Below are 144,179 nucleotides of genomic sequence, written 5' to 3' on the forward strand. Positions count from 1 at the left end.
GATTTTCAGACAGAAAGAAATGACATTATGTGGAAATATGTATGTATACAAATGAATAAAGACACATAAAATGGTAAACACATTAGTAACTATATGAGATTTTTTTCTTATTTAAATATTTTAATACTAAATAAGAATAGTTAAACAAAAAATTAACAAAAATGTATTGTTCAGTTTATAACAGATGTATAAATGTAAAAAGTATAACAAAAAATGGCATAAAATTCAGTAAAGAAGAAATTATAAGGTACTTATTCTATAATAGGTGGTATAACATCATTTAAAAGCAGGTAGTGATATAATAAAGATGTACAATATAAATTCTAAAAACAAAAAACCCACTATTTTTTAAAAACTGGCATAGCTAGTAAGCCAAAGAAGGGAATGAAATCAAACTATAAAATGTACTCAAGTTATCCAAAATAAGGCATAGAACGATGGAAAAGGGGAAGCACAAAATACATGAGACAAATAAAAAAAATTTTGTAACATGATAGACTTAAAGCTAACTACGCCTATAATCACATTAAATGTAAATTAAATATTTCAATTACAACAAAGAGCTTGATCATCATACTGTTTACAAAATCAAGACTCAACTTCATACTGCTAACAAGAAATTTACATTAAATAAAATGCATTAAAATGTTAAAAGTAAAAAAAAATTGAAAAAAATATATAGTGCTATCCTCAGTAAAAATTGTGCTAAAATGATTAGATCAATAACAAAGTAGATTTCAAGCAATAAATATCACCAGGAATAAAGAAGGTCATTTGATAATGATAAAAGAGCCTGCTGATCAAGAGGACATAAAAACACTAAACGTTTCTGCACCTAATAGCAATTGTTCTAAAACACGAAACAAAAACTGATAGAGATACAAGGAGAAATAGACAAACCCACAACCACACTTGGAGATTTCAATACGCTTCCCTTAGTAAATGATAGGAAAAATAGACACAAAATCCATGAAGATATGGAAGATTTGAACAACATTATCGACTAATGAGACTTAATGGACATTTATGGAACATTCTACTCAACTTTAGAAGACTGAACATTATTTTTAAATTCACACAGAGCATCTAACAAGATGGATCATATTCAGGACCATAAAACAAGTATAAGTGAATTGAAAAGTAATCCAATAGAATTAAATTAAAAATCAACAATAAAAGATACTGGGGAAATCATCAGCTATTTAAATACAAATCAAACTTCTAAACAACACATGAGTCAAAAAAAGAAACTAAAAGGGAAATGAAGTATTTTGAACTAAAGGAATTAGAACACAACAAGCTAGCATTTGCAGGATGCCACTAAACAGTATTTGGAATTTCCCTCCACAGTATATTTTCTGTTTATTTTTATATTAGGAAAAAAACACAGGTCTCAAGTCAATAGCCTCCAATTTCACTTTCAAAAAGTAGAAAAAGAAGACCAAACAAAACACAAAGTAAGTAGAAGAAGGAAAATAATAGAGATCAGAGGGGAAATCAATAAAATAGAAAAGAGAAAAACAATAGAGGAAGCCAATGAAACCAAAAACCAGTCAGTTCAGGAAAAAAATCTCAAGCTGACAATATTCATAATGAAAGAGGAACTATCATTACAGGTGCCACAGGTGTTAAACTGATAATTAGGGAATATTATGAATAGCTATATGCCATGACTGGACAATTTAGATGAAACTGAAAATTCCTTGGAAGACACATGCTCACTCAAGTATAATAGATAGACTGATAACTATATATCTATTGGAGAAATTTTATTTGTAAGTAAATCCCTTTCACAAAGAAATCTATAGGTCCAGACACATTCACTGAAGACACATTAATGAAGAAATAAAACCAATTCTTCCAGAAACACTTCCATAAAATTAAAGATGTGGGAAATGATTTCCAACTCATTTCATGAGGCCAGCATTACACTGATATCCAACTAAGGCCAAAATATTATTATAAAAGAATGCTACAGACTAATATTCCTCATAAATATTGAACCAAAAACTCTAAATATAAATTTTACAAGTAAAGTCCAATATATAAAAAAGGATAATACATAATCATCAAGTGTATATTGATTATTTCTTACAACTGCATATGAATCGACAATTCTTTCAAGGTAAAAGTTGAATATAAAAAAAAAAAATCCCCAGGGATGGAAAAATATATTCCCTGCAAATGGAAATTATAGGAAAGCTGGAGTAGCAATACTCATATCACATAAAGTAGACTTTAAAATAAATAATGTTACAAGAGACAAAGAAGCACACTACATAATGATCAAGGGATCAATCCAAGAAGAAGATATAACAATTATAAATATATATGCACCCAACATAGGAGCACCTCAATACATAAGGTAACTGCTAACAGCTATAAAAGAGGAAATTGACAGTAACACAAGAATAGTGAGGGAACTTAACACCTCACTTATACCAAGGGACATATCATCCAGACAGAAAGTTAATACAAAAACACAAGCTTTAAATGATGCAATAGATCAGATAGATTTTATTGATATTTATAGGCCATTCCATCTGAAAACAGCAGATTACACTTTCTTCTCAAGTGCACATGGAATATTCTCCAGTACAGATCACATCTTGAGTCACAAATCAAGCCTCAGTAAATTTAAGAAAATTGAAGTCATGTCAAGAATATTTTCCGACCACAACATTATGAGATTAGAAATAAATTACAGGGAAAAAATGGAAAAAACACAAACACATGGAGACTAAACAATACATGACTAAATAACCAAGAGGTCACTGAAGAAATCAAAGAGGAAATCAAAAAATACCTAGAGACAAATGACAATGAAAACACAATGATACAAAATTTATGGGATGCAGCAAAAGCAGTTCTAAGAGGGAAGTTTATAGCAATACAATCCTACCTCAAGAAACAAGACAAATCTCAAATAAACAATCTAACCTTACACCTAAAGAAACTAGAGAAAGAAGGACAACTGAAATCCAAAGTTAGTAGAAGGAAAGAAATCAAAAAGAGCAGAGCAGAAATGAATGAAATGGAAACAAAGAGAACAATAGCAAAGATCAATAAAACTAAAAGCCAGTTCTTTGAGAAGATAAATAAAATTGATAAACCTTTAGCCAGACTCAGCAAAAAAAGAGGGAGAGGACACAAATCAATAAAATCAGAAATGAAAAAGGAGAAGTGACAATGGACACTGCAGAAATACAAAACATCATAATAGACTACTACAAGCAACTCTTTGCCAATAAAATGGACAACCTGGAAGAAACAGAAAAATTCCTAGAAAGGTATAACTTTCCAAGACTGAACCAGGAAGAAATAGAAAATATGAACAGATCAATCACAAGTAATGAAATTGAAACTGTGATTAACAATCTTCCAACAAACAAAAGTCCAGGACCAGATGGCTTCACAGGTGAATTCTATCAAATATTTAGAGAAGAGCTAACACCCGTCCTTCTCAAACTCTTCCAAAAATTTGCAGAGAAAGGAACACTTCCAAACTCATTCTATGAGGCCACCATCACCCTGAACCAAAACCAGACAAAGATACCACAAAATAAGAAAATTACAGACTAATATCACTGATGAATATAGACACAAAAGTCCTCAACAAAATAGTAGCAAACAGAATCCAACAACACATTAAAAGGATCATACACCATGATCAACTGGGGTTTGTTTCAGGCATGCAAGGATTCTTCAATATATGCAAATCAATCAATGTGACACACCATATTAACAAATTGTAGATTGAAAACCATATGATCATCTCAATAGATGCAGAAAAAGCTTTTGACAAAATTCAATACAAATTTATGATAAAAAGTCTCCAGAAAATGGGCATAGAGGGAACCTACCTCAACATAATAAAGACCATATACAACAAAACCACACCAAACATCATTCTCAATGGTGAAAAACTGAGAGCATTTCCTCTAAGATCAGGTACAAGACCACTATTATTCAGCATAGCTTTGGAAGTCTTAGCCACGGCAATCAGAGAAGACAAAGAAAGAAAACGAATACAAATGAGAAAATAAGAAAAACTGTCACTGCAGATGACATGATACTGCACATAGATAATCCTAAAGATGCCACCAGAAAACTACTAGAGCTAATCAATGAATTTGGTAAAGTTGCAGGATACAAAATTAATGCACAGAAATCTCTTACATTGCTATACACTAAAACAAAAGATCAGAAAGATAAATTAATGAAACAATCCCATTCATCATTGCAAAAAACGAATAAAATACCTAGGAATAAACCTACATAATGAGGTAAAAGACCTGTACTCAGAAAACTATAAGACACTGAGGAAAGAAATCAAAGATGACACAAACAGATGGAAAGATATACCATGTTCTTGGACTGGAAGAATGAATATTGTGAAAATGACTATGTACTGCCCAAAGCAATATACAGAGTCAATGCAATCTCTCTCAAATTACCAATGGCATTTTTTTACAGAACTAAAACAAAAAATCTTAAAATTTTGTATGGAGACACAAAAGACCCTGAATAGGCAAAGCAATATTGAGGGGAAAAAATGGAGCTGGAGGAATCAGACTCCCTGAATTCAGACTATACTACAAAGCTACAGTAATCAAGACACTATGGTACCGGCACAAAAACAGAAATATAGATCACTGGTACAGGATAGAAAACCCAGAGTTAAACCAATGCACCTATGGTTAACTAATCTATGACAAAGGAGGCAAAGATATACAATGGAGAAAAGACAGTCTCTTCAATAAGTAGTGCTGGGAAAACTGCACAACTACATAGACAAGAATGAAATTAGAACACTGCCTAACACCATACACAAAAATAAACTCAAAATGGATTAAAGACCTAAATGTAAGGCCAGACACTAGAAAACTCTTAGAGGAAGACATAGGCAGAACATTCTTTGACATAAATCACAGCAAGATCCTTTTTGACCCACTTCCCAGAGAAATGGAAATAAAATAATAAAATAAACAAATGGGACCTAATGAATTTTAAAAGCTTTTTCACAGCAAAGGAAGCCATAAGCAAGATGAAAAGACAACCCCCTCAGAATGGGAGAAGATATTTGTAAACGAATCAATGGCCAAAGGATTAATCTCAAAAATATAGAAACAGCTCTTGCAGCTCTCTATAAAAAAAAAAAAGTCGAAAAATGGGCAGAAAACCTAAATAGACATTTCCTCAAAGAAGACATACAGATGACCAAGAGGTACATGAAAAGCTGCTCAACATCACTAATCATTAGAGAAATGCAAATCAAAACTATGAGGTACCACCTCACACTGGTTAGAATGGACATCATCAGAAAATCTACAAACAATAAATGCTGGAGAGGGTGTGGAGAAAAGAGAACTCTCTTGCACTGTTGGTAAGAATGTAAATTGATACAGCCACTATGGAGAACAGTATGGAGGTTCCTTAAAAAACTAGAATTGGAAGTACCATATAATCCAGCAGTCTCACTACTGGGGATATACCCAGATAAAACCATAATTCAAAAACACACATGTACCCCAATGTTCATTGCAGCACTGCTTACAATAGCCAGGTCATGGAAGCAACCTAAATACCCATCAACAGAAGAATGGATAAAGAAGATGTGGTACATGTATACAATGGAATATTATTCAGCCATAAAAAGGAACAAAATTGGGTCATTTGTAGAGATGTGGATGGACCTAGAGACTGTCATACAGAGTGAAGTAAGTCAAAAAGAGAAAAAACAATATTTTATATTAATGCATATATGAAGTAAGATACAGAGAAAAACAAATATTGTATATTAATTCATATATGTGGAATCTAGAAAAATGGTAGAGATGAACTGGTTTGCAAGGCAGAAATAGAGACACAGATGTAGAGAATAAATGTATGGACACCAAGGAGAGAAAGCAGGGATGGGGAGGGTGGTGTGATGAATTGGGAGATTGGGATTGACATGTATACACTGATGTGTATAAAATGGATAACTAATAAGAACCTGCTGTATATATAAATATAAAAAAAAACCCAGCAGGCCATTCTTTTAGTATAATTTGGCAAACTAATTCAAAAATCCATATGGAAATGCAGAGAACATCAAAAAGCTAAACAACTCTGGAAAAGAAAAGGAAGTGGATTTTAAGACTTATAATAAAGCTTAAGTAATCAGGACACCATGGCTAGGGCTCAAGACATATAAATAGATCAACTTATCCAGAAAGGATGTCCAGAAATAGTTTTGTATATCATATAAGTACAACTCCTCTTTGATAAATATGCTAGAGAAATTCAATGGAGAATAGATTGTATTTTCTACAGATGCTGCTGTAACAACTGGATATCAACTTGCAAAAAATAAACTTGGAACTATACCTCATACCACACTCAAAAAATAATACTCAAAAAATAATTTCAAAGATGTGAACGTGCATTTACACATCCAATCACATAAGTTAGTTCATGTGTCTGGCGCACATTGTCATGTGTGTGCATCCTCTACAAGTGGCTGTGCTTTTGTGTACTTTACTGTACAGTACTGTATAGAGTACAGTAGTACAGTACCTTTATTTCGAGCCCAGGATGGCCAGAAGCAAGCGTAAAAGCAGCAGTGATGTACCTGGTACTACTGTACTCTTCAAGGTACTGTACTGTAAGATTAAAAATGTTCTTTATTTTTTGTGTTTGTTTTTTATTTATTATTTGTGTGAAAAGTATTATAAACCTATTACAGTACAGTACTACATAGCCGATTGTGTTAGTTGGGTACCTAGGCTGAGTTTGTTGGACTTAACCAACGAGCTCTCAGAACAGAACTCGTTCCTATGTAGGGGACTTACTGTACTTAGAATAAATAGACAAAACTCTTATACCTTCACTACATTATATTGAATGTGATGGCTTAGATTTATAGAGATATGTCTCTCCACCTGCTTCAAACCTGAATGCAATGCTCCTTATGGAAAACACTCCCCAGAGTCTCCACTGCCCCCAGTGCCATTGATCCTTTAGTTGAGCCAATATTCCATACAGAGAAAAAAGTAAGAATCCTGTAACTTAACAGTTGTTTCCTATCTGCAGGTGCTGCTGAACCATAGGGCACAAGGTAGTGCTCGGAGGAGGTAAGTGAATAATTTGAGGAAACTATTCCATCTGCATTTATCTTCTTCTTAATTGGTTTTTTATTTGCCTTTAAATTTTAATTGTCCGGATTTATGTGTATTTCACTTTATAACGTTCCTTAAATCCTTTGTGGAATAGGCTATAAAATAGAAATTCTTTAAAAATATATCATTCAGTAACCCATATTTATGTAGAAACATGAAGGATATGGAAGTGTGGTTATAGAGCAGGCTTTTTCTATAAATACCTGACTAACTTGTAAGATGATAAGCATGTGCTCAGCTTCAGCCTACTCCTGGTTACCTGGTTACTAGTGGTAAAATAGGGAAGATAATCCATTCTTGCTACTATCATGGAAGACATTCTTTAAAAATACTTAACAAAGCTCGAATTGGTTTTTCAACTTCTTTTTCCTTTACTTTGATCATCTGGGCATAAAGTGGAATTTGATTTGATTTTGTGCAAGATCAATAAAAGATGGCTCCCAAATGTTTGTGAAATTCTTATTGATTGTTCTGAAAATCAAATACCACCCTGTTTAAAGTCATCATATGAGAATTGAAATATCTGTTCCTAGAGTAATTTAAAATTTCATTTAGTGTGACAGAACTTAGACATATACTTGTTTAATTTTCTTTCAATTAAGCCATTATATAATTGAATCTCACCAGAAATATTGGATTATGTTACAGTTGAATAAATTGAAAGGGGTTATTTACCTTTTTTGTTTAAAATCAAGAGAAAACCAATCTAAGTGAATTTCCCCATTGCTTTACTTTATTATTGAATATATGAGAAAATTATCCTGGCATGAAGAAGCATAAAAGCTTCTTCACAGAAAGAAATATGAAATTAATCTTTATTTGACTGAATCCATTCATATTACCTATTACTGGCTTGGTGCCCCTGTTTGAAGTTCGGTCAACCATCATTTGCCATCTAATAATAAGGTTCTAGGAACATTTTTTATGCAAATGATTAAGGAAATTTTATAGGTGTCAAGTGAGTGGCTGTTGACTTTGGTGATGGCATGTGGAGGATGGGGGAGCCAACACAACAAGGATTCTTCTCTGCACAACCCGAGATGAATCACGGGACCATTCACGCTTCTCACAATCCTGCAGCCAACAGACCTATTGCCACTTTTCTGTGCAAGACATTGTGCAAGACATCAGGAACTCAAGGATGAAGATGCTTTGTTTCCCTTCTCAAATAGTTTATATCATTGGACAGATAAAGGCATATGATAGAGTAATCACATGCAGTATGACATAGGATGCCATGGAGGTATGAGTCAATTATAACTGAAGCACAGAGACAATGTGTGGAAATAAGAATAAAAATGTTAGGGGAGGGCTTCCCTGGTGGCGCAGTGGTTGAGAGTCCGCCTGCCGATGCAGGGGACATGGGTTCGTGTCCCGGTCTGGGAAGATCCTACATGCCGTGGAGTGGCTAAGCCCATGAGCCATAGCCGCTGAGCCTGTGCATCCGGAGCCTGGGCTCCACAACGGGAGAGGCCACAACAGTGAGAGGCCCGCGTACCGCAAAAAAAAAAAAAAAAAAAAAAAATGTTAGGGGAGTCCTCTCAGAGAACTACTTCTGCTGTGAGTTAAAGAATGGGGAAAATTTACTCTGGCTGATACAAGCAGATGATGAATTCAGACGTAAAGAAGAGTGAAAATGGTATGTCCAGGAAAGGATGCACAGTCAATACTGTTGGGGCACATGGTTCTTACGAATTGCATGTGTGAACCCTTGAAAGAGAGGTGGGGTGCAGATCAGAAGGCCTGGCCAGCCAGGCTAGTGACCTTCACTTTCACCTGTGGTCAGTAGGCAGCTACTGAAGTCTTAGAAACTAAAGAAGCAGAATCACTGGACAGTTCTTGCTGGGAAGAGGGAAATGGACTGCAGGCCCAAGCACCTGATAGTCAATTAATCATAGCAATAGTTTCAACAAGAGATAATGAGAGATTTAAAATAATAGAAACAGGGAGAATGTAGGTCATTTTAATTATGGTACTATTCTTCTAACACTGACAAAAGGCTTAAAAAAGGAGATTTTGTTTATCTAAAACTCATGTCCTTTATTGCACCATGAATATTTATAAATCAGTGACTAATGCTAGTTAGTATATGTCCACACTTAGTATACCTTCAGAAAATCACTGTAAGTTTATAAGGATTTTGACCCTAGAGATGAATGAGACATTGATTAGTGGAGCTACTTTGAAAAACATCATAATTCATAGGAAATTTGTATGGCCATCACAAGGTTTCAGAGAATTGTTCAAGCACAAAATTAGTTTCCTAAGAACAAAATCTTTAGTGTTAAGCTTAGAAAACGTTATGACTCAGCATCCTTGATGGAAACAGATGGTATATCCAAAGGACTAACTGAAGAAAGTCTAATGAAGTGAGTATTTACAGAGTTGGGGGCAGGTCCAGAGAACCAAGAATGGATAGAAGACCCCAAGGACTAGTGACCACTGTGCTCTGCCCTGAGCAGCCAGGTGAGGGTGTGGTGTTCCCAGGGCCATAGTTCATAAAGGAGGCATCTAAAGAGGCTGCCAGGGTGAAGGGCCGTAGACAGAGGCATGAGCCACAGTCAAAACCTATTGGAGATGGGCACTGACGAATACACAGTCCCATGTGTAAAACAGACAACTAATGAGAACCTGCTGTACAGCACAGGGAACTCTACTCAGTGCTCTGTGGTGACCTAAATGGGAAGGAAATCCTAAAAAGAGGGGATATATGTATATGTATAGCTGACTCAGTTTGCTGCACAGCAGGAACTAACACGACATTGTAAAGCAACTATACTCCAATAAAAAAAATTAAAAAAAAACTATTAGAGGAAAGGAGAGAGCAGGGAAGACAACAGAACCTCTCCTTTCTCACAACTCTCCTGCTGGTGTATCCATGGTACAAAACAAACTGCAGGAATGAAGAGGGTAACAGAGTGTATGATGCTTCAGAAAAAGAGCCACCACCCAGGACACAGAATGTGGAGATTGGCAAAGATGGATGGGGCTGGGGGGGGATGGGCAAGAGATGAAGCAGCCCTGAGAGGGTGGTCATTGGTACTTTTCAAATGGCCAGCCTGGCCAGCTGAGCAGCCTGCTTTTCAGTTTTGCATTTTCCAGAAACATGTGATTCTTCAGGTGGTAGTCCCTTTGCCTTGCTCACACTCACAGACCTACTTTGCCCTCCAGATTCCTGCCTAGGCCTTACTTCTCTGCCAAGTACCCCCTGAGACTCATTTCCCACCAGTTATGGCTAACCCGCTCTCCTCTGTGCTTTGTTTATGCTGTTTAATACATGGAATATGCTTTTGACATCTCTTTATCAAAGCCTTAATGAATAAATAAAATAACTAAGAAAACTGAGCACAGGCCTTGATAAATTATCCTAAGAAAGAGAAACCTCAAATGTGACTTTCTCAGGTTCAAAAAATCTGGGTATTAGAGATGATCAAAGGGTTATTTAATCCTACTCAATTTTGCCTTCCTTCCAAATCTCATCAGTCAATCAATTATCAACACATGGTGAACATGAGAGCTTTTCTTTGAGGCTGAACTAAAAGGATGTCTGTACCAAGGGGGCAGGAGAGGGGGTGGAGACATCTAAAAACAGTCATTATTACATGAATTGTCAGTTGAAATAACATTTTGGTGCAATAAGAATTCCTGCTTAATAGGCTGCTAGGGCATTAACTTAGCCAGTTTTATAGAATTATAGATTTTTTCCCCAAACAAGTCATCTACTTATTATTCATAATCTTCAGAGAAGCACTTAATGTTTAATAGCCCTTAAAACACACTCAATGAAACTGTAGTACCTGCTTCCCCACTTTACTGGGAGACTCGAGCCTCCTGGCCCAAGGCTCTCCTCAGACACTCAGCATCTCACATTATTATTGGAGGCATAGCTATTTAATCAAGTGAAAAGACACGTAGCTCAGCCCCTGGAATTGAGGGTTATAAACAACAAATAATGCAGAACCGAAAAAGCCAAACAAATCACCCTTAGATTTATAACCCTGGTGTTTTGTGAGGACACAGAAAAGGAGGAACTTTTGCTTGAGGGCTGAGTCCTGCTTCCTCAAATACCAACACTGTGGATCCTGAAGAAAGTAGTTTCAGAGACACGTGTTCTGGGGAACTGGGATCCCAGACAGGCTGTACTGCAAAACCAGGGTGACTGTATGCTTAATCCAGGGCATAATTTTTTGAGGATGAAAATGGCTAATGTATGCAAAACTGATATGTCAACTGTGATGATTTATAAAGATTATTTATTACACTAGGTATGTGAATCTATTACTAAAACATCCCGGCATTAATTTATTGATTAGACATATTTTGATATAGGAAAACAATTATCATTCATTTTGAACATTTAGTGATGAAAAGAAATAAAGAGAGGTCCAATTAATGTGCACAGATTCTGCATCATAAGCAGCCCCGTTGCCAATTTCCTGCAGTTCCTCATACAGTTCTGATGTAGGAGCCAACTTCACAAGATTACCAAGTGTGCCAGGTGAGTCATAAGACTTGGAAGTTGAGAGCTGGGTGCATCTCACCATCTTTTCCTTGCTGATTCAGTCCTTCACTTAATTACACAAAGTTCTAGGACACTTCCTCAGGGTCTTGTGCTTTCTTTTCTTCTCTTTCTGCACAAGAAATCGAGGAGGCTTTTTTTTTTTTTTTTCGGTATGCGGGCCTCTCACTGTTGTGGCCTCTCCCGTTGCGGAGCACGGGTTCCAGACGCGCAGGCTCAGCGGTCATGGCTCACGGGCCTAGCTGCTCCGTGGCATGTGGGATCTTCCCAGACCGGGGCACAAATCCGTGTCCCCTGCATCGGCAGGTGGGCTCTCAACCACTGCGCCACAAGGGAAGCCCCGAGGAGGCTTTCTTAAATCCATCCCCTGTCCTTTCTAACCATAATTTAGGTCGCCATGATACCTTGTCTAGACTATATATTAACTTTCTGTTTTCCCTTCTATTTTTCTCCTTAAAATCACTCCTCCACTGAGGGATCACAGATACAAGACAACCAGTCTAAATGGTCTAAGTTTCATGACCCCAAACTACCCTTTCCAGCTGCTCCAAACTCTGCCCTCCCCCTCCTTTCGAAATCTCTTGCCATCTTTGGCTTGTGCTCTGTTGCCCACTAATATCACATGGTGAGAGTGTCCAGAGAAAGTAAAAGCTTTTGTTAACACTCTTCCTGTAGTAACTGCTACTCACCCTCCATGACGCTCCGCTCCACGAACTGGGTTACATGGTCTGAGGGCCACATTCTGCTTCCTCTATAGTTACTCTCATGACAGTGAAATGAAATGGTCTCTTTGTGAATTTCTTCCCATCAGTATACTGTGACCTGTTTTAAGTCATGGACGATGTCTTTCTCATCATCCTTTTACCCTCAATACCAAATAAAATGTTGTAGACACACATGAAGCATCGTGCTTTGAAATGAAACTTATGCTCCTTGATCTTGACTTTCCAAATATTCAAGAAGTATCCACAAATGTATAAGTGACTCACACTGCAATCCCTGTGATATCTACACCCAGGGAGAGTCTACATTGCCATTTGGACTTTCCCATTTCACCTCTATTACACTCACTTTGACACTGGACATGTTAATAAACTATACTCCTGCCACTTCCATAGATGTGGGACTGGGGGATTTCCAATCCACTGTGGACCTACTGAGCAATTTTCTGTGTTAATGTAATTCTTGGCCATCCTTGCTTCAACAGCGGAGCTGATCACGATGCAGAATACATACTGCACGAATTGGCTCTACCTTTATTTCTTTTAGTCATTAAATGTTCAAAAGTGGATGATAAATTTTCTCTACTTCAATATATTTCCCTGACATAAAAAGCACTAAAAGGGAATTAAAGTTTCATAAAAACTCTAATATGCACTGTACATATTTCCTTGTCAGACAAGCTGTTTTTAGTAAAGGCTTGTAGGATATTTGGTTTCAATCAGTGTAAATTTAAATAAATTCATTTCAATCCTCACTTTCCCTTCCAACTATAAATTTGGGGAGACCTACAGAATTAATCTGATCTCATTCTCAATGTAAGATCAATGGGGAAGACATTTTATTGATATTAAACAGAAAATTATGATAGGTGGTTAAATTAAATCTCTGGGTTGGAAGATATAATAATAGAATTAAATCAAATTCTGTCACCTTAAATCAAGATATTTAAGTGTAAACTCCTGTTGTCAAGGAAAGATAAATCTACTCCAAGGATGATTTTTAATGCACTGTAAAAAAAAAAAAAAAAAAGAGAGAGAGAGAGAGAATTTGCTGGTAAAGAGAAAGGGGAATTTTTGCACATGTGTAGCCAGTGTCACCTCTAAATGTACATCATCACATTTACTTGATTCACAAGACATAGAGTGTTGACCCAAGTAGGTAATTTATTCTTCTGTTCATTTCACAGCAAAGACTGGCTGGTGTAGTACAAGAGAGAATGATCATCAGCTTTCAGGTTTAAACAAAGCCATCTCCAGGATCCTTCCAGCTCTGACATTCTGAGATTGTAACTATCCACACCAGTACAAACATTGCAAACAATAGCTCTACTGTGGAATCACAGAACAAACTGAAAGTTGAAAGCAAAATCACAACCTGCAAATAAATCTGTACTATGATTTTCCAAGCAAATTAACCAAGCCAACCATGAACACATTATGTTGAAACCCTTGGAGCAAAAGCTCATTTTCAGTCATATGTTTTAGATCAGACCATGTCAAAGAGATCTGACAATAACTTGACATGTGTTAGTTCTAAAAATAAGTCCACTCACTGTTCTAGTGTTTTTCCTGATTTATAAATCCTGATTTATAACTAGTGAGACTTTCTTGAGACTAACTCTGAGCCTCAAAACCTAGGAGCACCTTTCCGCAGCACCCCTCCCTTTGGGGATGTCCTCATTTCTTATAGTGTGTGTGTTGTCTTCTGCCCAAACTAAGAAACCTAAATCTGTTGGACTCTAGGTGCATTCCTCATGGTCTTTGTTTAGGGAAGCATTGTAGTTTTTAGATCACAGGACTGTTATAAAGATTAAATAAGCTTGTGCACCTGATACAATGTGAGTTTTAATAGTGTCAGTTATTGCTACTGGGCAGTTATCAATGTATTAACTCTGAACTCCAAAGCCACCCTTCACTGCCCTGCTTTGCGGTATGGAGCTGGTCCCTGTCATTCCTCTTTGGTAGCTGGCACGATGCTGGCTCAATGGCTCGTGGGCAGGACTCCCTCTGTGTCACCACCAACAGAAGTTTTTGTGCTCACCAGGCCTGAGGAAGCTCTCCTGCTCCTTGGTCTTGCCCCACAGCCTATGGACAGGTCCAGCCAAGGCAGCCAGCCACCTTCTCCACCAGCTCTGGGTCACAGCCACACCCTTGCCAGCAAGGTCTAAATCCAGCCTTGGGGAGGGAACCTACCTCCACACCTGCTCCTTCCTCTGGGACTCTCTTTCAGCCTTTGGGTTTCTTCAGAATTCTCTTTTATTCCTTCCCTCCCTGGCAGGCAGGAAGCCTCCAGCAAGAATGCTGGAAAAGCAGCTGGAGGGCGTTGTCATGGGGCTGTAGCAACCACCAAAGAGACACGTTCTCAGTCAATAATTCTTTACATTAAAATGTCCCTGTTTAAATGACTGATGTGTTTTCTGTCTCCTGACTAAACCCTGAAAAATGCAGCTACTTGAATATTGCTTGTTCAAATGGAACCATATTTACATGGATTTACTTCCAGACTTCTCGATATCTCTTACTTTTTTTGGTCCCTTGACTTCTGACCAGTGAAACCTCAACACTTAACCTGACACCTAATTTGGGGCTGTCTTAAGTTTTAATACCTTGCTACTCCCTACCTATGATTCCTTTGCAAGATAACAGTTTAGATCATCAATTTTCCTTCAAGACTGGTTGGGGGTGTTTCTGGTAAAATGCCAAGCTCTGCTTTGACCTCATTTTCAAGAAATGATGCTTATATTGTAATAACATCTAGTTATTGATCACTATGTGTCTTACCCTCTGCTTGTCTGCACAAATCTCATCTTTCTTCCTAATAAAGGAATAGATAGGTGATGTGAATAATAATATTAATAATAATAATAATAACAGCAGTACTTTTTTGTCAGGCACTGTGCTAAATATACTTTATTTAATTTCCACAATAGTCCTATTAGTTAGATATTATTCTATATCCATATTATAAACAAAGATAGTGAAGTTTGGAGAAATTTGGTGTCTTGGCCAAGATCAAGCACCTAATAAGTGGCAGATTTAAGACAATGTAAACCATGGGTAATTATTCAAAATTAAATTATTATTATTTAGCTCATGCTGTTCCAATAGTGGTCACAATTTCACTTCCAGGTGATTTTTAAAACCTGTTATATTTCAAATAAATATTCTATAACTACTGAATTTATTCATTGCTCATTGTATTTCAATGAGTATCACTGTTCAAATATCACTGTTACAGTAATATTTGATTTAGTAATTATTACAAAAAATGATAAAACTTACTCAAATGTGTGTGAAACTGTTTTGATTGACTTATGTAATGTCAATGAGTGCAAATATTTTGCCCTGAGGGCCCCAGCTACTAAATTTGGGTGACAGAAAGATCCCTGACTATATTTTTAGTTCAATTTAATTAATTAAACTAGACTCTGTTCATTGAAATGATGAATTGCTTTTTGAAATGTAGTTCATAAGCTCATGCCTAGAGTATATTTAATCAATTTTCAAATGAACTGTTGCTGTTTGGGTAGACCAAATGAGTAAATCATTTTAAAATATAATTATACAGAGTTACCATATAAGTGGAAGGAATTGTGAGCTTACCAACCAGCAAATAGATGATAAATGCAATTAATTAGCTTTTATTCAACAAAGGATGCAGTTTAATTTCTATTAGATCAGGTAACACAATAGGCCAGTTTACTCTCCTTCACAGGTTTAATTGAGAATAAATTCATATTCGTGCATCATTTAGGAGAAGCTCTGAGATATGAATGAAAACAAGGGTCTGAAAAAGTAACATCTTCCCGAAGTATATATTCTGATTCTACCCGGTTTCGGGATAATCTCACATATCGTAACCTACTACTCAGGGAAAAAAGAACCTTTCGGGTACATAGGGATAGTTTGAGCTATCGACATTTTTGGTAACTTTTTCCAGGTATAATTTGAGGTGGGTATCACAGGGCTATGGTAGGTGTCCAATGATATTATGAGCATGTGAGTGTGTATGTGTGAAAATAGAAAGCATTATGCAAATATAAATGTGCAGTAGTAGCATGGTGCTACAAACCTTCAATCTTGTTCATTTTTCCCACTGCCTCAATGTTATATTCATAACTTGCTTATTGTTGGTTTCAATTTTTCCTTAACATCTCCAGTTTTAATATGCTCCAAAATCTTTAGACCTCCTTATTTCTTCTGTAAGTCTGAAGTCTACAATCTTTGTAGCTTATATAATAAACTAAAATAGAAACACTGTAAATCCTCCATATGACAGAAAGAGATATGTTACATTCAAGTTTACGGCATTCAAAATATTTCTATTTTGAACTTACATTTGGTAAATTTCACTTTTTAAGGTTTATAATTCTATGTTTTTAACAGCTTTATTAAGAGGTAATTGATAAAAAATTGCACATATGCAATGGGTATAATTTGATGAGTTTGGACATAGACAAATGCCTGGGGTACCAGCATCACAATCAAGATGACAGATGTCAAACTCTTCCCAAAGTTTCCTTGTGTCCCCTTATTTTTTGATTTTTTTGTTTGTTTTGTGGTAAGAACACATAACAGGAGACAAGTGCATGACACCGTATTGTTTACTACAGGTTCTGTGGCATGCGGCAGACCTCTAGGACGTACTCATCCAGCATAGCTGAGAATTTACCCTCGTTGAATCACAACACCTGGTTTTCCCCACTCCCCAAGCCCTGGCAACCGCTACTGTGTTCTCTGCTTCTATGAGTTTTACTAATTTAGATACCTTCTGTAAGTGGAATCACGCAGCAGTTGTGCTTTTGTGACTGGCTTGTCTCACGGAGCATAATGTCCTCTTGGTTCATCCATGTTGTCACAAACGGCAGAATTTTCTTCTTTTTTTAAGGCTGAATAATATCCCATTACATGTATATACTACATTTTCTTTATCCATTAATCTCTTCATGGACACCGGTTGCCTCTGTATCTTGGTTATCGTGAATAATGCTGCAATGAACATGGGAGACCAGACATCTCCCATATGCCTGGGATTGTATAAACACCATCAACATCAGGATGGAGCTTGTTTTCATTTCCACAAGAATTCCCTTTGTGCTGCCCCTTTCTAGTCAAACCCACCCCTCACCTTTACCTCCTGGCAATTACATCTGCTTTCTCTCTCTGTACTTGTGCATTTCCCCAAATGTCATGTAAATGAAATCACACCTATGTAGCCTTTTGGGTCTGACTACTTTCACTAAAAATAGTGCAACAGATATTGACCACAAATTTCCAGGCATCAATAGAATATTACTTTTTATGTTTGAGTAGTGTTTTATCATATAGATTTGTCAGACTTTATTCATCTGTTGATGAATATCTGAGTTATTTCTTGTTTGGAGCAGTTATGAGTAATGCTGCTATAGTCATTTTTGTGCTTTTGTGTGGACAAAATTTCTTATTTTTCTACTATAAATACTTGGGGAGGAAATTGCTAAGTCCAATGGTTAGTGTAAGTTTAACTTTATAAGCATCTGCACACCTCTTGTAAAATATGGGTTCACCATTTTGCATTCCCTCGAGCAATTAATGAGATTTCCAGTTGATACAAACCCTCATCAGCACTTGGAAATGTCAAATGTTTTAAAATTTTATTATTTCTAAAAGATTAGAAGTGGTACTTATTGTTTTAATTTGCATTTCCCAAATAATAATGACACTAAGCATCTTTTTACATGATTATTCTCCAACTATGTATCTTCTTTGGTGAAGTGTCTTTTCAATTTTTTTACCCTTTTTACCCTTTTTAACTGGGTTGTTTGTCTACTTATCATTGAATTTTGAGAGCTTTTTGTAAATTCTAGACACAAATGATCTGTTGAATATGGGAACTGTGTACCTCCTCCTGGTCTGTAGCTTGTCTTTTTATTTTCTTAGCAATGCTTTTTCACAGTGCAATGGTTTTATTTTTTGTATTTTTTGTTTTTTTGCGGTACGCGGGCCTTTCACTGTTGTGGCCTCTCGCGTTGCGGAGCACAGGCTCCAGATGCGCAGGCTCAGTGGCCATGGTTCACAGGCCAGACGCTCTGCGGCATGTGGGATCTTCCCGGACCGGAGCACAAACCTGCGTCCCCTGCATCGTCAGGCAGACCCTCAACCACTGCACCACCAGGGAAGCCCCAATGGTTTTATTTTTGATACATCCAAACAATCACAGGTTTTCTTCTATATTTCCTTTAAACTGATGCCCTTTAGCAAGATAAGGGAATTCCCTTTTATTCTTAGCTTTCTGAGAGTTTTTATTATGAACAATTGTTAATTTTTTTTCTGAAAATTTTTTTCATCTATTGAAATTATCATGTATTTTCTAATATGGAACATTGTATTGATTTTTCAAATGTTCCACCAATCTTCCACTCCGAGTATAGATTCAAATTGGTAGTGATGGGGTTTCTTCATTTTATATATTGACTATTTGATTTGTTAATATATTGTTGAGAATTTTTGTGTCTAAATTTATAAAGAATATTTGTCTATAGTTTTCTTTTCCTGCTCTGTTTTTCTACGGTTTTGTCATCAAGATACTGCTAGCCTCATAAAATGAGTTGTGAGTTACTCCTATTTTCTGGAAGAGATTATATAGAATTTCTATTATTTTTTTCCATTTATGTTTGGTAGACTTAACTGATGAAACCAGTTTGTCCTGGAGTTATCTCTTTCGGAAGATTTTTAACTACAAATTCAATTTCTCTGATAGATATAGTAGTATTTTTGTTATCTGTTTCTTCTTGAATAAACTTTATGGTATTTATCTAATGAGTATTTTGTCCTTTTAATCTAAGTTGTCAAATTTTTGCATAGAGTTATTGGTACTATTCACTTATTATCCTTTTGACATCTTTGAATTCTATGGTAATATCCTCTCTTTAATTTCTGGTATTGGTAATTCATGTCATATGTTTTATTCCATTATTGTTTAAAGTTTATCAATTTCACTGATTTTTCAAAGACAGACCATTTGGTTTTATTGATTTTCTCTGTTGGTTTTATTTTTTCAATTTTATTTATTTGTACTCTAATATTTATTTTTTTTAATTTCTTTGCTTTATTTTGCTCTCTGTTTATTTAAGTTTCTCAAGGTGAAAGGTAAGAGTATGAATTTGAGACCTATGCTAGTTTATAAGTTTAATGTTATAAATTTCCTTCTAAACATTGCTGTAGTTATCTCCCGAAAGTTCATGTTTTATTTTCATTTTGATTCAGTTCAAACTATTTTCTAATTTCCATTGAGACTTGTTTGACCCATGGATTATGTGGAAGTTTGCTGTTTAACTTCGAAATATTTAGAAGATTTTCTGGTTATCATTGTGTTACTGATATGTAGTTAATTTTCATTACGTCAAAGAATATATTTTTTCACATTTCAATTATTTTAAATTTAAGGTTTTGTTTAAGACTGAGGATATGTCTACATAAATATTCCATGTGAACCTGAAATAGTCTGTCTTCTGCTGCTGTTGGGTAGAGCATTCTAAAACCATCAATTTGGTTTAGTTGGTTCATGTTGTTTTTTAGGTCTTCTGCCAGCTTATTTTATCACTTAATGAGATAATTTCCATTTTTCCTTTCAATTTTACCAGTTTTTGTTGTATGTGTCATATGCTGTTATAAGCTCGTTATGAGGTGCATGTTTATGCAGGATTGTAGTCTTCTTGGTGAACTGACTCTTATCATGTTTAATGTACCTTGTTATCACTGATGCTTTTTCTTCTTCTGAGGTCTGATTTGTCTGATATTAATATACCCATCACAGCCTTCTATTGGTTGATCTTTTTTTTCCCCTCCTTTTACTTTTATTGTATCTTTGATCCCAGTTAGTATCCAGCTGCAAGTCTGACTCACCTTCTGTAGTTACATTGTGGGTTCAGTGTTTAAAGCCTGAGCAGATATATTCAAATCTGCTCTGTATGAGCTCTATCCAGAACACAGTCAGCTTCCTAGTTGTTGGTTTACCTCATAGTTCATTTCTCAATTTAACTTGGGTTGTTGTTTTAGGTCGATTCTATGCATCTGTAGCCCAGAATGTCATACATAGCTCGACAGAATCTCTTTCTGGAGATCCCTCCCCTCTATAATTTCCTCAATTCTCCAGCACTCAGTAGCCTCTTTTTCTTGTCTACTAATTATAAACTATGGATTTGTCCATCCCCACACCCTCATCTTATCACACACTTCCTGAAACTGGGTCTACCTCTGGACTAAAGCAGCAAGAGGACAGAAAGAAGTAAAAGGTAGAAAAAAATTCTCCTTCACTGATCAGACAACAGAGGATGATTTTCCCAGTCAATCTGGTCAGGTAGAAGGATTTTCCTTCCAGAGTTTTAGCTGTTTTGGCAACAGATGTTGCCATTGGCTCCACATAAAGGTATTTGGGGGATTAAGTCTTATTTAGTGGCTAGGCTAGGAACTAAAACAATGCACAATAAACAAAGAAACAAAGCAGAGGATTTCCCTCTCTCTCCATCCCTTAGGCAACCTGGTCCTTGAAACAGAAAGGGTTTATCTTGGAGATTTTCTGATCATGAGCATTGAACAGCCAGGATTTTAAGCTTCCCTGAGTCTAAGCCAAGGGATTCAGGAGGAAAAACACACAAACATCACATGTACACACACATACCCACCACATGCACCCACACACATACATCACACAACCACATGAAACATACTAACCTCCAATCATTGTCTTAGGTTTCCAACCAGGACTTTTGGTTGCAGTCAGCAGAAAAGATAATGTAAAATATCCTTATTCCATCCTTAGAAAAACCAAACCACTCTCTGTGTCCTTGACCTTGTTGCTTTTAAGACTATGTGTATGATGCCCTTTACAGTTTATTTGACACTTCCTCCTGAAAGGTTTGGTTTTGGGGAGATACCACCACCAGCACAACCATCCCCACCTTCAGCTTCATTGTACCCACAGGAATTGGTAGAGAGTCACACAGCAAAGAGCAGGGGCGTTTTAATAAGCCCCAGACCAAAGTTCTAACCCAGATTCAAAGGCCTTGTGCATTGGAATGTCAGCCCACAGATGCCGCCCTTTCAATGAAATGGGAGTGGCCTAGGAGAGGAGGGATCCCTCACTGTGGCAGGTAAGTTGGGTCAGGAGACTGGCGCTTTATCCCAGAGAGTTTGAGGTGAATAACTAACTCTCCTGAATCTAGGCCTCAAGAAGTGGTTTCTCTTTTGCTTTGTGTCTTGAATCTAAGCTTCAGGCAACTGAAGCTTCTGTAGGGTCCTTCCTCACTCACTAGGGTTTTATAAAGGGCTGCTTTTTCAGTTGTTCATGGCTTTCTATCAAATATTTCCTTCAGGCACCTAACAGGGAGGCAGAGGTCTCTAGAATAGTGCCCCAGTTTCCTAACTCTGTTGCCTATCTTCCACTTAATCATATGTCCTCTTTTGATGACTTCGGCGGTTGCTAAAATTAAGTGCTGTTTTCCGCACTCTTCCTCACCACACTAACAGACCCTTAGTCATGTCGGAGCTTCTGCATTGTTCCTCAGCTGAGCAGAGCCCTTCTCTGCCCTGACCAGTAGTTGCAGTCTCTCTGTCCCATCAGGGACATCATCAGCAGACTTTAACTCAAGTCAGAGTCCCACTGAACTTGACTTTGCCACATCACGTAAGGTTTTTGAGTTGTCATGCTCACATCTGTATAAGAAAAATAGTATTCTCTGTGTCACTGATTTGGGTAGGTGCAATGAGAAAATGTATATAAAAGCACCTAATACCCATAGTTGATACCAAATTAATCCTCAAAGAAAGCTAATTGACCTTCTCTTCCTTAAAGTCTACTTCTAGGTCAGGATTTTCCAGGGTGCTCTATAGGACACTCATCTTGTGAAATGGTGTTTTGGGGGGGGCTGGGGTAGGGGAGGAGCCAAGAATTCCGGGGACAAAAATGTCAGGGTTCTGATAAGTACCTGCACTTAAACTTGAAGACGCATGACTCATATTGACATATTGTGGGTTCTGAAGAGTCCTCAGGTAAAAAAGTGCAACCACTTTATTTACTCCTGGGAACCCCACGCCAATTCAGAGTTGAAACCTTTTTTCTCATTTGATTTCCCTTAATTTCTGGTGAAAGTATGTCGCAGGTTTTCCCTCTTGAGCCACCACTGGCAGTGCTGAGGTTCAGGCTTAGCACCCCTCCACTAACTCCCAGGGAACACAGCTCGCAAAAGCCATCCCGAGAGACTCGTGGGAATATGTGTTTGCTTCTCCTCCACCAGCCTGTGCACAGGAGTCCTCTGGGGGCTCTGCAACTTCTGCCTTTGAGCCAGTCTGCCTGCTCACCCTTCCTACCCACTGTTAATCTCCACTAATCTACAAGGTGTTGTGATTAGCACAGTAATTATCATAGCGACAGGATGACAGCCCAAAAGCATCTGAGCTTTCAAGCGTTTTTTATGAAAATTTTGCCCAGAAAGATGATGAGAGAGATGAACGAGGAAAGGATTACTGGGCCTTCCCAAATGCCATCTGGTTCTGTTGAGTCATTCTGCAATTCTGGTTGATTCCCTCTGGTTAACGAGGTTGTTCCTTCCTTTCCATTCTGGATCTGTGGGTGTTCTTACCCTACTTCTAAATTAAGCAAATATTCATTGAGTCCTATGTAAGGGACTACAGAAGACAGAGAAAGAATAGCATTCTTTTATCCTTCCAAAGTCAAATTTTAGCAGACATCACAGATTATAAGTAGGCATAGTCAAAAGATGGTTTTGATGAAGGTCTCATCAGGCCCACAGGAAACAGTAGGAGGGCGAGGGAAAGATAGACCTTACTACTTCCTGGAGGTTTGTGAACAAACTTCTTAGAAGCAGTGCGATGTGACCAAGATTGAAGGGAATTCTCTATTAGACTAATCACAGCAAAGGAATTTCCTGCTGGAGTTTCTTCAGTGTATAGCACAGTGCTTGGGTCCACTGCAGATTCCTATAAAGTTTTGGGTTCTGTTATAAAATGCCCAGAATCTTGAAGATTAAATTTGCTAACACGGAGGGCAGGGCAGAGAGAAAATCCTAAATAAAAGTACAGATACTGCAGTGTTCCGAGTGGCTTTAGGGGTCAGGTAAGACAGACCGCTGGAGAAAAGTTGTAGAAGCCCCACTTTGCACACTCAAACTCTACAAATATGGTTGAGATGTATACTCTCACTATACCTCTGTTTCCTCAATTAGAAGGTAAAAGCAATAATATCAACTTGTGTAGGTGTTTGTAACCACAGTTCCCTGGATCCTGACCTCTGTGAAGATTATCCCAGGTGTGGGCATTCCATTGATAGAATGTGGACATTCCAAAGATGTGGACATTTGGAGCTGGACATTCACACAGTTGTTTCTAACTTTAGTCATCTGAAATGTAGTTGGGTTTTTTTGGTTGGTGGTGTTATGGTTTGTTTGTTTTCCTCATCTGTACAAATGAAGATAATAGTATTTTCTTCATGGGGGATTTTTTGCTAATTAAATCTGATGGTAAATGTCAGAGACTAGCAGGGAATAGAGTATTAGACCCTTAAGAGAGCTCATTCCTTTCTGGCAAGATCTTCTTTCATGGCTGTCAGTTGGGGTGGCTGTTTCTTACTTTTCAGTGTTGCATCCAGGGGAAGGGTAATGGGTTGTTTGAATTTGGATGGAAGTGAGTGAAAAGTCTTCAAAATCAATTTTGCTCCAATCCTTGTTCCCCAAAATATTCATTTTTACCAGTTACAAAACCTGGGGCAATTTAATCTATTTTATGAGATTCTGTTTCCTCACCTTAGGAAGAAATACGTAATACCAAACTGTTAAAATTAGCAGATGACTGTTAAGCAAAGCTCCACGGCACCTTCTAGCACCCAGAGCAGGGGCCGAAGAATTGTGTTCCTGCTCGGTCCCACACATTCCTCGAGGAATACTTTCCATCAGGGCATTGCCTGCCTGTGAGCTTCAGTAAACTGAACTATATATATGGAGATACAGCTTCTCCCTGAATGTTTAACTGGGACAAAATGAATATCTCCTAATTAGTGTGAAAAAATAAATTGGAGCACTTGAAGAGGGCCGCTGATGCCAAGCATCAGGACGACCAAATCTACCCCTGTGGACTCCATCCCGAGCGCCTGAGAAGCATCATCTCACCCGTGAGGAGAAATCACATTCTTTCCTTTTCTTTGATTTTCTAGAAGAGTTTCAAAATTACATTCTCACTTCACAGACAAGAATAATCTGAGACTATTTTTTAACATGAAAAAGATGATCTTAATTTAAAAAAGAGGGAAAGTATTCGGTATATATACCTCTGGTTAATTCATTCATGCAAGGTAGATGTGAACAAAGCTTTTCAGAGATGTGAAAGAATTTTTCTCATGAGAACCAAATATAGGAGAATTTTAAATAGAAAAATAGGCTATGAGCTCCTAACTAGGGGATGTTAAGTAAGAGTTCCAGAACCTAGGACTAACCTATTCAAATTCTGCATTTGGGGAATGTGAAATTCAGCCCAGTTAGGACTATGGTCAGAAGTGACACAGCAAGGCTGCAGCCCGAGGAAGATGGGACCGGCTGCTTTACTCTGCAGCCTCTGTGCCAACTTGGACACTTGTTAATTAAACAGACCTTTGGACCCTCATGGCAGCCAGTGGCTCTGCAGAAAGAAGCCTGGTTATAAAATATGATTTTATTTTAATTTATAAGAAACATCAAAGGAATTCCATTTTTCAACAGTCCAAATTTTATCAAAAATTGGCTATGCTTTTGCTTGCTCCTGGCAAGTTCACAGCTGTAAGGCAAATCCCCAAATGATGCCCTTCCACTTCTCACCTTTGATGGAGTTAATCCAATTCCTGTTCATCCTTTCTCCCAGTGGCTCAATTCCTGCCATCCTGACTCCCCCTCGTATGGCAAGATCCCTCTCTAGGACCTTCCTGCCACCTCCTGTCTGTCCCAACTCTCACGGAAGACATATTTTATTACCGCTGCACATCTCATTCCATTCCTACTCAAAGGCCTCCTTTGTACATATCTTCAGGATGAGTACAAGATGCTCTGCTAACACGACGCAGCTTCAGCTCTTCAAGAGATACCCCTAACTCACATTTTAGCTGTTCTCAAGACATTTCTAATTTAACACATCACAACCAAAAAATAATCATTTCTAAATATCCTTTTTCAAGTCCTTATGCCTCTCGTTTGCCTGGGAAGCTGTATGCACCTTTACCCCCTGGCAAATTTCTACCTGTGATTGGAAACCCGTCTGAGATGCACGAATGCTCCTTTAGGTCCTGGTCTTGGCTCAGCAGTCACACTGGACTGGAAGACACCTGAGCCCTTTCTAGAGCCTTCCACAAAGCCAGGGGCTGACACTTCCTGGCAGGTGAGGGACATGCTGGTATTTAATGAGGGAAGGCAGGAGGGGTAGATGGATCTACACTCTGACAATAGCAGGGGAAAGACTGCAACACTGCAGATGATGCTGACATTAGAATAGCATTTTGGAAGAAACCTGGTTGTGTTGCATGAGTCTGATCTCTTCCACTACAAGATTTTTCTAGAGATGTATCATTTTAAAAGTGGGTTATTTAAAGATGCATCATTTTATTTCATGCCAAAAATAAAACATGAAATGGTCACTGGTCTGAAACCTTTACATTTAACTTCCAAAATATCTCAGGAGAAGGGAGTTCTGGAGTTCTCAAGGCTTCCGGGTGTGTGTGTGTGTGTGTGTGTGTGTGTGTGTGTGTGTGTGTCTGTGTGTTTCATAACAAAATGTGCTAAGGACTTTCGATTGACACAGGCAAACAGTTCCCCTGAGATTTATTAACAAGCCCTCGTGAAGTTGAAATCTGCTCAGAATAAGTAAACGAACTGCGAGGAAATATTAAGTCAGTAAAAATCTCATTTATAGAACATATGCTTTATTCTAAATTCTGGTAAAATCTCATTTTTGCCAGGAAGCTTATGCTACTGTAAGAGCAAATACAAACCTTAAAATAAGTTTTTAAAATTTCCCTAGTGAAAAGAAAGTAGAGGTCCCCCTGCTTTCTTCCTAGAGCACCTCCTTTAGAAAATGTAATTGCAAATCCTTTCTCTGTCCCTTTGAGATGCATATAGACCTTTTAAAAAGCTAAATGGGCTTCTCTCCAGTTTTACAATCAAAAATGTTTTTCTTGAGGGCCTGGAAGCCATCTCTTTGAAATGGGTGCTGTATCTCTCCTTCTCCTGGGAGGATGAGAGTTTAACCTATGTTTAACTTGGTGCCAGGTTCCAAGTTGTAAAACTACCTGATGGTCATAGAGACAGAAGAAGTTCTAATTTTGCTCTGGATAAAGGCAATTAGTGAACACAGATGGTCATTTTAATTACCCTGTTAATTTAGGATAAAGTATGTGTGACAATTTGTGCTACCATATTCTCCTGCTTGAGGAGTAGTCTTCACAAGTATGCTAACTATTTCCTCCCTTCAAGAAGGTTTTGAAACTGCAGTGAAATTTCAGAGTCCCACGATATCATTTAAGTGAAGGTAAATCTGTTGCTTGTACTGTGATGAGGTGCTTTATCCAATGAGAAGATGGAAGATTAAGTGATCTAACATGATGGGTCCGATTGTCGAATCAAAGATCTTACCAAGAATTAAGCGTTACTAACAATTTCAAGGATACAGTCAGAGATCCGGGACATCTTACATGGCTTCCTAAAGCCGACCTTCCCACCCTGGACACACACTGCCTGACTCAGGCCGAAATGAGGTCTCTAACAGAGATTTGTGGTCACCTCACACAGTGGCAAGAATTCACATTATGAAACAGCTCCATTTTGTAGACTCTGAGAGTTATGTATCTTGTATGACATTCTCTGAAGAGCCAGCCCTCAAAAATCATATTGTTGGTTTGTTTTCCATAAACAATCCTAAACCAGAGATATTATTTCCAAGGGGTCAAATTACCAAGTTATTTTTACAAGTTGATCAAACCAAGTCATCAACCTTCTTTTCTTTCCAGAAAAGAAGTATATAACAGATCAACAGCTTTAACTCCATCTTGCCCAGGTGGTAACCAGACTAGATGCATATCTGGGTTCCACCACTTGATGGCTGTCTGATCTGATCTGTCTTCTCGAATCATAGCTGTGGATATCAGCATTTAACTTTCTGGATTTTCATTAATGTTAGTTGTGATAACTACCACCAGAACAAGGATATCTACATCCTTGAATCAAGTCTCAGCATCTACCACCACCCACCCATAATAGAGACACCAAGTACAGGGGAGATTTTCAAAATTTCATCTCTCACCATCTGCGTCATATCACCTGGAGGATTTTGTGGGGTTTTTAAATATATGGGGCTCCATCCCAGGACGATTCAATCAGGATCTTTAGTGAACCACCAGGAAACTGCATTTTAAAATTTCCCAGTGTGATTTTTATACACACAAAATCTAGACCACTTGCCCTAAATGGGCATCAGAGTGGTGCACTCTGGTGAAAAAAAACAGACAGTATGTAATACATGTTCATTACAGTACTCAGCACAGAATATACTCTGAATATATATACTCTGAACCATCACCTCTTTAGGTAAAACTGGAGGTGACAGGGATAAAACAAAAATAAAATATTTTGGCCCAAAGAAACCTTGCAACACTTTCCTAATAATCTGTTCTCAGCAGAAATTTATTGGGACATAGAAGCTGCATACATTTTGAGATGCTTTATCACCCGAAGTCATGTGGACCAGAGCTAGAATGAACTAGCTGTCGCATTTTGATGGAGCGTTCTTTAATCTCACAGGGCCTGGATGTGCAGTTCCTGAAAGTTAGAGGACAGGGAAAAAATAAATCAACGAATCACCCACCACATTTCTCTATGTTTAGCTTTCAGGCTGCAGTAGACATGAGGAAAGAGGACCTGGTTATAAATCTGAATCCAGGTCCTCTGGGCCTTAAACACGCATTTTTCCTTTTATCTTTCTGAAAGTTATACTTCATATGGTGCCTAATCACAAAATAAAGAAATACTCATGAAAACACCTAGCATTACGCTCGACATGGTAGGCACTCCAGAAAAAAATAGTTTCCAGGAGCTATTTCAGGGTTAGTTTCAGCAAAATAGCATACAATAATATTCTTTCATAATTTTCTTGGCCAAAATTCATTCTCACTTGCTTAGATCTTAAAATGTAGGAAGACTCGAGTGAGAGTGACTGTTAACCCTGGTTTTAAAACTGAGTTTTGATCACAACTGACTCTTTCATCCCTCTCCTCTTCCATTTATCATTGAGCGGTGCTTCTTTCTCATCTGACATTTGGCTCTGTGACTGACCACGGCCTCGTTCACACATCAGATGTGTCCTGAGCAGCCTCCATCCACCTACTCCCTGTGGGTCCCTCACTGCCCCACCACCCTGTGACCTTGACCTTGTTGTTTCAGGGGGATACTGGGCTCCTCCAGCCTTTGCTGCCACCTGAGTTCCTAGGTTTTTGTCTGACTGAGGTTGTGTGTGTATATATATATGCACTTAATTTAATGGTATAACATTGTATATAGATGAATTAATCATTTGAAAGCTTTTCTGTGTACTTTAAAATCTCTGCTGATGCATATTTTATTTGTTTGTGAGGATGAATGCATCTTCAAACTTATTAATATTTTATTTAATTACTTTTAAAAAAACTCCATTTCTCCTTTGTTAAACTTTTAATTTTTAAATAGTTGATTCAGTCTTGATAAAGTGCCTCAATGATCAGTGTTAAATGCTGCAACTAGTTTTTAAAAATTGTGCAAAAAACTATACAGAAGTGCATTTTTGGTTGCTTGACTTTTGACAAAGATTCCAAGGTAATTCAATGGGTAAAGGACAGTTTTTCAACAAACAAAGCCAGAAAAAATGGATATCCACAAGTAAATTAGTAAGCTGGACTTCTACCATGCACAACACACACAAAAGAACCTCAAAGTGAATCCTAAAAGTAAATATAAGAGCAAAAATTATAAAATTTTTAAAATAAAATATAAGAGATAATCTTCATGACTTTGGTTTGGGCAAAAAGTTCTTAGATCTGACACTAAATTCATGATACAAAAAATAATAGATTGGTAAACTGAACTATATCAAAAATATATAATCTTGTGCTTCAAAAAACATCATTAAGAAGATTAAAGGCGACAATCATCTACAGGAAGACACTGGAACTGACCAAAAAAGATGCCCCACATCCAAAGACAAAGGAGAACCCACAGTGAGATGGTAGGAGGGGCGCAATCAAAATAAAATCAAATCCCATAACTGCTGAGTGGGTGACTCACAAACTGGAGAACACTTATACCACAGAAGTCCACCCGCTGGAGTGAAGGTTCTGAGCCCCATATCAGGCTTCCCAACCTGGAGGTCCTGCAAAGGGAGGAGGAATTCCTAGAGAATCAGACTTTGAAGCTTAGTGGGATTTGACTGCAGGACTTTGACAGGACTGGGGGAAAGAGAGACTACACTCTTGAGGGGCACACACAAAGTAGTGTGCATGTTGGGATTCAGGGGAAGGAGCAGTGACTCCATAGAAACTGAACCAGACCTACCTGCTAGTGTTGGAGGGTCTCCTGCAGAGATGGGGTGTGGCTGTGTTTCACCACGAGGACAAAGACACAGGCAGCAGAAGTTCTGGGAAGTACTCCTTGGTGTGAGCCCTCCCAGAGTCTGTCATTAGCCCCACCAAAGAGCCCAGGTAGGCTCCAGTGTTGGGTCGCCTCAGGCCTTAAAACCAACAGGGAGGGAACACAGCCCCACCAATCAGCAGACAAGTGGATTAACGTTTTACTGAGCTCTGCCCACCAGAGCAACAGCCAGCCCTATCCACCCAGTCCCTCCAATCAAGAAACTTGCACAAACCTCTTAGATAGCCTCGTCCACCAGAGGGCAGACAGCAGAAGCAAGAAGAACTACAATCCTGCAGCCTCTGGAACAAAAACCATATTCAAAGAAAGATAGGCAAGATGAAAAAGCAGAGGGCTATGTACCAGATGAAGGAACAAGATAAAACCCCAGAAAAACAACTAAATGAAGTAGAGATGGGCAACCTTCCAGAAAAAGAATTCAGAATAATTATAGTGAAGATGATCCAGGACCTTGGAAAAACAATGGAGGCAAAAATTGAGAAGATGCAAGAAATGTTTAACAAAGACCTAAAAGAATTAAAAAACAAACAAACAGAGATGAACAATACAATAACTGAAAGGAAAATACACTAGAAGGAATCAATAGCAGAATAACAGAGGCAGAAGAAAGGATAAGTGACCAGGAAGACAGAACGGTGGAATTCACTGCTGCAGAGGAAAATAAAGAAAAAAGAATGAAAAGAAATGAAGACAGCCTAAGAGACTTCTGGGACAAGATTAAATGCAACAACATTCACATTAGAGGGGTCCCAGAAGGAGAATAGAGAGAGAAAGGACCAGAGAAAATATATGAAGAGATTATAGTCAAAAACTTCCCTAACATAGAAAAGGAAATAATCACCCAAGTCCAGGAAGTGCAGAGACTCCCATACAGGATAAACCCAAGGAGAAACACACTGAGACACACAGTAAACAAATTGGCAAAAATTAAAGGCAAAGAAAAATTATTGAAAGCAGCAAGAGGAAAATGACAAATAACATACAAGGGAACTCCCATAACAGCTGATTAACTCAGCAAAAAATCTACAAGCCAGAAGGGAGTGGCATGACATATTTCAAGTGATGAAAGGGAAGCACCTACAACCAAGATTATTCTACCCAGCAAGGAACTCATTCAGATTCGATGGAGAAATCAAAAGCTTTACAGACAAGTAAAAGTTAAGAGAATTCAGCACACCAAACCATTTCTACAATAAATGCTAAAGGAACTTCATTAAGTGGGAAACACAAGAGAAACAAAAGACCTACAAAAACAAATCCAAAACAATTAAGAAAATGGTAATAGGAACATACATATCAACAATTACCTTAAATGTGAATGGATTAAATGTCCCAACCAAAGGACACAGTCTCGCTGAATGGATACAAAAACAAGACCCATATATATGCTGTCTACAAGAGACCCACTTTAGGCCTAGGGAAACATACAGACTGAAAGTGAGGGGATGGAAAAAGATATTCCATTATTCCATGCAAATGAAAATCAAAAGAAAGCTGGAGTAGCAATACTCATATCAGTTAAAATAGACTTTAAAATAAAGAATGTTACAAGAGACAAGGAAGGACACTACATAATGATCAGGGGATCAATACAGGAAGAAGATATAACATTTATAAATATATATGCACCCAACATAGGAGCACGTCACTACATAAGGTGACTGCTTCAGCTACAAAAGAGGAAATCGACAGTAACACAATAATAGGGGGAAATTTAACACCTCACTTATATCAATGGACAGATCATCAAAACAGAAAATTAATAAAGAAACACAAGCTTACATGACACAATAGACCAGATATATTTAATTGATATTTATAGGACATTCCATCCAAAAACAGCAGATTACACTTTCTTCTCAAGTGTGCACAAAATATTCTCCAGGATAGATCACATCTTGAGTCACAAATCAAGCCTCAGTAAATTTAAGAAAACTGAAATCATATAAAACATCTTTTCTGACCACAATGCTATGAGATTAGAGATCAATTACAGGGAAAAAACACAAACATATGGAAGCTAAATAATACATTACTAAATAACCAAGACATCACTGAAGAAATCAAAGAGGAAATCAAAAAATACCTAGAGACAAATGACAATGAAAACACGATGATCCAAAACTTATGGGATGCAGCAAAAGCAGTTCTAAGAGGGAAGTTTATAGCAATACAATCCTACCTCAAGAAACAAGAAAAATCTCAAATAAACACTCTAACCTTACACCTAAAGGAACTAGAGAAAGAAGAACAAACAAACCCCAAAGTTAGCAGAAGGAAAGAAATCCTAAAGAGCAGAGCAGAAATAAATGAAATAGAACCAAAGAAAACAAGAGCAAAGATCAATAAAACTAAAAGCTCTTTCATTGAGAAGATAAACAAAATTGATAAACCATTACCCAAACTCATCAAGAAAAAGAGGGAGAGGACTCAAATCAATAAAATTAGAAATGAAAAAGGAGAAGTTACAACAGACACTGCAGAAATACAAAGCATCCTGCAAGACTATTACAAGCAACTCTATGCCAATAAAATGGATAAACTGGAAGAAATGGACAAATTCTTAGAAAGGTATAACCTTCCAAGACAGAACCAGGAAGAAATAGAAAATATGAACAGACCAATCACAAGTAATGTAATTGAAACTGTGATTAAAAATCTTCTAACAAACAGAAGTCCAAGACCAGATGGCTTCACAGGTGAATTGTATCAAACATTTGGAGAAGAGCTAACACCCATCCTTCTCAAACTCTTCCAAAAAATTGTGGAGGAAGGACCACTCCCAAACTTATTCTACGAGGCCACCATCACCCTGATACCAAAACCAGACAAAGATACTACAAAACAAGAAAATTACAGACCAATATCACTCATGAATATAGATGCAAAATCCTCAACAAAATACTAGCCAGCAGAATCTAACAACACATTAAAAGGATCATACACCATTATCAAGTGAGATTTATCCCAGGGATACAAGGATTCTTCTATATACACAAATCAATCAATGTGATACACCATATTAACAAATTGAAGAATAAAAACCATATGATCATCTCAATAGATGGAGAGCAAGCTTTTGACAAAATTCAACATCCATTTATGATAAAAGCTCTCCAGAAAGTGAGCTTAGAGGGAACCTACCTCAACATAATAAGGGCCATATGTGACAAACCCAGAGCAAACATCATTCTCAATGGTGAAAAACTGAAAGCATTTCCTCTAAGATCAGGAACAAGACAAGGATGTCCACTCTCACCACTATTATTCAACATAGTTTTGGAAGTCCTAGCCATGGCAATCAGAGAAGAAAAAGAAATAAAATGAACACAAATTGGAAAAGAAGAAGTAAAACTGCCACTGTTTGCAGATGATATGATACTATACATAGAGAATCCTAAGGATGCCACCAGAAAACTACTAGAGCTAACCAATGAATTTGGTAAAGTTGCAGGATACAAAATTAATGCACAGAAATCTCTTGCATTCCCATACACTAATGATGAAAAATCTGAAAGAGAAATTAAGGAAACACTCTCATTTACCACTGCGACAAAAAGAATAAAATAACTAGGAATAAACCTACCTAGGGAGACAAAAGACCTGTATGCAGAAAACTATAAGACATTGATGAAAGAAATTAAAGATGATACAAACAGATGGAGAGATATACCATGATCTTGGATTGGATGAATCAATATTGTGAAAATGACTATACTACCCAAAGCAATCTACAGATTCAATGCAATCCCTATCAAATTACCAGTGGCACTTTTTATGGACCTAGAACAAAAGATCTTAAAATTTGTATGGAGACACAAAAGACCGTGAATAGCCAAAGCAGTCTTGAGGGAAAAAAACAGAGCTGGAGGAATCAGACTCCCTGACTTCAGACTATACTACAAAGCTACAGTAATCACAACAATATGGTACTGGCACAAAAACAGAAACATAGATCAATGGAACAAGATAGAAATCCTAGAGATAAACTGATGCACCTATGGTCAACTATTCTATGACAAAGGAGGCAAGGATATACAATGGAGAAAAGACAGTTTCTTCAATAAGTGGTGCTGGAAAAACTGGACAGCTATATGTAAAAGAATGAAATTTGAACACTCCCTTACACCATACACAAAAATAAACTCAAAATGGATTAGAGACCTAAATGTCGGACCAGACCCTATAAAACTCTTAGAGGAAAACATAGGAAGAACACTCTCTGACATAAATCACAGCAAGATCTTTTTTGATCTACCTTCCTAGAGTAATGGAAATAGAAACAAAATAAACAAATGGGACCTAATGAAACTTCAAAGCTTTTGCACAGCAAAGGAAACCATAAACAAGATGAAAACTCCACCCTCAGAATGGGAGAAAATATTTGCAAATGAATAAACGGGCAAAGGATTAGTCTCCAAAATATATAAACAGCTCATTCAGCTCAATATTAAAAAAACAAACAACCCAATCCAAAAATGGGCAGAAGACCTAAATAGACATTTCCCCAAAGAAGACATACAGATTGCCAACAAACACATGAAAGAATGCTCAACATCACTAATCATTAGATAAATGCAAATCAAAACTACAATGAGATATCATCTCACACCAGTCAGAATGGCCATCATCAAAAAATCTAGAAACAATAAATGCTGGAGAGGGTGTGGAGAAAAGGGAACCCTCTTGTACTGTTGGTGGGAATGTAAATTGATACAGCTGCTATGGAGAACAGTATGAAGGCTCCTTAAAAAACTAAAAATAGAATTACCATATGACCCAGCAATCCCACTACTGGGCATATACCCAGAGAAAACCATAATTCAAAAAGACACATGCACCCCAATATTCATTGCAGCACTGTTTACAATAGCCAGGTCATGGCAGCAACCTAAATGCCCATCGACAGAAGATTGGATAAAGAAGATGTGGTTCATATATACAGTGGAATATTACTCAGCCATAAAAAGGAACAAAATTGGGTCATTTGTTGAGACGTGGGTGGATCTAGAGACTGTCATACAGAGTGAAGTAAGTCAGAAAGAGAAAAATGAATATTGTATATTAATGCATATATGTGGAACCTAGAAAAATGGTACAGATGAACCAGTTTGCAGGGCAGAAATTGAGATACAGATGTAGAGAACAAATGTATGGACACCAAGGGGAGAAAGCGCTGGGGGGGTGGGAGTGGTGGTGTGATGAATTGGGAGATTGTTATTGACTTGTATACACTGATGTATATAAAATGGATGACTAATAAGAACCTGCTGTATAAAAAAGTTAATAAAATAAAATTCAACACAGTAAAAAAATAAAAGATTAAAGGGAAGTCATAAGCTAGAAGGAAACACTCGCAAATCATGTGTTTGATAGATAGTAAAGAACTCAACTTTTCTATTATAACTAAATAAAAATCTCAATTTTAACCTTAGCATAAGTTTTAAAGCCATTTCATCAAAAAAGATATCTGAATGATAAATAAGCAAATAAAAAGATAGTTTTGTTAGTCGTTAGGAAAGTGCAAATTAAATCAAATGCCCACTAGAGTATCTGTAATAAAAAGACAGACAGTACCAAATGTTGGTAAGGACACTGAGAAACAAGAACCCATGTGCATTGCTGATAGGGATATAAAATGGTACAGCCATCTTCAGGGGCTCCCGTCGAGCAGCATTTTAGGGAATAGATCAATGCACAAATTTTAAAAATAAAAGTTTTAATTATAAACCTAATGTTATTCAACAGAGTGATGTGATTCAAAAATCCTTACTGTGACCCTCAGATGCACAGAAAACATGCCTTAAGAATAGGCAACAGCCCTGTCCTACACTTGGCTTTTCTTGGTCTAATTTGAGGGTCCTGTCAGTAACATGAGCAAACCCCCTTAAGAGACACTGGTGAGTGGTCTCTGAAGTCCATTAAATGAAGAGACTCAATGGAGGAATGGAAACATTTATGGATAATTGTAAAGCTGTCACATGGATATTAACTTTTTTTCTTTTCCACAAGGTCTGTGACAAAGACCGTTGAAGGGAACTGAAGGGCATATTGGTTTTAGTTCAGGTCGCACTTTACCTCAGAATAGATGACCAAATATGGAACAGGATGATTTTGATTACCAGTCACTGGAAGTGTTGAAAATGATCAAGGTGACAGGTTACAACTTGGCAAAGCACCAGCAAATTTTAAGCATTAAATGGAAGTGTTGACTTGGGTCACTGATAACATTTCTTTGGGTCAAGAGCCTCCCTGGTAAAGCAGGACTTTGTGCTGAAATGCAAATCAATTGTTATTTAATGAAGCCATCAGAAATGTGACCTAGTAACAAACTGCAACTTGCTTAAAAAGTTAAACTTAACCTAAAGTAGATTTTATGGTGAGCCAACGATAAAAGCCACATTGTAAATGCCACTATGCAAAACTCGTAGGTGGTTTATAATTTAGCACAAGTCAGAGAAGAATTCTTCAGTACCTTGGGGAATTAACTCAGCTAAAATAAAAATGGATTTTAGTAAGGGAAAACACAATCAGTTAAGCATAAGAAAGCCTGTTCTAATACAAAATTAATAATAAGGAAACTAACAAAGTGTATTTTGAAATTTCTTACCATGGAGATAAATAATACAGAAAAAAAGAAATACTGACACTGTACTAGGAGCACAATGAGGAAAGGATGACTCCAGAAGAGATGTCATGTGCAGATCCCCCTAGAGGCGCTGAGTCTTGAGCAAGGGAGGGAATATGTAACTAAAATGACATTTATGTCAGATGTAAAGCAAGGTAAAGGTGCCCAGAGACAGGGAGGCGGGGAGGAAGGGGAAAGGCCTCCCTGTAAAGAGGACCGACTCCTAACACTGGGAGGGGCTCAAGTGTCAAATATCAAAATGTACCAAGTCTTCTATCCGAACCTTTACCATTTCTTAATATTGGAGGGAAGAAGAACGAAAGGAAAGAATGAGAGTGAGTCATCTTTGTGTTCAGTGGGGGATGATTGGGCTCCCTCCGGCTTTACTTAGGAGATAGTCCCAGAAAATGAACAGTTAAGGCTTTTGTCGTTTTCATGTTCACAAGGATTTAACCAATGACTGTTGACAAGCTCATGAGCATGACATCAGCTCAGGCCCCCATGCCCTTCCAGGCCCCAGGTGTGTGGTGGTCTTCTGTGTGCATTCATCTCCAAGGCTCCCTCATCCTAGGCCCTCAGCTATGCTTCCCACAGCCTAAGTTGAATTCTGCAAGTATCTGCCCTAAACCCCTGCAGCTCAGAGCTCCTTTCTGCGGGCCCTCAACACCTGATCGTTTTTATCTGTTGGGCATACTCACCTCTGGGTCTGCTTGCAGGTATTCACTTACATCCACAATTTATTAACTCTGTTATAGTCACAGGCATAAAGAATTTGGATGCGATTCCAGCATTTGCTGTTCTTTTTGAGATTTATTTCCAGGCACTTTGTGACCCTGTAACTTTGAAAGGCCCCATATGAAAGAAAGTTTATTATTAGAGCTACAACCAGCAGGGTGTCTTTCGTTACAGGCCTGGCAGCAAGCGGTATGATGAAAGATTTCTCTTTTTAGCTCAGTTAAAATTTAACAAGTGCAAATTCAAGCAAGCAGGGATTTTGTGTTAACAAAATGTCATTCTATGAGTTTGTTTCTTCTGAGATAAAGTCAAGTTTCATAAAAAAGTAAAGCGTGCCGGATGTCTAATAGTTCTATTGTCCTTTCTAAAGTTTAAAATTTAGTTGTAACTTCCTATGGATCAGTATAAAAATGGCGGGATAGAATAATGACAATGAATTATTCATAATAAAACTCTTGGGCCTTAATTTTGCAGGTTGTTTATAATTTCCTCTCTTCTTATGGAAACATCATCTTTAGAATTACAGAAGATATGGGACGATTAAATTGAAAACCATCTGTTGTTGATACAATGTCATGTACCTGTACTAAGCACTAAGTGACAGCAACAGTGGAATTCATTATCAGTATTCGGTTCCCATGAGGGTGGCCAGTTTTGCCAAAGACATTATATGGCCGTTGCATGTCAATCCTTTGAATGCTATTTTATCAATGCTAAGGAAATGCACCCTTTTCCTCTTACTGTGGAAATGCGGCTTTCTTTTGTTCACACAATAGCAATTATATCTAATAGGGACTCATCCAGATTTTTGCAAAATCAAATCCATCTGCTTTTATCAGAAAGTAAGTGAGTGGCATAGATATTTATGATTGAGTCAGGAACTCTAGACTTCCGTCCTGGCAATTAGCAAAATTCCTAACTGTACTAAACTCTTCTATCAAACAGGAGAATGACTTTGCACTCAGACCATTTCATTAAGATGCAGAAGGAGAAAATAACATGCTCCTTGGTTCAGGACTCTCAAGGAATCAAGGGGTCCCAAGATCACCCTCAATCTCAGAGTCCTGCACCCAGAAACACATCTGAACCCATGCAACTTCTTCAACACTTGTGCAGTAGGTTAAAAAAACCCTGAAATCCATAGATACCTTCCTAAGTTCTGTGAGTTCCCCATAAGTACTCTTTCATTTTGTGTTTCCATTTTGATGAGGATAATAAAAAAAAGATCTTAAAGCGTTTAAAACCACCACACGATGCTGTACTGTTATATAATTACGTGCCTCAAATTTGTGTGTGTTTGTGATCAAATTCATTACAAAACTTACTTTAATTTTAATGTACTAATAAGTAAAGAATGCAGGTAGTTTTAACGTGCAAATTGTGCATTCTTATCAAATTACTTTTTTGTATGCTGTTTAAATAACTGTCTCACATTTCTCAATTCAACACATTTTTTTTGGAGTGGTTTCTCAGCATCAGCCACTCCTCTGTACCCAGAACTGAAAAAATAATGTTGAATGAGAAAACATACTCTTGGGGAATATACATCCTCTCAAGTCAGACAGAGAGGAAGTAAGTGACTCAATACATAAATAATGCCCGTCATTCATTGATCAGAAAGCTAAAAGATGGTGCTATCTGGTCAGAAGGGGATGGAAGCGTTTGGTTGGAACCGTCTGGCCAGAAAGCTGTCTCTGATTTCTGAGTGTTGGGAAGGAACCTGCAGTGTGAATGTCATTGGAAAGAGGATGCCAGGCTGGGAGCACCTCCAAGTATGAAGCCCTTACCTCGGAAACACGTAATTCCACATACAAAAAGCCCATATGGTTGGTGTGTCAATGGCTGGCTTATGGCTGCTGTGGGATGAAGTTGGAGCAGTAGCAAGGGGAGGCGTGCAGAGCTGTGTAAATCCGGGCAACAAGGTAGAACATTATGTCAAATGTGATGGGAAACATTCGGATGGTTTTATTATTTTTAAGGGTTTTGGTAAAATTTGTATTGAGGTACAGTAAGCACATAAAATTGTAAGATATGAAAATATACATTGTGATCACTTGAAATGTATAACTTATGAAAGGGTTCCTCCCATCTAGCTATTTAAGATCTCCATCACCTCACATAATTATCTTTTTCTTTTTAGTGAGAATATTGAAATTTGACTCTCCTAGAAAATTTTAATTCTAGAATACAGTGTTATAAGCATAATACATATAATATATTATTGTGTATGTTTTATTATTGTTTTGGCTTGACATCTTTGGGCCCGTAAAAGTGGTTGGAACAATGCCATAGAACCTGGGGTTCAAATCCTGTCTCCAGCACTTAATTATGTGATCTGAATCTGTAACCTTGGTATATATGAATCTTCAATAATTTCATGAAGAGATTTTCTAATTCAACACATATTTGTGAAAGACAGCTGTCTACCAGATACTGTGTGTGCTAGGGATTTCCTTACGTCACACTAGTAACTCTTTCAGCCAGTTCCATGAGGTAGGCATCGTTATTCCCATTTCATTCACGTAGCAAATGGTGGGGCAGGGATTTATTTACACATCAATTATATGAAATCCAACATCCTCCAAACTATAGAAATAAAATAATGAATTTAACCATACTCAAGCTGGGAAGTAACTACTAAGTAAGGGATATGAGGCTAAATAAAAAGGGCTAAAAAATGATGTTTTAAAACTATATGTTGTTGGGACTTCCCTGGTGGTCCAGTGGTTAAGAATATGTACTCCCAATTCAGGGGTCCTGGGTTCAATCCCTGGTCAGGGAACTAGATCCCACATGCATGCCGCAACTAAGAGTTCACATGACACAACTAAGGAGCCCACCTGCCACAACTAAGACCCAGGGCAACCAAATAAATAAATAGATAGATAAAAATATGTATGTATAAAAAACTATATGTTGTTCATAAAATTGAAGACCCATAGTGTGAAATTAACTAGAAATCATCTTTTGTGATAAAGTGGAGCAGTCATTTTCTTATCACCCTAAACTGCAAAGGTGTTCAATTCCTACAAACTAATCAAAACTATCAAGGAAAAAATGTATGAGTTCATGGTTCTGGTTAATTCTTCTCTCTGCTGTCTTCCGTGATGTCTTTAGATTCTTGCTCTGCTCATTTCTCTTCTCACGCATACATCTTTAAAAGATGCTTTCATAAGCAAAGAAGATAAAAACCAGTTATGACACATGTCATTTAGCTTGAATGAGCTTTAGTCTGGACTGATTTAGGATGACATCGACCTGGAGTTTGAGGTGATGCTCACATTCAACGACTAATTTAGAATCCTCATGGCTGGGGAGGTGTCTAGTCTCCCCTGTAAATAAGAATCAATGAAATGAAGTAAAATAAAATGAAATTGGAATATGGACTATCACTCTGTTGAGAACACAGTTGATTCTACTTCCACATTTAGATTAGGTAATGCATCATCTTTCCAAAAGAAATAAAAGCATGTTAACAACTCCGTAAGAAGAGGTCCTAATAAAATCAATCTGCGTTTACAAAACACACATGAAAGTCAGTGAGGACAACTCTTGACACAATGTGAAAGAGGAATCGAACGATGTTTCCAGGATGATCTCTAAAGTCCCGTTAGCAATCACGCCAAGACCCAAAATCATCTTAAATGGAGTTTAGCATCTCCAATCTTTTGGAAGTTAATCTAGTCTGCTTCAAGTTTAAAGACAATTAAAAAGCGAAAATCCTTTGTGAGTTCTGAAAACTTCAAACAAATGTTACCGTTGGTCATCAGGCATCTCTTGCATTAAATATACTAAGTTAGAATGTATGTACTTGGGCCCATGATCACAGCCAACTACATCTCTCAGTTGGGTCACACGAACAAGGCTACATCAGCTGACTTCAGTCTCTAAATGTAAATCTTATGATTAGGCTAAAAATAGTTATTTCACAGGCAGTGCAAACGATCCTGGATCCTGAAATTTGTTTTGACATTTCCCTATTCTGGGTTGAATGACTGTGCTGTAATTTTTGTGTTGGGAGGGAAGGAGAGAATGTACAAGAAAATTATTCATATTTAATGAAACTGTCACACAAATGAATCTAGCATCATTCAAAACATGCAAAAATACATTTTTTTATATTTTGAATAAACCCTCAAAAAATGATAGGAAAATCCACAAAGGTAATGACTGGGCTTTTCTGTAGGGGTTTATTCTTCAGAGTAAAAGCATCTGCCAATTTAGCACTCACCTGCCTCCGTGCCCAGTGTTGCTGAACAGAGAAAGCATCTGATGATTCTGGCTTGCTGACGTGAAACACAAAATAAGCTGCAGTTTAGGAGCCATTTGTATGCTTAATGGCCTCCATGAAAACTGCTCTCTGGAGGCCCAAGCCCGGCCAGCAGATGTTACCTGTAAATGAGGATTTTCCCCTCAGACACCAACACACTGTCGCTGAGTTTGCTGCCCACTCTAGACCCTGAGTTGTTGACTGGATGATATGACTGGGTTCAAGCAGAGGTTTGAATTTAGGGGAAAAAATGCTGTGCTTAGACTTAAAACACTAAAAGCAGTGGCCTTTTAGTGATGTAAGTGAAAAGAATTGCTCAATGACTCACACCCACTTAGCTCTGTGTGAATTCTCTTAGGGCAGTTTGATGCCAGGGGTCATGCAATCTGGCCCATGTGGCTGCTCCAGCATCTGCAAAAGCCTCGGGGCAGCTTTCTGGGACACATTCTCTGTCCTGGGATGTTCTGCCCTTTCCATCCTCTCCCTGGGCCCCTTGGATGTGGGTGTCAGAGGGCACACAGCTTTGCAACCCAGTCAATACAGTCAAAGACATTTTTATTCCAGTGCTAGGTTTGTTCTTTTTTGCTTTTGCTCTTGTTTTGCTTTGCTTTCCACACAGTTCCTTTAAATAATCCTGCCTTGTCATCTGTTGTAAGAATCATCATTATTTTATGTACCACTAAGAAAATGAAAAAAAAAAAAGCCAATTATACACTGACATCTGTTCCTTATTTTATAGATGCTAAAATGTGGAGAAACAAAAGTGTATCAGAATTGGGGGAATTCAGTATTTTCCAGACAGTTCTGTGTCAATAACCATACTCCACATTCTTTTTGAGATAGTTCTCAAATTTGCCGTCTTTGATTTCTTGCTGCCAGATTTTCCCTCTGAACTTACAGGCTACACCAGAGTGGCCTGGAGCAAGATGTAGGGAGTTTGTCAACAATCTGATAATGAGGTTTTGTCTTGATTCCTTGTAGCCTGCAGAGGTTTTATCAGGTCTTTGTCATTCAAGACCTTTTCTCCGACTCATGCCTTAATATGGGAACTACCCAGCAACTGGTTTTTCCCACCATCTAAAGCTACAAATTTTTAGACTTCTCTGTTTTGGGGTTTTTTTTCTGCTTGAAAAGCAGTTATTCTTTCCTGAGACTTCTCCCTCTCTCTGCAATCTCTCTCTCTCATCCCTCTCCCCTTACTCTCTCCAATACCTTGTCAAATAAATACCGCTTACAGCAACAAACACGCATCAAAACTCTCCTATTATCAACTGCTTCCACTGCAGCTACAATTTCAGGCAGCAATTTCCAAGCTATTGCAAGTGACAGCTCTACCAGGCACCCTCGCATGCCATGAATCTCAATCATTTAAATCTCCAAGAGGTTTTCTCACTGTGTGTCATTCAAACATGCAGCCAGTGGCTTTATTTTGTTTTCACTTTTGAGTTTGTTCTTTCTTTTAAACTTCTTAAATTGCAGTTTATTTTTTAAATTAATCTTTATTGGAATATAGTTGCTTTACAATGTTGTGTTAGCTTCTACTGCACAGCAATGAATCAGCCATACATATACATATATCCCCTCCCTTTTGTATTTTCCTCCCATTTAGGACACCACAGTGCATTATCACTTTTGAGTTTTTGATGTACATATATACAGAGTGGGGAGAGAATTAAGAGAGATATGAAGGTTTCAACAGAGAGTGTGGTCTCCAAGTCAGCTTTCCTGGGTTGGAATGTCGATTTTGTCCACTTTTATTAGCTGGAAACCTTGGATAAGTTATTTAAGCAGCATTTCCTCAAGCGTAAAAATTCATTGCCTGGTTGAGTAAATGGTTGCACGTGTCTAAAGCCCTTAAAGCAATGCCTGGGATCGAATGTCAAATACTGGTGCCTGCACACTGTGGCTGGTCACTGAGAGCTTGTGTGCAGCATGTGTCCCAGCTGTGGATGATGGACTCTTGTCCCCAACAGATTTGTCCCATTGGGTTCTTTAGAGTAAGGCATGGCACTGCTGTGGCATTGTCATCTCCTAGAACAAAATGCTTGTTTGCGTTAACAATTATGCAGGAAATGGGCAAATTCTGGAATTATTGCAGAGGACAGAGTTAAAGAAGTATATCAGGCTGAGAAAAACTCTTCTTTTCCTTAAACTGTTCATTAGTGAGACGAACACACAATATTTGTACCTTTGTTCTGGGAAGAAAATAGTGCTTTTACAGAGTCCATTGATTTTGATCTTTGGTACTAAAAATGGAACGTAGCCAACCTCCTCCTACCGAAAATTATGTCCTGGGATCTCCCATAAGGCTCATGTTCTCACATTTGGTGTGTTTTGGTTGCAGTTGGCAGGTCCCAGCCAGTCAAAATTCCTACGTTGAGATGTGGACCAGACCGCAGGGCCATTTCAAATTGCATCCTTTGCATAAGGATGCCTCTTAGTTCATCCACATGACTGGATCAGAGGGGGCAGGGGGAATATATCAAAGTTGTTTTTAAGTCCTCAGAGCACAGACACATAAAAGAGCTCATTTTCTAAGCAATTTAACTCAGGAAATCCCCAACCTGGATACAGAACTCTGACCTGGGAGCCCGACTGTCTATATCATAAGACACTCAGAGAAGGACTTTGTAATTTTCTGAAATCTAAATGAAAAACATTCAAACCAGAGGTTTGTATTTTAATATTTAACTTATTCATTTTAAAAGATTTAGTCACCCTTTTAGTTTTATTGCATAGCATATTTTAATGGCGAAAGTAATTCAAGCATTTAAAAAATCATAGAATAAAGCATATAAAATAAAAAGTCAAAGCCCCCCTCCCCCATCAGCACCCCTCCACCTCGTGGAGGGAACCAGTTAGCAGAGTTTCCTAGAGAGTTTCTATGCATTTATGGGTCACTTTTTTTGTGTCGTGTTTTTAAAGAAATGGAATCATACTGTACTAACGTTCTATAAAATATTTCACCTTTACGGCTTCCCTGGTGGCACAGTGGTTGAGAGTCTGCCTGCCGATGCAGGGGACACGGGTTCGTGCCCCGGTCTGGGAAGATCCCACATGCCGCGGAGCGGCTGGGCCCGTGAGCCATGGCCGCTGAGCCTGAGCGTCCGTAGCCTGTGCTCCGCAACGGGAGAGGCCACAGCAGTGAGAGGCCCGCGTACCGCAAAAAAAAAAAAAAAAAAAAAAGTGCCAGATGGAAAGGCACACACTTGGGGACGTTCAGTTTATTCATCATCCTTCCCATGGCTCTGCTCTGTACTCCCAGGCTGTGATGACCAAGAGCTCACGTGTTCACAGGGGAAAAGATGTGCCCCTAACCTGAAAAGGGGAAAGGCTCCTATTACTCCTGGGAAGAAAAGGCTTAGTTCACAAACTCACCTGCAGTGGAAAATGCCACTGGGGGAACTTAATAACCCCGTGGTCTGTCCAAGGGTGGGGAAGCATGGGCGAATCACAGGGCAATTTTTTTTTTTTAATTAAGTGTAGTTGATTTACAATGTGTGTTAGTTTCAGGTGTACAGAAAAGTGATTCAGTTATACATACATATATATTCTTTTTCAAATTCTTTTCCCTTATGGGTCCTTACAAAATATTGAGTATAGTTCCCCATGTTATACAGTAGGTCCTTGTGGATTATCTATTTTATATATAGCAGTGTGCATATGTTAATCCCAATCTCCTAATTTATACCTCCCCTTCCCCTTTGGTAAACACCATAAGTTTGTTATGTCTGTGGGTCTGTTTCTGTTTTGTCAATAAGTTCATTTGACAAAGCATTTGTATTATTATTTTAGATTCCATATATAGGTGATATCATAAGATATTTGTTATTGTCTGGCTCACCTTACTGAGCATGACCATCTCCAGGTCCATGACAACCCCTTATCCCATGTTAGCTCCCCCCAGCCCCTCTTCACTGAGTGTCTCCACCCTGCAAGTGGCTTCAGATAAACAAACAAAAGATTCCCCTGGGGAAGCCGAGGAACAGAGGTTCATTTCCGTGCCCAGGAGGACAGGTCCAGGTCAAGGTCACTTTGTCATGAATTCTGCTTCTCCTGCCCAGCCCTTTCCCCACACTTCCTTGCTCCCGGGTGCGGTTTCTATGGTAACCAGTATGGCACCACTACCCAATTCTGGTTCCCTCCCCAGGCTGCCTTCCACCATCCCTCCCCACCCCCAAGGGCCAGCCGCAGGATGACACCCCTCCTCTCCTCTCTCACCTGTTTCTGTTGTGCACCTGTCCTTCCTTCTATTTCTTCTTTGTTCTCTCTGCCAGGACATGTTCACTGTTCCTCAGGACACACTCAATGGGCACCTACCCCCACTTAGCCCTCCTGGACACTATTCCTCACCCATACCTTCCACATCACACCCCCAGCCCCATCAATATGCCTCCAATAGCATAGGACCCATTCAGGGTTATCCTTGCAAAAGCTCCTAACTTCTCACTTATCTGTAGCTTCGTGTTGTTGACACCCCTGTGCCAACACACACTGCAAACATTGAGTGAAGGTGTGATGGGATGATGGGGAAGTGGATCACGGTGCTTGAATCCCCCTCTACCCCCCGTCCTGAGGTCTTCGACTGCAGGACCCAGTTTCTCAGTGTCTAGCAGAATCCCTGCCTTTAAATAAGCCTCTATAAGATGTTGAGAACCTACTTATGGATACCAGAAGGTGAAGGGGGCTAGTGGGATGAATTAGGAGATTGGGATTGACATATATACACTACTGATACAATGTATAAAATAGATAACTAATGAGAACCTACTGTAGAGCACAGGGAAATCTCAATACTCCGTGGTAACCTAGATGGGAAGGTAATCCAAAAAAGAGGAGATATATGTATACATGTAACTGATTCACATTTATGTACAGCAGAAACCAACACAACATTGTAAAACAACTGTATACACCAATAAATATTAATGTTAAAAAAGCCTCTATAAACACCTAATGAAGGAGTCATCTGTGTGTGGGAAGTGTTTGCATATGTGGCAGGGAGCCTTGTGCCTTGTGCATATTTTAAATCAAATAGTTAAATGAAATGATCAGTTGTTTCTTCTATGGTTCATTATTCCGTATTGACAAGTCTGCCTTATCCATCACTGGGGATCTCCTGAGGCCAGATTGCTTATGCTGCTTCTGTGTGATAATTTGGCCAAGGAAATATAAGATATATTCCTTAATAGATGCTTTTGTTAAATAAAATACTGTGCAACTTAGCAAACACTTTAAATACCAGCATCAGTGAACAAAGAAAATAATGCAAATATGGAGTTTTAATCAATGGTTTCCCTGGATAATATAAAAATATTCACCCAAATATCAGATCAACCCTCCCTCTGGACTTAATTAGCATCCTTGCATAACTAAATAACCTTGGTTCAATGGCTTGAAAAATCAAATGCTCTTGAAACTGGAAAAATGTATTTAAACCATTGTTGACTGAAAAAATAATGTACAACATGAGAGTTGTGAGTTAAGTTTTATTGGGGGCAAAATGAGGACTATAGTCCAGGAGAAAGCATCTCAGCTCTGAGAAACTGCTCCAGAGAGGCAGGGGCGAGGTCAGTAAGCATGTGACTTTGGTGAAGGGGGACTACCTGCAATCAAGCACATATTTTTTTTGCAGAAGGTTTCTGGCTAGTCGTGAGGAGTAGACATCACCATGTGGGATTTCAGTGCTTTTCTAGACATGAGGAGATACAAGAATTAGGTTCATAAAATCTTCTCCTGAAACTAATCTAACTATCTGAAGATGTGTTCTGCCAGTTTTCCCCAGAGCACAGAGTGCCTCATTTCTGCTCTCCACCTGAGCTCCTTTCAGGAGGTGTTGAAAGTCAGCAGCTGCTGCACCCTTGTAGAGGTAGATGGCAAGTGCCAATTTGTAGCTGGCACCACGATGTTTATTTATAATAAATACTGAAAATTGTTTTACAAAATTATAGGAATTTTAAGGCCTGTATTATTTTGAAATTGAATTGCAGACTTCCTATTGTTGGAAAAAATTTAAATCTAATTCCAACTTCCAGAACAAATGAAATTAGTTATTTTTCAAGCAATTATTTTTAGTTATTAAAATTTTAATTTATGTATTTTAAGTATAGTACTGCTTATTAAAAATAGAGACTGTCTTTCAAAACAAATAGATATAATAGAGACTTTCAGTATTTGAGGACTTAGGTTTTTTTTTTTTTTTAGGACAGTTTTTTATGAAGAAATATTTTCAAAATATTGATCAAAAATAAAGATATAAAACACAGCTTAAAAGGATGAGCAAAGTAGAATTAACATTTTTAAGTCAAAAATGGTTGAATAGGGCTTCCCTGGTGGCGCAGTGGTTGAGAGTCCGCCTGCCGATGCAGGGGACACGAGTTCGTGCCCCGGTCCGGGAAGATCCCACATGCCGCGGAGCGGCTAGGCCGGTGAGCCATGGCCGCTGAGCCTGCACGTCTGGAGCCTGTGCTCCGCAACGGGAGAGGCCACAACAGTGAGAGGCCCGCGTACCTCAAAAAAAAAAAAAAAAAAAAAGGTTGAATACTGGCTTTTGCAACAACCTATAAGTATGTAAATTGAAATAGTTGGTAAGCTATTAACACTAAGGAAAGAACTTGATTAATTAACATCAGGGCTATATTTGGACTCGGGAGAATCAGACTTAGCTCATATACTATAATTATGACAATTTCCAAGTTACATCTCTCGACCTTTGTTTTCCTACATGAAAATATCTAACTTTCTAATTTCTGTTTCAGCTCTGAACTTCTGCAATTCAATTTACACGTTTTCCCTTGCCATTAAAGATATTTGCACTGGGATATCGGTAGAACACTAGTTTGTTACAAATGTTTACTGATGTCATTAATAAAGCATATTTATTCATTACTGTGACAAATATTCATTGAGTGGTTGCTATGCTCCAGGCCCTTTCCATCAAGTGCAGGTGCATGAAACAAACAAAAGTCCTTCCCTCCTGGAGCTCATATACTAGTGGGTGAGAAAGATAATAAACAAATAAGTATAAAATGTTGTGTACTATAGAAGTGCTGGGGCGGGGGATGGGAAGGAGGGAGGCAGGAGGGAGGCAGGAAGACCTGGGATGGGGGAGCTACATTAAATAGGGTGGAGAGGGAAAAATGGAAATAGAAATGTTGCCATTATAGTATCAGGAATATCTTTAGCACAAAAACCCTGTTCAACAGTGACTTGACGAAATAGGCATTATTGTTCTAACTGAAGAGGCAACAAAGAAGTAAATGCTTCCCTGAGATTGATTCAGCTATGCAAATGTACCTTCAAGTCCTCAGATTTTTCATCTTTTTACTATTCTATCTTTGGCATTTGCTATTCCTCCTAACACTTGGGACCTCATGGTCACAAGATGGCTGCTGTTTTCCCATACATCACAAATGCAGAATAGCGACAGATAATTCTCTCTCTCTTTTTTGAACCTTTGCAAACACTTGTGTCCCCAGAACAATAATCTCTGCAACCACCACAGCTGGCTTCCCCTTGCACAACTGTATTCCCCATGTCTTCTTTCCTGTATTTTGATGCTTTGACTGCCCTGTAGGGTAGGATAATTCCTGGCACCTTTCAAATTTACACCAACCAGTGCAGAGCTGACATCTCAACCACCTCTTCTATCAGGCTCTCATACTCTGGGCCACTATCCCCCTCCCCTAATTACCCCAGGGCCAGGTACCAGAACACTAGGGGCAGTCCCTGAGCCCCAGAGCCCACTGAAATTGTTCAAACCAGCCTGTTTATCCTGTGTCTGTTTCTTCTCACAGAAACCACCGTAAACGCCCTTGCCCGCATTATCCCCTCCCTCCCTCTGCCTTCTGACTGACCCTGGTGCTTCCCTGTGTGTCCCCCACCCAGGGTGTGGCATGACCCCTCATCTTGAGAACTGTGAATATAATTATTTAAAGCGATCTTCTCAGTGGCAACTGTCTCCTGACCTATGGGTGTTCTCATACCTAAATACTAATGAAACCTGTATCGGAAAAATGGCATTGATCACAGGACAAACCCTAGCTGCAAATGGGGAGTCGGGTTGTAATGAGTGTTCTCACGCAATCAATTCAGGTTTCGGTATTGGTCATGTTGTGATCACAGGGGAACAGCTCTTAGGTATGACCTACAAGTCCCTCATCAACAGGAGGAGGAGGTGTTTTCTTTGGCCCAGGAGGGCCACAGCCCCCTGACACTCCTAAGCCTTGACTGGATTACAGGTGAAGGCTCCTTCTCTAAATTCTCAGAAATGCCCTGACTATAAAATTCCACCTAGGGGCTTCCCTGGTGGCACAGTTGTTGAGAGTCCGCCTGCCGACGCAGGGGACGCTGGTTCGTGCCCCGGTCCGGGAAGATCCCACATGCCGCGGAGCGGCTGGTCCCGTGAGCCATGGCCACTGAGCCTGCGCGTCTGGAGCCTGTGCTCCGCAACGGGAGAGGCCGCAACGGTGAGAGACCCACGTACCGCAAAAAAAAATCCACCTAGAGACACCCTTCCTAAAAGTGTAAAGAATTTCTTCTTTTTTCTGGTCTTCAGAGACATTTGTTGTTCCTTGGTACAAATCCTTTTATGTCTTTCTGTACCATTTCTATGTGTTTTGAACTGAAGAGCACCTCCTCTTGGCAGGAGGAGGACGAGGAGGGAGCGTTTGCTCACAGTGGGGACCAAGAGGTGCCCTGTGTTGTCATCATCACAGGGTCTGGAAGTGCTGGGCAGCAGCCTTCCCTGAGGCTGTGGACACGCCAGCACTGCCCAGCACCGCAGCACGAGCCACGGGGGCCGCCCGGCCCTTGGAATGCGGCTGCTGTGAAGGAGGGACGAATTCTTCTTCGTTGCACTTTATTTTCATTAATTTATATTTGAATACCCGTCTAGGTTAGCGGCTACTATACTAGACAACGTTCTAGAGTCTCCACAGGGTGCGAGCAAAAGGCGTTTCTTTAGTTACGAGGATGGAGAATGCGAATGCAGTGTAACCCTCTATGTACGTTTTGAATAAACACTTTCCTTTCATCGCCCTGCCTGCTGAGAACAAGGATGAGAAGGCTTGGCGGACAACTGTTCTCTGGCACCTGTCCCCTCCAAGCTTTAGCCAGGGGCTGCCTTGTGCTTCCCCTAGAGCTGAGCCCACCAACCCCAGCCAGCCTTGAGGGGCCAGGCGCTGAGTAGAGGGCAGGCCTCCTGTACTCCAGCCTACTTCCTGCTGATAAGAGGGACGTTCCCATACTGAGGTATGGGGCCACTGTTATGGCTCTTACATGAGTTAACTTGAATATTATGCCTGTCTGTGGCCTATCAAACACTCACTGTACATCTGCTTTAATTATTAAGAAAAGGGTGCATTGGCCAGAAGTAAAGCACGTCCATGACAAAACTAAGGATTAAATGCCTCCCTTCCTGGGACGCCAGTGCTGGTCCTCCCATGATGATAAACCTCCCTTCCCAGGTGCCAAGGCTGTACTGACTCACTGTGTACCTGCTGATCTGTTTTTTTGAAACCTCGAAGGAATGTATCCCTGACTTGTTTGATGTTCTCTGTTCTGAAAAGATATAAAACTGTGCTGAAAGCCATGCTTCTGTGGAGCAGTTCCTCAGAGTTATCTGAGAGACTGTCTTCTGGGCTTTAGTCCTCAGTGTGGCTCAAATAAAACTTCCTATTCCTATTATAGATTGTTTATTGATTATTTTCGTGAGCACTGCCCCTTGCATTGATATAAGCAGCGCGACTGAGATCTCCTGCCTGATTCCTCTGTGATCATTATTCTCCTACTAAGAATGGGTCCTACCCCTAAACTGCTACAGTTCTGTGGGGTTTCTGACCATCTGCTTGGGTCTTGGTGGCCCCTTCTAGGTGCTGGCTTTAGCCCCTGGGATGATGTCGGCCAGTGCCAGACAGGGCAGCCAAACCGCTTGTCACACATGGGGGCACATTTCTCTTCCAGTGGAAAAACTGCCTCTGAGCCAAGCCCCACCTCGTGGCCTCAGAACCCGCAGACCCAATCAGTCCATCACTCACCAGCACACCTTGGTTGGTGGCCCTGCTGGTCCTGCTGCCCTGTATTTTGGATGTCACTCTTCTCTGGTCCTGTGGCACTTGCCAAGTGACACGCCACTGGGAAACGTCCCCGACCAGCCTGGGGACCCCCTTCTTCCCACCCCGGTTTGTCTCCTGTGACTCAAATGAGTAACTGCTTTGACGTCTCAGGGTTTGTTTCAAATTACAAAAACCCTGTTTTGCTGAAGTGCTTTTACTTTCTTAACAAATTATCCTATTTTCCCTTCTTGAAAATATCCCGAGTAGCTCTTAAGGTATTTGCTGAAAACTGAAAGAAATCTGTAGTATGTTTGTTTCTCCATTCCCTTTGTCCATATTTGTCTGTAGTTCAGAATGGAGTGAAATCCGCACCCTTACATTCACCCCCGTTTGCCGAGTGAATATGTACAAAGTGTCAGATGTGTTTGTTCATATTTATCAGGCCCTTAAAAAAATTTGAGATCTGGCATGTGCGACAACAACATGTTTTACAGGAATGAAAATCAAAGAATCCAGGCCCAACTCTAGGAAAATACTTACGTAAGTTATGATTTATTCTAACCATTGGATAATACATAGTCTATAAAATACATAGTCTATAAAATGGTGTTTAAATATATTTTGAGAACATGGGAAATAACTGTTATTATGTAAAATCAATTTTAGAGGATTTTTTTAAAAGATGGCAAATAAATTTTTAAAAATAATAGCATATAATGGATAGACAATGGGAAACTTGCTATTTTCTAGATGTGTTTATGCTTTCCAAATATCAGAGATAAACATGCCACCTTTAAAATATATATGTGGGCATGTGTGTGTTCTGATAGATTTTCAAATATATCAGACAATATATTTGAATATATATGTGGGCACGTATGTGTGCAAACACACACAATATCCAACAAGTACGGAAAGGCTGTCAAGAGTGTGTAAACTGGGTGGTCTCTAAGGTAACCACTGAGAAGGATGTTCTGATAAATTTGGGAAAATGTTCATGAAACAAGGGCAAATGAAAAGTTGGAATATAAATTGTAAAAAGGATGTGCTCTTGGCTTTATTTAGTTTAGTAAAATAATTAACTATGTATAGAGAAAATAGTTTAATAAAGTATAGAAAATGACAGAGATTATTGATATTTTGGGTACTCCTTCCAACTTTGGCAGTGTTTCCTGCCTTGGTTTTAATGAGTGCACACTTCTTTTAGAATTAGATGTAAATCTCACAGGGCAGGTGGCCCCTTTCATTACAGACCTAGCAATAGCTCTGTCCCCATGGGAGCTCACCTTCCCCCGCTGTACATGTGCTGTAGCCTTTACAATACGCTTGCAAACGTGTTTTCACTATGCTTGCCAAACTGTGTCAATTCCTGCTTCCCCTCATTGGTTAAACTTTATAACAAAATATTCTTAACATAGAAATGTGTCAATTTGGATGGTTTGGAGCTTTCATCATTATTAAACATTTAAACAGAACATTTTTAAATTTTTAAAATTGAAGTGTAGTTGATTTACAATGTTGTGTTAATTTCAGTTGTACAGCAAAGTGATTCAGTTATTCATATATATACCTTCTTTTTTAAATATTCTTTTCCATTATGATTTACCATAGGATACTGAATATAGTTCCCTGTGCTATACAGTAAGACCATGTTGTTTATCCATTCTATATGTAATAGTTTGCATCTGCTGACCCCAAACTCCCAGTCCATCCCTCCCCCAACCCCCTCCCCCTCCCCCTTGGCAACCACAAGTCTGTTCTCTATGTCTGTGAGTCTGTTTCTGTTTTGTAGATATGTTCAATTTGTGTCATGTTTTAGATTCCACATATAAGTGATATCATATGATATTAGTCTTTCTCTTTCGGACTTGCTTCACTCAGTATGATAATCTCTAGTTGCACCCACGTTGCTTCAAATGGCATGATTTCTTCTTTTTTACGGCTGAGTAGTATTTCATTGTATATATGTACCACATCTTCTTTATCCATTCATCTATCGATGGACGTTTAGGTCGTTTCCATGTCTTGGCCATTATGAATAGTGCTGCTATGAACATAGGGGTGCATGTATCTTTTCGGATTAGGGTTTCATCTGGATATATGCCTAGGACTGAAATTGCTAGATTATATGGTAATTCTATTTTTAGTTTTCTGAGGAACCTCCATACTGCTCTCCATAGTAACTGCATCAATTTACATTCCCACCAACAGTGTAAGAGTGTTCCCTTTTCTCCACATCCTCTCTAGCATTTAAACAAAACATTTTTAATATCATACATATGATTCTTTTTCCTTTTACCAAATTACTTTTCCAAATAGTAAAGTAAGTGTGTTGGTGTGATTTGGGAATTTGATTCTGTTTTTTTCACTTTATTGCTACAGAAAAGTAAAAAAGAATAGAAGCACTTGGGATATACACACCTCCAGAAAAAAAGATGTACCTAGCAAATCCACTAAATAATACAACATCTCTGGGTGAAAACTTTTCTTCCCCGTCTCTCTATAATCTTCTTCCATGTTCCACTTTATCAAACTGAAAGAAGCTTTTAAAAGCCCTGGGTTTAAGTTTGTTTTGTCCCCTTGGAGAAAAGAAAATGGTTTTTGTTTTGTATTTTGTAAATTGGTCTCTCAAACTCCTGATAGCTAGCTGTTTCTAGGAGAAGATGCAAATCTTACATTCTAAAATTCTGCTTTCTTACATGTTCAGAATTCCCAGACCCTGCTGTGATCCTTCACATCAATGAGAATCCAGACAGAGAACAGAAGTCCTTTGAGACAATCCACTCATCTTTCCTTCATGTGAGAAAACAGCAATTCCACAAGACCAGACCAGACAATACCAGGGTCAAAAAGTCCAAATGCCTTGTGGGGAAGGGGCAGAAATCCTAGAGCAGGCTAGTCCCTGGGGCTAAGTGGAGAGGGCAGCCCGCCCGAAGCAGTCACATCCCCCTCTAGAGGCTCAAAACCTGGGCTCTGAGATAAGAGAACAGGTCAGGGAGAGCAGACTCCAGGGTCCCTGAGGATGAAGGTCTACATACAACACATGCATTGAGTTTTAGGAAAGAAGTTTTTTTTTTTTTTTAATCTGTGAAGATATTCCAATCTTTTTGTGTTCAGACAAAAAAGAAATTTAAAAAGATCACTGTTTTCTCACAATCATTAATTTTCATGTAACTGTTATTATTATAAATAACTGAAACACCACTTAAGGCATCCGCTCATGGAATCAAATCCACATCGTCAGTGTAAAGACATCTTCGCAAACATTTCTAATACACTTCTTTATCTCGGCTGACTTTATGTCAGGAAACAGGATTTCAACAGATTGGAGACATGTATACGCATTTCAAAATCTTTTACAGTTTTCTCACTTTCTGAGTCTCTGGGGTAAGAGAGTGGGAGGAAAGTAAGTGGAGATTCAAACTACGCACAGGTAGTACTCAAAGGGGAAGCAGCTCCACATTCAGGCAACAAAACGGAGATAGCAGGAAACAGGGGACTAAATGTATTTTATCTTATTTTCAGAAGAAGGCGGCTGGGCATGTTAGAAGTGGCATCCATCCGTCTGACAGTGGTCAGTGAAGCCCTTTGTCAGGGTGCATCAGGGCAGATGGCCTGTGAGGAGAACCAGGGAAGAGAAGACAGAGGCAGGTAACAGTGTCCTGCCCCCGGACAGCAGGGCGGGTGAGTGACAGGAAGCAAACCAGCCAGGGATGGAGAAATCAAATGCATGCGATTCTCATATTTGCAAAACTCAGAAGGACCACATTTCTTGTGAAAATGAGATTGTGATATGCACTGCAGATAAAAAATACTCTGATTATTGGTGACAGTCAGGCAAGCTTAACCTTTGCATTTTAATAAGCTGGTTTTCCTGACACAGCACTTTTTAAAAGATAGAAACTAGGTTTCTACAGGAAAAGAACAAAAAGAGATTGTATTTTCATAGTGATCCTTTTGCCTGTGAATTATATGATTGTCCCTGTGTCTTCTTGACTTCCATCTAATTTGCCTCTGAATCTAAAGAGTACATCCTTCTTAGCTTGTGAGAAGAGGTTACAGATTTTTGTCTCATCCATATTAAAAAGAAACAAATGTGAAAAGAAAGCAGTTTGGAGTAGGTGACCTAGACCATTTAGGCTGCTGCTCCCTCTGCCCTAGGGGAGCCAGCTCACAGCAGTGTGACTCCTGGCACCATGCCAGCCTAGGAATGAAGCCGGTGCTACAGGAAGAGACTGCATGAACCCACATCACAAGGTGTATGTAGAGACCTAGCATCCACTGACTAAACATTTTCTTAACCATCAGGCATACGTTGAGCACATAATTTGCTCTAGGATTACACTAAAGTTAGAAAGGTGAAAATCTCTCTCTCTCACTCCACAAATATTGTATCTAGCTAGCTAGCTACCTATAACCTATCTATGTAGATACTGATATACATAGATATACATAGATAGATATCATTCTATTTCTCTAGCTATCCATACTCAGATAGATTGATTAATCAATAGATAGATCTATGAATATATTTGTGGTTCAATCTATCTCTCTATGTCTGTCTATATCTCTATCTATCCATCTAACATCTTTATGTATCAATTCATCTTTATGTATCTGTGCATCTCTATCTATCATCTATCTATATCTATGTGTGTATTGTGTGTTTGTATGTATCTATGTATGTATGTGCCTATCTATTATCTATCTCTCTATTCATCTATCATCTGTCTACCTGTCTACCTATCTACATCTATGTATCCATATATCTATCAATCCATCTATCCATCCATCTAGCATCTATCTCTCAATCTATCCATCAATTCTTCTATCATCCGTCTACCAATCCACCTACCTATTGTCTACCTATCTACTGTGTATCTATCCATCTGTTCACGTATGTACTCTGCATGTATCAGGAATCTCTGGAGCCAGGCACCATGAGAGGTGCTAAGGGACCGAGGAGAAAGCTCCCGCCCTCAAGGCAGGCAGGGTCCTGTTTGGCAACTTTGCGGGAAGGTACCTCCGCTCACCAATTGCCTCCTCGCCTTTCCATACAGCTGGACCCTCAGACCCCACAGAGGTGTTATCACTATTCAGAAGCTACATCTAGCTCACCTCCCACCCAGAGAACTGGCGAGTGTTCCTCTTCTTGCATCCAGTGGCAGTCATCACATTTTATTGAAATTTTGGGTTTTACTGTCTGCTCTCACACATGACCACAAATGCTTTTTTTTTTTTTTGTCAGGACCCTCATAGTGCCTGGAACAAAAGAGGGTCCCAATGCACATTAATTGTCACCATTGGTTTGGGCATTACCTCAACTGTGCATAAGTCCCACTGGGCATGTGTAAGACAAGAAATAATTAGTATTTAACTAAGACAATTGTCCCATCCAAGTCATATGGATCTGAATTACCCACAGTGAAGAAGACCAGGGAACATTTATATTATAAGGATTATGTATACTTGGAACTTTTTTGTAAGACATTAATGCCAACCATGAGGGCTCCACCCTCATGAACAAAGCACTTCCCAAAGATCCCAATACCATCACCTGGTATCCTCACTAAGATTCCAACAAATGAACTTGAGAGGTGTTCATTCAGACCATAGCAATAATAGTATAAAACACTAATAATTAAAACTGGAAAGAAAAGTTTGCCCAAGTGAGGGGCTACTCAATTACATTGTGGTAGAATTGGTCAAGAAGTAATATGCAGCCAATTAAAATGTTTATCACATGGAGTACTGAGCTCATCATGCCAAGTGGAAAAGCAAGATGCACAACTTTATTCAAGCATGATAACAGCAATGCTCTATGACTATATCTAGAGAGAAGGGAAAGGAATATAATGAAGTGCTGACATTGATTGCGTGGCTAAAGGGCACTTGGGAAATAGTTTTCTTCTTATACTGTATTTTTAAATTTCTACAATTAGCACATTCACATTTAAAATGAATATACAAGGTACTTATTGCTATGCTAAAAGCATGTCAGCACATGCATTTGCTTTAGAAATGTTATTTCTGTGTTGCTGTGGACAGTTACTAAAACTAGTCTAGTAAGTATCAGGAAATAAACACTGAAGGAAAAATCCCTGCTGGCCGATGCAAACATGGACAGAATGGAAGGGATTTCTTACAGAACCCTCGTGGCAGTGTCAGTTGGACCCACCATAGACTAAGTCCATTTATATCTGCTTATATAAATTCTTCATTGCCTCCCGGGGGACCAATTATGGAGGAAGCTGAAGTCTGGCCTGACGTTTTCTTCTCTGTGATTGTGATCCCGTGTCTTTACTGTTTGGGCTGATTCAGACTGAACCCCTAATTTGCCGCTGTGTGGAACGAGACCTCAAGGCATCCAAGTGTTCCCAGTTTCTGTAGTGCAGAGCAGGCTCCGAGCTGCCGGGGAACATTTAAGAAATCCTTAACTGTAGCAGAATTTTTGTGTCCAATCACGTCCTCTGGGTCCAGAAACCCAATGGCAAGTAATTTGTGATAATGGGACTTATTCGGAGTTTGAGTGTAGACAAACATAGAACATCTGGCAGCCAGACAACTTCTAGAAATGCCAGATTCATGGTGAGAGAGAGACACCTCTTGGAGAAAATCGTGTATCAAAATATCTTGCTCAGAGGGCCAGATGGGGTCTCTTGGGGTCAGTGAAGCTGTGCTTAGTTATGCCCTAACCCAGCCTCCCCAGGGCTATGGTTGAACAATAGGTGGAGGACACTCTTCTACTGCTAGAATTATCTTTGAGCTACTCAGAAGGAGTGGAAGGAATTTTCCTGCTTCACCCAGAGGAATAAAAACACTGGCATTCAGGGTTTGCAAGCTGGTGCCCGGTGGAGGTCAGCAGCTGCAAATAATGTCGCCAGCGTCACAGGCACTGTGACTGTCAATTACTGAGAAATATCACAGCTGGTACAGATGGGGGCTAAGAGAGAACAAAATCTCAGTGCTGAGACCCCGGGGAGCTAATGGCCATGGTCCCTATGTCCAGCCCCTGAAAGAGGCAAGTTTAGAGGCATATTGTGAAGAGGCAGGGAATGTAAGTTCTTACATCAGTGACATTATCAGAGTTTGAGATACATCAACAAACACAATTGACACGGTGCCTTCAAGGTGTTGGCATTTCACTAGAGGAGAGATAAAGCAAACAGATACACAATATGTAATATAATATAAGGTACATGGAGAATAGACCAACGAGAAGTGCAGTTATGAATGGGCTGGTTACAGAGACATCCCTAAAGCAGAGACCTGACATTTTATTAACCTGACAAGTTGAAGCCATTTAACAGAGGTTCACATAATAAATTTACATTGGGAGGAAATGTAGAGCAAAATTTCCCTTCATTCTGAACACATTCTGTTGCAATATAAAGTATATTCACTGTGTTGGTTTAAAATACACTATTGATTCCAAATCACTTATTTCACAGCAAGGCATCATGAAGAAACTTCAAAAGGTCATTAATTACTCATAGAAAAAGTGTAAAATATTTATGGCAAATTGTGTCAATACTACAATGATTGTACTATGTGCAATCTATTTTTTTTGTATTTTTTTTAATTTTTTGCTTTATAACAAATTTAATCAGTTATACATATACATATGTTTCCATATCCCCTCCCTTTTGCGTCTCCCTCCCACCCTCCCCATCCCACCCCTCCAGGCGGTCACAAAGCACCGAGCTGATCTCCCTGTGCTATGCGGCTTCTTCCCACTAGCTATCTACCTTACGTTTGGTAGTGTCTATATGTCCATGCCACTCTCTCACTTTGTCCCAGCTTACCCTTCCCCCTCCCCGTATCCTCAAGTCCATTCTCTAGTAGGTCTGTGTCTTTATTCCTGTCTTACCCCTATTTTCTTCATGACATTTTTCTTTCTTAAATTCCATATATATGTGTTAGCATATGGTATTTGTTTTTCTCTTTCTGACTTAATTCACTCTGTATGACAGACTCTAGGTCTATCCACCTCATTACAAATAGCTCAATGTCATTTCTTTTTATGGCTGAGTAATATTCCATTGTATATATGTGCCACATCTTCTTTATCCATTCATCCGATGATGGACACTTAGGTTGTTTCCATCTCCAGGCTATTGTAAATAGGGCTGCTATGAACATTTTGGTACATGTCTCTTTTTGAATTATGGTTTTCTCAGGGTATATGCCTAGTAGTGGGATTGCTGGGTCATATGGTAGCTCTATTTTTAGTTTTTTAAGGAACCTCCATACCGTTCTCCATAGCGGCTGTACCAATTCACATTCCCACCAGCAGTGCAAGAGTGTTCCCTGTTCTCCACACCCTCTCCAGCATTTATTGTTTCTAGATTTTTTGATGATGGCCATTCTGACTGGTGTGAGATGATATCTCATTGTAGTTTTGACTTGCATTTCTCTAATGAGTAAAGATGTTGAGCATCCTTTCATGTGTGTGTTGGCAGTCTGTATATCTTCTGTGGAGAAATGTCCATTTAGGTCTTCTGCCCATTTTTGGTTTGGGTTGTTTGTTTTTTTGCTATTGAGCTGCATGAGCTGCTTATAAATTTTGGAGATTAATCCTTTGTCAGTTGCTTCATTTGCAAATATTTTCTCCCATTCTGAGGGTTGTCTTTTGGTCTTGTTTATGGTTTCCTTTGCTGTGCAAAAGCTTTGAAGTTTCATTAGGTCCCATGGGTTTATTTTTGTCTTTATTTCCATTTCTCTAGGAGGTGGGTCAAAAAGGATCTTGCTGTGATTTATGTCATAGAGTGTTCTGCCTATGTTTTCCTCTAAGAGTTTGATAGTGTCTGGCCTTACATTTAGGTCTTTAATCCATTTTGAGCTTATTTTTGTGTATGGTGTTAGGGAGTGATCGAATCTCATACTTTTACATGTCCCTGTCCAGTTTTCCCAGCACCACTTATTGAAGAGACTGTCCTTTCTCCACTGTACATTCCTGCCTCCTTTATCAAAGATAAGGTGACCATATGTCCGTGGGTTTATCTCTGGGCTTTCTATCCTGTTCCATTGATCTATCTTTCTGTTTTTGTGCCAGTACCATACTGTCTTGATTAGTGTAGCTTTGTAGTATAGTCTGAAGTCAGGGAGCCTGATTCCTCCAGCTCCATTTTTCGTTCCCAAGATTGCTTTGGCTATTCGGGGTCTTTTGTGTTTCCATACAAATTGTGAAATTTTTTGTTCTAGTTCTGTGAAAAATGCCAGTGGTAGTTTGATAGGGATTGCATTGAATCTGTAGATTGCTTTGGGTAGTAGAGTCATTTTCACATTGTTGATTCTTGCCATCCAAGAACATGGTACATCTCTCCATCTATTTGTATCCTCTTTAATTTCTTTCATCAGTGTCTTATAATTTTCTGCATACAGGTCTTTTGTCTCCTTAGGTAGGTTTATTCCTAGATATTTTATTCTTTTTGTTGCAATGGTAAATGGGAGTGTTTCCTTGATTTCACTTTCAGATTCTTCATCATTAGTATATAGGAATGCCAGAGATTTCTGTGCATTAATTTTGTATCCTGCAACTTTACCAAATTCATTGATTAGCTCTAGTAGTTTTCTGGTAGCATCTTTAGGATTCTCTACGTATAGTATCATGTCATCTGCAAACAGTGACAGCTTTACTTCTTCTTTTCCAATTTGGATTCCTTTTATTTCCTTTTCTTCTCTGATTGCTGTGGCTAAAACTTCCAAAACTAGGTTGAATAAGAGTGGTGAGAGTGGGCAACCTTGTCTTGTTCCTGATCTTAGTGGAAATGGTTTCAGTTTTTCACCATTGAGGACGATGCTGGCTGTGGGTTTGTCATATATGGCCTTTATTATGTTGAGGAAAGTTCCCTCTATGCCTACTTTCTGCAGGGTTTTTATCATAAATGGGTGTTGAATTTTGTCGAAAGCTTTCTCTGCATCTATTGAGATGATCATATGGTTTTTCTCCTTCAACTTGTTAATATGGTGTATCACGTTGATTGATTTGCGTATATTGAAGAATCCTTGCATTCCTGGAATAAACCCCACTTGATCATGGTGTATGATCCTTTTAATGTGCTGTTGGATTCTGTTTGCTAGTATTTTGTTGAGGATTTTTGCATCTATGTTCATCAGTGATATTGGCCTGTAGTTTTCTTTCTTTGTGACATCCTTGCCTGGTTTTGGTATCAAGGTGATGGTGGCCTCGTAGAATGAGTTTGGGAGTGTTCCTCCCTCTGCTATATTTTGGAAGAGTTTCAGAAGGATAGGTGTTAGCTCTTCTCTAAATGCTTGATAGAATTCGCCTGTGAAGCCATCTGGTCCTGGGCTTTTGTTTGTTGGAAGATTTTTTATCACAGTTTCAATTTCAGTGCTTGTGATTGGTCTGTTCATATTTTCTATTTCTTCCTGGTTCAGTCTTGGCAGGTTGTGCATTTCTAAGAATTTGTCCATTTCTTCCAGGTTGTCCATTTTATTGGCATAGAGTTGCTTATAGTGATCTCTCATGATCTTTTGTATTTCTGCAGTGTCAGTTGTTACTTCTCCTTTTTCATTTCTAATTCTATTGATTTGAGTCTTCTCCCTTTTTTTCTTGATGAGTCTGGCTAATGGTTTATCAATTTTTTTATCTTCTCAAGGTACCAGCTTTTAGTTTTATTGATCTTTGCTATCGTTTCCTTCATTTCTTTTGCATTTATTTCCGATCTGATCTTTATGATTTCTTTCCTTCTGCTAACTTTGGGATGTTTTTGTTCTTCTTTCTCTAATTGCTTTAGGTGCAAGGTTAGGTTGTTTATTCGAGATGTTTCCTGTTTCTTAAGGTGAGATTGTATTGCTATAAACTTCCCTCTTAAAACTGCTTTTGCTGCATCCCATAGTTTTTGGGTCATCGTGTCTCCATTGTCATTTGTTTCTAGGTATTTTTTAATTTCCTCTTTGATTTCTTCAGTGATCACTTCGTTATTCAGTAGTGTATTGTTTAGCCTCCATGTGTTTGTATTTTTTACAGCTCTTTTCCTGTAATTGATATCTAGTCTCATAGCATTGTGGTCGGAAAAGATACTTGATACAATTTCAATTTTCTTAAATTTACCAAGGCTTGATTTGTGACCCAAGATATGATCTATCCTGGAGAATGTTCCATGAGCACTTGAGAAAAATGTGTATTCTGTTGTTTTTGGATGGAATGTCCTATAAATATCAACTAAGTCCATCTTGTTTAATGTATCATTTAAAGCTTGTGTTTCCTTATTTATTTTCATTTTGGATGATCTGTCCATTGGTGAAAGTGGGGTGTTAAAGTCCCCTACTATGATTGTGTTACTGTCGATTTCTCCTTTTATGGCTGTTAGTATTTGCCTTATGTATTGAGGTGCTCCTATGTTGGGTGCATAAATATTTACAATTGTTATATCTTCTTCTTGGATCGATCCCTTGATCATTAGGTAGTGTCCTTCTTTGTCTCTTCTAGTAGTCCTTATTTTAAAGTCTATTTTGTCTGATATGAGAATTGCTACTCCAGCTTTCTTTTGATTTCCATTTGCATGGAATATCTTTTTCCATCCCCTTACTTTCAGTCTGTATGTGTCTCTAGGTCTGAAGTGGGTCTCTTGTAGACAGCATATATATGGGTCTTGTTTTTGTATCCATTCAGCCACTCTGTGTCTTTTGGTGGGAGCATTTAGTCCATTTACATTTAAGGTAATTATCGATATGAATGTTCCTATTCCCATTTTCTTAATTGTTTTGGGTTCGTTATTGTAGGTCTTTTCCTTCTGTTGTGTTTCTTGCCTAGAGAAGTTCCTTTAGCATTTGTTGTAAAGCTGGTTTGGTGGTGCTGAACTCTCTCAGCTTTTGCTTGTCTGTAAAGGTTTTAATTTCTCCATCAAATCTGAATGAGATCCTTGCTGGGTAGAGTAATCTTGGTTGCAGGTTTCTCTCCTTCGTCGCTTTAATTATGTCCTGCCACTCCCTTCTGGCTTGTAGAGTTTCTGCTGAGAGATCAGCTGTTATCCTGATGGGGATTCCCTTGTGTGTTATTTGTTGTTTTTGCCTTGCTGCTTTTAATATGATTTCTTTGTGTTTAATTTTTGACAGTTTGATTAATATGTGTCTTGGCGTATTTCTCCTTGGATTTATTCTGTATGGGACTCTCTGTGCCTCCTGGACTTGATTAACTATTTCCTTTCCCATATTAGGGAAGTTTTCAACTATAATCTCTTCAAATATTTTCTCAGTCCCTTTCTTTTTCTCTTCTTCTTCTGGAACCCCTATAATTCGAATGTTGGTGCGTTTAATGTTGTCCCAGAGGTCTCTGAGACTGTCCTCTGTTCTTTTCATTCTTTTTTCTTTATTTTGCTCTGCAGCAGTTATTTCCACTATTTTATCTTCCACCTCACTTATCCGTTCTTCTGCCTCAGTTATTCTGCTATTGATCCCGTCTAGAGTATTTTTTATTTCATGTATTGTGTTTTTAATCGATGCTTGATTCATCTTTAGTTCTTCTAGGACCTTGTTAACTGTTTCTTGCATTTTGTCTATTCTATTTCCAAGATTTTGGATCTGGGAAATAGAATCTTGGATCATCTTTACCATCATTATTCTGAATTCTTTTTCAGGTAGACTGCCTATTACCTCTTCATTTGTTAGATCTGGTGGGTTTTTATCTTGCTCCTTCTCCTGCTGTGTGTTTTTCTGTCTTCTCATTTTGCTTATGTTACTGTGTTTGGGGTCTCCTTTTTGCAGGCTGCCGGTTCGTAGTTCCCGTTGTTTTTGGTGTCTGTCCCCAGTGGCTAAGGTTGGTTTAGTGGGTTGTGTAGGCTTCCTGTTGGAGGGGACTAGTGCCTCTGTTCTGGTGGATGAGGCTGGATCTTGTCTTTCTGGTGGGCAGGTCCACGTCTGGTGGTGTGTTTTGGGGTGTCTGCGGACTTTTTATGATTTTAGGTCACCTCTCTGCTATTGGGTGGCGTTGTGTTCCTGTCTTGCTAGTTGTTTGGCATAGGGTGTCCAGCACTGTAGCTTGCTGGTCGTTGAGTGAAGCTGGGTGCTGGTGTTGAGATGGAGATCTCTGGAAGATTTTTGCCGTTTGATATTATGTGGAGCTGGGAGGTCTCTTGTGGACCAGTGTCCTGAAGTTGGCTCTCCCACCTCAGAGGCACAGCACTGACTCTGGGCTCCTCAATTTGGGATGATGTGTTGTCTATTCATGTATTCCACAGATGCAGGGTACATCAAGTTGATTGTGGAGCTTTAATCCGCTGCTTCTGAGGCTGCTGGGAGAGGTTTCCCTTTCTCTTCTTTGTTCTCACAGCTCCTGGGTCTCAGCTTTGGATTTGGCCCCGCCTCTGCGTGTAGGTCGCCGGAGGGCGTCTGTTCTTCGCTCAGACAGGACAGGGTTAAAGGAGCAGCCGCTTCGGGGACTCTTGCTCACTCAGGCCGGGCGGGAGGGAGGGGCATGGAGTGCGGGGCGAGCCTGCGGCGGCAGAGGTCGGCGTGACGTTGCACCAGCCCAAGGCGCGCCGTGCGTTCTCCCAGGGAAGACGCCCCTGGATCCCGGGACCCCGGCAGTGGCGGGCTGCACAGGCTCCCGGAAGGGCGGTGTGGGCAGTGACCTGCGCTCGCACACAGGCTTCTTGGCGGCGGCAGCAGCAGCCCCAGCGTCCCACGCCCGTCACTGGACTCCGCGCTTTCAGTCGCGACTCGCGCCCGTCTGTGGAGCCCCTTTAAGCAGCGCTCTTAATCCCCTCTCCTTGCGCACCAGGAAACCAAGAGGGAAGAAAAAGTCTCTTGCCTCTTCGGCAGCTCCAGAGTTTTCCCGGACTCCCTGCCGGCTAGCTGTGGCACATTAGCCCCCTTCCGGCTGAGTTCTCGCCGCCAGCCCCAGTCCTCTCTCTGCGCTCTGACTGAAGCCCGAGCCTCAGCTTCCAGTGCTGAGCACCCCGGCGGGCGAGCAGACAAGCCTCTCGGGCTGGTGAGTGCCGCTCGGCACTGATCCTCTGTGTGGGGATCTCTCCGCTTTGCCCTACCCAGGTATGTGGGGAGTTTCTTGCCTTTTGGGAGGTCTGGGGTCTTATGCCAGCGTTCAGTAGGTGTTCTGTAGGAGTTGTTCCACGTGTAGCTGTATTTCTGGTGTATCCGTGGGGAGGAAGGTGATCTCCGCCTGTGCAATCTCTTTAATTTTATATTTTAGTTCCAGAAAATCTGTGGGGTTTTATTGCTTTGGGGTTGCAAAATGATTGTGTAAGCCTGTCCTCTAAAAGCCTTTCATTCAACATTTTCCTTTTGAGTCCTTGAAAAATGCCTGGGAGCTTACGAAATGCTGAGATAAAAAATGTGAGGAGAGACCTGGTGGCTGTTCCAAGCACTCCACAATAGGGTATCAGATCTGAAATCTCAGCAGTTGATTTCTTTGAGTCCGTTTGTAAGAGTGTAAGTGAGACCAAAAAAACAAACAAAAAAACAGAGTCTTCTAGCAACAAAATCTCATAGCAAAATTAATCTCTCTCCCTCCATGCCACTAAGAGTCGTGTTGAAGCGTCATGCTCTGTGAAATAAATTTACTCAAAGGAGTAGTGAGTAGCTGTTTCCTCATGGAGACTGGCATCTGTCCTCAGCGAGTGTGTTTTGCTGGCTGAACACAGGTCTGGGGGACATTGCTGCTCAAGGGAGGGTGATGCTCAGATTCCTTGGATACAGCAGAGTTTCCTAAGGGGTTTTCATCACTTTGTTCTCCCCGAGCCACACGGGACAATTCCTGTTGATCAGTGTCCTCATCAACTGTTGGGATTCTGAGACTTTTAATTTTTGCCAGTCTGGCAACTTTCCTCATCTTCCCCTTATTCCCCTCCCCACACCATCGTGACTGGTACCCCAGGCATCTATTCTGGGCCACTTCTCTCATTCTTCTCCCTCTTAGAAGCTGTTCCCCAGGATCTCTGAGCAGGAAAGGATACGATGACCACATCTCTAAAAAATATTCACGATTGAAAATTGCTTCATGGGCTGTTTTCTATCTTAGGTATCGGGATGCTCCCTTACTGGTGTAGATAAAAAGTCAGACACCAGGCTGACTAATGCAGACACAGAATATGATATGAACCATACTGCATGTATTTAAATTCTCTTTCCACATTTTCTTTTTCATACTATATTCATTAAACTTCCCATTCTTTTTATTTTCCTCTTCGTAATAATTAATGGTTATTTTTCTTAGCCTTTTCATTGTAGTTCTTCTAAAAATTAGCGACAAAGGGAAAAAAAAAGACCAGTAAGAATAAAAATATTTCTATTTCCCTGCAACTAAAGAAAAACATATATTCCATTGCACCCTAAAAGGGCCCTTGCAAACATTGTTTTAGCAAAGTGGTCTTACTGCAAACACTACATCAGAGATGGCTGCTAAGTTCTGTGCAAGTAAATGTTACCTCTAAAAACTGTAATTTTATTGAGTAACTTGTGGCCCTGGCAGTACTAAATAAGTTTTAATTTCTCTGTTCTAGTTGTAAGAAGGCATTTATTCTGTTTTTGTTGCTTTTTGCCATTTCCCTTCTCTCTCATATGGCTCTGTTGGATTTATTGTTTAAAGAAACAGTTTAGGGGTTTTACCTATTTAATTAAACACTGATGGTTTCCTGTGATAAAGAAGTATAAATAAAATCTGAACTAGAAGTCATAAAACATTAAAACAAAATTGAAAGCAAGCAGCAATTTAGAATATAACATATGCAGTATGTGACAAATGATTAAAATCATTGATTTATGAAATGCTCCTAGGGCTTAATAACAGAAAAAGTCTTATTATACAAAAAAAAATGAGTAAAAGTTAGAAAAGTCAATTTAAAAATATATAAAGAATAGCTAACAGGAAAAACTCTCAGGCACAAAAGTAATCAAAGAAACTCAAATTTAAAAATAATGAAAATGAATATTTAAAGATCAATAATCTTTGAAAATATTAGACCAAATAAAGAAGTATTGGCAAAAAGATGAGGATCACATGTTGGTAAACACTGGTGGAAAATTACAACCTTACTTGCTGATAAGGAAGCCCAGCTTTGAACTCGCCTTCATTCCTTTTACCCTGTGGAATTATTAGTAGAGGGCACACTCTTTGCCCTGCTGTATTTTCCCATTGGACACTCTGTTACTTTGTCATTCTTTGGGAGAAAGATTGATGCCCGGTGGCCCCAGGGACCTCCTTGGCAGAAACATTCAAGGAGGTAGAGTTCAGTCAAGCTCCCCAGTTCATTTTTGTATAACAGCTTTATTGAGATGTAATTCAAATGACATAAAATTCACCCTTTTATAGTCTGCAATTTAGTGACTTTTAGTATAGTCACAGAGCTATACAATCACCACAGCCATCTCACTTTAGAACAATTCATACCCCCCAAAACCTGTACTTATCAGCAGCCATCCCATTGCTTCTCAGGTGTTTGCACCACAAAAACAAATTCTGCCTAGAGGAAACCACCCTCAATCCAGGTGATTGGGATTCCCAAAGATTTAGATGAGTTAAAAATTAACTCTAAAATAAAAAGTTAACAAAACCAAACAGAAGAAAACAAGCCACTATGAGAGAATAAATAGAGCAATAAAAAAGTTTTAGGGCTTCCCTGGTGGTGCAGTGGTTGAGAGTCTGCCTGCAGATGCAGGGGATACGGGTTCGTGCCCCGGTCCGGGAAGATCCCACATGCCGCGGAGCAGCTGGGCCCATGAGCCATGGCCGCTGGGCCTGCGCGTCTGGAACTTGTGCTCCGCAATGGGAGAGGCTACAACAGTGAGAGGCCAGCGTACCGCAAAAAAATAATAAAAATAAAAAGTTTTAAAACATTTTTACATATAACACTTTATTTTTTAATTAATTTTTATTGGACTGTAGTTGATTTACAATGTTGTGTTAGTTTCTGCTGTATAGAAAAGTGAATCAGTTTTATTGGCTTGGCCAAAAAGTTCATTCAGTTTTAAGTAAAAATAAAAGACGCATTTTTCATTTTCACCAAGAACTTTATTGAACAACGTATTCATTAACTGAACAAACTTTTTGGCTGGCCCAATAAATATACATATATCCACTATTTTTTAGATTATTTTCCCATATGGGTCATTACAGAGTATTGAGATTTCCCTGTGCTATACAGTAGGTTCTTATTAGTTATCTATTTTATCTATAGTAGTGTGTATATGTCAATCCCAATCTCCCAATTTATCCCTCTCCCCCCCTCCCCCAGTAACCATAAGTTTGTTTTCTACCTCTGTGACTCTATTTCTGTTTTGTAAATAAGTTCATTTGTACCAAGTTTTTTAATTCCACATAGAAACAATATCATATGATACTTGTCTTTCTCTGTCTGATAACAGTTTATCTTAAGCTGATAACAAACTCTAACCTTTTACTCTCCCCTCATATATTGTATTTTATGCTTTTCATGTCACACTTTTCATATTGTGTATCCATTAACTAATTATTGTAGGATAGCTATTTTTCACATTTTTGACCTTTAACCTTTATGCTATAGTTAAGTGGTTAGCACACTACCATATTACAGTATTAGAGTACTCTGAACCTGACTACTTACCTAAACCTGCTGTAAATTTTCATATGTTGTTATGTTAGTAATTAATGCCCTTTTGTTTCAGCTTGAAGTACTGCTTTCAGTATTTCTTGTAATGCAAGTCTAATGGTGATGAACTACCTAGGATTTTGTTATTTTCAAAGGGTCACTTTGCTGGGTAAATTATTCTTGATTGGCAGGGTTTTTTTTTTTTTTTTCCCTTTCAGCACTTTGAATATACATTGCATTCTCTCCTTGATTGCAGGTTTCTGCTGAGAAATCAGCTGATAGCCTTATGAGGGCTCCCTTGTATGATATCTTTTCGGTTTTTTTTTTTTTGCTGCTATAAAATTTATTTTTGTTTTTGACTTTAGACACTTTTATTATAATGTGTCTTAGAGAAGATTGTTTTGGATTGAAATTTTGGAGTGGCCAATAGCTTCATGAACTTGGATGTATAAATCTCTTCCCAGGTTTGGGAAGTTCTCAGCCGTTATATCTTTGAAAAAGCTCTCCTCCCCTTTCTCCTTTTCTTCTCCATCTTGGACTTTAGTGATCTGTAGATTATTTCTTTTAATGGAATCCCTTAAATCCTGTAGTCTTTCTTCATTCTTTTTCATTCCTTTTTTTCTTTTTGCTCCTCTGACCTGATCATTTCAAATGATCTGTCTTTGAGCTCATTGATTTTTTCTTCTCTTTTGTCAAGTCTGTTGTTGAAGTCCTCTGTGGAATTCTTCAGCTCATTCATTATATTCTTCAGCTCCAACATTTTTGTTTGGCTCTTTTTTATGTTTTCTATCACCTTGGAGAACATCTTCTTTTGTTCTTGTTTTTCTGATTTCATTAAATTGTTTGTGTTCTCTTGTAGCTCTCTAAGCATCTTTAGAGCAATTATTTTACATTTTGTTGTTGAACTATTCCTGTAGCTCCATTTCTCTGAGTCAGTAACTGGCATTTTACTGTGTTTCTTGGATGGAGTCATGTTTCCCTGATTCTTCATGATCCCTGTAGCCTTGCATAGGTGTCTATGCATTTGAAGAAGCAATCATCTCTTCCAAAGTTTATGGAGTGACTTCAGTAAGAAAAGACCTTGACCTACGGGTAGGGACACCCTGAAGCATGCTGTGACCCTGGCCCCAATGTGTGGGTGCATGGTGGCTCCAGGTCTGGGGGGAATGATGTCTCCTTGGCTCAGGCCACTGAGGCCCATGGACAACCACATGGTGTTTGGTGAGCACTGTGGGCTCTGCAGAGGCTGCAAAGACTTTGGAAGTCTTCAGTGTTGTCTTCAGTTCCAGCCGCTGGGGACCACAACAGTCAGCAGAGGTGGCCAGAGCCTATGATGTGCACACACTCAACCACAGGGCCATTTGCAGTGCCTGTGTAGTGGCAGGAGTCAGCTGAAAACACACACGTTGTGGTGGAGGACAGAGCAAGCAGGAAGGGTTGGAGCCAACTGCAGGTCCAGTGGCAGCTGTGGGGGCACTGTCTGTCCGTGTGCACTACCCCAGCTTCTGAGTCTCACCCCAGGCATATGGCAATAGAGGCCAATATCAGGAAGTGGGCAGGGCAAGGGCAGGCATAGAGCCAGAGGGGCCAGCTACAGGGGAGCCCAGATGTATAGACCAGTGACTGGAGACAGAGCTCAATCTGGGCCACAAGCAGCTGGGGGACCCTGGTTGTCAACATGTACTCCAGTGGCTTCAGGGCCTCACTGTGGGTGCACAGCAGCCGAGGCCAGTGATGAAGGCTGGGATGGGCCCATGCCAGGGGAGCCAATGACAGAAGACAGAGCTACATCTGGGCCCACAAGCATCTGTGGGGCCTTGGCCATCAGTGTGTACTTCTGCCATGGCAATGGCAACCCAGGACATGGGTGATTGGAGGCTGGTGATGTGTGTCAAGCCATTAATGTGTAAGTGCACAGCTAGAGGGGCTAACTCAAGTGTGTACATGGTGGTGGGGTCAGCAGCAGGGGTTTAGGCTGGTGTCATGACTCCTGCAGTTGCGGTGGCCTTGCCTGGCTGTTGGTGTTGTCCCAGGCTCTGACAGGGACAGGAGGTAGGAAGCATGGAGGAACGCATGTGGCTGGTGGCAGTGAACGTGAATAGTTGTGCGGCTAAAGCTGGGGAAATCTGCAGGGGTCTTCAGTGGCTGTGTTGGTCATTGGTTTCTTCAGTGGTAAAAGCTGCTGGTGTCTGCAGAACAGGTGACTGAGAACCATGGTCTCTCCTACTGAATCCTGAGTGTGGCAGCTCCTGCTTTTCTTCTTTGTTCCTAGTCTCTGTAGGTCTCAGCTTTACCAGTCTGGGGTAAAACCAAAGTGGAACCTTCACATGGTACCCCAAAAGCCTGGGGAAACTGGTCCTCACTCTGTTCTTCCTTGCCTGGTGAGGGGAACTCTTTCTAGCTGAGCAGTGCCCACCTGGGGCTGGGATGATGCAGAGAAGATGAGCCTGTCTTCCTTCTCTTTTGTGCAGTTATTCTCATGATTTCCCTTCCACTGTAATGCTGAAGTTTCTTAAAGACCCCAGAGCTGATTTTTTTGGTGGGTACCTGTCTGATTGTTGATCTCTGTAGGAGAATGGAGACCAAGGTCTCCTACTCTGCCATCTTGGAGATATCACCAAATTCTTAAAATCCATTTTGACTTTTTTCCAGTAAATATTTATTTTGATGGAAAAGTAGCCAAATTTTCCTGATGGACAGTTCCCCAACACAATTCATTAAATAGCTTACATTTTTACCATTGATGTAAGATGCTTGTTTATCAGTTATCAACTTTCATAGGTTCTTTTTCTGGGCTTCTCATTCTGAGCTACTGGTCTATTTATCTCTTTTTTTGCAAAATGACCTCAGTTTTATAACTACCATTATGATTTAAATACATTTTATTATCTTGTAAGTCATGTCCTCTCAACACTTTTTGTATCAAATATTTCCTAGCTATTTTTTGTTTATATATATATATATATATATATATATATATATATATATAACACACATACATATAATGTATGTATAGATACATTCATATATATACATATATATATATATATATATATATACAGAAAGAGAAGAAAGACCAATTTTGAGAACAAGACAAGAGTTTGTTGGAATATTAAAGAAGAAGAAGTATTTTTCTATAGCACACTCTGAACTCCAGCACGGCCATTTTCTGACCTACTTCCAATCACTGCTGAGCCAAGCTGGATCAATTATAATTCTGAGGCTGTCAAACCTCACTCTTCTCTTCTGACTTGTAGCTGAAGCTCAAAGCTGTCTTTCACCTCTGCCACCTTATTCTGCATGCAAAATAGAAGATTGCTCCAGAGAATAGGCAACTCACCCAGGGACAAATAAATGTTTTGAGGAAGTTTCCAGCGCCCATGCAGATCGTGCAATTATAGAGCTGAACCCAAGAGAGAAGACAGATTTTTTTTTTTCCTGTCTAAATCTTACTTGGAGATCTAGGTAATACTATGTAAATTGTTTAGGATAAAAGGCATCTTGAAAGCCAGAGGATTGGGGAAGGTCATAGCTGTAGGGACTGCTGATATTAGAGAGGAAGATTGATTGGGGCAAGACCTCAGAAGCGTTCTAAGGACTCAAAACCATCACTTTTTCTTTTAATGATTCCAAGTATCCAATCAGCACAGATCAAATACTTTTTTAAAAAAGTACTTTCAAATACTTATTATGGAAGCCTATTTTCTGTTGAAAAGGTTACTAAGAAAAAATATTCATTTTTTTCACACAGCAAATGTTTATAATGCCCAGGAGCAAAAAAATATAGTTCCATATGAGAACCATGATGAAACAGAAACAGACTCACAGACATAGAAAACAAAGTTGTGCTTGCCAATAGGAGTGGGAGGTGGGAGAAGGAAGCACTGGAAGTTTGAGATTAGCAGATGCAAACTATTATATATAGAGTGGACAAACAACGAGGTCCTACTCTGTAGCATGGGGAACTATATTCAATACCCTCTGATAAACCATAAGGGAAAAGAATATGAAAAAGAATATATATACGCATAATTGAATCACTTTGCTGTGCAGCTGTATTTAATACCACATTGTAATGCAACTATACTTCAATAAAAAATAAATTTAAAAAATTATCCCTTTAGGATCTCAAATAGTTGTCTTTCAATTACTCTACTTCATTAGAACATGTGACTTTCTTTCTTGATGTTGAATACTCTGTGCTAAACTCACTAACTTTATCCCCTAAGTTAGGGGCTGAGGCACCCATTGTGTAGGATCAAGCAAACTTCAGGAACTGAGTGGAAGGCAAGCTTGGTGAGGCTGGTGAGGATGCAAAACTCCAGCCAGAAAACCAGTTCTGCTCCTTTGTTCCCCATCAGCTCTGCTGCGGAGCTGCCCTTGGGGTCCTTCCCTCTATGAGTCTGCACCTTCTCCCCACTTCCACATACTTAACTCCAGCTGTTCATAGTGACTCATTTTTCTGTGTGTTTCTAGAACCACACACTGTCTGATACACTGGAACATCTTAGACAATCACAAATGTCATGCGAATATGATGGCAGCATGTGAACAAGGGTGTAGGTTTGAGCATCGTCTCTGCTCCCTTCACCACAGTTTTGGAAAATTGAGATTATATATATATATATATATATATATATATATATATATATATACATGGATTTGTTAAGCTATTCAAACTAAACAAGTGGCCTGGGAGGGGCTTTAATATCAGGGTCATGGGCTCACTTTCCTTAACATTTGGGTGACTCTTTTATCAGGTCATCTACTTATCCTGATGGAAGCCCCCTGACCCTGTCCCCTGCTGTCCAGTGGGACTTGGATCACTTTCCTTGCAGCCAAGACACTGGACACTGACCCACAGCTGTTGGTCTCCAGGCCTTGGAGGTGAGCTCTGGACAACATTTTGCCCCAAGTCGCCGCCGTCCCTGCCCCACCTCCCAGAGGGAGTTGCAAAGAGATGGACCCAGAAGCCGGACAGATGTGGCTGCAGGCCTGGCTCTTTGGAGAGAGGCAGACCCTCTCTCCCTCCTGCCCTCTTACCTTGCACTGTCACTACCATCAGGGATTTGCGTTTGCTAAGAGAGACAGATGTCACTTTCAATTATATCAATTGAAATTTAAGTTTCTCAAGTATGAATTTTGTTGACGTAATAAATACGTTTGCAGAAAAGTTAGCCAGAAAAGTCTTAAGAACAATCAAGCTATCACATTACTAAAGCATTGTTATTCTCAGATTATAAAAGTCATCATACAAAGATAACGTTTTTTATGTCTTGTAATTTGTAAGGACGTATTTTTGTGTCACTATTTTCTCTATTACGTTTCATGGGAAGAAAGTATAATTGAAAAGACCTACATCTGAGCACAGTGATACGAAGATTCCCCCTAACTTTTATACAAGTCCCCGTTTTAAATTCGGAATTGGGCCCCAGGGACTATGTAGGCCACACTGGCAGTGCACCGAGCTCATATTAAATTGATCAGCATTTCCAGAGGCAGTAGTCATAGGCTCAGCTATTAGGAAACAATGAAAAAACAAAGCAGAAAACAGCAACACACCTTTATGGCTTATATATATTAACTTTGCAGTGTTTAAAGGTGCAGTTTTCTAACTAGCTGAAAAATGTTAGACTCTATCAGCAATAAAAATGTTTTTAGGATCCAAGTGACAGTATTTTTTGTATTATAATTAGACCTCACAAATGTAAACGGAAATGTAGTTAGAAGAGGTGCCTATCACAGCTGACCTTGTTAGGCTATTACGTTCTGTTAAACCAGAAAATGTACCCGCGATGCTAAAGCTGGTATCAAAGAAAATAGGATGTTTTCTTTCTTTTTTTTTTTTTTTTTTTTTTTTTTTTGTGGTACGTGGGCCTCTCACTGTTGTGGCCTCTCCCGTTGCGGAGCACAGGTTCCGGATGCGCAGGCTCAGTGGCCATGGCTCACGGGCCCAGCCGCTCCGCGGCATGTGGGATCTTCCCGGACCGGGGCACGAACCCGTGTCCCCTGCATCGGCAGGCGGACTCTCAACCACTGCGCCACCAGGGAAGCCCCTAGGATGTTCTCTTGAACACTGTGACCCTACTCAATTTTTCGTGAGTTTTCTATCAACTTTCACATTAAAAAAAATTTTTGATCTCTGATTTTCACCACCAGATAATTTGAGTTGGAGCTGGCATTACAATGTCTGTTTTCTCAGTGTCTTCTAATAGCAAAAAAGACTCAGAAAAACAGACTGAGGGGAGAAAAGAGGGTTTCAGAAAAGAAATGAGAATGGGCTGAATTCAGTTTTCATGCAGCCTTGGCTCTATAAAGTTTGGACCATCCCGGAGCCATTTAACAGATTGCTCTTTTTTTTTTTTTTTTTTTTTTTTTAACATCCTTATTGGAGTATAATTGCTTTACAATGGTGTGTTAGTTACTGCTGTATAACAAAGCGAATCAGTTATACATATACATACATCCCCATATCTCTTCCCTCTTGAGTCTCCCTCCCACCCTCCCTATCCCACCCCTCTAGGTGGACACAAAGCACCCAGCTGCAGATCGCTCTTTAAACCTTCTTCTGATTGTCCCTACATACCGGCTCCAGCAGAAATGGCAGTCCAGGTGGCAACTAGCTTTCAATGAGGAGTAAACTTTCTCCATGCCCAACACTCTCCACGCAGATTAAGCAGTAAAGGTGTCAGGTGCAAAAGGAATTCAACAATAGGAAAGAAAGAAACTGTTTAAGAAGAGTAGAGCCCTGAGGTCCCTCATTAGAGAAGGAGCCATAAACACTCCTTGGTCAAAGAAACCGGTTCCCTGGTTATCAAAAAAAAAAAAAAAAAAAAAAAAACCCAAGGAGGAGTCATTGTTTTACAGCACAGGACTATCCCAAACTGGCCAAACAATAAAAGGGGGATTTGGGGAGGAAGTGTTGAAAAATAAAATTCAACTGAGTAAATTTTAGAGATCTTTTTGGCTTTATTCAACAAATCATGTATCAGACGGCATCCAAACCAGCATATAGAAAAGGAATTTGAAGAGCTGTACAAGGCAAGATATTTTATAAGCAGAAGGGAGCAGCAACAAGGAAGGTACTCTAGGAAAAAGAGAGGGTTGGTTATTGCAAGGATAATCTCCTTTAGAGCATGACAAGGTCTTTCTGGCAGGTTACCCGATTAGTGCTGACCAGGTGATTCCTGATTGACTGGTTTAAGATTTCATTTCTGTAATTAAGTCTCAGCTTGATGACATGGGGTTTGCATAAGTGACTCCATTTTGGGTTGGTTGTCTTGTGTACAACAGAAGGAAACAAGAGTATCTCTGGGACTTCAGGGCAAGAAGACCTCTTTAGAGGCAGGTGCCAATCACTGGAAAGGAACTACCTCAAGACAGAGGATAGACGATCATCTGCATGTTCTCTATCCAGTGCGATGTGCCCATTCATTGTCCTTTGTTCTAGGGGTTCACTTTCTTTTTTTCTCTTCCTCAGAAGCCAGAGTTTCTCTGGCTTTCTCTGTTCACCTTACAGCTGTCTCCAGTATGACTGCCCAGATCAAATTATACATGAGCACTCCACGCAGGGGTCCAACAGACAATTGCAGGGGACTCTGAGGCTTCATAGGGGAGAGAATCTAATTGGCCCAAGCTGGATGAGGTGCCCAAACCATTTCCAGTTGCTGTGAGTAGGAAGGATTTCCAAGGCTCTGAAGGTTCTGGAGTGGTGACTGGGCAATCCCCCCAAACAGAACCAACTTGTACCCTTAATAAGCAGCCCATGTAGAGCAAGGAGGAAACACTCAGTGAATTGCTTCAGAATCAATTAAGAAATAATGATGAAATGCAGGGAAAATCAACCTCTCCAACGTGTACCTTCAGAAATAGTATGCTTCCTACCAGAGGTGAGTATTTCAACAGAAACCAGGAAGATAAAACACATGCACTTGCTAGAGAGACAGTGAAAGGGAAGCAGGCATTGGGACTGTGGTGTAAAGGGAGTTTTGAGGTCTCCAATCGATCTAAATATTTATGATATGCCAGAAATTTTAATTCTTTAAGGCCAATCATGAATCTTTACCTATCTCCTCTTTCTCTTCCCTCTCTTCTCCTAATCTAATTATCGTATATGCATTTACTTTTAACAATCCCATGAAGTCTACCTAATCTGAGAATTTTCCCTATTCTTTCCTCCATCATCCAGAACTTAAGGGCACAGCTCTCTTCATCAGAGAGGGAGCCTGTCCCTTTACAAGGAGAGCAACTTTACACTTCAGCCTCAGGGAAACACCAAGTGGGTAGAAAGGCCACTTATTCATGTGCGACTTTCTAGGACACATTGTTTAGTTTTTCCACACCTTTTCTCTGGAAAGCCACATCGAAGGCAAAAGAAAACCCTTTATTTAACTGCTATATGTTCCAATTTTATAAAGTTTTTAAGCTTGAGGTATTGAGAGAGCTCATGAAATGGTGATATTTTAACATTGACTTACCTATCTCCAAGCAGTAATGACATTCAGTACCAAATGGGCACCATCTCCAACTCCAAATGCATCCTAAATGGTGTTTCAAAAAGACTGTTATTTGGTAATGGAGTCACACCCAAAGTAGCACCTGTTCAGCTGAACTCCCCAGAGACCGAGAGGACTGCAGGATCCAGACGCTACTATGACAACAGCATCACAACCTGTCCATCCCCCTCTGGGTGGCTGTCCATACAGAACCATCCTTCAGCACTGGCTCAGAGAAGCAATGGCAGCGACAGCAAAGACCTTGAAAATACTCTTGTTCATAAAATCACAACAAGGACATGTCCATCATAAATGCTTCGAAACAGCCAGCATCTCCACAACAGCTAATGTCACCCCGAAGACTTCTTGCATTCAGACCTCTACTTACAAGGAGAAAAATGCTGCGTAGATTCAGGTGCACTGATGGGACAGAGGATGGAAACATAGTTGCAGCACTAACAGGGTTAAAAGGATGCACCTGGCACATGGTTTGGTGGATATCTTGTGCTTAATAAACATGTGTTAGGTGAGTGAAACACAAAAACATACCAGTATGCCCTGTTCTGTTTCTACTGGTAGATTTTGACCTGAGGATTCACAATGTTGCTGTGATGTATTGGAAGAAAGAAACCACATGGGCTTCCAGCTCCCAAGCCCAGCACAAGAGGAAACAGTATGTGTTGAACTTGGCCTCAGTTAGGAATGCATTGGTGACAAGTAACAGAAAGAACACTTGGATAAAATGACATTTTCCTCCCATAACAAGAAACCCATGAGGAGGCAGCTGTCTGTGCTCTGGGCTGGCATTGGGGTGATATGGGGGTATTTATGTTGCCAAACCCTGCTGTGGCTTCATGCCCACAGTCACATGCAAAGTCAGGGGACCAGGTCCGAGACAGGTCGGAAGCAACCTTCCTCAGCCTTCTTTTTTATTAAAGAGAAACTGCATTTAGAGAGTTTCCACCAGCAAGAATTCACCCGACATCATGCTGCCCCATCTCTCCCACCAGCTCTGGGAGGTTGGTGTCTGGCTGTGTGAACTTTTGTGGAGGAAGACAGCCACCACACAAGGGGTGAGGACAGGTGTGTCAATAACGCTTGGTTAGTACAAACTACAGAGACACACATTTCAACTCAGAGTGGAAGTTTCTAGAACTCATGGGAAACTGCAGAACTTCTCCCTCATTGGTGTTCACAGAAACCACCTCATCTGTGGCAGGTCCTGAATTACACCCTAAGATTATGAAATAAAACTGGTGACTGTGTGTCCTGGAGTAGAGTTTACAGTCTAACCAAAGTCCAGGGCACCAATGGCTCCAGGAACATCTCAACAAGGGTCTCAGTTGGTGGTGCTCTGCCTGCCCCCCCACTCAGCCATGCACTCCAGGAAGGAGAGCCTTTGGGAGCTGCCCCTTGTAGGACCTTTTCATGCACAGAGGACACTTCATTCCTCCCTCTCCCACTGCCTGAATGTAACTCCTTACAATCCCTCTCTGCTGCTACCAGCATCCCTAAATGCCTCTCTGTCTGTCCCTATTCAACACTCAGTCCCTCCTCCATGGTTGGGATAAAATGACATTTCCAAAGAAGCAGAGAAGTTGCCTGCAAACCACCTGATATATATGAAGTGACCGTTTATCCCTGACTTTGCTCTTGTTTAGTGTGAAATCAATGTGAAGGTTTGATTGGGATGAGATGCTAGTGCATGAAGGAAAGAGATTTTCACTGATTAAAGAAGAGATCTGAAAAAGGGAAAATAACACTTCAGTCAAGTACATCTGGATTTACATATTTTTTTTAAATTTTTTAAATCCTGAGGAAAACAGGAAAAAGTAATTGTCTACAGTAGAGAAATGATTTTATGAAACTATACCCATGTATCCCAATACTTTACATCGAAGAGATCATCATCAGAAACAAAGTTAGACAGATAGATAGATGATAAACAGATAGATGAGAGATAGAGAGATAGAGAGATAGATAGAGACAGAGAGATAGATATAGATAGATGATAGATAGGTAGATAGATAGGGACAGGGATGGTAGATAGACAGATAGATAGAGACAGGGATGATAGGTAGATAGATAGATGATGGATAGAAAATAGATAGATAAAGATAGATAGATGATAGATAGAGACAGAGATAGATAGAGACAGAGATGATAGATAGATGATAGATATAGAGAGACAAAGATAGATAAATATATTTAGATAGATCATAGAGAGGTAGAGATAGAGAAATATATTTGAGGGCAATTCAGTGAAGAAGCATGGGCAGAACAGAGTAGGTAAACTAAATTCAAATCCTGTAAAAGGTAAAAATCCAAGGGCACTATATTAGTGGGAAGCAGACTATACCAGCAGAGAAGACGCCATGAAAGACTCCTCATCCATTCAGCCAAACAGAGTTTCAAAGCATGTCCACAAAGAAAGAAATGGAGGGAACACATATTTAGCTTCCCTTTGCTGTATTTATTGACTTGGTGACTATTACATCTTACTGCCTATTGATTAAGTTCCTACTTGGAGAGTTTTGTGGCAAGAGTTTTGGCAAGAAGTTAAGCAGATGTGCCTTACCCACATTTCAGCTGTTCCCAAAAGCATCAAGAAGACTTTGCCAACAAAGACAACCTGCACTATAACTCTCCCTCCTGAGAAACCAGTACCTAAGCACAGCTGAGCAAGTAAAAACCCTGTACAAAATGGTTTAGTCATTTCCTACAATATCAAAGACATGCCAAAATGCTTTGTCGACATTTTTCTGATCTTAAAATAGTACATGATTTTGGTAGAATGTTTGGGAAGAAGATAGTAATACCTAAAGAGGAATATAACCACCACTCCATGCTCAAATTTGTGATAGTATGTCCTTGCTTTTTCCTTGACTGTGATACGTGAATATTTCCTACGTCACAGTATTTTTTTAAGTAACTGCCAAAATTTTCTCTGTATGGATGTACCATGTTTTAAGTAAACTATCCACAACTTTTGAACACTTGTAATCTTTGCACTTCCTTTTTTGTGTATGTGATGTACTTTCCCACAAGAAATTCCAAGCAGTAAAATTTATGACCGAAAGTGAGAATATTTCTATTATGCTTAAGGAATATTGGAGTTTACCTGTACAGAGTGTTTATCTATTTGACTATATTTTTTTTCCAAAAGTGGGTATTATCATTTTCAAAACTAACATGAAGGTAAAAATGCATGCTGTGGTTATAATATTAATCATTTGAATACTAGAGGGTTTAGATTTCAGTATATTCATTAATCACTTTCCTTTTTAAATTTAATTTTTATTTTATATTGGAGTATAGTTGATTTATTGATACAATGCTGTGTTAGTTTCAGGAGTACAGCAAAGTGATTCAGTTATACATATACATATATCCATTACTTTTCAGATGTATTTCCCATGGAGGTTATTACAAAATATTGAGTAGAGTTCCTTGAATCACTTTCAGTTTTAATCTTATGTGTTACCTTTTGATACACAAGACTTTGCCTAGGTTATGTGTTTCCCTTTCTAATATCGATCTTGGTACATTTACTGATCTAACATTTTAGGAAGTGGTGGGTAACTAAGGTTGGGAGAGTAGAGGTCTGGCAGTCAAACTATGGACAGAGAATGCAGAACTACTGACATCATTTTGTGAAAGTCCTACTGTGAATCCCACGCTTGGAGTTGTTGAAAGTAGCTTCTTCACATCTCCTCATTGTCCCATTACAAGAGAGCCCTGAACATGCATCTCACTGTAACTTTAATGAGTCCAGGACAGGGTCCAGGACATGGTGAAGCTGTGGGAGGGCCTCCACATGTAGGGTTGTATGGAAGGTTTACAGTGGAGTGGGCAGCTCCCAGCAAGAACAGAGGTCACGGGGCAGTCTCCACAGCACTGTTTTACCAGGATCGGCCTTGGTGCTTTGCTTCACAGAGAGAATGATCTTGTTCAACTAACAAGAATGATATGAACTTATAGAAAGTTAAACAAAATTTAATGAAGTACTTTCAGATACCTCTGATTTCCTCTCAAACTGCATGCCAGGGGACACGGGGGCTCTTTCTCCTCTCTACTCTTTGCTCTGACATCCTAAACACTGACCTAACCATGCAGTGTGGTTCTTCTATCATAGAGAATGCACCCCCATCTGAAAATGTGAGGATTCACCACCTCAGGCCTCAATCATGAAAGCAAGAAAGTGCATCTTCCCAACCTAGTTCCAAGGGCCAGCTTGTCTCTGAGGACCATCAAAGGGCTTCCCAAGATGTGCGTGATTCTTGTGTGAACGCAGTGCACCCCAAAAGGAGAGAGATGAGCAGGGAAGAAGCTTCCAGATCTGTAGCCAATACATTATGGCTGTCAGGGAGCTGGCCTGGACTGCAAGGTGTCTCGACTGATCCCAAATGAGATTGCGTTCTTCTTGGTTATTCACTCTGTCTGCACATGCACACAGAATTTCAGAGCAAGGGGGCAGAGGTTACAGTATGATGGGCATTCCTCTCCCTGACCAGTGCTCAGCCCAGTGGCTCTTCCCCGTCTGCTCATATACCTGATGCTGAAGTAGACACATGACTTGCTTTGGCCAATGAAATGGGAGCAGAAGTGATATACCTCCCTTCTGTGTGGAAGCATTTAATTTCTGGTACAGGCAGGCCTCGGTTTTTGTGTGCTTTGCTATATTGTGCCTTGTAGATATTGTGTTTTTTTTACAAGTTGATAGTTTGTGGCACGCCTGGGTCAAGCAAGACTATGGGCACGATTTTTCCAAAAGTATTTGCTCACTTTGTGTGTTTGTGTCACATTTTGATAATTCTTGCAATATTTCAAACTTTTCTATTTTTATTATATTTGATGTGGTGATCTTTGGTGTCACTATAGTCATTGTTTTGGGGTGCCTCAAACCACTCTCAGGTAAGACTTCGAACTTAATCAAAAAATGTGTGTGTTCTGACTGCTCCACTGACAAGCCATTCCCCCATCTCTCTCTCCCTCCTCAGGTCTCCCTATTCCCTAAGACACAATATTGAATCTAGGCCAATCTGTTACCCTACAGTAACCTCTAACTGTTCAAGTGAAAGGGAGTCTTCCACTTTAAATAAAAAACTAGAAATGACTAAGCATAGTGAGGAAGGCATGGAGAAAGCTGAGTAGGATAAAAGCAAGGCCTCTTACACCAAACACCAAGCTGTGAATGCAAAGGAAAAGTTTTTGATGGAAACTAAACAAGTTACTTCCCTGAACACACAAGTGATGAGAAAGTGAAACAGCCTTATTGCTGATATGGAGACTGTTGTAGTGTCTGGATAGACACTGGATAAACCAGCCACAACATTCCCTTAGCCAAAGTCTTATCCAGAGCAAGGCCCTAACTCTCTTCAATTCTGTGAAGGCTGAGAGAGGTGAGGAAGCTGCATAAGAAAAGTGTGAAGCCGGCAGAGGTTGGTTCATGAGGTTTAAGGAAAGAAGTCGTCTCCGTAACATAAAAGTGCAAGGTGAAACAGCAGGTGCTGATGTAGAAGCTGTAGCAAGTTATCTAGGAGATCTGGCTCAGATCATCCGTGAAGATGGCTATACTGTAAAACAGATTGTCAGTGGAGATGAAACAACCTTAAATTGGAAGGAGATGCCATGTAGCACTTTCATAGCTAGAGACGAGAAGTCACTGTCTGGCTTCAAATCTTCAAAAGACAGGCTGACTCTTGTTAAGGGCTAATGCAGCTGATGACTTTACGTTAAAACCAATGCTCAGGATTCCAAAAATTCTAAGGTCCTTAAGAATTATGCTAAATCTAATATGCATGTGCTCTCTAAATGGAACAAGGCCTGGAAGACAGCACATCTGTTTATAACATGTTTTCCTGAACATTTTAAGCCATTCTTGAGACCTACCTCTCAGGAAAAAAAAAAGATTCCTTTCAAAATATTACTGCTTCTTGACAATGAACCTAGCCACTCAAGAGCTCTGATGGAGATGAACAATGAGCTTAATGTTGATTTTGTGCCTGCAAACACAACATCCATTCTGCAGCTCATGAATCAAACAGTATTTTTTAAATTCCATCAGTATGTATGTATGTACTGTGTATGTATGTATGTACGTATGTATGTATGTATGTATTTTTGGCTGCGTTGGGTCTTCGTTGCTGCACGGGGGCTTTCTCTAGTTGTGGCGAGCGAGGGCTACTCTTCGTTGAGGTGCATGGGCTTCTCATTGCGGTGGCTTCTCTTGTTGCAGAGCACGGGCTCTAGGTGTGTGGGCTTCAGTAGTTGCGGCACGCGGGTTTCAGTAGTTGTGGCTTGTGGGCTCTAGAGTGTAGGCTCAGTAGTTGTAGTGCACGGGCTTAGTTGCTCCGTGGCATGTAGGATCTTCCCGGACCAGGGCTCCAACCCATGTCCCCTGCATTGGCAGGTGGAATCTTAACCACTGTGCCACCAGGGAAGTCCCTCAAACAGTAATTTTGACTGTCAAGTCTTGTTATTTAAGAAACACCTTTAGTAAGACCATAACTGTCATAGACAGTGATTCCTCTGGTGGATCTGTGCAAAGTCAATTGAAAACTTTCTGGAAAGGATTCATCATTTTAGATGCCATCAAGAACATTTGTGATTCATGGAAGCAGGTCAAAATATCAACAGTAACAGAAGTTTGGAAGAAGTTGATTCCAACCGTCCTGGATGACTCTGAGGGATTCAAGACTTCAGTGGAGGAAGTCACTGCAGATGTGGTGGAAACATCAAGAGAACTAGAATTAGAAGTGGGGCCTGAAGATGTGATTGAATTGCTGCAATCTCAGGATAAAACTGGAAGGATGAGGAGTTGCTTCTTATGGATGAGCAAAGAAGTGGTTTCTTGAGATGAATTCTACTCCTGGTGAAGAAGCTGTGAAGATTGTTGAAATGACAACAAAACATTTAGAATATGACATAAACTTAGTGGATAAAGCAGTGGCAGGATCTGAGAGGACTGACTCCAGTTTTGAAAGAAATTCTGCTGTGGGTAAAATGCTACCAAACAGCATTGCCTGCCTTAGAGAAATCATCTGTGAAAGAAAGGGTAATCGATGTGCCCAACTTCGTTGTTGTCCAAGAAATTTCCACAGCCACCCCAACATTTAGCAACCACCACCCTGATCAGTCTTGAGCTACCGACATCAAGGCAAAAAGATCACCTGACTCACTGAAGGCTCAGATGATGGTTAGGATTCTTTTTTAGCAATAAAACATACTTCAATTAACTTATGTATGCTGCTTTTTTTTTTAAACATGATGCTGTTGCATCATACAGACTACTGTATACTGTAAACATAACTTTTTTGTGAACTGGGAAACCAAAAAATCCTGTGACTCGCCTTATTGCAATGTTTGCTTTATTGCGGTAGTCTGGAACCAAATCTGGAACACTTCTGAGGTGTGCCTGAACTCACCTCTTTATTCTGGTTTCTCCCTTCCAGAAAAAAAAATATAGATAGATAGATAGATAGATAGATAGATAGATAGATAGATAGATGATATAGATATATATTGACTCACAGGTTGCCATGAGATGAAAATAAGCTGGATTTCCAAACTGGCTCTTAGAGTATAGCTTCCCAGCCCACTTGCCCATATCCACGGGTCTTTGACAGATACATCAATGTATCTGAGATTGGGGTTATTTGTTATTGTAACATTATACATCTGACTAGTTACCAATTCCACTCAAAGATATGGAAATATCGACATCAATTTTATAATTTTTTGTGAGGTAGAAAGTAAATTCCACACTAAGGTAAACTCCAAATGGGTTTCAAACTGTTTTTCACACATCCTTATGGTTCATGTGACACTTTTGGCCTGCCTGTGAAATGGATGTTCCAGTGAAAGATGCTGAGAAGCACAGATGTACAAAACCCGGAATGGTTGCAGGGTCAGAATTACTACACCTAATTCACTCATGAGAAGCTAAGGCTCAAATCTTTAAGGACCTGACCCCAAAGCATCAAGCCAATACATGGTGGAGATGAGATTTCAATCAGGCTTAAGACTCCAGTACATCATGATGAAAACATTATGGAGCCTGAAATTTTGTCAGCCGGTCACTGTTCTCTTTATAGTTAAAAAATAGATCAAAAATAAAATTTCTACAAGGTTTATGTCCCTTTGTTAACCTAAAAATATTTTAAGAAAAATTAGGTTACCTTTGAACAGAAGGATACCTGTCATGCTGCACTTTTCTTCTGAATTCTTAACATTATCCTCATTAATCTTTAAAAGCCCTCAGTGGATTTCAAGCAAAGCTGACACTTTATAGCTGAAAATCCTGTTTGACCACATGGCCTCCCAGCATCTCAAGACCAGGACTAGACACTTTGTTTCCAAAGCCTTGACCCTGAGTTTCAAAACCTAAAACCTAATGCCTAATCCAGTATTAGGAAGCTCTGTGCATCATACAGAGAGTATCCTTGCTCAAAAGACTGGAAAGTGAAAAGAGACCCAGTTGGCTCTTTGAGGAGCAAAGTCAAGCCAGGGGGAAGGGGGCCAAGCCAGGATGGACTTTCCAGGAAACCTTTGCGCGGCTTCTCCTTACAGGGCTGTTTTCGCCATCCGTTATGCAGTAGGTGCTCAAGCGGCCCTGTGCCTTCTTCTTCCTTGAGGAGTGCAAATGTCCATCCAATTTCAGATGCTTTTGCCCTATATTATAAAGAATGATTTATCTTTTTGACCTTCAGATTGGCATGGCCTCACCTATGGTGGCACTTAGAAAAATAATTTTTTTTTGAAACATACAAATAGAGGAAATCACACCATAGAATGACCTGACACTATTTTAGAAGACAGGTTATATGGTTGGGAGGTAGTTACTAATATTTTTCTCTTATACTTGCCTTTAAATAATTTTAATAATAATATAATTGATAATTAATTGTTCATTAATTTAACCCAATGCTAAGTCCACATTTCTTATTTTATTATTTTTATTCATTCATAGACATAATAGTTAACGAAATCAATAGACTTTTAAAATCCCATCTTGGCCACAATTTTATTTTTAATTATTCTTTCTCAAAATTCTCATTTTTCTTTGACCTTTAAGAAAATATATACCTCTAGTTTTTCTTATAACTTTTGACTATTTTTTCCCAGCCTCTTTGCAGATGTCTTGCTCTTTTTCTAACTAATACATAAATACCATTGTCCTCAGAACTACATTTGTTTTTACTATATGCACTAATACTTCTGAGTACTGAATTACTATATTTATGATAATAATTTTAAGTATTTAACTCAAGTTTATCCTGGGAAGCTCCAGTTGGGTGTTTCATAGGCACCTCAAACCCCTATGTCTAAAGTTGAACTTATATCATATTCTTCAGCAAAGCTTATCCACCACCATGGTGAGATAACAGAAAAAACCTGTTGGTCTTTGCCCACTGTTCCTGACACAGAGTTCCTAAAAACCCTGTGAATTCCTGAGTGACAAGAGTACCAGGAGCATATTCTGTTCTAATGAGGTGACTCTGGGTGGCTCCTGCGTGGCTCCTGGGTGGGACTGCTCACGAGAAAGACCAAGCCATGATTAGAAGCTTGGAGTGTGCAGCCCAGCCCCTTCCCACTTCTCCAGAGAGGAAAGAGAGGCTGGACATGAAGTTAATAATTGATCATGGCTACATCAGGAAGCCTCCATAAAAATTCAGTAACACAGTTTTAGGGAGCTTTCAGATTGGTGAACATATGCATATACCAGGCGGGTGATGAATCTCAGTTCCATGAGGACAGAAGCTCCTGTGCTCGGGACCCTCATATCTCATCCTATGTATCTCTTTATCTGGCTGCTCTTCTGATTCCTTTACCCTACCCTTTAATAAACTGGTAAATGTGTTTCCCTGAGTTCTCTCAAGCACATTAATCAAACTTGAGGAAGAGACTTGTGGGAAGCTCCCATTTGTAGCCAAATTGGACAGAAGTTGTGGGTGACCTGGAGGCCCACTAGTTGCATTTGGCATCTGAAGTGATGGTGGGAGTGGGGAGTAGTATCTGGTGGGACTGAGCCCATAAGGACCTCCAGGAAGATTGTGTTAGAATTGACTTAATTTGTAAGACAGCTGGTGTTGCAGAGACTTGCTTGCGGTGGGGGAAAAAAACCCCACACATTTGGTGACCAGGAGTGTCAGAAATGAAGTTTCCTGGGTGAGGAGTGAGAGGGACACATGAGAAAGAAACACAGACTGAAGGCAGATGGAGCTGAGCTTTCCTAGTACAACCAGCCTCACAGGATCCCAAGACAGAAACTTGGAGCTCACCCTATTCTCTCCTTTTCCCCACCACCACCTCCAAACCAGCCACAAATTTCTACCTTTTTCTCCTGAATTTCTCTTCTTTCTCTTCTCATTACAAGTGTCCACAGTATAGAATGTTATTCTAGCTACTCTGCCATCAGATTATTAACTTATCTCCACAATTATCCTGTTTCCAGAAATTCTGCACAGTAAATCCAGATGATCTGTACAAAACCAGCTCTGAAGATGTCATCATCCTGTTTTAAATCCCCCACTAAATTCCCAGCTATTGGAAGACAACATCCAAACTTTTTAATGTGCTCTGCAGGAATATTCATGATTTAACTCCAGGTCAGCTTTCCAGCCTCATCTCCATCACCTCCTTCACATCATGCCCCAGGTATATCAGAGTCTTCACCATCTTCAGATACACCATCATCTCTCTCATAAAATACTCAATGTCATTGCCTGGTAATTACAACTCAATATTCAGATATCAGTTTAAATATCTCCTTTTCAGGAAACCCTGCTAAACAGGGTTAGTCCTTGACATTTGCTTATAGTTATCAAATCAAACACCCATCTTGTGTTATCATAGTGACTAGTTTAACTGTTGTCTTTCCTGTTTCAGTGTAAAGTCTCTGAGGGCAGAGACCACTTCTCTTACTTCACAGAGCATGTGTACACAGAGCATGTGTATACTCAACACATTTTTGGTCAACTGAAAAAATGGATGAATTCTTAAATTTATGAGATAAGTTTAGTTGTCATGGCAAATGAATGAAGATTAGCTTACTGTAGTAATTTTGTATTGCTGCACAAAAAATGACCGTAAAACTTCGTCCCTTAAAACAACGAACTTTTATTATCTCACAAGTTTCTGTTGGTCAGGAAGCAAGGAGTGCATTAGCTGGGTCTCAAGGTCACAGTCAAGGCTGCAGGCAAAGTGTTGGCAGGGGCTGCCGTCTCAGCTGAAGGCTCTCGTGGGGAAGACCTGCTCTGCACTTGGACAGTGACCCCTGGCAGGACTCAGCTCCTTGATCGTTGTGAGCCAGAGGCCAGCCCAGTTCTCTTACATGTGGCCTCCCCACATGTGGGCAACCCACACCATGGCAGCTGGCCTCCCTCAACTGAGCGTACAGGAGAGAGGCAGCCCAAGACAGAAGCTGCCACCTTTTTATAACCTAACCATGAGAGTGAACTCTTATCTCCTCTGCTGTATTCTGTTCATTTGAAGTGAATCAATAAATTCAAACCCTGCTCCAGGTATGGGCTTTTCACAAGGTGTCAACACCAGTAGGCAGGGATGCCTACAGGCCTCCTACAAGGCTACTTATTGTATGTACTGTTATGTTTGCCATTTTATTATGTAGATTTTTTGCAAGTAAATTCAAAAGGTATGAATAATCTACTTTTTTAAAATTTTTGTACTATATTTTCAAGATTTTTCTATTAAAATTTTTGCTCTCATTACAAAATTATTGACATTTCTCTATTTTCTCTCTCATTTTATTTTTTAAATTAATTTTTATTGGAGTATAGTTGTTTTACAATGTTGTGTTAGTCTCCACTGCACAGCAAAGTGAATCAGTTTTATATACACATATATCTTCTTTTCTTGAGATTCTCTTCCCATATAAGTCATTACAGAGTACTGAGTAGAGTTCCCTGTGCTATACATTAGGTTCTTACTGGTTATCTATTTTATACACACTAGTTATGTGTCAGTCCCAATCTCCCAATTTATCCCTTCCCCTGTTACCCCTTGGTAACCATAAGTTTGCTTTCTACATCTGTGACCCTATCTCTGTTTTTTAAGTAAGTTCATTTGTACCATTTTATTAGATTCCAAATATAAGCAATATCATATGTTATTTGTCTTTCTCTATCTGACTTTACTTCACTTGGTATGACAATCTCTAGATCCATCCATCTCACTGCAAATGGCACTATTTCGTTCTTTTTTATGGCTGAGTAATAGTCCATTGTATATATGTACCACATCTTCTTTATCCATTCATCTGTCAATGGGCATTTAGGTTGCTTCCATGTCCTGCTATTGTAAATATTGTTGCAATGAACATTGGGGTGCATGTATCTTTTCAAATTATGGTTTTCTTCAGATATATGCCCAAAAGTGGGATTGCTGGATCATATGGTAGTTCTTTTCTTAGTTCTCTGAGGAACCTCCATACTATTTTCCATAGTGGCTGCACCAATTTACATTCTCACCAACAGTGCATAAGGGTTCCCTTCTCTCCATACCCTCTCCAGTGTTTATTGTTCGTAGATCTCTCTTTTTTTTTTGATAATACAATCATTTTAATTAAATTTTTCCTAGTGTTACACAGGAATAGGGCATTATTGCAAACCTTTTTTTTTTTTAGTTTCTGCTTTATAACAAAGTGAATCAGTCATACATATACATCTGTTCCCACATCCCCCCCTCATGCATCTCCCTCCCTCCCACTCTCCCCATCCCACCCCTCCAGGCGGTCACAAAGCACCGAGCTGATCTCCCTGTGCTATGCGGCTGCTTCCCACTATCTATCTACCTTACGTTTGGTAGTGTATATATGTCCATGCCTCTCTTTCGCTTTGTCACAGCTTACCCTTCCCCCTCCCCATATCCTCAAGTCCATTCTCAAGTAGGTCTGTGTCTTTATTCCCGTTTTACCCCTAGGTTCTTCATGACATTTTTTTTTAATTCCGTATATATGTGTTAGCATACGGTATTTGTCTTTCTCTTTCTGACTTACTTCACTCTGTATGACAGACTCTAGGTCTATCCACCTCATTATAAATAGCTCAGTTTTGTTTCTTTTTATGGCTGAGTAATATTCCATTGTATGTATGTGCCACATCTTCTTTATCCATTCATCTGATGATGGACACTTAGGTTGTTTCCAGCTCCAGGCTATTGTGAATAGAGCTGCAATTAACATTTTGGTACATGTCTCTTTTTGAATTATGGTTTTCTGAGGGTATATGCCTAGTAGTGGGATTGCTGGGTCATATGGTAGTTCTATTTTTAGTTTTTTAAGGAACCTCCATACTCTTCTCCATAGTGGCTGTACCAATTCACATTCCCACCAGCAGTGCAAGAGTGTTCCCTTTTCTCCACACCCTCTCCAGCATTTATTGTTTCTAGATTTCTTGATGATGGCCATTCTGACTGGTGTGAGATGATATCTCATTGTAGTTTTGATTTGCATTTCTCTAATGATTAATGATGTTGAGCATTCTTTCATGTGTTTGTTGGCAGTCTGTATATCTTCTTTGGAGAAATGCCTATTTAAGTCTTCTGCCCATTTTTGGATTGGGTTGTTTGTTTTTTTGCTATTGAGCTGCATGAGCTGTTTATAAATTTTGGAGATTAATCCTTTGTCAGTTGCTTCATTTACAAATATTTTCTCCCATTCTGAGGGTTGTCTTTTAGTCTTGTTTATGGTTTCCTTTGCTGTGCAAAAGCTTTGAAGTTTCAGTAGGTCCCATTTGTTTATCTTTGTTTTTATTTCCATTTCTCTAGGAGGCGGGTCCAAAAGGATCTTGCTGTGATTTATGTCATAGAGTGTTCTACCTATGTTTTCCTCTAAGAGTTTGATAGTTTCTGGCCGTACATTTAAGTCTTTAATCCATTTTGAGCTTATTTTTGTGTATGGTGTTAGGGAATGATCTAATCTCAAACTTTTACATGTCCCTGTCCAGTTTTCCCAGAACCACTTATTGAAGAGGCTGTCCTTTCTCCACTGTACATTCCTGCCTCCTTTATCAAAGATAAGTTGGCCATATGTGCGTGGGTTTATCTCTGGGCTTTCTATCCTGATCCACTGATCTATCTTTCTGTTTTTATGCCAGTACCACACTGTCTTAATTACTGTAGCTTTGTAGTATAGTCGGAAGTCAGGGAGCCTGATTCCTCTAGCTCCGTTTTTCATTCTCAAGATTGCTTTGGCTATTCGGGGTCTTTTGTTTTTCCAAACAAATTTTGAAATTTTTTGTTCTAGTTCTGTGAAAAATGCCAGTGGTAGTTTGATAGGGATTGCATTGAATCTGTAGATTGCGTTGGGTAGTAGAGTCATTTTCACAATATTGATTCTTCCAATCCAGGAGCATGGTATATCTCTCCATCTATTTGTATCATCTTTAATTTCTTTCATCAGTGTCTTATAATTTTCTGCATACAGGTCTTTTGTCTCCTTAGGTAGGTTTATTCCTAGATATTTTATTCTTTTTGTTGCAATGGTAAATGGGAGTGTTTTCTTGATTTCATTTTCAGATTTTTCATCATTAGTGTACAGGAATGCCAGAGATTTCTGTGCATTAATTTTGTATCCTGCTACTTTACCAAATTCATTGATTAGCTCTAGTAGTTTTTCGGTAGCATCTTTAGGATTCTCTATGTATAGTATCATGTCATCTGCAAAGAGTGACAGCTTTACTTCTTCTTTTCCAATTCGATTCCTTTTATTTCCTTTTCTTCTCTGATTGCTGTGGCTAAAACTTCCAAAACTAGGTTGAATAAGAGTGGTGAGAGTGGGCAACCTTGTCTTGTTCCTGATCTTAGTGGAAATGGTTTCAGTTTTTCACCATTGAGGACAATGTTGGCTGTGGGCTTGTCATATATGGCCTTTATTATGTTGAGGAAAGTTCCCTCTATGCCTACTTTCTGCAGGGTTTTTATCATAAATGGGTGTTGAATTTTGTCAAAAGCTTTCTCTGCATCTATTGAGATGATCATATGGTTTTTCTCCTTCAACTTGTTAATATGGTGTATCACATTGATTGATTTGCGTATATTGAAGAATCCTTGCATTCCTGGAGTAAATCCCACTTGATCATGGTGTATGATCCTTTTAATGTGCTGTTGGATTCTGTTTGCTAGTATTTTGTTGAGGATTTTTACATCTATGTTCATCAGTGATATTGGCCTGTAGTTTTCTTTCTTTGTGACATCCTTGCCTGGTATTGGTATCAAGGTGATGGTGGCTTCATAGAATGAGTTTGGGTGTGTTCCTTCCTCTGATATTGTTTGGAAGAGTTTGAGAAGGATGGGTGTTAGCTCTTCTCTAAATGTTTGATAGAATTTGCCTGTGAAGCCATCTGGTCCTGGGCTTTTGTTTGATGGAAGATTTTTAATCACAGTTTCAATTTCAGTGCTTGTGATTGGTCTATTCATATCTTCTATTTCTTCCTGAGTCAGTCTTGGCAGGTTGTGCATTTCTAAGTATTTGTCCATTTCTTCCAGGTTGTCCATTTTATTGGCATAGAGTTGCTTATAGTAATCTCTCATGATCTTTTGTATTTCTGCAGTGTCAGTTATTACTTCTCCTTTTTCATTTCTAATTCTATTGATTTGAGTCTTCTCCCTTCTTTTCTTGATGAGTCTGGCTAATGATTTGTCAATTTTGTTTATCTTCTCAAAGAACCAGCTTTTAGTTTTATTGATCTTTGCTATCGTTTCCTTCATTTCTTTTTCATTTATTTCTGATCTGATCTTTATGATTTCTTTCCTTCTGCTAACTTTGGGGTTTTTTTGTTCTTCTTTCTCTAATTGCTTTCGGTGCAGGGTCAGGTTGTTTACTCGAAATGTTTCCTGTTTCTTAAGGTGGGATTGTATTGCTATAAACTTCCCTCTTAGAACTGCTTTTGCTGCGTCCCATAGGTTTTGGTTCATCGTGTCTCCATTGTCATTTGTTTCTAGGTATTTTTTAATTTCCTCTTTGATTTCTTCAGTGATCACTTCGTTATTGAGTAGTGTATTGTTTAGCCTCCATGTGTTTGTATTTTTTACAGATCTTTTCCTGTAATTGATGTCTAGTGTCATAGCATTGTGGTCAGAAAAGATACTTGATACAATTTCAATTTTCTTAAATTTACCAAGGCTTGATTTGTGACCCAAGATATGATCTATCCTGGAGAATGTTCCATGAGCACTTGAGAAAAATGTGTATTCTGTTGTTTTTGGATGGAATGTCCTATAAATATCAACTAAGTCCAACTTGTTTAATGTATCATTTAAAGCTTGTGTTTCCTTATTTATTTTCATTTTGGATGATCTGTCTATTGGTGAAAGTGGGGTGTTAAAGTCCCCTACTATGATTGTGTCACTGTCGATTTCCCCTTTTATGGCTGTTAGTATTTGCCTTATGTATTGAGGTGCTCCTATGTTTGGTGCATAAATATTTACAATTGTTATATCTTCTTCTTGGATCGATCCCTTTATCGTTATGTAGTGTCCTTCTTTGTCTCTTCTAATAGTCTTTATTTTAAAGTCTATTTTGTCTGATATAAGAATTGCTACTCCAGCTTTCTTTTGATTTCCATTTGCATGGAATATCTTTTCCCTTCCCCTTACTTTCAATCTGTATGTGTCTCTAGGTCTGAAGTGGGTCTCTTGTAGACAGCATATATATGGGTCTTGTTTTTGTATCCATTCAGCCACTCTGTGTCTTTTGGTGGGAGCATTTAGTCCATTTACATGTAAGGTAATTATTGATATGTATGTTCCTATTCCCATGTCCTTAATTGCTTTGGGTTCGTTATTGTAGGTATATTCCTTCTGTTGTGTCTCTTGCCTAGAGAAGTTCCTTTAGCATTTGTTGTAAAGCTGGTTTGGTGGTGCTGAACTCTCTCAGCTTTTGCTCGTCTGTAAACATTTTAATTTCTCCATCAAATCTGAATGAGATCCTTGCTGGGTAGAGTAATCTTGGTTGCAGGTTTCTCTCCTTCATCACTTTAATTATGTCCTTCCACTCCCTTCTGGCTTGTAGAGTTTCTGTTGAGAGATCAGCTGTTAACCTGATGGGGATTTCCTTGTGTGTTATTTGTTGTTTTTGCCTTGCTGCTTTTAATATGATTTCTTTGTGTTTAATTTTTGACAGTTTGATTAATATGTGTCTTTGTGTATTTCTCCTTGGATGTATTCTATATGGGACTCTCTGTGCCTCCTGGACTTGATTAACTATTTCCTTTCCCATATTAGGGAAGTTTTCAACTATAATCTCTTCAAATATTTTCTCAGTCCCTTTCTTTTTCTCTTCTTCTTCTGGAACCCCTATAATTCGAACGTTGGTGCATTTAATGTTGTCCCAGAGGTCTCTGAGACTGTCCTCTGTTCTTTTCATTCTTTTTTCTTTATTTTGCTCTGCAGCAGTTATTTCCACTATTTTATCTTCCACCTCACTTATCCGTTCTTCTGCCTCAGTTATTCTGCTATTGATCCCATCTAGAGTATTTTTCATTTCATTTATTGTGCTTTTAATCGATGCTTGATTCATCTTTAGTTCTTCTAGGTCCTTGTTAACTGTTTCTTGCATTTTGTCTATTCTATTTCCAAGATTATGGATCTTGGAAATAGAATCTTGGATCAGCTTTACTATCATTATTCTGAATTCTTTTTCAGGTAGACTGCCTATTACCTCTTCATTTGTTAGGTCTGGTAGGTTTTTATCTTGCTCCTTCTCCTGCTGTGTGTTTTTCTGTCTTCTCATTTTGCTTATGTTACTCTGTTTGGGGTCTCCTTTTTGCAGGCTGCAGATTCGTAGTTCCCGTTGTTTTTGGTGTCTGTCCCCAGTGGCTACGGTTGTTTCAGTAGGTTGTGTAGGCTTCCTGTTGGGGGTACTAATGCCTGTGTTCTGGTGGTTGAGGCTGGATCTTGTCTTTCTGGTGGACAGGTCCACGTCTGGTGGTGTGTTTTGGGGTGCCTATGGCCTTATTATGTTTTTAGGTAGCCTCTCTGCTAAGGGGTGGGGTTGTGTTCCTGCCTTGCTAGTTGCTTGGCATAGGGTGACCAGCACTGTAGCTTGCTGCTCGTTGACTGAAGCTGGGTGCTGGTGTTGAGATGGAGATCTCTGGGAGATTTTCGCTGCTTGATATTATGTGGAGCTGGGAGGTCTCTTGTGGACCAGTGTCCTGAAGTTGGCTCTCCCACTTCAGAGGCACAGCACTGACTCCTGGCTGCAACACCAAGAGCCTTTCACCCACCCGGCTCAGAATAACAGGGAGAAAAAGTAGAAAGAAGAATTAGTAGAAGAAAAAAGAGAGAGAGAAAGAAAGGAAGAAGGGAAGAAAGGAAGGAAGGACGGAAGAAAGAAAGAAAGGAGGGAGGGAGGGAGGAAGGATGGAAAGAAAGAAGGAAAGAAAGGAGGTAGGGAGGGAGGAATGAAAGCAAAAGGAAGAGTGAATGGAAGAAGGGAGGGAGGGAGGGAGGAAGGAAAGAAAGAAAGAAAGACAGGAGGGAGGAAGGAAAGAAAAAGAAAGTGGAAAGAAGAAGTGTGGGAGGGAGGGAGGGAGGAAAGAAAAAGAAAGAAGGAAAGGAGGAGCGGAGAGAGGGAGAGAGGAAGGGAAGGTAGAAAAAAAGAAAGAGCAGGTAAAGTAAAATAGAATAAAGTATGAAATATAGTAGCGTTATTAAAATTAAAAAGTAATTATTGAAAAAAAAATGGACCGATAGAACCCTGGGACATATGGTGGAAGCAAAGCTATACAGAGAGGATCTTACACAGAAGATTACACATACACATTCACAAAAAGAGAGCAGGGGGAAAAATCAAAAATCTTGCTCTCCACGTCCACCTCCTCAATTTGGGATAATTCGTTGTAAAAAGAGGAAAAGGGCAAGAAGTCTGAAATCTTGCTCTCTAAGTCTACCTCCTTAATTTGGGATAATTCGTTGTAAAAAGAGGAAAAGGGGGGAAAGTCTTAAATCTTGTCCTCAAAGTCCACTTCCTCAATTTGGGATTATTCGCTGTCCATTCATGCACTCCACAGACGCAGGGCACATCAAATGGACCGTGGAGCTTTAATCCGCTGCCTCCGAGGCTGCACAGAGAGATTTCCCTGTCTCTGCTCTCACAGCTCCCGGGTCTCAGCCTTGGACCTGGCCCCGCCTCTGCGCGTAGGTCGCCGGAGGGCGTCTGTTCTTCGCTCAGACAGGACGGGTTTAAAGGAGCCGCTGATTCAGGGGCTCTGGCTCACTCAGGCAGAGGGGAGGGAGGGGCGCGCAGTGTGGGGCGGGCCTGCGGCAGCAGAGGCTGGCGTGACGTTGCAGCGGCCCGTGGCGCTCCGTGCGCTTTCCCAGGAAAGCCGTCCCCGGGTCCCGGGACCCCGGCAGTGGCGGGGTGCACAGGCCCCCCGGAAGGCGGGGCGGACAGTGACCTGCGCTCGCACACAGGCCCCGCGGCGGCGGTGGCGGCGGCAGCTGCAGCAGCAGCCCCAGCGTCCCACGCCCGTCTCCGAGGTCTGCGCCTTTAGCCGCGGCTCGCGCCTGTCTCCAGCGCTTCCCCAAGCAGCCCTCTTAATGCCCTGTCCTCGCGCACCAGGAAACAAAAGGGAAAAAAGTCTCTTGCCTCTTCGGCAGCTCCAGACCCTTTCCCCGGATTCCTTCCGGGCTAGCCGTGGTGCACTAACCCCTTCAGGCTCTCTTCCTGCCGCCAGCCCCAGTCCTCTCCCTGCGCTCTGACTGAAAGCCGATACCCGAGCCTCAGCTCCCAGCCCCGCTCGCCCCGGCGGCCGAGCAGACAAGCCTCTCGGGCTGGTGTGTGCCTGAGGGCACCAGTCCTCTGTGCGGGAATCTCTCCGCTTTGCCCTCCGCACCCCTGTTGCTGTGCTCTCCTCCGCTACTCCGAAGCTTCCCCCTCCGCCACCTGCAGTCTCCGCCCGCGAAGGGGCTTGCAGTGTGTAGAAACCTTTCCTCCTTCACGGCTCCCTCCCACTGGTGCAGGTCCCGTCCCTATCCTATTGTCTCTGTTTATTCTTTTTTTCTTTTGCCCTACCCAGGTACGTGGGGAGTTTCTTGCCTTTTGGGGGGTCTGAGGTCTTCTGTCAGCGTTCAGTAGGTGTTCTGTAGGAGTTGTTCCACGTGTAGATGAATTTCTGATGTATCTGTGGGGAGGAAGGTGATCTCCGCGTCTTACTCTTCCGCCATCTTCCTCCGGGCCCCTATTGCAAACCTGTGTAGTCTTCATGTTCCTCTCCTGCTCTCCGGACATGTGCTGTCCAAAATGCTGGCCACAAGTCACCTGTGCACCTGCTGGTCTTGGAGGGTCTCCTGGGGAGGCAGGGGGCAGCTTTTTTCTTTCCTCAGTGCTTCGTCTAGTTTCACTTGCTCATAGGGTGCCACGTGCAGAGGCCTCGCCTCCAGCGCTTCAGACCAGAGATCCTCTTGCGAAACGGCTGCACCTCACACTCAGATCTCTCTTTTAATACCACTTTCTTTTTCAAACAGCAAGAAGCAGGCGGAGAATGTCATTGTCCACACAAGACTGAGGGTGAGATGGTCAGGTTGGCTCAGTCCTCAGGCTGCCCTAACCAGGAAGCTGCCCAATGATGTGCTTACACACAGCAGGTGTCCCAGCACTGGGGCAAGTGGGACTCCCTTCCCTGGACACATTCCAGTCAGAAATAAAATATGTCCCATCAGCACACAGGCACAGAGAGACACCCATAAAATTAGAGTTCAGGATTCTCAGATTAGAAAATATACAGGTGAAAATAAACATAAAACAAGAGTTAGTACAAATAGCAAGCACTTTGCAGAGGCTAGTTGATGTAAGCAAACATCTCCAGATATGAACTGATAAAGACGATATATAAAATGAGCATTGAACAAGTCCCTATGTAGTGCTTGGAGTGTGGGTTCTGAAATACACACACACACACACACACACACACACACACACACACACAAGCTTGAGCATCTTCAAGCCAAGACCCCAACAGGAAAGGCCTCTTCCCACAGCCATCCCTGGAGAGAGCTTCTCACCATCTCCTAAATGAAGAAAATTTGTATCTGATAAATGAATTGACTCCTTGTTCTCTGTAGTTCGATGTAAATATTATGCTCTAGGTAATAGTTTCATAAAATGAATGTCATTAATATCCTTGGGTGAGGTTATTCCCTCCTGAGAACCCCAGCTCTTAGTTTCTCACTCATTAAAGGGATCCTCCAGGTCCTGTTTCAAATTATTGAGGAAGTGCACTCACTCCAGGCCCTAAGGTCAGAGTTTTCTGTTTTGAGAGGGTGAAATGAACTACGCACCCTTTTTGAGAATGTTTTCTCTCCCAGCTGCAACCATGCCTACATGGGCTACTCATTACACACACTTGCTGACTGAACCTTCAGCACATCTTGGAATTTAATTTTATGCATCACACTTTGTTAAAATTACTATACTGTAGTCTTTGAATTAATAAAGTTCCAGAAAAGAGCACTTGCATTTTAAATAAATACTAGGAAGTTGATGTGGTCACAGATAATTTCATTTTCAATTGCATCCTGGATACATGACATGACACAGCAAGAGACTGAAATGAATTGAGATGGTTAGAAACTGGTCCCATGGTTAGACAAATTGACTACAGTCTGATGGTTTCATTTCAGCTTCGCAGTGTAATTCTGATTAAAATATCATGCAATGGAAAAATCTCATTTTAATGGAAAAAAAAACAGTTCTGTGAAAGTATTTTTGTGAGGTTGGAAGTTCCAGACATCCAGATGGATGTCTGGAACTCTACTCAAAACAAACTTGATTTGAAAGCAAGAAATACAGCTCTGTGCAAAGACAAGGGTGACACATGCTAGGTTCACTCCTTCCAGGATCTGACATTAATTGAGGAAACTAAGTGCACATGGTATAATATCATTTGTGTAAACAAATCCAGGAAGATATAGATGTGTCCATATATGTGGGTGTGTGTGTATATATATATACATATATATATACACATATATACATACATGTGTCTATAGTTGTTTACATATATTTTGCTGAATATATTATATATTTATAGATGTTTTATATATATATATATATATATATAAAATCAACAAATGCTTACATACATATATGTGGATCTCTTATCATCAAAGGAATAGCAAAAATCTACTATCAGAGGACCTTCAAGATGGCGGAGGAGTAAGATATGGAGACCACCTTCCTCCCCACAAATACATCAGAAATACATCTGCACATGGAACAACTCCTACAGAACACCTACTAAACGTTGGCAGAAGACCTCAGACTTCCCAAAAGGTAAGAAACTCCCCACGTACCTGGGTAGGGCAAAAGAAAAAACAGGGGCAAAAGAATAGGGACGGGACCTGCACCTCTGGGAGGGAACTGTGAAGGAGGAAAAGTTTCCACACACTAGGAAACCCCTTCCTCCTGTGTGCAAGCACAGGACACTATCAACACCCCCCACCCCCGGGAGCCTGTGCAGGCCACTGCTGCCAGAGTCCCGTGATCCAGGGGGAACCCAGGAGAACACACGGTGCACCTCAGACTGTTGCAACATCACACTGACCTCTGCGGCCACAGGCTCAACTTCAATTCCAATTATAACTACCATACCGCTCCCTCCCCTCAGCCTGAATAACAAGAGCTCTCTAATCAGCTGCTGCTTTAAACCCATCCTGTCTGGGTGGGATGCCTGAGGAAAACTTACATGCAGAGGCGGGGCCAAAACCAAAACTGAAGCCCAGGAGCTGTGTGAACAAAGAAGAGAAAGGGAAAGCTCTCCCAGCAGCCTCAGGAGCAGCAGGTTAAATCCCCACAGTCAACTTGCTGGACACTGCATCTGTGGAATACCTGAATAGACAATGAATCATCCCAAAATTGAGGTGGTGGATTTGGAGAGCAATTGTAGACTTGGGGTTTGCTGTCTGTGAGTGATTTGTTAACGATTTTTATGTTTATCTTAGTATAAGTTTATAGTGCTTGTTATCATTGGTGGATTTGTTTCTTGGTTTGGTTGCTCTCCTCTTTTTTTTTCTTTTTTTTTTTTTGCGGTACGCGGGCCTCTCACCGCTGTGGCCTCTCCCGTCGTGGAGCACAGGCTCTGGATGCACAGGCCCAGCAGCCATGGTTCATGGGCCCAACCACTCCATGGCACGCGGGATCTTCCTGGACCGGGGCAAAAGCCCACATCCCCTGCATTGGCAGGTGGACCCTAAACCACTGCACCACCAGGGAAGCCCCCCTCTTTTTTTTTTATATTATTATTTTTTATTTTTATTTTAATATTTATTTATTTATTATTTTTTCTTTCTTTTTCTCCCTTTTCTTCTGAGCGTGTGGCTGACAGGGTCTTGGTACACCAGCCTGGTGTCAGGCCAGAGCCACTGAGGTGGGAGAGCTGAGTTCAGGACACTGGACCAACAGAGACCTCCTGGTCCCACATAATATCAATCAGCAAGAGCTTTACTAGAGATCTCCATCTCAACACTAAGACCCAGCTCCACCCAACGGCCAGCAAGTGTCTGTGCTGGACGCCCCATGCCAAACAACTAGCAAGACATGAACACAACCCCATTAGCAGAGAGTTTGCCTAAGATAATGCTAAGTTCACAGACACCCCAAAACACACCACCAGATGCAGTCCTGCCTACCAGAAAGACAAGATCCAGCCCCACTCACCAGCACACAAGCACCAGTCCCCTCCACCAGGAAACCTACACAAGTCACTGAACCAACCTCACCCACTGAAGGCAGACACCAAAAACAACGGGAAATATGACCCTGCAGGATGAGAAAAGTAGACCCAAACACAGCAAGTTAAACAACATTAGAAGACAGAGAAGTATGCAGGGGAAGAAGGAGCAATGTAAAAGCCCACTAGATCAAACAAATGAAGAGGAAATAGGCAGTGTATCTGAAAAAGAATTCATAGTAATGATGGTAAAGATGATTCAAAATCTTGGAAATAGAATGGAGAAAATGCAAGAAACCTTTAACAAGGACCCCGAAGAAAAGAGCAAACAAACAATGATAAACAACAAAATGAATGAGATTAAAAATTCTCTAGAAGGAACTAACAGCAGAATAACTGAGGCAGAAGAACGGATAAGTCACCTGGAAGGTAAAATAGTGGAAATAACTACTGCAGAGCAGAATAAAGAAAAAACAATGAAAAGATTTGAAGACAATCTCAGAGACCTCTGGGACAACATTAAATGCACCAACATTTGAATTATAGGGGTTCCAGAAGAAGAAGAGAAAAAGAAAGGGACTGAGAAAATATTTGAAGAGATTATAGTTGAAAACTTCCCTAATATTAGAAAGAAAATAGTCAATCAAGTCCAGGAAGCACAGAGAGTCCCATACAGGATAAATGCAAGGAGAAACACACCAAGACACATGTCAATCAAACTATCAAAAATTAAATACAAAGAAAACATATTAAAAGCAGTGAGGGAAAAACAACTAATAAAATACAAAGGAAGCCCGATAAGGTTAACAGCTGATCTTTCAGCAGAAACTCTGCAAGCCAGAAGGGAGCGGCAGGGCATATTTAAAGTGATGAAAGAGAAAAACCTACAACCAAGGTTACTCTACCCAGCAAGGATCTCACTCAGATTTGACAGAGAAATTAAAACCTTAACAGACAAGCAAAAATTAAGAGAATTCAGCATCACCAAACCTGATTTACAACAAATGCTAAAGGAACTTCTCTAAGCAGGAAACAGAAGAGAAGGAAAAGAACTACAATAACAAACCCCAAACAACTAAGAAAATGGTAACAGGAGCATACATATCAATAATTACCTTAAATGTAAATGGATTAAATGCTCCAACCTAAAGACATAAACTTACTAAATGGATACAAAAACAAGACCTGTATATATGCTGTCTACAAGAGACCCACATCAGACTTAGGGACACATACAGAATGAATGTGATGTGATGGAAAAAGATATTCCATGCAAATGGAAATCAAAAGAAAGCTGGAGTAACAATTCTCATATCAGACAAAATAGATTTTAAAATAAAGACTATTAACAAGAGACAAATAAGAACACTACATAATGATCAAGGAATCAATCCAAGAAGAAGATATAACAATTGTAAACATTTATGCTCCCAAAGTAGGAGCACCTCAATACATAAGGCAAGTGCTAACAGACATCAAAGGGGAAATCAACAGTAACACAATAATAGTGGGGTACTTGAACACCCTACTTTCATGTATAGACAAATCATCCAAAATGAAAATAAATAAGGAAACACAAGCTTTAAATGATACATTAGTCAAAATTGACTAAATAGATATTTATAGGATATTCCATCCAAAAACAACAGAATACACTTTTTGCTCAAGTACTCATGGAACTTTCTGCAGGATAGAGATTACCTTGGCTCACAAATCAAGCTTTGGTAAATTTAAGAAAATTGAAATCATATCAAGTGTCTCCTCTGACCACAATGCTATGAGACTAGATATCAATTACAGGAAAAAAAAACTGTAAAAAATACAACACATCGAGGCTAAATATATTCTGGAGAGGGTGTGGAGAAAAGGGAACCCTCTTGCACTGTTGGTGGGAATGTAAATTGAAACAGCTACTATGGAGAACAGTATGGAGCTTCCTCAAAAAACTAAAAATGGAACTACCATACGACCCAGCAATCCCACTACTGGGCATATACCCTGAGAAAACCATAATTCAAAGAGACACATGCACCCCAATGTTCATTGCTGCTCAACTTACAATAGCCAGGACATGGAAGCAACCTAAGTGTCCATCGACAGATGAATGGATAAAGAAGATACAACACACATATACAATGAAATATTACTCAGCCATTAAAATAAATGAAATTGAGTAATTTGTAGTGAGGTGGATGGACCTAGAGACTGTCATTCAGATTGAAGTAAGTCAGAAAGAGAAAAACAAATACCATATGCTAACACATATATATGGAATCTAAAAAAAAAGAAAAAAATGGTTCTGAAGAACCTAGGGGAAGGACAGGTATAAAGATGCAGACATAGAGAATGGACTTGAGGACACTGGGAGGGGGAAGGGTAAGCTGGGATGAAGTGAGAGAGTAGCAGTGACATATACACACTACCAAATGTAAAATAGATAGCTAGTGGGAAGCAGCTGCATCACACAGGGAGATCAGCTCCATGCTTTGTGACCAACTAGAAGGGTGGGATAGGGAGGGTGTGAGGGCAAGAGGAGTCAATATGGGGATGTATGTATACATATAGTTGATTCACTTTGTTATACAGCAGAAACTAACACAACATTGTAAAGCAAGTATACTCCAATAAAGATGTTAAAAAATTAAATTCAAAGCCATATTAAAAAAAATACTGTCAGTGTTTTCCTTTGAAGACAGGACTCAGACATGAAATGGGGTTAAGAATTTCACTTACACTTTTGTATCCTTCTGTATTCTTTGCATTTTCTAATTTTAATTGTTTACTTATTTTACTTTAAATGTGTGTATCGTTGATGACTGTTTTGAAGTGAGGTTAAGAGCTGTATTTTATGTTCGTGTCTGTGTGTGTCTTCTGTATTAAACAGTCCTACTGAACGATATATTGAGGAAATTATGTTCCTCTGGGATCTCTCTTTTGTGTCATCTCTCACTCAGTGTGTTGAGGAAAGTTAATTTTTCTCTCCCCTCTACAATTTCTCTCTTCCCTTTCCATGAGCTATATCCCATTACATTGTATCAGGAATGGGAATATTCAAATGTGAAGAAACTCTTTTTGCAGTAAAATGAGATGCTCTTTCCTGTCCATGACTAGAGAAGGAATCTAAGATTTAGGGAATGTGTTTTGCCCAAAGCCAGTCTCTGAGAAAAGCCTTTAAAAAGTAAAAAGTTGAAGGAATGAGGAATGTTTTTCAGTTTCATTCATGTGGGATTATGACTCTCATCAGTCCAGTGGGAGGTTTTCCTGAAGGCAGTAGATGTTTTTCATTTGAAATATTTGAGGAAGAATATAATCATCATGAAACATCTCACTGTCTTTCTTTTCCTTTCCATCTGCAGGCGTACATGCTGCTTCAGCAGGGGGCAGCGGGAATAGGAGGTGGTGGGCACCCATCATTCCATGGATGCTGGACCTTGGGGGATTTACAGACCCCTGAGGAGGCTAGCATTTGACAAAGAAATGGGGTCCTTTCTCGGAAAGTAAACCGTTGGACAGAATACAGGTTCAAGAGAGAATGGCGCTTGGAGCCTTGTGGGACGGGAGAAGCAGGGAGTGAGGAGCATCCATAGGTGCACCCTGGGGTGACGCTCAGAGAGGCTGTGAGGAGACTCATCACCTTAGCCCCTGGCTTCGGTACTGAGCACAGTTCAATACGTACGTTCCTTCATGGTAGGATTCCTGTTCCCAGTAGATGCTTTGGGGCTGCATGCGTCCCCTCCTGCTGCTCCAACTGCTGGCCCTCTCTGGAGAATTACCAGGGAGTTACCTGGTGGGGATGGTGCAGTCTTCACCACCAGCCTTCAGCCGGTGACTAACCAATTGCAATGGAGGGTTCCCTTGCCTCCAGGCAGGCAGGGCTGCGTGACTGCGGTCCAGAGCCCTCCCCTGGATGGGTCACGTTCAGGCTGGCCTTTATCTAAGGTTACATCCTCACTAGCGTCTTCCCTCTCCCCCTCCCCGCCACTGCCTTGCTCCTTGTGTTTCCCGGACAACACTGTCTCAGTAATCCCCAGGCTCCCAGGCTCTGCTCACCAGAAGCCCATCCTCAGCAGGCTCTGTGTACACGTGTGGCTTCCCACGGATTCCACAGGCCAAGGAAAAGAGGATCGTAGGCGGCTCGAAGTTCTTTTCATGTCCTTTCATGCTGTACTCTCACCCGCTTCCCGAAAGTGTCCTCTAATCCTGACTGCCCATCGGGTTACTTTACCCATTTTGAACTGTATCTAAATGGAATTAAATACGTGCAAGCCTTTGTGTGTGGCTGCGCCCACTCAATATTATGGTGTGATGTTTGTCTTTATTGTTGTACAGTTATAATGGACTCATTAAATTGCACATGTAATAATCCATTTTATGAATGCTCTGATGAAATTTATTTGTCCATGTTACAGTTCATGGGCATTTGAAATTGTTAGCTTTTGACCATCATTAGTAGCACCGTGATGAACATTCTCACCCAAGACTTGATGCCCACATGCATACACTCCTGTCTCGTGCACGTTTTTTCTTGCATTGTTGTCCTTGTAAGACTTATTTATTTCCAAATACAAGCCTGTTGACTGCTGTGTTTGTTGGGGACATCTTCTACCATTCTCTTGGTCACATTTCACTCTCCCAGGGATGTCTCTTAAGGTACAGAAATTTGAAGTATAGATCAACTATCATTTCCTTTAAGGTGTATTGTGCCTTCTTAAAACTTTCCCCATCCCGAGGTTGTGAAGTTATTCTCCTATAATAACATTTAAGGTTTTTTAAGTTTCCTTTTACATTTAGATATAGAATCTACCTGGAATTAATGTTTATATTTGGTGTGAGGTAGGGATAAAAGTTATTTGTTTTTGTTTGTTTCTTTGATCTTGATAGCTAATTGACTCAGAACCATAACAAAAGAAGACATACCCTCCTTTACTATTCTGAAAATCCAAGTTTATCATAAATCAACTGTTTATACCAGTACATGTCTGACTTTGGATTCTCTATTCTGCTCCACTGGTTTGATCCTCATTCAGTGTACTATTGCCAGATGAAGGAAGTTGTGTAGTTTTGATATGAGGTAGAGATGTCTTCCTGCTTGTTCTTCTCCTTAAAAATATCTTGCCTATACTTGTCCCTTTGCAATTTCGTGTAAATTATGGAACCAACTTGTTGATTCACACATTCTCTCTCTCATACACACACACACACAAAGGCATAAATGGATGGATTATTATTGTGAATGTGCTGAATCTATTGATTATTTTGGAGACTGACAACTTTGAAATGTTTATTCTTTTTATCCGTGAATATGATTTCCCTTCCATTTAATTTAAGCCTTCTTTATATATTATAATATTATTTAATAGTCTGATAGAGTTCTTAAACCATTTTTGTACATTCATTCTTATATATTTACATATATTTGATGTTTTGCCTCTAATGTGAATTATATCTTTTATAAACGTTATTTTACAGCTGCTAATTAGTAGCATAAAGAAATACATTTGATTTCATTTTTTGGCCTTAAATCAGGAGACCTATTTTTTAATTTTCATAATTATCTATCTATCTAATATAGATTTTTTTAATTTCAATGTGTCGTGTGATGATATAATGTATTTTTCTTTCCTATCCTTATGTATATATAAATATTCACACAAGTATGCATATAAGAATATATATGAATTTTGCATTGCTGAGGTCCTGCAGTAAAAATTTGAATAGAAGTAGTGGCAGCCACACCCTTGTTAATTAAACAAGGAGGCCATTAGAACTAGGCGGTTTTAATGCCTTAGCAGCTTAGCAAGCAAACTGAAACCTAAGCTTGTAATGCCTCAAGGCTAAGAAATCAAACATAAGGACAACCTGTCACAAACCCCAACTGTGCTTCCCAAATAAGGTAACTAGTTACGCTACCGTCAATCAAGTAATGCTCTTGCTTTGCTGCTGCTCCTTCTCTGAGTCTTTCCCCAGCTCTTGTGTGAGAAGTTCTCGTAAAACCTTGTGTTTTGGTGCTGTATGACTCAAATCGATCTTTGCTCAAAGAAACTCTTAAAACTATTAATATGCTTCAGTTTATCTGTTAGCACTCCCAATTCCACACATCGGCTATCAGTACTTTGCCACTTAGTGTGATGTTTGTGATAGATAAATTAGAAATATGCATAATCAGACTAACATTATTAGTTAGCAAAGAATATTTTTATTATTAATAGATGCTAAATTTTATAAAATGTTTTATCTTCATGTAGTGGTATGATCATATATTTTTCTCCTTAATTCTATTAATGCAGTGAATTATAATGATTGATTTTTTAGTGTTAAAACTGAGATGAAATTACTGAGCTAAAACTCCCAACTTTGTTGTAATATATTTATTCTATACTTATTTTTTAAACTTATATTTAAATATAAAATAAATTAAATTTGTATTTATAGATAGCTAGATACAGTTTGTAAATTATTTCTTTAGGGCTTTTTTGTCTATATGCATGGGTGATATTTTTGATGTTGTTTTAATGTCCTTGTCAGACTATTACATCAAAATTATGCTGACCTCATAAAATGAATCTGATAAAATTTTGTTTAGCCTTTGGAGTAGATTTTATCTTTGTTAGGTGTTTGCCTATGGGTTTAATCTCTATAGCATATATTAAACATTTCAAATTTTCCATTTCTTTTACCTCAGCTTTGGTAAGCTGTGTTTTTCTAGGACTCTGTTCATGTCATCTAAACTTTCAACTTTACTGACATAAATGTGTTCAAATGATCCTTTTATCTTTTTAATATCTGTCATATCCTAGTGATGCCCCTGTTATCATGAATGGTATTGGTTATCATTTCTCTCTCTTTCTCCCTCTCTCTCTCTTCCTTGCATCTTTACTCACCCTGCATAACACAGGTATTTTTCTCTTTCATTATTTCCTTTCTATTGTATTATTTCCTTTCTGCTGTTACTTTTGTGTTTATTATCAGTTACTTTACTTTTTTTTTTTTTTTTTTTTTTTTTTTTTTTTTTTTTGCGGTACACGAGCCTCTCACTGTTGCAGCCTCTCCCGTTGTGGAGCACAGTCTCCGGATGTGCAGGCTCAACGGCCATGGCTCACGGGCCCAGCTGCTCCGTGGCATGTGGGATCTTCCCGGACTGGGGTGCGAACCCGTGTCCCCTGCATCGGCAGGTGGACTCTCAACCACTGCGCCACCAGGGAAGCCCTGCTTTACTCATTCTTTACATGGATCCTTAGAAAATAGATCTCCAGACTTTGTCTTTCCTTTTTTATTTTTTTCTTTTCTTTTTTTTAAACATCTTTATTGGAGTATAATTGCTTTACAATGGTGTGTGAGTTTCTGCTTTATAACAAAGTGAATCAGCTATACATATACACATATCACCATATCTCCTCCCTCTTGCATCTCCCTCCCACCCTGTCTATCCCACCCCTCTAGGTGGTCATAAAGCACCGAGCTGATCTCCCTGTGCTATGCGGCTGCTTCCCACTAACTATCTATTTTACATTTGGTAGTGTATATATGTCCATGCCACTCTCTCACTTCATCCCAGCTTACCCTTCCCCCTCCCTGTGTCCTCAAGTCCTGTATGTGTTTATGGCTATAATTGTCCCTGAACTCATGGCTAAGCTGCATTTACATGTTTGATATTTAGCTTTGTCCTAATCACTCAAATATTTTCTAACTTCTACTGATTCCTTCTTTGACACTTGGTCATTATAAGTGAATTTCTTGATTTCTTATAATGTGGGAATTTTCCAGTGTTATTTTAGTCATGGATTGCTAGCCCAATGCCTCTGTTTTTGTACAATATTTTATGTGTTTTCAAAAGAATTAGTATCCTGAAGTTATTTAGTGCAGTATTCTGTACATGTACATAATATAAAATTTGTTAATAATGATTTTTTTAAATCTCCTACGTTCTTGTTCTACTAGTTACTTACAATGTGTATTAGAAATCTCTCAGTATAGTTGGGAATTTATCTGTTCCTTTTTTATTTCAATCATTTTGTTTTCAGATATTTTGAAAATATGTTATTAAGTGAATAAAAACCTAGAAAACTGTCATGTTGATATTTTAATTATAACTTGCAATTAAATAAATATAAAACACATACTCATATGTACTATATGAAAATAGTAAAATATGTAATATAGTATAAAATCTACTTGTGTATAATATAAATACTAAAATATATTTCCTTATTTCTAATACTTTTTACATAAAGTTTATGTTGTGTAATATTAAAATAGTTACAAGAGCTTTCTTTTGGTTATGGTTTATATGTTATAAATTTTCCACTTAATCTCTCCCTTTGATATTGCCTCTTATAAGAAATATATCATTGAATTTTGTTATAATTTTATTCTATCTGGGAAGATTGGTCTTTCAATGCTAAATCCATTCATATTTAGTGCAATTTCTATCTATTTAGGTTTTAGTTTATTACCTTAATTTTTTTCAATTTGTCCTGCCTATTCAACATTCTTTTTAATCTATGCTGTTTTGTTTGATTTTTTCAATTGATTCTATACATGTTCCTTTCCCCTCTATTTGCTTGATAGGTATGTATTCCTTTATAATTTTTTGTAGTTTTCCTGAAGAATATTGAATGCAACCATAACTTATTATTATAGAGACGTGCGCACACACACACACACACACAAACACACACACAATACTGCAGGAACAATACAAAGATCTTAGAACATATTAGCTCCTTTTATTTTCTCTCAACTCTATACAATTATATATTAATTCTCTTTTTTTAATCCTATTATATATTATACAAATAAATATTATATATGAAAATATAAATGTTTTCATAACATGTCTTAATACATAAAATTAATATTAACTTACTGAAATATGTAATACCTCATTACTTAATGAATGTTTTAGTCTGAGATCTCTTCCTTCTGAATAAAAGGTATCTTTAGTTTCTCTATTGAAGGGCTGTTGGTGAATTCTTATCGGTATTTCTTGGAAATTTATCTCATTTTCTCTCTCTGCCTTAGGGCATATTTTTAGTCTTTACTTTTTAATTTTTAGAAATCATATTTCTAGGTGTATTTTTTGCATGTATCCTTCTTAAGCCTCATAGTGCTTCTAAAATCTGCAGCTTGATAACTTGATACATTTTTAGAAAATTCTTAACCACTAACTTTTCAACTCCTCTTTCTATCTCATTATTATTCTCTCCTGGGATCCCAATTATTTGTGGTCATTTTAACCTTATCTGATACGTTGCTTCTGATTATTTTCTGAATATCTCATCCTTTGGTCTCTTAGTTCATCAGTCTGGGTATTTTCCTCTGACCTATCTTCTAGTTCACTAATTCTTTCTTTTATACCCATGATAGGACCTCCCAAGCATATGTTTCTTTGTCTATAGTTTCTCTTGTCTTTTCACCTTCTTGCCATTTCAAATGACTGGTTATTTTTATTGAGTACTCAATATTATATGTGAAATGTTGTATAGGTGATTTGAAGCTTTATATGATGCTGTCTTCCTCCAGAGGTACATGGGATCCCAGATCAACTTAATCCAATCAGAGCTGGAAATGATTCCCAGCTGAGCTTCAAGCTTTGTGAGGAATGACTTATTCAGTGTGGACTTTTACTCTTAGTTTGTAGCTTTGTGGATCCCAACACAAAACCTGAGACTCATCAGAGCCCCTCCTCCCTGTGGTCCCTGAACTCTAGACTTTGTCTGCCTGTTTTCATGACTCTTTGAGAGTGCTCCTTGACTTCTTGACATCACTGTCAAAGTTGTGAAATCAGTAAACACCTATAAAAGAGGCCCTGAATGACATACTTAGCTCTTGGCATCCATCTTCTCCCAGATCTTTGTTCATACACTCTGAATGCCTTGATACCTCTTGAATGTCTGTATTTTGGGGCCAGGATGTGGTATTTATATGGTCTAATGTTTTTACTGGATCTCAGTGTTTGTGTTTATCTGAACATCCTTACCCAAACCTGACATTGACAGAACTCCCCACAATAATATTTTAATCTTTAATTCAGAAATATGGCATCACATACTAGCTCTTCTAGAATACCTAGATTCACCATTGTTTAAAAGAGAACCTCATATTATTTTATAACATTGTTGTTGATTAAATGCTGACAGTAGTAACAATTAAAATTGTAAAGCATTAAAATTCCATATAAAATATCTTATGAAGATCAAAATTTTATTAAAATGCAACTGACACAAAACGTGGGTAGTATAGGATGTGAAAAAGTCACACTGAATGCATCTAAATATTCTACATCTCATCCCTCCAGAGTAAATTTTACATTTTCACATCTCTCATGCCAAGAGAACAAGATTAAAGTACATTTCTATATCCTTTTCTGGAATAACGTGGTAGTCATTCATCTGATAGGAGAATAATAGAACACTGTGCATGATGTTAAATGGGATTTAATGTGAAATGTATTTTAAAAGACAATGCATAAGAAAGTGTTATTAATTTTAAACGTATTCAATTTTTCATGAATCTTTACAAACGTTTTAAATGCAGGGACAATAACACAGCACTGTTTAAGCACAAGGTTTTGAAACAGGAGACTGAGGACTCTAAGGTTAATTTGGAGGAAAGGGGAACTTGCCTTCTAACCTACCATAGTTCAGAGTCTGACAGGTTCCAAAATCTCTCAGGAGTCCTCTGTGAAAATTACTTTTTCTGATTTTTTGTTATAAGGACGCAGGACTTAGAGGTTTTGTGCAGGTCCTTGCAAGTACTGTAGGTAAGTACAGTAGAGATGGAAACTAACTTCTCTGCGTCCGTGTCACCAAGCACATAGCCTTCTACAATCTCATTTCTCTTCCTAGGACTATGATGCTACCCTCTGTCCAGTACTTTGGGCACTATTGTAAATGCCAAGGCAGCCCGTGTGCTCCTGTGATGGCTCTGTTATGTCTCCAAACCAAACAGCAATGATCCTTCTGTAACCTTGATTTGGAAACTTACCACAGGTGAGGACTGCCACTGTGTTGCAGCACAGTGCTTTCAGACACCTTCACATCCCTCTAGGAATAAAATGTCTGATTGCTTGTAGAAGAAAGGAAATCAATGGGGAGGATTCATCCTCAATCAGATTTGGGATATACTCCTTAGAGGAAGATATCCTTTTGCCCATGGTTCTCCTAGTTAAATGTATTCATATTGGGAAATTCCTTTCCTTATGTCTCCATATTTTTTCTTACTGCAAAAGAGAATGCAGGCACACCTTGTTTTATTACGCTGCATTTTATTTTGCTTTAAAGATTTTGCTTTTTTTACAAATTGAAGTTTTGTGGCAACCTGGAATTGAGCAAGTCTACTGGTGCCATTTTTCCGATACCATTTGGTCACTTCATGTCTATGTGACGCGGTTCTCACAATATTTCAAATTTTTTCACTATTATATTTGTTATGGTGATCTATGATCAGTGACCTTTGATGTTACTATTGCAAAATGATAATGACTTGTTGAAGGCTCTGATGACAGCAATTTTTAACAATTTTTTTTTTGTGTGTGCGGTACGCAGGCCTCACTGTTGTGGCCTCTCCCGTTGCGGAGCACAGGCTCCAGATACGCAGGCTCAGTGGCCATGGCTCACGGGACTAGCCGCTCCATGGTATGTGGGATCTTCCCAGACCGGGGCACGAACCTGTGTCCCCTGCATCGGCAGGCAGACTCTCAACCACTGCGCCACCAGGGAAGCCCAATACATTATTTTTAATTAATGTATGTACATTTTTTTTAGACATAATGCTTTGCACACTTAATAGACTACAGTATAGTGTAAAAATAATTATAATTATGCACTGGGGAACCAAAACATTCATTTATTTGATATTTATTTGATATTTGCTTTATTGTGGTGGTCTGGAGCAATATTTCTGAGGTATGTCTGTATTCCTTCAACTATATCATACTCCTGTAACTTAGATTTTGACATGTAGGTTTTGGATGATTGAAGAGGGCATTTTACAATGGGAATCATGTTGTTTCAAAAGCTAAGGAACTACATGTATGTAGAAATTTTGCTGGCTAATTAATAACAATCATAAAATTGCAAAAACCCATCAGAAGGTAAATTAACCAAATTGACATACCTGAATTCAAACTTTCAAAATCAAGAGCTAGAGATTATTTTCAGGCCTGCTGATAGTTCTTCTGATAACACCCAGCTCCACATTTTGGCATGTGGCTCCTAAAAAAGCTCATACTTTTGAGCTATTTATGTAATGCACACAGCTCTCCCCGGAATCTGCAAGCCAGTGTAGCTCTGTCTTATCACATAATAACTCTTTAACTCAGAAGGTATTTATTGAGCAGCAACTGTATGCTGGAAACTTTTTCAGGCACTGGGAATAAAGTGGGGAAAAGACAGGCAAAATTCTTGACAGTATGGAGATTAAATTCTGGAGGGAGAAGATGACAGTGACATTTAGACAAACAAAGAAAATGATATAACTTTAGATAGATGGGCTTTAAAGAGAATAAAATAGTTCCTTATGGTTTCAAAGGAGATTAGGAGTTTCCACTTAGCCAGAAAGGTCAGGGGTCCGCCCTCTGAGAAGGTGACATTGTCTATATTATTTTGAGATTTCAAATGCTTATGGTTGCAAAAAGAGAGAGTTTCTTGTAGTAACTATGGTGCAAGGTATTTTTAGAGAGATCTCTGCTGACGGGGAAACAAAATTACAGAAGCTCATGAGTCAGTCCTCTCGGCGCATCTAGGGCATTTGTATTGGGTATCCATGGTTTTCTATCCTGTTTAATATTTGTGGGTTATTGACGGGAGAATGAAAAATCACAACATTTTTGCTGAGTATTTAAGACTATCTATCTTGGCTTATTTTGTCAAGAGAGCCGTGGGTTCCATTCTGTAGCTGTAAAGATCCTCCCAATGTTCCTGCAGTTAGAATTGCTAAGATAGCACTAAGGTCACCAAAGCATGAATCCATCCTCTCCCCTCAAATAAGTCAGTGCCAGACTAATGAATAATATTCATTATTTGATAAATAAACTCATAATCAGAACTCCCTCCAGAATCGCTCTGATGTTAAATTGGTATTTGTACTGACATTCAGAAGGGTTCATTCTTCACAAAAGCATAACATACCTGCAGAATGTATTCAGCAAACATGTAGAATCACTCAGCTGAGGTTGAGAGGAAAGGTCAAGGTGATAAAATAAATTTGAGAGGAAGATGGACATCAAGGCATACTTGGGACGTCTCATTGACCTTTATGTGCAAGGCAATATTGTTTCTATCATTTCAAAACAATGCTGTTGGTTTTCTTTTTTAAAATTTACTTTTATTTAAAAAAAAAAAGCAAAAGTGAGGCCTACTGTGCTTATTGTCTGGTATGAGGTCAAGAAATTTGGAATTTAACCTGAGTCATCAATGTTTATATCCTTCTCTGCTTCTTTTGATAGGAAGAACAATTAACAATTGTGCATCGTGTGCTGGGCACCGTTTATGACCCTTTAGTCATACACACATTCACTCCTCTTAACAGCTCTATGAAATGGGGTCTAGTTTGTATCATTCTCATTTTACAGATGATAAAATACAGGAAAGGAAACGCAATTATAGATAAATTTTATGGAGCATCAGTAATAATTAAATTATCATAAATTCAATGGTAAATAGTGTTTGAAAAATTATGATAGAACCCTAAAGGGAAGGGCCCATGTGAGCTTGGTTCACGAGTGCTGTACCAGATGTTCATCCATGATAAGAACTAGAATCTGCATAACAAGGAATAATGGTGAAGGAAGTTTGGTAATTATGCAAATAAATATCAGAAGAGGCAGCTGCAGAAGTTAGTTTGAGGAGGGGGACCCCAGGCTGGGATAGTGGGGAATGTGAATTCAGTTAATATCGACCACGATGCTTCTAGTCCTGTTTGACAGCTTATACCAGTTGGAGGCATTACTTTCATAGACGTTAAACTACCAGAATACTTCCTCCCTTGGCCCCTACTCCTACACCCCCCTTTCTCCCCACTCACAATTGCAGCCTTTCCCACTACTTGAAGGGCACAGGTGACCCTCCACCTGCTGCATCAGGAGCCATACTTGATGAATCACCTCCTTTCCCTTCCGCACCTTCAGAACGCTTCCTCCCACTGGCCCTTGTATCCTAACATATGAATCTGAATTTTTCTTCCATGGACAAAAGTCTTTCTCCAACTCTGCATCCCCATCTGGCTAATGCTCTAGTCCTTTCCCTTCTCAGCCGAGACTCCAGAAAGAGAGGAAACCATCTCTCTGCTTCTCCTGAACCTACTGTTAGGTGATTTCCTTTCTTTCTTCTTTCCTGCCATGCTTGTTGAACCAGATGGCTCCATGTACTCTTTGGGCAACTGCACTCTTATATCAGAGGTCATGGGTTCGAGTCCTTTTCATTCTTCTCACGTGGGCAAGGCAGTTACACCTCCCAGGCATCCGTGGATACGTGAGGCTCTGTCCAACTTCTTTCACTCAACATAGCTTGTGAAATTCATCTGCATTCCTGCTTCTGGCGGAATTCATTTCCACTCATGTGTGGCTTTCCACAATTCATTTATCCATACTCTTGTCAACGTGTCTTTGGGTGGCTTTATTATTTATTTGTTTTACAATTACAAAAGCTGCTGCTATAACTCTCTTGTACATTTATCCAGGTTTAAATATGCAAGTGTTACTGTAGGGTAATGTGCTCTGCTGGAAATGTTGCATCTTTGGCTGTTAAACTTTAATAGAGGGACTTCTGTGGTGGTCCAGTGGTTAAGACTCTGCCTTCCAGTTCAGGAGGTGCAGGTTCGATCCCTGGTCAGGGAGATAAGATCTCACATGCCACGGGGTGAGGCCAAAACTAAAATAAATAAAATAATTGAAGGAAATCTTTAAAAAAAAGGGGGGGCATAGTTGGTGCTGTGCTTTCTGCCCAGCTCTAAAAAAAAAAAAAAAAAAAAAAACCTTAATAGATGATTTCAAAGGAACTTGTAAAGAGATTGTAACAAATTTTCCCATGATCACTGTGTATAGTTCCTCTTGCATCATCTCTTTGTCAACACTGAAAATGCAATAATTATTAATTTCTCCCAAACATGTGTGTGTGAAACAATGTCCCAAGGCTTTAATTTGTAATTCCCAAAGAATCGTAATACCTACTAAATTTACCATTGGGGGAGAAAGTGGTTTCATGTGATATCTACTTAAACACCAACTTCGTTTCATGTACAGACAGTTTCTGTTCGAGGAGAGCCATGAAGGAAAACTGGGAAGTGGAAATACAAGAACCGCAGACCCAAGCCATTCAGCTGTACCATGTGTCTGTAACCTCGCGGTCAGAGAAGGCAGTGAGATGTTGTCACCAACATCACACGCTAGGAAAAAAGATTGAGAAAGGTGAAGTATCATTTTTCTCTCCTTGATAAAAATACTTCAAGAACATAAATCTCAGCTGAAGGCCAAATGGGAGCCATAACAGTATTTACCACAAATAAAGAAGGGAAAAGATGATGTGTTTCTGATTTCATTTAACATCGAGATTGATTATTCTGTAACTTTAGTGCCAGCAGCCTTCCTAATCAGTCTATTGGAGTAGGTGATAAATGACATACAAGCAATAAACAGGAAGATTAGCTGGATAGGAAAATCTTAACGGTTATTATTACATGGAAGAAAGTAGGTTACAAACAGGATGCACCAAATGACCCCAATTCTGTGAAAAGATACACATAGGAATAAAAGTTCATGAATGAAATTCTAGAAATAAACACCCAAACATTTTTCAGAGATAGATGTCATTTCTGAAGTGTAGAATTACACATGATTTTTCTCATTTGTGATTTTCCATCTTTAAGATTTGCCAGGATGGACATGTACAACTCTTTAATAAGATAAAGTACCAAAGAATATGAATGTCTGAGTACAACAAAAGAGCTATTTTACCCTGGCCAGAGGATACAATGCCTTTAGCTCCAAAACTCAATTTGGGGTGTTGGGAAGAGTTCCAGAGAGGGTTAAAAAAATGTTCAGGAACAGAGACGAGCACTTGCAAATATGTAGGGCTGTGTGTGTGTGTGTGTGTGTGTACGCACTAAAATGCTAATGATTGCTGAAGGAGGTGAGTTATGGGAGACTGTTATTTTGTACTACTTTCTTTTTCCTGTTTTAGGAATTCTGCTCTACAAATTTGATGATCCCTTGTTGCATCCATGCTATAATGCTTTTGGTGGTGACGGTGGTGTCCATGCAGCCTTGGAAATCATCTATACAGCACAGTCTTAGGAGCATTTCAAAAATTTTCACAACCAACCATAGCATATGCATCCATCACAGAGCAACATGAACAATCATTACAATTACCAGAATTATTTAATCTGCTATGGAAGAATCTTGTCAATTTATAGATTAAAAAAGGCAAGGAGCTTTCTGTATTCAAGATGGTAAGTTTCACAGTTGAAGCTTATAATATTGATAAATTAAAAAGTTATTAGATGTATAGCAAACAAAAAGAATTTACAAAGATTCTTCTCTACATCATTTATTTATTCATTGGTCACACAAATAATGAATATTTTTTATGTGCCAGGCACTGTTCTATGCTTTGAGGATACAGCAAAGAACCCAATAAGCAAAACCCTGCCTTCTGAAAATTGTATTTTAGTAGAGACAGGTAAACAATAAACAAATTAAATAGGTAAGTTATATAGTGCGATAGAATGTGATGAATGCCGTGGAGAAAAATAAAGCCTGAAAAGAGAAACAGAAAAGGGGCAGGAAGTTGTGATTTTAAACAAAGGAACCGGGAAAGACCTTACACAGAAAGTAGAATTTGAGCAAAGACTTGAAGGACTAAAAGCAATAAGCCCTTTGAATACCTTGGAAAAGAGCATGGAGGTAGAGAGAAGAGCACATGCAAAGTCCCTGAGGCAGGAAGGAGGCTTGGCCTGTTAGAATGGGGGCAAGGGGATTGTCTGCAGGGGCTGTGGAGGATTCTATAGGTTCATAGAGACAATTGATAAGACTGAATCTTGAATAAGATGGGAAAGACATTTGACATAGACTTTCACACAGTTGAGCAGGGGAAAAATAGCTGTACTATTATGTGCTCCATATTATGCTAAAAGTATATACACAGTGTTAGATTTTTTTCCTCTTCTCTTAGGAGGAGGTAGGGGTTTCGAGACCCTACATCTGTGCACTCTATCATGTTGACTGAGTCAGTGTCCACGTGACCACTTCAACCAATTTCAGTCTTCAGAGATTCTTGTCACCCTCACGTGTAGTAATGCTCACCTCCCAAGTGTTTCAACATCCCACTCTTTGGTCACAATATGTTTCCTTGCTCTCACAACCCAGAACCACCACAGCTCTGATTACGTAATTCTTACCATCATGTTTTCGCACGTAAGCCACTGGGACCTGAAGGGGAGGTGGAATGGCCTAGTCTCTGAAGCAGTGAGAAAGGTTCAAGTCATCCGGGAGTGAAGATGAAGCTGTCTTCACGATGAAGGAGGTGCTGAAATAACCCCTTCCTTAATTTGCTCCTTTAGCCCCACTCATTCAGTCATTGGTTCATTGAACAGGCATGTATTGAGCTCCACCTGTGGCAGCAGGCAATCCTGCATGCAAAACATGGCTCTACAATTAGAGTTTTGTAGCCTTGGCGGAAAGATACAAATATTGTGGTAACCTGAATGGAAAACTGGTATAAAATTTCAAAGAGAGGAAAGTCCCATTCAGGCAGTAAGGGTGAGAAGAGGCTTTATGGTGGGTGATGGTTCTTGAATTAAGTGCTGATGGCAAGATATTAACCTCAGAGAAGGGAAGGAGCATTTCCAGCCAAGTCACAGAAGCACTAATGCAGGGTGTTTCTTTAAGAACAACCAAGGCTCTTCTTTGTTTGATTTTTCATCCCTGGTACAATACAAAGTGCAACAGGAGGTAAGGATGTACATCTAAGCTGAGAACCCAAGAAAGCACAATTGTCAGAAATCCTGGGTTCCTATCTTGATGGCATATTTTTCAGGGAGAGTATAAATGCCTAATTCCTTATTCAGAATAACTGTTCTTCTCCGTGAGTTGCCTAATGGAAAGAACATTCAAAGACACAGGACATGACCATTTATGCAAAGAATTCTTAGCCCAGGTCACAATCCTGATGCCTATCAATGTCGGCGGAGCCATATGTATTGCTCCTCTTTTCTCTCTGCATGGCATGGGCACAGCTTGCTGGACGCAATCATCAGCAAGTGAATCTTGCACTGCCCTTGCCCTGTGTGGGACAAGGGTCTTAGGTGAAAGCTTGTGTAGGTCCTATAGGAGTCTGCTCTCTTGGGGAATACAGTTCTCTGGTCACTTCAGGTGAATGGCCAGGCTTTTCTGTAACAGCCACAACTTAACTCTTGCTTTGCAGGGAGACTCCTCCCACCTCCACTGCAGGCCTTCCTGGAGGAGAAGGGTGGAGGTTTGTCCATGAGGGGACACATCACATTCTTCTCTGTTTCTCATCTAGAGCTTCTATTCCTCCTCCAAGGCCATGCTGACCCTGTGTGCAGCCCTCACGGGAAGGTCTTACTTGACTGGCCTGTTGTGCTGATGTAACATGGGGTTCTCTGGACGTGGCAGGTATTTATACCTGGCTCTTTCTCTTACAAGTACTGAGAATAGCTCCCTCTTAGCCCCCTTGCCATTGGTGACAACATCTTCCTATTTCTGCTGGTTGTGTATTCTTCCAGTGGCCTCAATCCGCTCCATCTTGTTATACACAGAGGGCAGACAATCTCGTCTTTTCCAGGATCTTAGGCAGGGACATTCAGTCTTTCCACATTAAGTTTTATGCTGGCTATAGCAACTTCACAGATGTCCTTTACATGAATAGTTTCTTAAGGATAGATGTTGGATTTTGCCAAATTTTTTCTCCGCTTCTGTTGATGACTACATGGTTTTTCTTTTTAATGTGTGTATATAGTAAATTACAGTGATTGCTTTTTTATTGAGGTGAAATTTGTATTATACACAGTTAACAATTTCAAAGTGCATGATTCAGTGGCACTTAGTTCACCTGCAATGTCATGAACCACACCTTGCTGTAGTTTCATATATTTTGTCACCCCAGAAGAATACCTCGTATACTTTAAGTAATTACTTCCCATTTCTCCCTTCCCTCACCCCCTGGCCAACCACTGATCTGCTTTCTGTCCTTATGGCTTTGCCAATTCTGTATATTTCATATAAAATTAATCATACAATTATGTGACACGTCAGATTCTTTCACTTACCATATATCTTTGAGATTCAACCAAGTTGTAACATTTATTAATACCTCATCCCTTTTTATGACTGAATAATATTTTATTGTATGTACACCCACAATTTGTTTAACCATTATTCTGGTGATGGACATTTGGGTTGTTTCCACCTTTTGGCTATTATGAATAAAGCTGCTCTAAACAAGTACATAAACGTTTCTGTGTGGACATAGAAACTTGTCATATGTTTTTATTCCTCTTGTGTATTACATAAGAGTGGAATTTCAGTGTCATATGGTAATTCTTTGCTTATTTATTTATTTATTTTTGTGTGTGTGGTATGTGGGCCTCTCACCATTGTGGCCTGTCCCGTTGCGGAGCATAGGCTCCAGACGCACAGGCTCAGCGACCATGGCTCACAGGCCCAGCTGCTCCGCGGCATGTGGGATCTTCCTGGACCGGGGCACGAACCCGCGTCCCCCACATCGGCAGGCGGACTCTCAACCACTGTGCCACCAAGGAAGCCCATGCTTAACTTTTAAAATAACAGTCAGGCTGTTTTCCTCTGAACTGCATGGTTGTACACCCCATAGGAAATGTATGAGTTCCTATTTCTCCACATCCTTTCAAACACTTGTTAATTTCAGGTTTCCTTTTTGTTTTAATTCAAGATGTCCCCACGTGTGTGAGGTGGCATCTTTTTGTGTTTTCAATTTGCATTTACATAATGACCAATGAAGTTGAGTGTTTTTCATGTGCTTGATTGTCATTTGCCTATTTTTTTGGAGACAGTGTATTCAAGTCCATTGCCCATTTTAAAAATTAGATTGTCTGTCTTTTTGTTGTTGAGTTGTGAGAGTTCTTTTGACATTCTAGAACTAAACCCTTATCTGATAAGTGACTTGCAAATATTTTCTTCAGTTTTATAGGTTGTCTTTTTCTCTGTCTTGAGAATGTTCTTCAATGCACAAAAGTTCTTAATTTTAATGAAGTCTAATTTATCTTTTTTTCTCTTATTGCTTGTGATTTTAATGTCAATTCCAAGAATCCACCAACAGATTTAAGGTCATAAGGAATTATCCTTATGTTTTCCTCTAATAATTTTATAGTTTTATCTCTTATAGAAGCCATTTTGAGTTAGTTTAGGTTTTTCTGAGGATTAAATAAATAGTGATTTATTTAATTTATTTATTTAACAGTGATTAAATAAATCACTGTTTCCCACACATAGTAAGAGCTTTAAAAACATTCGGTTTCATGTTATCATTGGGATCCAAAGCTCTGACTTTATATTTACAAATTGAACAATTAGAAGCCCATAAATTCTTCAGGTGACCAAAAATACTATTTTCGTTTTTCTTTCCTCCCACTCAAAATTAAAGGTTCTTCCAGGGTGTCACTCTGTGCCCAAAAGCTCACCCCAAATTCAGGTATCTTCTGTTTTTCCAAATATTCTCCCTGTTAGCAAACAAAAACTCTCCCTAGGATCCTGTGTTTCTCCTCAGGATGTGGTCACTGTTGCCCTGAAAATACAGATCCCAGGGAAGCCCTACTGTCCAGGGTACCTGATGTCCCCTTATCATAACAATGCCACAACCCGGTCTCTCTTCCAAACGGAACTTCTCTGGATGATCAAGCAGTTTGGACATGAAAGGTGAGGAAAGATGGACCTATATAGATAAACTTTTGGGGGTGGGGATTAGGAGAGAGAAGTACTAGAAACACAGCATTGCCAATTTTATACAGCTCCATCATCATGTAACCAGATTGCTAGAGCCACTCCAAGGCCTTCAAAAGACCTGCACAGTTGAAGCCCAAGCTTCATCAGCTTCACAGGAAATCCTACTGGGGTTAAACATATTTGCTGATTAATTCTTTTTTTTTTTTTTTTTTTTTTTTTTTTTTTTTTTTTTTTGCGGTACGCAGGCCTCTCACTGTTGTGGCCTCTCCCATTGTGGAACACAGGCTCCGGATGCACAGGCTCAGCGGCCATGGCTCACGGGCCCAGCCGCTCTGCAGCATGTGGGATCTTCCCGGACCGGGGCACGAACCCATTTCCCCTGCATCGGCAGATGGACTCTCAACCACTGCGCCACCAGGGAAGCCCCGCTGATTAATTCTCTAAATCCAACTACACAGTATAGCTTCTCAAAAAAAATGTTTTTTCAATTTCCAGTCAAATGATCAAGCAGGTTTTACCAGCTCAGAGTGGTACGACCACAATATTCCAACTTTGAATCCCAGCACTTTCCTCTCCATGTGTCTACACCAGGCACTCGGCCTTGACCCAGGCAGGGTCCTGACCCCAGCAGACCTTCTCTCCTGGGGTCTAGAAACCCTTCAGTCTCACGCACGGTCAGGGGTGTTTCCTTCTCTGATTCCTGGTTATCTACACATGGGTCTTGTGTGATTCCAGCAGGAAGTGCTGGCACTCATTCAGGCAGTCAGTTTAAAGCTGTGGCACCACTCAGAGTTTTAATGGCGAGCTGCTTAAGAATCGTACTTGTGCTTATGGTTACCAGGGCTAAGGTGGGGGAAGGGATAAATATATATTCTACTTTATATAGAATAGATGACTAATAAGGACCTACTGTAGAGCACAGGGAACTCTACTCAACTCTCCATAATGACCTACATGGGAAAAGAATCTTAAAAGGAGTGGATATATGTATAAGTATAACTGATTCACTTTGCTGTATAGCAGTAACTACCACAACATTGTAAATCAATTATAATCCAATACAACTTAAAAAAAAAAAAGAATCATACTTGTGGAACTAAGATGTAAGGAAGCTTGGAGTAGAGGAAATACTGAGCATATACTAGAAATACTAACTTCAACTAGACACCAGGCACACAGGGCTACATGAGAAAAATACAGATTTGGTCCTCTTGAAATGTAAAGTCCAATAAACAAAGAGGAGAATGTCAGTAATTAATTCATCTGTTAATAAATGTTATGAAATAAATGCAAGCAGGACCTTTTTTTATAGGGTAGTCAGAGATACAGAACTAAGGCTTGTGGAATCTCTGCTGTAATCCTAGTGAACCAAATGCTTTTTTTTTTTTTGTTTTTTGGCTGCATTGGGTCTTCGTTGCTTCACATGGGCTTTCTCTAGTTGCGGTGAGTGGGGGTTACTCTTTGTTGCGGTGCACGGGCTTCTCATTGCGGTGGCTTCTCTTGTTGTGGAACATGGGCTCTAGGCATGCAGGCTTCAGTAGTTGTGGCACAGGAGCTCAGTAGTTGTGGCTCAAGGGCTCCAGAGTGCAGGCTCAGTAGTTGTGGCACACGGGCTTAGTTGCTCCGCGGCATGTGGGATCTTCCCAGAACAGGGCTCAAACCCATGTCTGCTGCATTGGCAGGAGGATTCTTAACCACTGTGCTAACAGGGAAGCCCACTAAATACTTTTAAATGTCACTGTACCCTAAGTGTTAGGTATTGCCATCTCTAGTTTAAATGAGGAAACAGGTTTATATAATTATCCCAGAGTGAAAAAAAAAAAAAAAAAAGAGCCACTGAATGTTTGAGCCCCCAGAGGAAGAGGACTTATTCCAATCAAAGCACAAACTTTAAAAGAACCAGCTAAGACTTCTGGGCTTTTTCTCTAGGGGGCTGTGATTTTTTCTGACAGCCACAGTTAGAATGTTAGCCAGTCGCCCAATATGGCAGTCATGGGCATATGGAAATAACTGTCAGCTTAAAAATGTTACTTAATGAGAGTTGAAAGATGTAAGTAATTAGATGGTGGGATTTCTATCCTCTGTCCTGGGCCATTTCTGAGAGGTGATGGAGTGTCACCTGCTTTTTATGGCTGGCCTTGTAGAAAGAGTGAAGGTGCACCAAACGTACAAAGGATACACCACAGGGGCAGGATTCCTCTGGAAAAGCTAAAGGTCATTTATTCTAATAAAAATTTAAATTGAATACATCATTTTTTACCTGAAGAAACTGATGTTACCATCTAAAATCTGACATTAAATATCAACTTACTGATTCATAGGGTCCAGTCTGTCACCCTGGGTTTAAACTCTTAGGCTTTGAGTTCCAACAAACTAATGTTAAAATTCTGAGTCCTAAACACAGGGGCCCCGAGACTTAAATAAGGGAACGCAGACCTGAATGAGAGGCTCTAGAAGAGCAAGGCTGTTTTCTGAACTGCGTTAAGGTCCAATTTTAAGACTAAAGTTCCAAGATTTCAAATATTGAAAGTTTTGGTTGAAGAGAGAAAAGCACAGCAATCAAGATGTAAACTTGTTATTGTCTGAATTTCTCCTATGCATTTGCCTTATAAAATATTCCTTCTACTTCACTGATGTTTAATTTAGTAGTTCCTACTAAAAAAAAAGTATATTTTTAAAAACTATATGGATGTAGGAGGTGGAAGAATGCCCTCCCTAATAAATGTCCACGTCCTAACCCTTGGATCTTATAAATGTGTTACTGTACATACAGCTGTAGGAGAATAACCAGAGATGCAGCATTTCTGCCTTTGAAGGTGGAAGGATGGAACCAGGAGCCAAAGAATCTTCTTTCTGCAGCCTGCAGAAAACAGGAAACACAAGACACTGAATCCTTCCCCAAAGCCTCCAGAAAGGAAACCAGCCTGACTCCCACCTTGATCTTAGCCCAGGGAGACTCATTTTAAACTTGTGAACTACAGAACTTTAAGCTAATAACTTTGTATTTTTTAATCACAGACTGCTGAATTTGTTAGAGCAGCAATAGAAAATGAACATTATAGTGGAATTCCTCTTTTGTGAATAACTATAACCTCATTTCTCTGTGATTTCCTTGACAATGTAAAATAAATATTGTGTCTTTTTAAATAAATAAGTCCATTAATAAAAAAATTTCAATTAACTGCATTGGGTATATGTCAAAGTTTCATATATCACTTAAATCTATGAAAGAATATACTTACTGTAAGAAGGGTTTTGGGCATGAAGCCAGGAAATTAGAAAATAGAAGCAAAAGGTAGCAGACAGTGAAATGTTTCCAACATTTTGTGTGTGTGTGTGTGTTTTAATCAAAAGATAGAGGTTACTAGAAATTCACTATCACTGGGAAACTTGCAGCCCAGAAATTGAAGTGAGTTGTCACATGTTTTTCAAGTGGTTGAGATAATTTTATTTTCCTTTTCAGTTGGATTTGTCAAAGAATTCTTAGGGATCAGTAAGAATCCCAAAGAATCCTTAGGGATCATACTGATCACTTAATGATCAGTATGACAGGGTAAGCAGTTTATGCCCATTGGAAAAAGTTCTTATCTATTTTTCCAGAAATTCTGAGCAGTCTTTTGGAATGTGATTGCATAGGGATTCAACATAAATTAACATTGGTTTTTATGGTACCTAAAAGTATCACTTAATAGCATAGGAAAATATGTGACAGGTGTTATTTGAAAGAAGAAATGGGTTATAAAATTATCTGCATATATGATGCCAATTCTAAGAAAATTACACACAAAAAACATATTGGCAGGAAAAAGTGTCCAAATGATAACAATGACAATTCTTGGTAATGCTATTGTGTGTTACTTTTCTTTTTCAATTTTTCCCCCTCTTGGATCTCATATACATTGCAATTTTCTACAATTAAATATAAAAGAACAAACAAATTGGAGGAAGAAAGACTAGTAGCATTTTTTTCCCATAAACCCAAGGTCAGCTCAACATTAGAAAATCTACTTATGCAGAGCAACGTGTTAAAGGAGAATAACAATATAATAATTATACTCACGTAGCTCATTGTATACCAGGCACTGTTCTAACAACATATATTCTGCACTTGATATTCACAGCAATACTACAATGTATGTACTGTTAATATCACCATTTATAGATAGTGGAACCGAGGCACAGTTTGTTTGAATATCTTACATATGGTCTCACAGTAAGTAAGTGGTCAAAGGTGGAATTCAGACCCAGGGATCCAGATGCCCATGTGGGACAAAACGTTTACATTTTAAAATAAAACTGTTATTGCAACATAAATAAGAAGAGGGCGTCCTTCAGATACAAAATATCATGATCAATAAAGAAATACTCAAAATCAGATACAAAACAATGACGCTGATAACACTGTATCTCAACTTCTATTCAGCAAAACACTACAGATGTCAGAGAGCAGTGAGACAAAATTTTAAAACTAGTTAATATTTTTAGGGACTCCCCTGGTGGTGCAGTGGTTAAGAATCTGCCTGCCAATGCAGGGGACACGGGCTCAAGCCCTGGTCCAGGAAGATCCCACATGTCGCAGAGTAGCTAAGCCTGTGTGCCACAACTACTGAGCCTGCACTCTACAGCCCACGAGTCACAACTACTGAAGCCTGTGCACCTAGAACCTGTGCTCTGCAACAAGAGAAGACACTGCAATGAGAAGACTGCAAACCACAGCAAAGAGTAGCCCCCACTCACCACAGCTGGAGAAAGCCCGCTCGCAGCAATGAAGACCCAATGCCGCCAAAAATAAATAAACAAACTAGTTAATATTTTTAAACAAGAGAGTAAGATTGTAAATGAACAATTCTGTCAATTTTCTCACTATCAAGTATTACATAAGCTGTCGGTTTTATGTAGATGTTCTTTATTAATTTGTATAAAATCCCCTCTGCCCCTAATTTGCTGAGAATTTGTGAATGTGTGCTGGATTTTCTCAAGTACTTCTTCTGCATCTATTGATGTGATTATATGATTTTATTTTCTTTAGCCTGTTGATGTGATGTATTATATTAGTTGATTTTTGAATGCTGAAGCAGCTTTGCATACCTGGAATAAATTCCAGCTGGTCATGTTACATAATTCTCTTTATACAATGCTGGATTCATTTTCCCATTCTTTAATAAGAGGAACCAAGAATCTTTGGAAAAGTGATTGATTGATTCTAGGGCTGAGGCAGGCAAATACAGTATGAGCCTGGAGCAACTTTTAGTACCAGAAAGTAAAGAATAGCTTTAAAAAAAGTGTGACAATGACGCATGAGCCTATCTGAAAGACAGCTTACAGGGGCGAAAGCAAGAAGATGCTGAGGAACAAAATAGATACAATAATATTAAATTGTAATCCAAAGACTGAAATAAATATTTCTGACTTTTGTACTGGTTGATAAATGATTGAATATGTAAATAATGGTAAATATGGGCACACTTTTCTTAGAGAAGAACCTTAAACAATAAATGTGGAAGAAGTGAGGGGAATAGAAAATCACTGTTAGAACATCAGAGTAATAGTTGCTGCAGGAACAAGCTGCCGATAAATGAAAACTCAGTAGAAAAACTTTTGTACGGGCTCAAATTATCTCAAAGTATCTCCTTACAAAGTATCTCCTTACACCATAGTAATTATGTGTTAATTACTATGGTGACTGTAACTTATGTTCACAAATTATATGAAACTTTTCTTTCTGGAAGGTGGAGCTGAATTACCCTGTCCTTCAGTAGAGGCTGGATTTAATGAGTCACATCAAACAAAAAGGAGATTAGAATGAAAAATAACAACTTTTACTAGGATAGAACTTCATCAAATGATTGAGTTAATATCATCAGTGGTAAATCATACTGACACTGTGTGTCCTCTGATTTGACGCAATGAGAAAAGCACTTTCCCTCTGTGATAGTCTTCCCCAAAACCCATAACCCTGTCTAATCAGGTGAAAACATCAAACAAACCCAAACCAGGAAAATTTCACAAATTTCTGACCTAGTGCTTTTCAAATGTGTCATAGGTAAGAAAAGCAATAAAAACTGAGAAGTTGTCACAGAGTGGTGGAGACTAAGGAAACAAGATGATTAAATGCAACATGGTTTCCTAGATTGGGCATTAGTGTGAAACCTGGTAAAATTCAAATAAGTAAATTATGAAATTCTATTTTAATTAAGAGTATTGTACAGCCTAAGTGTCCATTGACAAATGAATGGATAGAGAAGGTGTGGTACATATATACACTGGAATATTACTCAGCCATAAAAAAGAATGAAATAATGCCATTTGCAGCAACATGGATGGACCTAGAGATCATCATACTGAATGAAGTAGGTCAGACAGAGAAAGACAAATATCATATGATATTGCTTATATATGGAATCTAAAAAAAGAGAGATACAAATGAACTTATTTACAAAAGAGAAACAGACTTACAGACTTAGAGAATGAAATTATGGTTACCAGGGGGAAAATGTGCAGAGGAGGGATAGACTGAGAGTTTGGGATTGATATATACACACTACCATATATAAAATAGATAACTAACAAGGACCTACTGTAGAGCACAGGGGACTCTGCTCGATACTCTGTAATAATCTAAATGGGAAAAGAACTTGAAAAAGAATAGATATATGCATGTGTATAACTGAATCACTTTGTTGTACACCTGAAACTAACACAACATTGTAAATCAACTATACTCCAATAAAATTAAAGTTAAAAGAAAAAAAGAGTATTGTACTGATGTTCTTTTCTTAGTTTTGATAAGTGTACCAAGCTGATATAAGCTAAAATTGAGCGAGATCATATTAGAAGCTTTAGTTTCCTCATGAAGGAACCAGAGTCTTCAGCTGAGGCAGAAGGCAGGAGGCTGGGGTGGGTCAGAGGTGGCCTTGAACCTGGTGGGGAAGCTAGGGGTGTGCCCACCAGGGGGTCTGCTCTGGGTAGATTGGTGGGCAAAGCTATGTGAGAAGTGCTGATAGAAATGTGCAAGGACCACTGAAGGGATGAAAAGAATAAATTTGTGAATTTTGGAGGTTTAGGGGATTGGATGCAGAACTTAGTATATCAGCACTTAAATTTTCAGAGAGAATGTCAAATAAAAACATACAAAGATGTTCAACCACATTAATAATATTTTAGTGAGATATTTTTATTTGGAAAATATTTTTAATTGATAGATAGCCAGTATTTGCAATAGTATGAGAATCCAGTGATCTAAGTCACTCTCGCTGTGAGTAAAAATTGATAAAATTTCTCTGGAAGCAATCAAGCCATATTTTCAAATATATCCAAACAAATAAGAAGCAAGTCTTTGCACAAAGAAATATCACTTCCAGGAACATATGTCAAAGAAATAAACAGAACTTGCAGAGATATGTACATAAAGACATTCACTGTAGCTATTTTTAATAACTAATTTTTAAAGTGTTAGATTTATAGAAAAATGGAGAAGATAGTACAGAGAATTCCCAAATACTCCACACTGTTTCCTCTGTTATTATTCCCATCTTAAATTAGCATTATACAGTTTTACAATTATGAACTGATGTTAATATATTATTAGAGAAAGCCCATCGTTTATTTAAATTTTCATAGTTTTTACCTACGGTCCATTTTCTGTTCCTGGACCCCGTCCCAGGCACCAGATTCCATTGAGCTGTCATGTCACTTTAAGCTCCTCTTGCTTGTGGCAGTTTCTCAGACTTTCCTTGTTTTTGTGCTTTATTCCTTCTTTTAATGACCTTAACCAATTTTGAGGAATAAAATTAGTTTGATAATTTTCTCATGATAAGACTGGAGGACTTCCCTGGTGGTGCAGTGGTTAAGAATCCTGCTGCCAGTGCAAGGGACATGGGTTCGAGCCCTCGTCCGGGAAGATCCCACATGCCGCGGAGCAACTAAGCCCGTGTGCCACAACTCCTGAGCCCACGTGCCACATCTACTGAAGGCTTCACGCCTAGAGCCCATGCTCCGCAACAAGAGAAGCCACTGCAATGAGAAGCCCGCGGAATGCAGCGAAGAGTAGCCCCTGCTCGCCGCAACTGGAGAAAACCCGCGCGCAGCAACGAAGACCCAACGCAGCCAAAAATAAATGAATTAAATTAGAAAAAAAGAAAGACTGGAGTTATGGGTTATTGGGAAGAAGAACATAAGGTGCAGTGTCATTTTCACCATATCATATCATGTCATCATGTCGTGATTTATGACTGTTGATGTTGACCTTGCCCACGTGGTAGGGGTTCTGCTTGTCGGGGTTCTCCACCGTAAAGGGACCCTCCCCCTTCCCTTCCCCTCCGTAAACACTGGAAGTAAATGCATCTGTGAGGTTCACACCTCAGGAAAAATAGTGATACTTCCTTCCTCGAGGCTGGAGGTCCTACGCAAATAACTCATAACTTTTCTGCATGAAAGGTGTGTCTTTACGCCTTTATTTATTAATTTACTCAGTCACTTATTTATATCAGTATGGACTCATGGATGTTTATTTCACACTTTGAGTTACAATTCAAAACTACTATATATATTTTGATGCTAAAATTGATCCAGTTTTAAATATGGGGAGCATTGTCAGTCGGCTTCTGTGTTCCTTTGAAATACCCTCAACAACCTGTGTGCATGTGAGTGTGGGTATGTGTGAGTGCATGTGTGTATGCACATGTAGGCACACATTTGTGTGTGCACCTCTGTGTGTGTATTTGAGTGCTTCCTTACTTTCTAGCACTAGAGAATGCTCCAAGTTCATCTCATATATATATTTTTTCTTTTTTTCACAAATTACCAAGGAGGCCTGGTTTCTTTTATGGGAGAATATTACTAGAAACCAAAATCTGGTTACTGGATGTTTCTATTGTTCCTGGGATTTTTGTTTCACCCTCTCAACTGACAGAGCAAAGAAGAGATGTGCTTCTACTAGCTCCTGTGCACACACATCTGTAAACACTTGTACAGGTAACCACCTCTAACTGTATTAAGTAACCACGGTTCACACTGACATCTCTAACACAAGGATCACTCGGGCCTCTGTCTCTTGTTTTTCTGTAAATGCCACTACCACAGTGAGAAACCTGACCCCACCCTCTGCCTTCCATTTACTTAATATACTCCCGTGGGAAGTAACGCTATCAACTGGCATAATGTGCTTATAACCAGCTCCCTTTGCCTTTAGTCTCTAAATTCATTTCCAAAGTTACTTACACCCACACCTTCCCTGCCCCTTCCCTTCACTGAGACTCTTTCATACGTTTGTAGTACAATTAGATTCATTTCTCACAGTCTGCATTCTTTCCTGGGTCCCCAAACTCCTAAATGATGTTTTTTTTATTTTAATACATTGTTTCACTTTTCATGTCATAAAATTCTATGGCTTTTGTCAAATGTAAAAGGTCTTACATCCACCTTTATAGCTTCATACGAAGTGATTTTGCTTCCCTAAAATTCCTGGTGATCCCCCTATTCATTTCTTCCCCCTTCCCTGAACTCTTGGCAATCTCTGATCATTTTACTGCATCTATAGTTTTGCCTCTTCCGGAATATCATGTAATTGTAATCATACAATGTATATGCCTTCTTACACAGGCATTTTTCACTTACCAATATGTAGTATCTTTCCCCTATGTCTTTTTTGTGGTTTGATAGCTCATTTCTTTTTATAGTTCAATAACATCCCATTGTATGATTGGACCAGAATTTGTTTATCATTCACCTGCAGGAGGGCATCTTGTCTGCTTCTGGTTTGGTGATTATGGCTAAAGCTGTTATAAATTTTTGTACAGGTTTTTGTGTGAACATAAATTTTCAATCAATTTGTTAAGGTTGATAAGCCAATTGCTAGATCATATAGTGAGACCATGCATAGCTTTGTATGAGATTACCAAACTGTCTTCCAAAGTGGCTGCACAACTTTGCATCCCCACCAGAAATGGATGAGAGTTCCTGTTGCTCCCCATTCTCACCAGCATTTGGTGTTGTCAGTGTTTTGGATTTCAGTCATTCTGATAGCTATATAGCGGTATCTCATTTAGAATTCCTTGACAACAAATAATGGTAAGCATATTTACATATGTTAATTTGCCAAATGTATCTCTGCTTTGGTGAGGTACCTGGTTTTTGGCCATTATTTTTTTGGATTTTTTTTCCTTATTGTTGAGTTCAAAAGGGTCCTAGAATAGTTGTTGATTTTTAGTTTGTTCATTTTTTTCTTATTGTAAGAAGAGAATGACAACGTGTGAGCTCTTTACTTGTGGAAAGTGAAACTGGAAGTTTCTGCAGTCATAGTTCAGTAGCAAAAGTTAAAAATAGTACTAATGTCCAAAAAAGAAATCCCTGGAATGGTATCATGGTAATATGTCCACAGCATATGGTTAAATATCACGTATCACATGACCCCAGAATATGGATGTATACAAGCAAAGGAATCAGGGGTGAAACAGAAAACTGGTAGTTGATGGACTGATAATTTTACAAGGGGTCTTATTTTTTTTTTAATTTTAATTTTTATTTTTTTATACAGCAGGTTCTTTTTAGTCATCAATTTTATACACATCAGTGTATACATGTCAATCCCAATCACCCAATTCATCACACCACCACCACCACCACCACCCTCGCCGCTTTCCCCCCTTGGTGTCCATACGTTTGTTCTCTACATCTATGTCTCAGTTTCTGCCCTGCAAACTGGTTCATCCATACCATTTTTCTAGGTTCCACATACATATATTAAGATACGATATTAGTTTTTCTCTTTCTGACTTACTTCACTCTGTATGAAAGTCCCTAGATGCATCCACATATCAACAAGTGACCCAATTTCATTCCTTTTTTATGCCTGAGTAATATCCATTGTATATATGTACCACAACGTCTTTATCCATTCATCTGTCAATGGGCATTTAGGTTGCTTCCATGACCTGGCTACTCTAAATAGTGCTGCAGTGAACATTGGGGTTCATGTGTCTTTTTTTTTTTTGCAGTCTTATGATTGTGCCTTTATTTTTTATTTTTATTTTTTTATTTCTTTATCTGTTCCCCCATCCCTTCCCTCTTGCATCTCCCTCCCTCCCACCCTCCCTATCCCACCGCTCCAGGTGGTCACAAAGCACCGAGCTGATCTCCCTGTGCTATGTGGCTGCTTCCCACTATCTATCTACCTTACGTTTAGTACTGTATATATGTCCATGCCTCTCTTTGGCTTTGTCACAGCTTACCCTTCCCCCCCCCATATCCTCAAGTCCATTCTCAAGTAGGTCTGTGTCTTTATTCCTGTTTTAACCCTAGGTTCTTCATGACAATTTTTTTTCTTAAATTCCATATATATGTGTTAGCATATGGTATTTGTCTTTCTCTTTCTGACTTACTTCACTCTGTATGACAGACTCTAGGTCTATCCACCTCATTATAAATAGCTCAGTTTTGTTTCTTTTTATGGCTGAGTAATATTCCATTGTATGAATGGGCCACTTCTTCTTTATCCATTCATCCGATGATGGACACTTAGGTTGTTTCCATCCCTGGGCTATTGTGAATAGAGCTGCAATGAACATCTTGGTACATGTCTCTTTTTGAATTATGGTTTTCTCAGGGTATATGCCTAGTAGTGGGATTGCTGGGTCATATGGTAGTTCTATTTGTTGTTTTTTTAAGGAACCTCCATACCGTTCTCCATAGTGGCTGTACCAATTCACATTCCCACCAGCAGTGCAAGAGTGTTCCCTTTTCTCCACACCCTCTCCAGCATTTATTGTTTCTAGATTTCTTGATGATGGCCATTCTGACTGGTGTGAGATGATATCTCATTGTAGTTTTGATTTGCATTTCTCTAATGATTAATGATGTTGAGCATTCTTTCATGTGTTTGTTGGCAGTCTGTATATCTTCTTTGGAGAAATGCCTATTTAAGTCTTCTGTCCATTTGTGGATTGGGTTGTTTGTTTTTTTTTGCTATTGAGCTGCATGAGCCGCTTATAAATTTTGGAGATTAATCCTTTGTCAATTGCTTCATTTGCAAATATTTTCTGAGGGTTGTCTTTTGGTCTTGTTTATGGTTTCCTTTGTTGTGCAAAAGCTTTGAAGTTTCATTAGGTCCCATTTGTTTATCTTTGGTTTTATTTCCATTTCCCTAGGAGGTGAATCAAAAAGGATCTTGCTGTGATTTATGTCATAGAGTTTTCTGCCTATGTTTTCCTCTAAGAGTTTGATAGTTTCTGGCCTTACATTTAGGTCTTTAATCCATTTTGAACTTATTTTTGTGTATGGTGTTAGGGAATGATCTAATCTCATACTTTTACATGTCCCTGTCCAGTTTTCCCAGCACCACTTATTGAAGAGGCTGTCCTTTCTCCACTGTACATTCCTGCCTCCTTTATCAAAGATAAGTTGACCATATGTCCGTGTGTTTATCTCTGGGCTTTCTATCCTGTTCCATTGATCTATCTTTCTGTTTTTGTGCCAGTACAACACTGTCTTGATTACTGTAGCTTTGTAGTATAGTCTGAAGTCAGGGAGCCTGATTCCTCCAGCTCCATTTTTCGTTCTCAAGATTGCTTTGGCTATTCGGGGACTTTTGTTTTTCCAAACAAATTCTGAAATTTTTTGTTCTAGTTCTGTGAAAAATGCCAGTGGTAGTTTGATAGGGATTGCATTGAATCTGTAGATTGCTTTGGGTAGTAGAGTCATTTTCACAATATTGATTCTTCCAATCCAGGAGCATGGTATATCTCTCCATCTATTTGTATCATCTTTAATTTCTTTCATCAGTGTCTTATAATTTTCTGCATACAGGTCTTTTGTCTCCTTAGGTAGGTTTATTCCTAGATATTTTATTCTTTTTGTTGTAATGGTAAATGGGAGTGTTTTCTTGATTTCACATTCAGATTTTTCATCATTAGTGTACAGGAATGCCAGAGATTTCTGTGCATTAATTTTGTATCCTGCTACTTTACCAAATTCATTGATTAGCTCTAGTAGTTTTCTGGTAGCATCTTTAGGATTCTCTGTGTATACTATCATGTCATCTGCAAAGAGTGACAGCTTTACTTCTTCTTTTCCAATTTGGATTCCTTTTATTTCCTTTTCTTCTCTGATTGCTGTGGCTAAAACTTCCAAAACTAGGTTGAATAAGAGTGGTGAGAGTGGGCAGCCTTGTCTTGTTCCTGATCTTAGTGGAAATGGTTTCAGTTTTTCACCATTGAGGATGATGTTGGCTGTCGGTTTGTCATATATTGCCTTTATTATGTTGAGGAAAGTTCCCTCTATGCCTACTTTCTGCAGGGATTTTATCATAAATGGGTGTTGAATTTTGTCGAAAGCTTTCTCTGCATCTATTGAGATGATCATATGGTTTTTCTTCTTCAGTTTGTTAATATGGTGTGTCACATTGATTGATTTGTGTATATTGAAGAATCCTTGCATTCCTGGAATAAACCCCACTTGATCGTGGTGTATGATCCTTTTAATGTGCTGTTGGATTCTGTTTGCTAGTATTTTGTTGAGGAGTTTTGCATCTATGTTCATCAGTGATATTAGCCTGTAGTTTTCTTTCTTTGTGACATCCTTGCCTGGTTTTGGTATCAAGGTGATGGTGGCCTCATAGAATGAGTTTGGGAGTCTTCCTTCCTCTGAAATTGTTTGGAAGAGTTTGAGAAGGATGGGTGTTAGCTCTTCTGTAAATATTTGATAGAATTCGCCTGTGAAGCCATCTGGTCCTGGGCTTTTGTTTGTTGGAAGATTTTTTATCACAGTTTCAATTTCAGTGCTTGTGATTGGTCTGTTCATATTTTCTATTTCTCCCTGATTCAGTCTTGGCAGGTTATGCATTTCTAAGAATTTGTCCATTTCTTCCAGGTTGTCCATTTTATTGGCATAGAGTTGCTTGTAGTAATCTCTCATGATCTTTTGTATTTCTGCAGTGTCAGTTGTTACTTCTCCTTTTTCATTTCTAATTCTATTGATTTGAGTCTTCTCCCTTTTTTTTCTTGATGAGTCTGGCTAATGGTTTATCAATTTTGTTTATCTTCTCAAAGAACCAGCTTTTAGTTTTATTGATCTTTGTTATCGTTTCCTTCATTTCTTTTTCATTTATTTCCAATCTGATCTTTATGATTTCTTTCCTTCTGCTAACTTTGGGGTTTTTTTGTTCTTCTTTCTCTAATTGCTTTAGGTGCAGGGTTAAGTTGTTTACTCGAAATGTTTCCTGTTTCTTAAGGTAGGATTGTATTGCTATAAACTTCCCTCTTAGAACTGCTTTTGCTGAATCCCATAGGTTTTGGGCCGTCGTGTCTCCATTGTCATTTGTTTCTAGGTATTTTTTTACTTCCTCTTTGATTTCTTCAGTGATCACTTCGTTACTGAGTAGTGTATTGTTTAGCCTCCATGTGTTTGTATTTTTTACAGATCTTTTCCTGTAATTGATGTCTAGTCTCATAGCATTGTGGTCAGAAAAGATGCTTGATACAATTTCAATTTTCTTAAATTTACCAAGGCTTGATTTGTGACCCAAGATATGATCTATCGTGGAGAATGTTCCATGAGCACTTGAGAAAAATGTGTATTCTGTTGTTTTTGGATGGAATGTCCTATAAATATCAACTAAGTCCATCTTGTTTAATGTGTCATTTAAAGCTTGTGTTTCCTTATTTATTTTCATTTTGGATGATCTGTCCATTGGTGAAAGTGGGGTGTTAAAGTACCCTACTATGATTGTGTCACTGTCGATTTCCCCTTTTATGGCTGTTAGTATTTGCCTTATGTATTGAGGTGCTCCTATGTTGGGTGCATAAATATTTACAATTGTTATATCTTCTTCTTGGCTCGATCCCTTGATCATTATGTAGTGTCCTTCTTTGTCTCTTGTAATAGTCTTTATTTTAAAGTCTATTTTGTCTGATATGAGAATTGCTACTCCAGCTTTCTTTTGATTTCCATTTGCATGGAATATCTTTTTCCATCCCCTTACTTTCAATCTGTATGTGTCTCTAGGTCTGAAGTGGGTCTCTTGTAGACAGCATATATATGGGTCTTGTTTTTGTATCCATTCAGCCAATCTGTGTCTTTTGGTGGGAGCATTTAGTCCATTTACATTTAAGGTAATTATTGATATGTATGTTCCTATTCCCATTTCCTTAATTGTTTTGGGTTCATTATTGTAGGTATTTTCCTTCTGTTGTGTTTCTTGCCTAGAGAAGTTCCTTTAGCATTTGTTGTAAAGCTGGTTTGGTGGTGCTGAACTCTCTCAGCTTTTGCTTGTCTGTAAAGGTTTTAATTTCTCCATCAAATCTGAATGAGATCCTTGCTGGGTAGAGTAGTCTTGGTTGCAGGTTTTTCTCCTTCATCACTTTAATTATGTCCTGCCACTCCCTTCTGGCTTGTAGAGGTTCTGCTGAGAGATCAGCTGTTAACCTGATGGGGATTTCCTTGTGTGTTATTTGTTGTTTTCCCCTTGCTGCTTTTAATATGATTTCTTTGTGTTTAATTTTTGACAGTTTCATTAATATGTGTCTTGGCATATTTCTCCTTGGATTTATTCTGTATGGGACTCTCTGTGCCTCCTGGACTTGATTAACTATTTCCTTTCCCATATTAGGGAAGTTTTCAACTATAATCTCTTCAAATATTTTCTCAGTCCCTTTCTTTTTCTCTTCTTCTTCTGGAACCCCTATAATTCAAATGTTGGTGTGTTTAATGTTGTCCCAGAGGTCTCTGAGACTGTCCTCTGTTCTTTTCATTCTTTTTTCTTTATTTTGCTCTGCAGCAGTTATTTCCACTATTTTATCTTCCACCTCACTTATCCGTTCTTCTGCCTCAGTTATTCTGCTATTGATCCCATCTAGAGTATTTTTCATTTCATTTATTGTGTTTTTAATCGATGCTTGATTCATCTTTAGTTCTTCTAGGTCCTTGTTAACTGTGTCTTGCATTTTGTCTATTCTATTTCCAAGATTTTGGATCTTGGAAATAGAATCTTGGATCATCTTTACTATCATTATTCTGAATTCTTTTTCAGGTAGACTGCCTATTTCCTCTCTATTTGTTAGGTCTGGTGGGTTTTTATCCTGCTCCTTCTCCTGCTGTGTGTTTTTCTGTCTTCTCATTTTGCTTATCTTACTGTGTTTGGGGTCTCCTTTTTGCAGGCTGCAGGTTTGTAGTTCCCATTGTTTTTGGTGTCTGTCCGCAGTGGCTAAGGTTGTTTCAGTGGACTGTGTAGGCTTCCTGTTGGAGGGGACTAGTGCCTGTGTTCTGGTGGATGAGGCTGGGTCTTGTCTTTCTGGTGGACAGGCCCATGTCTGGTGGTATATTTTGGGGTGTCTGTGGACTTTTTATGATTTTAGGCCGCCTCCCTGGGAGGTCTCTTGTGGACCAGTGTCCTGAAGTTGGCTCTCCCACCTCAGAGGCACAGAACTGACTCCTGGCTCCACAATTTGGGATGATGTGTTGTCTATTCATGTATTCCACAGATGCAGGGTACGTCAAGTTGATTGTGAAGCTTTAATCCACTGTTTCTGAGGCTGCTAGGAGAGATTTCCCTTTCTCTTCTTTGTTCTCACAGCTCCCGGGTCTCAACTTTGGATTTGGCCCCACCTCTCCATGTAGGTTGCCGGAGGGTGTCTGTTCTTTGCTCAGACAGGACAGGGTTAAAGGAGCAGCCGCTTCGGGGACTCTGGCTCACTCAGGCCGGGAGGCAGGGAGGGGCACGGAGTGCGGGTGGAGCCTGCAGCGGCAGAGGCCGGCGTGACGTTGCACCAGCCCGAGGCACGCCGTGCATTCTCCCAGGGAAGCCGTCCCTGGATCCCGGGACCCCGGCAGTGACGGGCTGCACAGGCTCCCCGGAAGGGGGGTGTGGACAGTGACCTGCGCTCGCACACAGGCCTCGTGGTGATGGCAACAACCCCAGCGTCCCACGCCTGTCTCTGGGGTCCGTGCTTTCAGCCGCAGCTTGCACCCATCTCTGGAGCTGCTCCAAGCAGTGCTCTTAATCCCCTCTCCTCGTGCACCAGGAAACAAAGAGGGAAGAAAAAGTCTCTTGCTTCTTCGGCAGGTCCAAACTTTTTCCCGGACTCCCTCCCGGCTAGCTGTGGCACATTAACCCCTTCAGGCTGTGTTCACGCCACCAACCCCAGTCCTCTCCCTGTGCTCCAACTGAAGCCCGGGCCTCAGGTCCCAGTGCCGCCCACCCCGGCGGGTGAGCAGACAAACCTCTTGGGCTGGTGAGTGCCGGTTGGCACCTATCCTCTGTGCAGGAATGTCTCCGCTTTGCCCTACCCAGGTATGTGGGGAGTTTCTTGCCTTTTGGGAGGTCTGAGGTCTTCTGCCAGCATACAGTAGGTGTTCTGTAGGAGTTGTTCCATGTGTAGCTGTATTTCTGGTGTATCTGTGGGGAGGAAGGTGATCTCCGCGTCTTACTCTTCCGCCATCTTCCCTGGAAGTCCACAAGGGGTCTTATTTAGCCATTCATTCATTCAACCATTATTTATGTTTGGGGGCCAAAAGAAGAAAATTTACTAATTTCAAGAATTCTCAAATTTTGGTGATATTAGCCGTGACTCATGGTGTCTTGTAGGTCTAAATATTCTCCTGAAACCCCAGAAAATGCAATGGCAATAAATAATATAATTACCCCAGTGTCTATGACTCTGTTCAATGTGTTACCACTCTCATGTCTGAAGTCCTCAGCTCAGTCCTCAGCTTCATAAAGAAAGGCCAAAGCTGGCAGAACAGACAGAGCTCCTGGTAGGAAACAAAAATGTGTTCATTTAGTATGTGCCCAGGTGAATATCTCTTCTGAGATTCAATGGAGGGTATAGAATTGATCCAAGTTAAGATAAATTCCAAAATCTCAAACAGACCAAGATACACAGTGATTTTCCACTAATATTGGTAAGTAACAAATCCTTTGTGGTACAAAGCAAGGTATAAAAGTATAAATAGACACACTTCACACCCACCTCTCTCTCTGGCAGAATGAAGGAGTACAGGTGGGATGTAGTTTTTAGGAGTCCAACCTATTCCAATATTTCTTCTTGCAGATACTCTATTGCCTCCCTCAGCTCCAAGCCCACCCTTCTGTCCCCTGCTTGGTGAGTTTGGGGCTGGGGTGCTTCCAGCACGTGAAGGGACCAAGGGCTAGAGGAGAAGTGGGGGGGCTCATTCCTGTTTGTCCCCTGGAGTCCCTGGTGCAGCCCACAGCAACGATGCCTCGTCTCTCCAGCAGCTGCACTCCTTTGGGAGGTCAGGGCTGCAGGCTCACGGCCACCTCCTCTGGGTTCAGAGCAGAAGCACCTGATGACCAGCCTCAGAGGACTGAGTTTCAGCCACTCCTTGCCACTCACCACACCTTCCTGTAGATGCCTCCTCCCTGATCATTTAGAGTTCACACTCTATGGGTCCAGCAGTTAACATTTATATAACTAGCTAACAATGTGTAGTATTAAATTCTGTCCAAATAGTTGGAAGGGTTTTTGTCTTTTGACTGATAGATCAATAAATTAATAAACATATTTGATTAAATGTCTATATGATTAAACATCCATATGATTAAAAGAAGAATATCTGTAACAGAGATAAAAGATGGCTGGAGTAGCTTCTATGTAACAATGTCAAGACCCCAAGAAACAAAGCTCATAAAGATACACGTTACCTATATATTGTAGACTACTCTTACTACTAATAATAATAACAATAATTAAATATATCTTAAAGAATAGAAAAAACGTTTAAACCTAAAAGCCTTACAAATTTTATGCAGCAAAAATTTTCATAATTACAATTGACAATGGCTTAATAACACATTCTAATACATCGTTCAGATCTGTAAATTGAAATATCTCTCAGAAAAGCAATTTGGCACAGATTTCAAGAGCTGAAAACGTGTCAAACCCAGTAATATCACTCCTGGGAATCTGTGATAAGAGTATTTTGAAAAAAAAAAGTATAAGACTAAAAATAATTATTTCATTTAGTATTGTGTGTTAATAAAAATGGGAAATAAATCAAATCTCCAAAAATAAGATATTATTTAATTATACAAAGTTTACTGTGTTTATTGGCCTAATAAATATGATGCAGCTGTTAATGATTTTAAACACTATGTATTAACATGAGAAAATAATTATACTAGTATAAAGTAACTAAATGAGAATACAAAATGGTAACTTTGCTACGGTTATAAATATGTAAAACATATGAGTATAGAAAAAGAGAGAGATGGGAATGTGAAAACAAAAACAGAGATAAGAAGATTATGAGTGATTTTTTTTCTTAAGAGCTATAATTATAAATTTTTTAATACTGATGTAGTAAATAAAATATTTTAAAATTTCATTATAATTTTAAAGCTTTATTTTCCTCAAGTGACTTTACAAATGCTAATTTTAATGAGCATACAATTTGAATTTAAAAGATAGTGAAAAGCATTGTTAACCTCAATATTATAGAAAATCATCACCAAAGACAAGAATTCTGTTTGTTGGAAATGATACCGGAAGTGGGGGTCTGGCTACTCACCACTCAAAAGCCAATAAAGAGGCAAGGCTGGTGGAAAGGAAGGTTTGCTTTATTTCGGAGGCTGGCATCCAAGGGGAGGGCAGACTCCTGTCCAAAGGCTGACTCCCCCCAGTGACAACCTGTGGGCAAGAGTTTTTATAGACAGAGGGAGGGGGCTACGTGCAGAAACAGCACAGGCAGCTCTGACAGTCACCTTGAAATTGGTCATCGGTGGTCTAACCAGCATCATCTTGACTGTTTTAAGTACAGTTAGTCTTCAGTTCCAGGGTTGGTTTGTTCCCATTTCTTTGAGGCCAGTTCTCGGTATTGTGGCAGCTTATGTCATGGCTACAGCCTGGTCATCATGTAGTTCACGTCTTCCATCTGCTGGGGGTTTCAGTATCTACGAGACTGCTCACAGGACGTGGCTCAGAATATTATCTGTAACCTGTAAGGAGGAACTAAAGGTCCTTAACTTTGCCTAATGACTAAACTATTATTGTTTAGTCTTGTTGGATGGTTTTCCTTGGTTTCTGCATTTTCTCACTTCCCTAATTAAACTTATTCTTTGGCTGAAGTTTTTCCCCAGACAAAAGGCAGCCGGAGGACATGGTGTACAGGGACCATAGGGTCCTGCTCCGTTTCAGAAAGAGGAAAGGAAATGTTTTCTAAGGGTTAGGAAATGAATGGTGGCTTTTAGCACACATAGCTACTGAAAATTTAGCCTTGACTCTTCATCAAATATATAAAATTTTGAAAAGTGCCAATGCAGCCCTGAGAATATTAGTTCACTATCAATTTTATGCAATTTCTTGTGCATCATTTGTTCCAGTGTCTAAAGATGAATTTTCAAATGATATTTTTTTTAAGATTTGCTGAACAAAAGAGTTAAGTCATCAAATAATAAGCTCTGCGTTTTGCTGGTGAGTGGGAAAGCAAGGGCTGAATATTAAAAGGACATGTGGCATAAACACATAAAAGACCCACAGAAATTCTAGTTTTTGGATCCTACTTATACCCTGACTCCTCCATGTTTTGGAAATGGTTTGACTTGTGTCTGTAAATATCTTTAGCTGTAAAATTAATAAATCTCTAATACAGTCCTCAAAACAACAGTTGTTTTCTGAGTTGTGTCTACTGCTAGGGCAGTTTGCATGCTGTTAACTAAGTGACAAGTCTGACACGACTCACTAGAAACTTTTAATATTAAAGATTAAATGATGACATCGTTTATCCAAATTTGTAGCTAAGGGTGCTGAGGAGTAGGGAAGGAAAGAAAACAGATTATAAATGTTATACGACAAAATGTCATAGAACATTGACTGCTACATTAAAATGCAGTAGGTTGTGTCTCAGAGCAGCAGTAGAGCATAATGGTTGCACCAGACTCTGCTATTGTTCAAACAGCTTGTGGCTTCTCCGTGGGATGGATTTTCTTGGCTGGCTTAGTGACTGTAGGCTTGGCCACCTTCATTGCTCGGCCCACTGAAAGCACAGGTAGTTAGTTACCTGAGCCCCTAGGAGCGGAGCCTCTGAGAGACATTGAACGGTTCAGCCACATCTTTTATCTCCTCTTTTCTGAGACAAGCAAGGTCTCAGGTCAGAGCTGCATGCTCAGGGAGGATCCCAGAGCAGAAATTGATGTGAGCAGTGCAGCAGCTGCCCACAGCTTTATGTTCAGCATCAAAATGAAAATGGGAGACAATCCTAACACTCGTAAACAAATTAAAATATGTTGAACTATTAAAATAATTTTAAGAAGGACACATGAAAACATATTTATAGAGTATGATGCAACAAACAAAACAAATCAAATAATCGAAAACTACTCTTATGTAAAATGATTATGTTTAAATATGGCTTGAAAAGAAATCTGAAAAGAGAGGAGCTATGGCACATTTTATTTTTTATTTTTTTTGCAAATTATTTTTTTAAATGAATACAGAAAAGGTATCGCCAAGATTATAGCACAAGCAATGTGACACTTTCTGGTGATAGATAGCTGATTCTAGTTATTTATACACACACTTACAGTTTATTTTATATTTTTGAAGATTTAGCTAGTTAAGAATACATTTATGTTGTCTTCCATACCTACTTTGTTAAAAAGAGCACATGGGCAGAGATTGTACAAAAATCCTTTGAGAAGTGTTAGAAAAGCAGCAATGAAAAAAATGGACCACTATAACTGTAAATCAAAGTGATGCATTGTCTTCACTTCCCACCCATATGCC

Source organism: Mesoplodon mirus, assembly GCF_964341445.2.
Source record: "Mesoplodon mirus genome assembly, chromosome: 9".
NCBI lineage: Eukaryota > Metazoa > Chordata > Mammalia > Artiodactyla > Ziphiidae > Mesoplodon > Mesoplodon mirus.